General features: G+C 40.3%; 2 protein-coding genes and 1 non-coding gene across 8 annotated transcripts; 1 reads left to right on the forward strand and 2 right to left on the reverse strand.

The window, feature by feature from the left end:
- The first annotated feature begins 1,509 nt into the window (after nt 1-1,509).
- AGGF1 (angiogenic factor with G-patch and FHA domains 1) lies at nt 1,510-48,626 on the forward strand. Of its 3 annotated transcripts, XR_009539503.1 has the most exons (16): nt 1,510-2,052; nt 4,572-4,674; nt 5,687-5,889; nt 6,734-6,898; nt 9,194-9,382; nt 23,339-23,669; nt 24,664-24,775; nt 25,595-25,646; nt 33,772-33,873; nt 35,149-35,314; nt 36,432-36,514; nt 39,634-39,761; nt 41,878-41,977; nt 43,232-43,434; nt 44,726-44,893; nt 45,126-46,559. XR_009539503.1 is itself a non-coding variant. In XM_060143149.1 (15 exons), the coding sequence occupies exons 1-14, from the start codon at nt 1,843-1,845 to the stop codon at nt 43,430-43,432; spliced, it is 2,145 nt and encodes a 714-aa protein (XP_059999132.1). In that variant the 5' UTR covers nt 1,510-1,842; the 3' UTR covers nt 43,433-43,434; nt 48,412-48,626. The 3 variants fall into 3 exon arrangements, 1 of the variants encoding a protein (XP_059999132.1); XR_009539504.1 differs by having other exon boundaries at nt 5,735-5,889; nt 43,232-44,893; nt 45,126-46,560; XM_060143149.1 differs by lacking the exons at nt 44,726-44,893; nt 45,126-46,559 and adding an exon at nt 48,412-48,626.
- Nucleotides 48,627-55,002: 6,376 nt separating this feature from the next.
- ZBED3 (zinc finger BED-type containing 3) lies at nt 55,003-67,065 on the reverse strand. 4 transcript variants are annotated; one of them, XM_060143153.1, is made up of 4 exons: nt 66,968-67,040; nt 63,726-63,765; nt 60,313-60,428; nt 55,003-59,611 (listed from the first exon to the last, which is right to left on the reverse strand). In XM_060143153.1, exon 4 carries the CDS (start codon nt 59,595-59,597, stop codon nt 58,956-58,958), a length of 642 nt encoding a protein of 213 aa, XP_059999136.1. In that variant the 5' UTR covers nt 59,598-59,611; nt 60,313-60,428; nt 63,726-63,765; nt 66,968-67,040; the 3' UTR covers nt 55,003-58,955. The 4 variants fall into 4 exon arrangements, with proteins under 4 accessions (XP_059999136.1, XP_059999137.1, XP_059999134.1 ...); XM_060143154.1 differs by having other exon boundaries at nt 66,901-67,040; XM_060143151.1 differs by lacking the exon at nt 63,726-63,765 and having other exon boundaries at nt 66,968-67,065.
- LOC132518957 (small nucleolar RNA SNORA47) lies at nt 62,194-62,331 on the reverse strand. The gene has a single exon (XR_009540069.1). It is a non-coding gene; the product is annotated as a small nucleolar RNA SNORA47 (small nucleolar RNA).
- Nucleotides 67,066-109,171: the final 42,106 nt, after the last annotated feature.

Genomic DNA, 109,171 nt, shown 5'->3' on the forward strand with positions numbered 1-109,171 from the left:
CCACTATAAACTAAGTTCTTTTACTAGAACCTTAATGCAATTCCCATCTGATACACAAAGCTTTTATTTTTGCTCAAAAATATATTGTGACTCTTTTGTTCCAGACTGATGGTCAGAGGTAAGTTATAAACTAGTGGCATGATAGGTCAGAATTTAGGATTAAATGGATTACGTTTAAGACAAATCATTGCTTCAGGTAGCAGCTAATAAGCTTATTTATTCCTTCTACAATGAATGGTTAAAACTTGAAATTTCTCATCTATAAAATGATAAACTGGAAGTCCCTTTACCTTAAAGTTACCTTACAGGTGGTGTTTATGGAATTCCTTATTCTCCCCCTTTATTTTAAAAGATTTGGGTAAATTCTTGATTAGAGTCATAATGCATTAAGGTAAGTCAGATTTCAGGGGGCAGTACACCTCTATTTTACATCGGGGAGTACATATTCTGCCTTCTCACTAAATATCCTTTGATGGCTAGAAGATCACTGTGGTGCCATTTTGGACTCTTAAAGCCTAAGGAATAATGTGTGCAGGACCTAGAGAGGGTAGGTCCCCGCTGGAGAACTCACCGCCTGTGACTTAACTAGTGGGCAGTGCACGGGACAAAAAGCACACAGAGCGGCCACTGAACTAGGACATCAAACAGGATTCTTATGTTCAGCAAATATTTAAGGATACCCGCTCTGTGACAGGCACTGAGCTGGGCCCTGGGAGACGACAGACAAGACGTAGTCGCTGACCTCCATAGGTCTCAAGCCCGGCATTCCGAACTCAAGCTCTAATTCTAAATGACGTTGCTTAAGAAGGAAAAGTGTGTTCCAAGAAGCCCTCATCAGTTTAAAGGCTGCTGAACAAACGCCTGTTTCACATAGACGAAACACGAAATAGATGCACTGAAACAGAAAAAATTTCTCTCCCACTTCCGTAGAATCTTGCTGCTTACTTTCCCACTAGGGATGCTTCTCTCTGCAAGCCAGACCTATAGGAATTTGCTTTCTTTTCCTGGGGGGCCTAACCTCACGGAATCCGCAGAAGCACTAAGTGAGCAGAGCGTCAGAACACTACGTTCACAGTCCTGGTTTAGCATCAATTCTATGAACCCTGGCAAAACATTTCTTGGAGATTCACTGTTCTTACCTGTAAAACGAGGAACTAGGAAGTGCACTCTGTGCAAAAAGTTTGAAAACGTTTTGAAAGTGTGCAAGGGTAAAACCCCGCGACCAGAGGATGCGCGATCTTCTGTTTATCCCTCCCGGGCTACTGTAGCACCTTTTCCGCCAGCTCTCCACGCCCTCACGTCCCGCCCCGCCCCGCCCCGCCCAATCCCGTCCCACCCCGCCCCGTCCCGCCCAGTCCCGTCCCGCCCCGTCCCGTTCCTTGCACCCCGCAGCCGGCGGAAAGCGCGCCTGTGCGCTGTGAGGCCCTTCTCGCCTTCCGTCGCTTCCTTTTCCGTCTCGGCCCCGCCCACTGCCGGCGCCGTCGTTTCCGGTTCAGCCCAGAAACGGCCCAATCGCTTCTGGTCCCTGCTTCGCTGGCCAGCCCATTTCTCCAACGTTTCGGTGGCTTACTCGGTCTCCGGGCAGGTGGTTACCAATAAAGTTTTACTGTTTCAAAGCCGGGAGGACTGGGCCCATTCTCGGTCCCCTTGCTCGCTGCCCACAGTTCGCCTCGGCTACGGGTAACCAGCTTTAGGGCCTCATGGCCGCGGGCCGCCGCGGCCGTGCGGGGATGAGGCCGCCTTTCGCTGTCCGCGCGCTCCCGTGGCTTCTGGGTCCGTCGGCGACCGTCTCAGCTTGAGCGCAGTCCCTCCACTCCCGCGGGCCGCTTCGCGCCGGACCCCATGGCCTCTGAGGCGCCGCCGCCTTCGTTGTCGCCATCGCCACCTCCCTCCCCCGAGCCTGAGCTGGCCCAGCTGAGGCGGAAGGTGGAAAAGTTGGAACGCGAGCTGCGGAGCTGCAAGCGGCAAGTGCGGGAGATCGAGAAGCTGCTGCATCACACAGAGCGGCTGTACCAGAGCGCCGAGAGCAACAACCAGGAGCTCCGCACCCAGGTGCGCGGTCCGCCTCCAGCCCCACGCCCCATCCAGCCCGAGATGAGGCCTTCGAAGTCTAAGATAGTCTCAGAAGGTCTCCCTGGTAGGGCCCAGGACTGCTTTATAGAGTACCTGAAAGAGTTAAAAGTTCAGTGCGATGATAATTCCAGGTACATTTGAAACAAACCTAAGCGTTGGGGTACTCGATTTAGATAAGTGCGTGAGCTGCAGTTGTGGCCAGCGTGGAGTGCACTTAAGTACTTCAGTCTTCGTTCTCACTTGTGAAGTCCCATTGGCAGTAGGCACATTTCTAATATTTTGTTCTAGATCACTTTTGAGTTTGTTAAAGCGCCGGATTTCAATCAGAATCCCATTTATCATACCCTAGATGTGTGAACTGATATTGAGCCTCAGTGGCCCATAAAATAAGAATGCTAGGACCACACTGGTGGAGGTTAAATCAAAGTAAATGTCAACAGACTGTTTTACAGTTTTGTAAATTGCTGAACGCTAGCTATGTGTGAGGTTGTTCTGGGCATTCATCTTGAGTAGTCTAGTGGAAGTAGGGAAGATAGAACTGTCTTCGTTAGAGACACTAAGCAGCTAACTTTGTTCTTATAACATGCAGTAAGGACAAATATTTAAACTCGCATTTAAAAAAAACTTTTAAACAGCATAATCTTTTCAGCTTGATTGTTTTGGGCAGTCGCGCTCTTTCCCAACAAGTTATTTCCGCGTAATTATTAATTTCAGTTAAACTGTTGTCTAGTCTTTTGGCATATATTGATACATTTCCTAAAACCACAAATGTAGGCTGAACGTTAAAGTATCATCAAACTTTGTTACGCTTTGCTATCAAATAATCTATGAAAATAACCGCTGAGTTGCAGTGACTTTCTGTGCCCATTGTATAGAGTTGTTAACGTTATGACATTACCGAAAATTTGTGTTTTGTTACTCAACAACTATTTATTGGACAACTACAATGCACAGCGACTGTGCTAGGAGACTACAGATATTGTTAAAATATTGTGGGGAAAGGGGAGTAAAATATGATGAGCTGTGAAAAAAACCCTTTTATAATTCTAAATTGTAAAAGTACCGCTTGCTATAGAGAACCTAAAAGAAAACGTTTTTGCTAATCTTTGAAGAGCCAGCGTTTTGGTTATTAGTGTTAATTTGCTGGCAGTCTAATATGAAAAACTGAAAAGCATAGAAAGCTGTAACTTTACTAGTGATAGTAATTATTCTTCTTTATTATCTTTTTAGTCAGCCTCCCCTGGTGGTGGGTGGAGTTTGTTAACTGTCATTCCTAATTACTAGATAGTGTTTTATCTGGAGCAGTGAAAATTTGGCTTGAGAATTGAGGGTGAACTAGCAGGAAAGTACAATATGTACAGGCTTTGGAGTCAAAGAAACCTTGTGCAAATTACTTTCTTTAGATTTCTCACATGTAAAATGGGGATTAGGACAACTAATTTGTAAGGTGGTTGTAAGAATGAATGAGATGTTACCCACAGTACCAAGTGCAGTGCCTAGCATGTAGCAGATTCCATATGAATGGTCTTGTTCATAGTAATAGTGGTAGTAGCCAGAGCCAGGATTAGAGCAAGGCAATCAGTAGCCTAGGGCGAAAAATTCAAGGGGGCACTCATTCTCAGGTATGACTCTATACTTGCATGAAGCTGAGAGTGAACGTCTCCTTAAATTTTGTGCCTTAGGTGCCTTGCTCGCTTCACTCTAGTTCCTGCCCTGGTGGTAGCAGCAGATCTGATAATCTGTGAAGTGCACAGATAATCAGTATATAATCAGTCTTATCACCTTTCTCTTTTTAAGCTTTATGTATCATTAAAGAAGCTTGTTTTTTGGTTTTGTGCTTATAATGGGTGTAATCTCACACTGAGTTCCTGTCTGACTGAGCTGTATTGATGAGGCTGCTCTTCATCTGCTTATGGCTATTTTTCACACTCAGTTGTTATGGCCTTGGTATTCAGTGAGACACAGGGAGGCAAGATGCATCTCTGAGGCAGTCACCTCTCTTTCCTTCTGCTCCAGTTACTTAATTATAAGATTACTATTTCAAGGAAAAATAAAGTATATGAGTGGCATTATTTAAGTGAATGGTTAATTCCAGGTGGAGAACACTGAATGATACTAGATAATTTAATTCAATGATTTAATTCTACTTAGGGAGAACTGCTGACTGATTAAAATAGTAGTATAAAAACGTTCTTATTTGTTAGAAATAAAGGATCCTGTTCACTAATCTTATTAATTTAGTCAGTCTGATTTTTGGAGGTAATAATTTGAGGTTAGATAGAGAATATAAGAATAAAAACATTTCCTTCTGCAGATGTAAAAGGTGAAAGCCAATTATATTGTAGTATTTTCAGTTTTTCTGAAAAGGAAACTAGCTGATATTGGTACTTCTCCAAACTTTTACCAGGAAAAATAATTATTGTAATTTCAGGAGAATAGTGTGTATATTATTAGATTGCTGTATGGTTTATTTTTCCTAAAGCCTTGCTTTCTTTCAGGTAGAAGAGCTCAGTAAAATACTCCGTTGTGGGAGAAACGAAGATAATAAAAAGTCTGATGTAGAAGTACAAACAGAGAACCACCCTCCTTGGTCAATCTCAGGTATTCTGCTTATAGTGAAGATATCCTAATACTACCACATTCAAATCATGCTAACATGGAGTTTTCTTTAAATTTAGAATCTGTATACATCTAGATAAATAGGAGAGCTGTTACAAAGTTGACTTTTCTCCATATGATTTGGTATTTTCAGATAATCTATTTGCTCTTTTGGTGAGAAAGTAGTAATTTATTGTTATTCCTGTAAATACGTAATATTGCTAATATGCTTTCAGTGGCACATTCACTGAGTAATATGTGCTATGCTGTAAGCCATCTCCTCTCATTTGACCTTACTTGTGACCAGGGGCATGTGTTTTCTTGTTGATGTGTTCCACCTAGCATCAATTCAGTGTCAGTCTCTAGGCCCTCCTGGGAATGGGGTGAGCCTACAACCCAGGCCTTGTTAGTGGCATTATGTTGTGAGGCAACATAACTGAGAAACCAAGTTTTAATAAATAGGGATAACAAGAAATGATCTTTCCCATTAAATTTTGCCTTGTTTTATTCAGATGCAACTTAGCAAATTGCTAAACACAGCAATGGTATGAACATTACATATCTGTATAATATTATGTTTTTTAAAAAGTCAGCACCATGAGCAAAATTTGACAGAAAAAGTCAGCCCTTGACATGTTGTCATTTGATATTGAAGTATACTGTGGTATGTAGTTAGACTTTAAGAGTTGCTAATTTTTTTTTTTTTTTTGACAGAACACAACCTATCTACCTGTTTTCTCTTTTAACTCTTGCTATGGAAAATCCAAATCTGCTTACCTTTTTTTCCTTTTTAGCTTGACAGCTAGGGAACTGAAGGTGACATTAGAATCAAAGATATATATCTCTGCAGATTTATTTGGACCATTAATTTTAATCTGTTAAAATGTGTATAATTATAAAAATATGGTTTGTTTGCAATGTGTGCTCTTTTGTGTTCAGTGCCAGTGTTTTGGAATTAAGTCCTTTTTATATACACTATTCTAATATGATATCACTTAATTTGTTTTTGCAATAGATTATTATTATCAGACATACTATAATGATGTTAATCTTCCAAATAAAGCATCTGAACTCCCAGTTCAGGAAGATCAGGATATCAAAGCTTCTACTTTTAATTCTAAAGACCAGTCACACATAGAAAATGATGCTTATGCTGGTACTGATATAACAGAAAATGTTAATTGTGGACAAGAGGACCATTTTGCCTCAAATTCACAGGTAATAAAACGCTTCACTTGAAACTGTTGGTACTCAAGAACTTGTTCTTTGTTGTTATTGCGTAGAAAAATAGACTTCTTTGGTTTATTACAACATATACAAGGGTTGTAAATGTTCTGCGTGTAATTATGCAGTGAATAATACAGTTTTTGAGAAACAAAAATTAGAACTTGTTCGTATGTGTAACTATTTTCCTACTCTGTTGTGTTGCAAAAATGTATGCTGTACATAAACTAAACAAAATTTGTCAGTACGTTTGACTCAACCAAAAAATTTTGAGCAACCACAATACCATGTTCACACCAAATTTTTTTTAATACTTCCTTTATGTCAAATATCTTGCCACTGTTCAAATATCCCAGAATGTTTTATAAATTTGTTTTTACCATTTGTTTGAATCAGGATCCCAGTAAGGTTCATACAGGGCAACTGCTTGATGTGTGATGTATAATTTATACCTTTCTTCTCTATCTCTTTTCTAAAATTATTTTTCCCCTTGAGCCTGTAATTATTGAAGAAGCCACATCATTTGTCTTAAAGAATATTTCAGTCTGGATTTTGTGGATTGCTTCCATATGGTATTAGGCATTTAGTTTTGAGTAATGGTCACTCACTTACTTCTAGTGTCTTCAAAACTGGGTCAGAATTGAATTAACTGATACACTAATTCATATTTTTTAAAGTGGGTCAAATTGTAATTGATAGCCATCCCTTTCCATTGCAGAAATTGAGGTCTTATTATTCAGAATAGTTTTTAGGTCTGTTTATTGTTTCAAGTTCTGCTAACTTTTATATTGATATGAGGATGTTTTTGTCCTGTTTGACATGATTGTATCATACATAGGAGCCAGCATCTGTGTTAGCAACAGAAGATACATCCTTAGAAGGTTCATCACTAGCTGAAAGTTTGAGAGCTGCAGCAGAAGCTGCTGTATCACAGACTGGATTTAGTTATGATGAGAATACTGGATTGTATTTTGATCACAGCACTGGATTCTATTACGATTCTGTAAGTATCTCAGACCTTTTAATGCTGTATAGTTGTGTTCTTAGCTGCTTGAATACCAAATATTAAACCCTAGGTTGAATTAAGATAAGCAGGGAGCTGCATGTAAAAATTTATTTAAAGCTATTTGGCAAGAGTAAAGATTTATAAAGTAGCTTATGATACTATATTTCTATGTTTATTTAATTAAATAAGTTAATTGTGTTATTATAGATTAATATTTTAGAGAGATCTAATAACCTTTTATATGTAAAGTAACATACAAAAATGTTAGCATATTTATTAATAAAAGGAGACAACTACATTTTGTAAAATGTTTAAGAACTTAAACTAAAAGGAAGTAACGTTGTTAATTCTAGGCTTGGGGTAAGATTTTCTAAAAATTGTTTCAAATACTTATATCTTTATGAATCCATTTTAGACCACAGAGGAGTCTTTTTCTTAAATTCTTTATAGCATGTTTATTATGAGTCATTGTTTTATATTTTGTGACTTTTAAGCATTTCACTTAAAAAAAATCAATTTGTTAACAGTGAGAACTAGGGAATTAGTATGGAATCAGAAATATAATGGACCACGGACTAGGACAAAACCAGAAAAGAAAGTTCTTGATTTATAATATAGTGTTATGACTGTTGAAGGTCTGGTATTTAATTGGATTTTTTCAGGTTTGGTGACAATGATCCTGGAAGTTATATACCCACATACCTCAACCTCAGTGGTCTACACATATGATCTGGTCCTCAGGAATTACAGAATGTAGTGCCCCAAAGTGGAGCAGATATTCACCATTCCAGTTATTGGAACTATTATTAACTACTCTAGGGAACGTAATGATAATAGTAAATATTTTAGTTAGGTAAGGGATTTCATTAGCTTGTCAGTTTGTACTTGGTATAGTACTTTGTAAATACTTTGTAAAAGAGGGTTTTATTTCACAGGAGTATGCTAATTGACAATGCTAATTAATACCTAGAAAATTAATGTTTAAACTCTTATTACCAAAGAAAATAGCTATTAATTACTTGGTTTCTAGAAAAATATGGAATTTCCAAGTATATGACGTTAGTCTTTGTCATTCTTCTACCTTCTTTTCTGTAACTTTCTTCCTGACATCTGTTCTGTAAATGCTTAATTACATTCTGCAGGTTGTGTCTCAGTGGAGTAGGGACTTCAGTGCTTTGCCATTTTTAATGTGCTAGTTTTCATTTTAATTAATTTTCTTACATATTTGAAAATGTCTATATTTTGGACTGAAAGACATAGCAGATTAAAAAGATTTGAGTTGTAGAAGTTCTGTTATCACTGGAAATAAAGATCAGAAAGCTTCCATTCAGTTTTTAGCTGAAGGAAAGATAGTGAGAATTCTAAATATTTTTGTAAGAGATCTACAAAATGAATTAAAGACAATAAATTGCAATAGTATCAACAGTTAGAAAAATAAATTATTCTTTTTCAGGAAGCTTTACTTGCTTAATCTCAGTATATATCTTTGCAAGATGTTTCCAAGTCTGATCTGCATGGATTTATGATGTAAATAAGATACAGATTGTTCAAGTAAATCTTGGTTATAGAGTACTGGCCAGTATCTAATAAATGCAGATGATTACATAATTTTATCTTTCTAGTTTTTATCCATAATTTATCAAAACTCTATATTGCATGGCTGCATTACTCTAAATCTTATGTAGTTACTTAGTGTAGAATTAATTGATTAGTGAAGACAATTGTTTATTGATTTCTTTGTACAGAATGTTATGTTGTAGTGTTCATGAGCTTAATTTTATTTTCAGGTTTTTCTCCAGGATTTTGAATCATGAACATTGAAAGGCAACTCTTTGTTTTATGTCATTGAGAAGGAGGGTTTAGGGGTTTATAGTACCAAACCATTATCATGTAATTATATGGAGAATGAGTCTGCAATTGCTTTTATATGGTTGGCTTTTTCTGATGCATACCTTAGTTTTCATGACTTCTAAAAGGTTTCTGTTGAACCATATGAAGTTGCTGTTTCTATAAGTAAAAAAATGGTCAAATATTGGCAATTTCATGAGCTTTAAAATAATATGTATTCATTTTCCACACCAGGAAAATTAGAGCAGATATTGAATGGTAAAGTACTTTGGAAAATTACAAGCATTTTTCATTCTGTTACCTTTATTCATTTTTTCCAAAAAATACTATAGTTCTTAAAAGAAAATTTACTGTATTTGAATATATTTGTCATTTCTATTGTCTATTTTTCTATTTTATTTCATCTTACTTGAATAGAACTTATTGTTTTCTTAACTTTGAAAGGAAAATCAACTATATTATGATCCTTCCACTGGAATTTATTACTACTGTGATGTGGAAAGTGGTCGATATCAATTTCATTCTCGAGTAGATTTGCAGCCTTATCAGACTTCTGGCACAAAACAAAGTAAAGATAAAAAATTGAAGAAGAAAAGAAAGGATCTTGATTCTTCTACAACAAATGAGGAAAAGGTAATGTCATAATTTTTAAAATTTACATAATGGTGATATCATAGTTAAGCCAAAATTTTTGATGCAACTGAAAATCATTTAGTAACTGTATTTTAAACATACTCATTACAATAACAAGATATCACAATCTATCAACCAAGAAGCTTTCACATGGAGCAAACATGGACTTTTCACAAATTCTCAATCACTAGAAGTAGAAAAAATTTCTTAAAGTTTGAAGCAGGTAGATTTAGGGCAGATAAAATACTCTTGTGTTACATAATTTGGAAGAAGAACATTCATACCAGCTATTGATAAGTTTATGTCAGTGCACAATTCACAATAAAAGAAAAACACAGTTTGTAAATAGGTGTAGGTAAAAGTTCAACATTCTTAGTTTTGTTGAGCAATTTCTTCTTATATTAGCAAACATTAAAAAAATCCATTGCTAGCAAATTTAGGATACGTATATATTCATTAGTTTCAATTGGTATCTTTTGGGAAAATGGATTATTTGTATCAATAACCATAAAAACGTTCATATGCTTCAACTGGAAAAGTCTCATTTCTAGTTTGTAATTTAAAAAAAAATTCCAAAGAAAGAAACATTCCTTTGTATAGCTATACAGCAATATTTATAAGAACAAAAAAATAGATTTAAACGGCTGACAGTTATCGGTTAAGAAGATGATGGTACATTTAAACTTCCAGTTACAAAGTAAATGAGTCACAGGGATGAAATGTACAGTGTGGGGAATATAGTCAATAATAATGTAATATCTTTGTGTGGAAACATGGTAACTAGACTTGACATTGTGATCATTTTGTAATGTATAGAAATATTGAATTACTATATTGTGCACCAAGAACTGAGGTAGTGTTATAAGTCAGTTACATTTGAAAAACAAATAAATGTTCTCATAGAAGATGATACCAGATTTGTGGTAACCAGAAGCAGGGGGTGGGGAGAGGGGGATAGTTAGATGAAGGTAGTCAAAAGGTACAAACTTCCAGTTATAGGGTTAATAAGTACTAGGGCTGTAATGTACAACATGATAAATACAATTAACACTGCTGTAAGATATATGGAAGTTGTTAAGAGAGTAAATTCTGAGAGTTCTTATCATAAGGAAAAAAATTTTTTTATTTTGTATGAAACTGAGATGATGGATGTTCATTAAACTTAGCCATGGTAGTCATTTATGATGTATGTGAGTCAGATTATTATGCTGTAAACCTTATACTTCTGCAGTGCTATATGCCAATTATATCTTAATAAAAATGGAAGAAAAAAGGAAGAAAATGGTAGTACATTTAATTGAAAAAACATTATTTAGTCATTCAGATGGTAGTTTATACAGGCTGAGGGGAATTTTTAAAATACTTATGATACAATGTTAAATTGAAAGAAGAGAAGTAAAAAAATGTTATCAGTGCTCTTATTTCTATTCCCTAAATAGAATTAGGTTGGTGGTTTACAGGCAGGAAAGGAGGCTTATTTGTTATATTGGTGTTTTGTAAATTGTGGCAACTATTCGATACTTTACTCTTGATTTCTTTTTTTTTTTTTGAAATACAGTTGAAGTACAATATTATGTTAGGTTCAGGTGTACTAAATAGTGATTTGACATTTGCATACGTTATGAAGTGATCAAAACCTTAAGTCTAGTAACCATCATCTTCCACATAAAAAGTTGTTATATTATTATTGACCATATTCCTTATGCTGTAAATTGTATTCCCGTGGCTTATTTATTTTATAACTGGAAAGTTATACCTCTTAATCCCCTTCACTTCGTTTGCCCCCACTCCCAACTCCCTCCCCTCTGGCAACCATCCAATTGTTCTCTGTATCTGTGAATCTGTTTTCCTTTTGTTTGTTTGTTTTGTTTTTTAGATTCCACATGTAAGTGAGATCATAAGGTATTTGCCTTTCTCTGTCTGACTTATTTCACTTAGCATAATACCCTCTAGAGTCATTAATGTCTTTGCAAATGACAAGATTTCGTTTTTTAAATAGCTGAGTAATATTCCTGTGTGTGTGTGCGCGCGCGCGCGCGCATGTGCACGCCACATCTTTGTCTATTTATCTACCAATGGACACTTCGGTTACTTTCATGTTGGCTGTTGTAAATAATCCTGTGATGAACATTGGGGCGCATGTATATTTTTGAGTTCATGTTTTTGTTTTCTGGTAAATACGGAGAAGTGAAATTTCTGGATCATATGGCAGTTCTCTTTTGAATTTTTTGAGGAACCTTCATACTATTTTCCATAGCGACTGCACCAATTTACAATACCACAAACAGTGCAAAAGGGTTCTCTTTTCTCCACATCCTTGGCAACACTTGTTATTTGTTGTCTTTTTGATAATAGCCTCTAGAACAGGTGTGAGGTGATAATCTCATTGTGGTTTTGATTTGCATGTTCCTCATATCAGCAGTGTTGAGCATCTTTTCGTGTGCCTGTTGGCCATCTGCATTTCCTCTTTGCAAAAATGTCTATTTGTTCTTCTGCGCATTTTTTAACCTGGTTTTTTTTTTGATGCAAAGTTGTGTAAGCTGTTTATATATTTTGGATATTAACCCATTATTGGTCATATCATTTGCGAATACCTTCTCCCTTTCACTAGGCAGCCTTTTTGTTTTGTTTATAGTTTCCTTTGCTGTGCAAAAGCTTTTTAGTTTGATGTAGTCCCATTTGTTTATCTTTGCTTTTGTTTTCCTTGACTGAGGAGACATATCCAAAAAAATATTCCTAAGACTAATGTCAAAGAGCATACTGCCTGTGTTTTCTTCTAGGAGGTTTGTGGTTTCAGGTCATACATGCCTTTTTTTTTTTTTTTGCGGTACATGGGCCTTTCACTGTTGTGGCCTCTCCCGTTGCGGAGCACAGGCTCCGGATGCGCAGGCTCAGCGGCCATGGCTCACGGGCTGAGCCGCTCCACGGCATGTGGGATCCCCCCAGACCAGGGCACAAACCCGGTGTCCCCTGCATCAGCAGGCGGACTCTCAACCACTGCGCCACCAGGGAAGCCCCATACATGTCTTTTTATACGTATATATTCATATTTTTTATTGAAGTATAGTTGATTTATAATGCGTTAGTTTCTGGTGTACAGCAAAGTGATTCAGTAATATGTATATATATTCTTTTTCATATTTTCCATTATGGTTTATTACAAGATACTGAATATAGTTCCCAGTGCTATACAGTAGGGCCTTGTTGATCATCTGTTTTATATATAGTAGTTTGTATCTGCTAATCCCAAGCTCCTAATTTATTCCCTCACCCCCACCTCTTTGGTAACCATAAGTTTGTTTTCTATGTCTGTGAGTCTGTTTCTGTTTTGTAAATAAGTTTGGGTCATGTTTTAGATTCCACATGTAAGTGATATATGATATTTGTCTTTCTCTTTCTGACTTACTTAGGATGACAATCTCTAGGTGCATCCATGTGCTGCAAATGGCATTATTTCATTTTTTTTTTTATAGCTGAGTAGTATTCCACTGTGTATATATACCACATCGTCTTTATCCATTCATCTGTCGATGGACATTTAGGTTGCTTCCATGTCTTGGCTGTTGTAAATATCGCTGCAAAGAACATTGGGGTGCATGTATCTTTTTGAATTATAGTTTTCTCCAGGTATGTGCCCAGGTGTGGGATTGATGGATCATATGGTGACTCTATTTTTAGCTTTTTAAGGAACTTCCATACTGTTTTCCATAGTGGCTGCACCAACTTATACTTCCATCAACACTGTAGGAGGGTTCCCTTTTCTCCACACCCTCTCCAGCATTTATTATTTGTAGACTTTTTAATGATGGCCATTCTGACCAGTGTGAGGGGTTACCTCATTGTAGTTTTGATTTGCATTTCTCTAATAATTAATGAAGTTGAGTATTCTTTCATGTGCTTCTTGGCCATCTGTATGTCTTCTTTGGAGAAATGTCTCTTTAGGTCTTCTGCCCATTTTTTGTTTTGGGTTGGTTGTTTTCTTGTTATTGAGTTGTATGACCTGTTTGTATATTTTGGAAATTAAGCCCTTGTCAGTTACATTGTATGCAAAGGTTTTCTCCCAGTCTGTGGGTTGTCTTTTTGTTTGTTTATAGTTTCCTTTGCTGTGCAGAAGCTTTTAAGTTTGATTAGATCTTGTTTATTAATATTTCTGTTGCCTTGGGAGACTGACCTAAGAAAACATTGCTACAATTTATGTCAGAGAATGTTTCTCCCATGTTCTTCTCCAGGAGTTTTATGGTGTCATGTCTTGTATTTAAGTCTTTAAACCATTTTGAGTTTATTTTTGTGTAGGGTGTGAGAGAGTGTTCTGACTCCATTGATTTTATATGTGGCTGTCAGCTTCCCCAACACCACTTGCTGAAAAGACTGTTGTTTCTCCATTGTATATTCTTTCCTCCTTTGTTACATTTAAGTCTTTAATCTATTTTGAGTTTATTTTTTGTGTATGGTGTGAGAAAATGGTCCAGTTTCATTCTTTTGCACATAGCCATCCAATTTTCCCATCACCATTTAGAGGTGATGGGAAAAGGCAATCTTTTCTCATTGTGTATCCTTGCCTCCTTTGTCATAGATTAACTTCCCATATAAGTGTGGGTTTATTTCTGGGCTCTCTATTCTGTTCCATTGATCTATGTGTCTTTTTTTGTGCCGGTGCCATACTGTTTTGATTACTATAGCTTTGTAGTATATTTTGAAATCAGGGAGCATGGTACCTCCAGCTTTGTTCTTCTTTCTTAAGATTGTTTTGTCTATTTGGGGTCTTTTGTGTTTCCTTACAAATTATAGAATTATTCTAGTTCTGCGAAAAGCACCATTTGTATTTTAATAGGGATTGCATTGAGTCTTTAGATTGTCTTGGATATAGTATGGCCATTTTAACAATATTAATTCTCCCAATCCATGAGCACAGTATATCTTTCCATTTGTTCCTCTTCTTTCCTCAATATTTTATAGTTTTTAGAGTATGAGTCGTTTTCCTCTTTGGTTAGATTTTTTTTTTTTTTAATTCATCAATCCCTGAGCCTTATTTATTTATTTTTGGCTCTGTTGGGTCTTTGTTACTGAGCGTGGGCAGTTGCGGCAAGCAGGGGCTACTCTTCGTTGCGGTGCACGGGCTTCTCGTTGCGGTGACTTCTCTTGTTGCAGAGCACATGCTCTAGGCACACAGTCTCAGTAGTTGTAGCACATGGCCTCAGTAGTTGTGGCGTGTGGGCTGTAGAGCGCAGGCTCAGTAGTTGTGGCGCCCAGGCTTAGTTGCTCTGCAGCATGTGGGATATTCCCGGACCAGGGCTCGAACCTGTGTCCCCTGCATTGGCCACTGAGCCACAAGGGGAGTGCCTCCTTGGTTAGATTTATTCCTAGGTATTTTATTCTTTTTGATGCAGTTGTAAATGGGATTGTTTTCTTTTTTTAAAAAAATATTTGGTTGCACTGGGTCTTAGTTGTGACAGGCACGGTCCTTAGTTGCGGCTGGCAAGCTCCTTAGTTACGGCTCGCAGGCTTCTTCGTTACGGCTCGTGGGCTCCTTCGTTGTGGCACATGGGCTCCTTAGTTGTGGCAGGCGGGCTCCTTAGTTGCGGCTCAAGGGCTCCTTAGTTGTGGCATGCAGACTCTTAGCTGCGGCATGCATGTGGAATCTAGTTCCCTGACCAGGGATCGAACCTGGGCCCCCTGCATTGAAAGTGTGGAGTCTTAACGACTGTGCCACCAGGGAAGTCCCTGGGATTGTTCTCTTAATTTCTCATGTAGTTTGTTGTTAAATGTATAAAAATACAACAGGTTTCTGTATATTAATTTTGTATCCTGCAGCTTTACTGAATTCATTTGTTAGTTCTCACAGTTTTTTTGGTGGTGTCTTTAGGATTTTCTATATGTTGTATAATGTCACCAGCAAACAGTGACAGTTTTACTTCTTCCTTTCTAGTTTGGATTCTTTTCTTTTTCTTGTCTGATTGCTGTGGTGAGGACTTCAATACTGAGTTGAATAAATGTGGCAAGAGTGAGCATCCTTGTCTTGTTCCTGATCTTAGAGGAAATGCTTTCAGCTTTTCACCATTGAGTATGATGTTGACTGTGGGTTTGTCATATATGGCCTTTATTATGTTGAAGTACATTTCCTTTGTACCCACTTTGTTTAGAGCTTATCATAAATGGATGTTGAATTTTGTCAAAAGCTTTTTCTGCATCTATTGAGACCATCATGGTTTTTACTCTTGAGTTTGTTAGTGTGGTGTATTGTATTGATTGATTTGTGGGTATTGAACCATCCTTGCATTCCTGGGATAAATCCCACTTGATCATGGTGTATGGTCCTTTTAATGTATTATTGAATTTGGTTTGCTAATATTTTCTTGAGGATTTTTGCATCTGTGTTCATCAGTGATATTGGCCTGAAATTTTCTTTTTTGTCGTGTCTTTGTCTGGTTTTGGTATCAGGCTGATGCTGACCTTGTAGAGAGTTTGGAAGTGTTCCTTCCTCTCCAACTTTTTGGAATAGTTTGAGAAAGATAGATGTTAACTCTTCTCTAAATGTTTGGTGGAAATCACCTGTGAGGCCATCTGATCCTGGACTTTTATTTCTTTTGAGTTTTTTTGATTACTGAATCAATTTCATTTGCAGTAAAGGTTTGTTCATATTTTCTATTTTTTCCTGATTCAGTATTGGGAGACTGTGTTTCTCAGGGTTTATCCATTTTTTTCTAGGTTGTCTGTTTTACTGGCATATAATTGTTCATAGTAATCTCTTATTTTTTGTATTTCTGCAATATCAATTGTAACTTCTCTTTCTGATTTTATTTATTTGGGCCCTCTCTTTTGGTGATAAGTCTTGCTAAAGGTTTAGCAATTTTGTTTATTTTTTCAAAGAACCAGTTCTTAGTTTCATTGATCTTTTTTCTTTTTTTAGTCTCTACCATTTCTTTCTTTCTTTCTTTTTTTGCCACTCTGTGCAGCTTGCAGAATCTTAGTTTCCCGACCAGTGATCGAACCCATGCCCTCTGCAGTGGAAGTGCAGAGTCCTAACCACTGGACCACCAGGGAATTCCCTGTATCATTTATTTCTGTTCTGACCTTTATTATTTCTTCTCTTAACTTTGGATTTTTCCCTTCTTTTTCTAGTTCCTTCAGCTGTAAGTTTAGATAGTTTATTTAAGATTTTTCTTGTTTTCTGAGGTAAGCTTGTATTTCTGTAAACTTCTTAGAACTGCTTTTGCTGCATCCTATGGATTTGGGATCATTGTTTTTCCATTTTCATTTGTCTGCAGGTATTTTTCAGATTTCTTTTTTGAGTTCATTAGTGACCCATTGCTTGTATAGTAGCATATTGTTTAGACTCCATGTGTCTGTGGTTTTTGCAGTTTTTTTCTTGTAGTGGATTTCTAGTTTCATACTGTTGTGGTTGAAAATGCTGCTTAATATTTCAGTCTTTTTTAATTTTAATTGAAGTATAGTTGATTTACAGTGTTGTACTAATTTCTGCTTAGTTATACACATCTATACATTCTTTTTTTTTTCTTTTCCATTATGGTTTATCCCAGGAGACTGGATATAATTCCCTGTGCTATACAGTAGGACCTTGTTATTTATCCATTCTAATTGTAATAGGTTGCATCTACTAACCCCAGACTCCCAGTCCATCCCTCTCCCTCCCTTCCTCCCCCTTGGCAATCACAGGTTTTTCTCTATGTCTGTGAGTCTGTTTTGTAGATAGGTTCATTTGTGTCATTATTTAGATTATACATGTAAGTGATATTATATGGTGTTTGTTTTTCTGACTTACTTCATGTTGTATGATAATCTCTAGTTGCATCTCAGTCTTAAATTTCTTGAGACTTGTTTTGTGGCCTAGCATGTCATCATCATACAAAATGTTCCATGTTCACTTGAAACAAATGTGTATCCTGCTGCTTTTGGATGAAATGTTCTCTATGTATCTGTTAGGTTCATTTAGTCACGTGTCATTTAAGACCAGTGTTTCCTTACTGTTTTTCTGTCTAGATGATATCCATTGATGTAAGTGGAGTGTTAAATTCCCCTACTATTATTGTGTTACTGTCAATTTCTCCCTTTATGTTTGTTAGTATTTTCTTTATGTATTTAGGTGCTCCTGTGTTGGGTACATAGATATTTACAATTGTTATATCTTCTTATTGGCTTGATCCCTTTAGCATATAACGTTCTTGTTTGTCTCTTTTGACAGTCTTTGTTTTACAGTCTGTTTTGTCTGATATAAGTGTTGCTACCCCAGTTTTCTTTTTATTTCATTTGCATGGAATACCTTTTTCTGTCCATCACTTTCAGTCTGTGTGTGTCTTTAGATCTGAAGTGAGTCTCTTGTAGGCAGCATATGTTTTTTTTCAATCCATTCAGCCACTTTGTGTCTTTTAATTGGAGCTTTTAATCCATTTACATTTGAAGTAATTACTGATAGGTATGTACTTACTGCCATTTTGTTCATTGTTTTTTTGGGGGGTTCTGTAGTACTTTTTTGTTCCTTTTTTCTTTTGCTCTCTTCCCTTGTGATTTGATGACTACCTTTAAGTGGTATGTTTGGATTCCTTTCTCTTTTCTGTGTATGTGTTGTTGGTTTTTGGTAACCATGAGGTTCATATTTGACAACCTATATATATGTGATTATTTTAAGACAGTTTCTTAAGTTCGAATGCATTCTAACTGCTTTACATTTTTACTTTTGTTTCCCCCCACATCTGATGTTTTTGAGGTCATATTTTACGTTTTCGTTTTGTTTATCCCTTAACTGCTTATGTAAATATACATGATTTTACTACTTTAATCTTTTAGCCTTTCTACTAGCTTTATCAGTGGTTGATTTGCTACCTTTACTGTATGTTTACCTCTACCAATGAGATTTTTCCTTTCATAAGTTCCGTATTTCTAGTTGTGGCCCTTTCTTTTCTATTTAGAGATGTCCCTTTAACGTTTCTTGTAAAGCTGTTTTAATGGTGCTGAACTCTTTTAGCTTTTGCTTGTCTGTAAATCTCTTTATCTCTCCTTCCAATCTGAAGGATAGCCTTTCTGGGTAGAGTGTTCTTGGTTGTAGGTTTTTTCCTTTCATCACCTTGAATATATGGTGCCACTCCCTTCTGGCCTGCAAAGTTCTGCTGAAAAGTCAGTGATAGCCTTATGGTAGCTCCCTTGTGGATAACTAGTTGCCTGTCCCTTGTTGCTTTTAGAATTCTCTGTTTTTCTTTAATTTTTGCCATTTTAATTGTAATTAACCTCTTTAGATTCATCTTGTTTGGGACTCTGTGCTTCCTGGACCTGGATATCTGTTTCCTTCCCCAGGTTAGGGAAGTTTTCAGCTATGATTTCTTCAGATAAGCCTTCTGCCCCTTTCTCTTCTCCTCCTGGGACTCCTGTATTGTGACTGTTAATATGCTTGATAGTGTCCCAGAGGTCTCTTAAATTATACTCATTTTTTTAAATTCTGTTTTTTCTTCAGCTTGAGCGATTTCTGCTATTGTTTTCCAGGTTGCTGATGTATTCCTCCGTATCATCTAATTTGTTGTCCCTTCTATTTATATTTTTAATTTCAGTTATTGTATTCTTCAGCTCTGTTTGGTTCTTCTTCATATTTTCTAACTACTGAAATTTTATGTTCATTGATTCTTCTCCTGAGTTTGGTGAGCATCTTTATGATCATTATCTTGAACTCTTTATCTGTAGATTGCTTATCTCCACTTTGTTTGTTCTTTTTCTGAGGTTATGTCTTGTACCTTCATTTGGAACATATTCCTCTGTCTCCTCACTTTACCCAATTCTTTGTGTTTATTTCCATGTGTTAGGTAGGTTGTTTATGTTTCCCATCTTGGAGAAGTGGCCTTATTTAGGAGACCTCTTCTGGGGCCCCAGCAGCACACTCCTTTTTGGTCTCCAGAACCAGATGCTTTAGGGGTGTCCCCTATGTGGGCTGCATATACATCCTTCTGTTGTGGTGGGGCTGATTACTGTGGGAGCACTGGTAGGCAGGGCTGGCCCCTGGCCTGGTTGGCTGTGAGGCCATGCCTTGTATGGTGGCTGTAGGCCTACTAGAGGGTAGGGTAGTCTTCCTGTGAAGTTGGCTGCATGGTCTGGGGGCTCAATGGTTCACTGGAGGGTGAAGCTGGGTCCCCACATGGCTGTCTTTCTGGCAGGCCAGGGGTGGGGTTTGGGGCTTGTGCCAGCCTGCTGGTGGGCAGGGCTGGGGCGCCAGCACTAACAGACTAGAGGAAAATTCCAAAGTGGTGTGTTCCAGTACCAGTGTTATTGGGGTAGAACAGACTCCCAAAAATAGCTGACCCAGGCTCCTTTCAAACTACTGCCTCAGTGTTGGGACTTAGAGCATGTGACATTTTGCATGTGCCCTTGAGAGCAGAATCTTATTCCTGTATCCCTCGAGTTCTCCTGAACATAAACTCTGCTGGTTTTTCAAAGCCAGACATTCTGAGGGCTCATCTTTCCAGTGCAGGACCCCTGGGCTGGTGACCCCATTTGGGGCTCAGACTCCTTGCTCCTTGTAGAGGACCTCTGTGCTTGTGATATTCCTTCCATTTGTGGGTTGCCAGCATGGGGTGTGGGTCACCACCTGTCCTACCCATCTCATGTGGTTATTTTTGTTTCTTTTAATTTTTTAAAAAAAGTTTTTATTGGTGTATAGTTCCTTTACAATTTTGTGTTAGTTTCCACTGTACAGCGAAGTGAATCAGTAGTATGTATACATATATCCCCTCTTTTTTGGATTTCCTTCCCATTTAGGTCACCACAGAGCATTGAGTAGAGTTCCCCGTGCTATACAATAGGTTTTCATTAGTTATCTATTTTATACATAGTTTCAATAGTGTATGTATGTCAATCCCAATCTCCCAATTCATCCCACACCCCCCCGCTTTCTGCCTTGGTATCCATAGGTTTGTTTTCTACGTCTGTGTCTCTATTTCTGCTTTGTAAATAAGATCGCCTATACCAGTTTTTTCAGATTCCACATATATGCGATAATAAACGATATTTGTTTTTCTCTTTTTGACGTACTTCACTTTCTATGACAGTCTCTAGGTCCATCCATGTCTCTACAAATGACCCAATTTTCTTCCTTTTTATGGCTGAGTAATATTCCATTGTATATATGTATCGTGTGTTTACTTCTTTATGTCTTTAGTTGTGGAAAATCTTTTCTGCTAGTGTTCAGGTTATTCTCATAGAGAGTTGCTCTGTAACTAGTTGTAATTTTGCTGTGTCTGTGGGAGGAGGTTAGTTCAGTGTCTTCCTACTTCACCACCTTGGCCACCTCCCCTACTCTTGAAATTTTATCTCAATTCTCTATTTGATTTGTCTTTATTTTTCTTTTATTTTCACTGGCAATACCTAGGAATTGAAGATTATGTAACTAAAATAGCAAAAATGATTTTTCTTTTTTTTTTAAGATCTATTTTTTAGTGACGTCTACCTATTACTAGTGGTTGAACTGTTTGAAAGGATGCATTATGAATACTTCTCCCTAGCAAAGCAAAGAACATGTAGGGGTCCTCAGATGACCTTTCCTGACAAACTAGAGAATGAAATTTGAAAGCATTCTGTGAGATTTTGGTCCAGCTTAGCTCCCATATCTGTTCATCTTTACCATCCTTCAAAAATATGTTAACTTCAGGACAGTGACTTAAGAAAAATCCTGATGAAATTCTGAGAATTCCCCAAGGATTCTAAAAGGTAATTGTGAAGCATGGGAGGAAAGCAGTTAGGACATCCTCATCTTTTTCTTGAGTTTTAAGATGTTCTTGAGCCTTACTTTTTGGAAGTGTAGAGTATACAGAAGGAAGGAAGTAGGGTGAAGAGATTGGAGTAATAACTTGAAATATGCATATATGCTTAATGCCCACATGTAGGCACCAGGCCTTTCTTATATTTTAATGAATATTTACCTAACATTCTAGACTGACAAATAGTTTTTAAAAAGCAGTACCTCTTGCAATTTCACTCATTTTTCCTCTGCATGTATTGTCCTATAAGCAGTAGTAATAATAAAATATGTAAGATTGGAAACTTTTTTTTTAAAGCATATATAGATAGGGAAATTTTTTGGCCATAATTCACAGTGGCCTTTAAAGTTCCTCATAGTTTTTTTTTTTTTTCTGATTTTTTTTTTTTTCCTGATTTTTTTTTTTTTTTTTTTTTGCGGTATGTGGGCCTCTCACTGTTGTGACCTCTCCCGCTGCGGAGCACAGGCTCCGGACACGCAGGCTCAGCGGCCATGGCTCACGGGACCAGCCGCTCCGTGGCATGTGGGATCCTCCCGGACCGGGGCACGAACCCGTGTCCCCTGCATCTGCAGGTGGACTCTCAACCACTGCGCCACCAGGGAAGCCCCCTCATAGTTTTTCAGCTCCTTGCTCTTGTTCTTGTTCTTGGTGAGTTTATGTTGCTGGAAATATGTATAGTTTATCTATCACACTGTGAGTGTTTAGCCAGTCTTCAAACTGAATTTATGCTGCTATTAAAAATGCGTGTTTAGGGACTTCCCTGGTGGTGCAGTGGTTAAGAGTCTGCCTGCCAGTGCAGGGGACACAGGTTCCATCCCTGGTCTGGGAAGATCCCAAATGCCACAGAGCAGCTAAGCTTGTGCATGACAACTACTGAGCCTGCGATCTAGAGCCCGTGAGCCACAAATACTGAGCCTACGTGCCACAGCTACTGAAGCCCGCACGCTTAGAGCCCATGCTCCGCAACAAGAGAAGCCACTGCAATGAGAAGCCCGCACACCACAACGAAGAGTAGCCCCCACCCACTGCAACTAGAGAAAGCCCGCGCACAGCAACAAAGACCAACACAGCCAAAAATTAATTAATTAATTTAAAAGACAAACAAAAGTGTGTTTAAGATGGTCTCATATTTTATAAAGTAACAGCGGACCATATGAATTCACTTCATCATGTTGCTCTAATGTAGAAAGAAAATTCAGACTGTGTTACAAACCAAAGGAAAATAACTCTCTGTTTCTTCTAAAGTTAAAATAATAGATTTGTTTGTTTGTCCTAGGGTATGCCCAGTATGCATGTGTAATAAATAATAAAAGGCTTATGCCAGGTAAGTTGGAATTTTGGAACAAAAGAGATGCAACTGATTCATCTGTACTTTTTTTGTATTATCAAACCAACTCTCTAATATATTAAATTTTAGCAAAACTTCAGTTCTGCTACATTAGGTATATTTGGACCTTTAAATCCCTGCTGTAATTAAAGCTAATTCTTTATGTTATGTATTTTGACTTGGCTCAACGTTCAGAAAGAAAATTTAGGTTTAGTTGTATTCTCTAGGCCTGCACAGTTCAGCCAGCTCCACCTGGCTACTGAATACTTGAAATGTAGCTAATCCTAATTAAGATGCTTTGTAAGTGTAAACTACACTCAGTTTTGAAGACTTAGTACAGAAAGTCCATGTAAAATATTTTGGTAATTTTTATAGTGATTAAATGTTAATTTTATATATAATTAGTAATATTTTGTAAGTACTGGGTTAGATAAAATGAATTTCACTGGTTTCTTTTTACCTTTTTAATGGCCCTACTAGATAATTTTAAAGTATAAAATATAACTTGCATTTTATTTTTGACAGCATTGTTCTAGGCTGTCACATGTCCAAGCAATATGTGATGAGGGCCTGGACTGGGACAGTTAAGACACTGAAAATAGATAAGGAGAGAAAATTGGGATAAATTTCAAACATAGTCTATAGCACTTGGTAATTGATTTCAAGTGGTGGTTAAGGAGATGTCAAAGACTTATGATTTGGATAAGTGGATGGTCATATCATTAACCAGGAAAAGGAACATGAGAGGAAGAGGCACTAGAGATAATAGCTATTTCACTGTGTGTATATATCTTCACTAATTCATTGAAACATTTAGCATTAAATATAAGATGGTCATGTTTAAGAGTCTTCTCTCCTGTTTCCACCTCTTTCCAGAATTTGAATTCAGAAGATCAAAAAACATCAAGTATTGAACATATAAGCTGCAGTGAGGGAGAAGATTTTGCAAGTGTGAAAAAGAAGGCCAAAATAGACATTCATTACAAAAAGAGTCCCCCCAAATATACTGTTCCAGTTAGCGCAAAGACTGTAGAATCTCCTCTTGATGAAAACATTTATAATTCGGCTTCATTTAAAGATGAGAAAATCATAGACACTGATAGTGAGCCTGAAGAAGGTGAAATTACAGACTCTCAGACCGAGGACAGTTATGATGAAGACATTACCAGTGAAGACAATGTAACTGCAGAAGATTCTGAAGATGAAGGTGAGTAAATGGCCATTACTTAATTTTATATAAATAACCAAGTATGGTCATTGTAAAAGTGCAAAACGGTTAAAAGTGTTATTAACCCATATAATATATCTGCCGAAAAGTGAGCTGATTGTTTTAAAGAGATTAATGACATTATTAAAAATTATAACTGCTTGGTTATTTTTCAACAGTAGGATGTGAATAAATGACTAGTACTTGGATCCTGAAGTTTCATTGCATTGAATGGCTTAGTCAGTAAAAACACAAAACCAAGTTACCTACTTTCTAATCCTAAAATAGGTACAAAGTCTATTTTAGTGGATTAGATATTTGTCCACTTTTGTAATTGAGGGAGGGAAAGCAGTTGCCTTTAAAAAGAGTAGTCCATGAATTCAGCTTACATAGGTATTATGGTAAATCTAATATTTATTTTACTTGAGGATATAAAGATATACTTTTAAAACTCAGGAATTCATATTGGTGTATATGAACTTATTTTGTTCTTAATGGAATTTCCTCTCATTTTTTCTTAAAAAGGGCAGACTCAGTTTTTCTAACTTAATGTAAAAATGCTTTTTTGGGATACTTTCAAATTCCAAGACCTTAAAAAAGAGAGAGTTGATTATTTTATAATTGTGATAGGTGCTGAATATCTTTAGGTTGATCTTTTTATAAATTTATTTATTTTTGGCCGCATTGCACGGCATGTGGGATCTTAGTTCCCTGACTGGGGATCAAGCCTGTGCCCCCTTCAGTGGAAGTGTGGAGTCTTAACCACTGGACCTCCAGGGAAGTCCCACAGGTTGACCATTTTAAATTGGTAACATTGTTAAACCTTACTTACTGTGTATGTGATATAGCAGAATTTAAGAATGTTGTTTTAAACAGAATGAAGATTTTTCTCAATATATTTGTGCTTTATGTATGCCTCCTACTCATCCCTATGCATTTCTGATTTTTTCCCATAGCATTTGAATTAATATTTACACATTTCTTTCTTTGGCAGATGAAGAAAAAATTTGGCCCCCATGTATTAGAGTAATTGTAATTAGATCACCTGTGTTGCAGACAGGATCACTTTTTATCATTACAGCTGTAAATCCTGCTACAATTGGAAGGTAAAAATGTTTAGTGTTATTATATTTGTGTATTTGTCTTATTCCAGTGGACTGTACTTTTCCTGAGCAGTTAATCATTAAATATGCATGGTACTGGTTGAATAGGAAAAAAGTGACATCCATGTCCCTCCCTTTTCCACTCAAAAAATATTCTGACACCTACCTTTTGTCACCTGCTTTTGGAAGACAATTGGAGATATAACCTCATTATCCCTAAAGGGGACTGCCTATGTAAAGAGATAAAATCTTGGTGATATGATACCTTCCTCAGAGGTTTTGTCATTTTCTTACCTTTTGTATTGCTTTTTTTAGGTTTAAATTACTTAAACCCACTGTTGACCTCCTCTGATTGTTTTCCTTTACCCCTTTATAATTCAGCCAGCTTGGTAGAGAGGTAGGTTTTAATCATGAGTAGGATAATTTCCTTTCTTCCCAACTGGAAAGGTAATGTATGGAACAGGTTCCATACGATATCTTAATTTTAAATTCTTAGAAATATTATACTTTTTTTACATTTAGTAATAGAAGTGGAAACAGTCAACAGGTCTGGAAAAAGTGATTGACATGAGTACAAAGGACATTTTGTCTCACTGGATGTTTACTAGCCTGTGACAGATGTACCAAAGAGTAAAAGTAATTCTGGAACCTTCTTTCAAAAAGGAAATTAGAGTAGCATTATAGAAACCAGATTTAGTGTGATAGACTTGCATTTTAACATTATCTTTTAAAACAAAAAAACTTATCTTTAAAAAAATTCTTTAAGTGCTACATTTATGTATGCTTCAAAAATAATTAAAGGCATTTTACTTAACTCTGCAGAGAAAAAGATATGGAGCATACTCTCCGAATCCCTGAAGTTGGTGTCAGTAAGGTAAGCTCTTTGATTTTTCGGTTACAACCCCCTAGATGTGATTTTGTAAATCATCCTTTTTTTTAACATCTTTATTGGGGTATAATTGCTTTACAATGGTGTGTTAGTTTCTGCTTTATAACAAAGTGAATCAGTTATACATATGTTCCCATATCTCTTCCCTCTTGCGTCTCCCTCCCTCCCACCCTCCCTATCCCACCCCTCCAGGCGGTCACAAAGCACTGAGTCGATATCCCTGTGCCATGCGGCTGCTTCCCACTAGCTATCTACCTTACGTTTGTTAGTGTGTTTATGTCCATGCCTCTCTCTCGCCCTGTCACAGCTCACCCTTCCCCCTCCCCGTATCCTCAAGTCCGTTCTCCAGTAGGTCTGTGTCTTTATTCCTCTCTTACCCCTAGGTTCTTCATGACATTTTTTTTTCTTAAATTCCATATATATGTGTTAGCATACGGTATTTGTCTTTCTCTTTCTGATGTAATTCACTCTGTATGACAGATTCTAGGTCTATCCACCTCATTACAAATAGCTCAATTTTGTTTCTTTTTATGACTGAGTAATATTCCATTGTATATATGTGCCACATCTTCTTTATCCATTCATCTGATGATGGACATTTAGGTTGTTTCCATCTCTGGGCTATTGTAAATAGAGCTGCAATGAACATTTTGGTACATGATTCTTTTTGAGTTATGGTTTTCTTAGGGTATATGCCTGGGAGTGGGATTGCTGGGTCATATGGTAGTTCTATTTGTAGTTTTTTAAGGAACCTCCATACTGTTCTCAATAGTGGCTGTACCAATTCACATTCCCACCAGCAGTGCAGAGTGTTCCCTTTTCTCCACACCCTCTCCAGCATTTATTGTTTCTAGATTTTTTGATGATGGCCATTCTGACTGGTGTGAGATGATATCTCATTGTAGTTTTGATTTGCATTTCTCTAATGATTAATAATGTTGAGCATTCTTTCATGTGTTTGTTGGCAGTCTGTATATCTTCTTTGGAGAAATGTCTATTTAGGTCTTCTGCCCATTTGTGACTTGGGTTGTTTGTTTTTTTGTTATTGAGCTGTATGAGCTGCTTGTAAATTTTGGTGATTAATCCTTTGTCAGTTGCTTCATTTGCAAATATTTTCTCCCATTCTGAGAGTTGTCTTTTGGTCTTTTTTATGGTTTCCTTTGCTGTGCAAAAGCTTTGAAGTTTCATTATGTCCCATTTGTTTATTTTTGTTTTTATTTCCATTTCTCTAGGAGGTGGGTCAGAAAGGATCTTGCTGTGATTTATGTCATAGAGTGTTCTGCCTATGTTTTCCTCTAAGAGTTTGATGGTGTCTGGCCTTACATGTAGGTCTTTAATCCATTTTGAGCTTATTTCTGTGTATGGTGTTAGGGAGTGATCTAATCTCATACTTTTACATGTAGCTGTCCAGTTTTCCCAGCACCACTTATTGAAGAGGCTGTCCTTTCTTCACTGTACATTCCTGCCACCTTTATCAAAGATAAGGTGTCCATATGTGCGTGGGTATATCTCTGGGGTTTCTATCCTGTTCCATTGATCTATCTTTCTGTTTTTGTGCCAGTACCATACTGACTTGACTACTGTAGCTTTGTAGTATAGTCTGAAGTCAGGGAGCCTGATTCCTCCAGTTCCGTTTTCCGTTCTCAAGATTGCTTTGGCTATTCGGGGTCTTTTGTGTTTCCATACAAATTGTGAAAGTTTTTGTTCTAGTTCTGTGAAAAATGCCAGTGGTAGTTTGATAGGGATTGCATTGAATCTATAGATTGCTTTGGGTAGTAGAGTCATTTTCACAATGTTGATTCTTCCGATCCATGAACACGGTATATCTCTCCATCTGTTTGTATCATCTTTAGTTTCTTTTATCGGTGTCTTATAATTTTCTTCATACAGGTCTTTTGTCTCCTTAGGTAGGTTTATTCCTAGATATTTTATTCTTTTTGTTGCAATGGTAAATGGGAGTGTTTTCTTGATTTCACTTTCAGATTTTTCATCATTAGTACATAGTAATGCCAGAGATTTCTGTGCATTAATTTTGTATCCTGCTACTTTACCAAATTCATTGATTAGCTCTGGTAGTTTTCTGGTAGCATCTTTAGGATTCTCTATGTATAGTATCATGTCATCTGCAAACAGTGACAGCTTTACTTCTTCTTTTCTGATTTGGATCCCTTTTATTTCCTTTTCTTCTCTGATTGCTGTGGCTAAAACTTCCAAAACTATGTTGAATAAGAGTGGTGAGAGTGGGCAACCTTGTCTTGTTCCTGATATTTGTGGAAATGCTTTCAGTTTTTCACCATAGAGGATGATGTTGGTTGTGGGCTTGTTATATACGGCCTTTATTATGCTGAGGAAAGTTCCCTCTATGCCTACTTTCTGCAGGGTTTTTATCATAAATGGGTGTTGAATTTTGTCGAAAGCTTTTTCTGCATCTATTGAGATGATCATATGGTTTTTCTCCTTCAGTTTGTTAATATGGTGTATCACGTTCATTGATTTGCGTATATTGAAGAATCCTTGCATTCCTGGAATAAACCCCACTTGATCATGGTGTATGATCCGTTTAATGTGCTGTTAGATTCTTCTGCTAGTTTGAGGATTTTTGCATCTATGTTCATCAGTGATATTGGCCTGTAGTTTTCTTTCTTTGTGACATCCTTGTCTGGTTTTGTTATCAGGGTGATGATGGCCTCGTAGAATGAGTTTGGGAGTGTTCCTCCCTCTGCTATATTTTGGAAGACTTTGAGAAGGATAGGTGTTAGCTCTTCTCTAAATGTTTGATAGAATTCGCCTGTGAAGCCATCTGGTCCTGGGCTTTTGTTTGTTGGAAGATTTTTAATCACAGTTTCAATTTCAGTGCTTGTGATTGGTCTGTTTATATTTTCTATTTCTTCCTGATTCAGTCTTGGCAGGTTGTGCATTTCTAAGAATTTGTCCATTTCTTCCAGGTTGTCCATTTTATTGGCATAGAGTTGCTTGTAGTAATCTCTCATGATCTTTTGTATTTCTGCAGTGTCAGTTGTTACTTCTCCTTTTTCATTTCTAATTCTACTGATTTGAGTCTTCTCCTTTTTTCTTGATGAGTCTGGCTAATGGTTTATCTATTTTGTTTGTCTTCTCAAAGAACCAGCTTTTAATTTTATTGATCTTTGCTATCGTTTCCTTCATTTATTTTTGATTTATTTCTGATCTGATTTTCATGATTTCTTTCCTTCTGCTAACTTTGGGGCTATTTGTTCTTCTTTCTCTAATTGCTCTAGGTGTAAGATTAGGTTGTTTATTTGAGATGTTTCTTGTTTCTTGAAGTAGGATTGTATTGCTATAAACTTCCCTCTTAGAACTGCTTTTGCTGCATCCTATAGGTTTTGGATCGTCGTGTTTTCATTGTCATTTGTTTCTAGGTATTTTTCTATTTCCTCTTTGATTTCTTCAGTGATCTCTTGGTTATTTAGTAGCGTATTGTTTCGCCTCCATATGTCTGTATTTTTTACAGTATTTTTCCTGTTATTGATATCTAGTCTCATAGTGTTGTGGTCGGAACAGATACTTGATACGATTTCAATTTTCTTAAATTTACCAAGGGTTCATTTGTGACCCAAGATGTGGTCTGTCCTGGAGAATGTTCCATGAGCCCTTGAGAAGAAAGTGTATTCTGTTGTTTTTGGATGGAATGTCCTATAAATATCAATTAAGTCCATCTTGTCTAATGTGTCATTTAAAGCTTGTGTTTCATTATTTATTTTCATTTTGGATTATCTGTCCATTGGTGAAGGTGGGGTGTTAAAATCCCCTATTATTGTGTTACTCTCAATTTCCCCTTTTATGGCTGTTAGCATTTGCTTTATGTATTGAGGTGCTCTTGTGTTGGGGCTTAAATATTTACAGTTGTTATATATTCTTGGATTGGTATTTTGATCATTATGTAGTGTCCTCTTTTGTGTCTTGTAATAGTCTTTATTTTAGAGTCTATTTTGTCTGATATGAGAATTGCTACTCCACCTTTCTTTTGATTTCCATTTGCATGGAATATCTTCTTCCATCCCCTCGCTTTCAGTCTGTATGTGTCCCTAGGTCTGAAGTGGGTCTCTTGTAGACTGCATATGTCCGAGTCTTGTTTTTGTATCCATTCAGCCAGTCTATGTCTTTTGGTTGAAGCATTTAATCCATTTACATTTAAGGTAATTATCGATATGTATGTTCCTATTACCATTTTCTTAATTGTTTTCAGTTTGTTTTTGTAGGTCTTTTCCTTCTCTTGTGTTTCCTTCCTAGAGAAGTTCCTTTAGCATTTGTTGTAAAGCTGGTTTGGTGGTGCTGAATGCTGTTATCTTTTCCTTGTCTGTAAACATTTTAATTTCTGCATCAAATCTGAATGAGGTCCTTGCTGGGTAGAGTAATCTTGTTTGTAGATTTTTTTCTTTTCATCACTTTAAATATGTCCTGCCACTCCCTTCAGGCTTGCAGAGTTTCTGCTGAAAGATCACCTGTTAACCTTATGGTGATTCTCTTGTATGTTATTTGTTGCTCTTCCCTTGCTGCTTTTAATACTTTTTCTTTGTATTTATTTTTTAATAGTTTGATTAATATGTGTCTCTGTGTGTTTCTCTTTGGGTTTATCCTCTATGGGGCTCTCTGTGCTTTCTGGACTTGATTGACTATTTCCTTTCCCATGTTAGGGAAGTTTTCAACTATAATCTCTTCCAATATTTTTTCAGACCCTTTCTTTTTCTCTTCTTCTTCTGGGACCCCTGTAATTTGGATGTTGGTGCGTTTAATGTTGTACCAGATGTCTCTGAGACTGTCCTCAATTCTTTTTTTTCTTTTTTCTGCTCCCTGGCAGTTTTTTCCACCATTTTATCTTCCAGCTCACATATCTGTTATTTTGTTATTGATTCCTTCTAGTGTATTTATAATTTCAGTAATTGTGTTCATCATTGTTTGTTTGCTCTTTAGTTTTTCTAGATCCTTGTTAAGTGTTTCTTGTCTTTTCTCCATTCTGTTTTTGAGATTTTGGATCATCTTTACTGTCATTACTCTGAATTCTTTTTCAGGTAGGTTAGCTATTTCATCTTTATTTATTTGGTCTTGTAGGTTTTTACCTGCTTCTTCGTCTGTAACATATTTTTTTGTCATTTCTTTCTTTTTTTGGGATTGGTGGTGCTGTATTCCTGTCTTACTGGTTGTTTGCCCTGAGATGTCCAGTACTGGAGTTGCAGGCAGTTGGATAAAGCTGGGTCTTGGTGCTGAGATGAGGACCTCTGGGAGGCCTCACTCCAATTGATAGTCCCTGGGGTCTGAGCTTCTCTGTTAGTGCAGCGGTTTGGACTCGGAGCTCCCACCACAGGAGCTCGGACCTGATCTGCAGCCTAGGAATCAAGATCCTGCAAGCTTTGTGGCATGGTAAAAAAAAGAAAGAAAGAAGAAAAGGAGCAGTACAGTATCAAAGAATAAAAAACAAAATTGAATTAGAAAGATAAAAATTATATTAGGAAAAACAAAACTATAATTGAAACAACTGCAACAAGGTAAAATAACACAACAGAAAAAAGAAAAAAAGCGGGGGGAGGGCAGGGAACAAGCCAAAAAGAGAGAACAATAACAAAGTATAAAGAATAAAATAAAATTAGAAAAATAAGAGGTTTATCAGGAAAAATAAAAATATAATAGAACAACAATGAATCAACAAGGTAAAACAGAACCCCAATCCAAAAGAGGAAAAAAGAAAAAAATGCACCTTGGCTATGGGGGCAGAGTGTAAGCTGGGGTGAAACAGGTAGGGGTGCGAGTTAGGGTGGGGCGGGACCTAGGCAGGTGGGGGGTGACATTTGAGCATGGGGTGGAGAGTAGGTGGTGATGTTCAGGCATTGGGCGGGGCCTCTGCTTAGGACCTGCGTGGAAGGGGAGAGGTAGCATGTTGAAAGAAGGGCCTCTGGAGTGTGGAGTTCTGGAGTTTGGAGGTAGGGCCCTGAGTGAGGTTGTGGGGGTGGGGTTTAGGCCAAGTGTTGGAGGGTGTCTCTGAGTGCAGAGCTGGGGCCCTGGGTGGGGGGGGGGTGGGGACGGGGCTTGGTTTCTGCGAGGCAGGAGGGAGGCTCTGAGGGCAGAGGATTAAGCCTGGGAGCCCAACAAGCTCCCCGGTGCCTAAGTAGACAGGGAAAGCACTGGCCCCATTCCCTTCCATTCTTTTGTGCCTCTCCCCCACTGTCTCCCCCAGGGTCTCCCCCCGCCTGTGGACCCCTAACCGTGGTGGGTCCCACTGGGTGTAGGAACTCCTCCTCTCCCTAGCCACCCCTCAGGGGTGCTGTCCCTTAGGTCCAGCCTTTACTTTTGCTCCCCCTTCCCTCTCTCCCACTTCCTCAGGACCTGTGTGGCTGGAGGGGGCCTCGGTAGGTAGAGGATCAGGCCTGGTATCTGAACAGGTTCCTGGGGGCCCAAGTGGGCAGGGGAAACCTGGCCACGCTCCCTTTTGATCCTCTGCCCTCCCAGTGGTTCCCCAATTTCCCCCTTTGGACGTGGGATTCCTTCCCCTCCCCCACCTGCCCCTTAGGGGTGCCAGTTCTGTCCCACCTCCACTTCTCCCCCCCTTCACTCCCCCCACATCCCACATCCTACCCAGTTGCTGGGGGTTCCTGCCATCCCCTTAGGTGTCCGTTGTCCCCCACCAGTGCCTGCTAGGTGCCCTAGTTGTGTGGAGATGCGAATTCCCTGTCCTCCTAGTACGCTTTCTTGACCCCACCCCTGTAACTAGCTTTTTTGCTTATTTAGCATGTCTTCAAGATTCATCCATGTTGTAGCATATATCAGTACTTCATTTCTTTTTATTGCCAAATAATACTTCAATGTTCAGATACAGTGTTTTTTATCTGTTCATCAGCTGATGGACATTTGAATTGTTTCCACTTTTTGGTTATTAAGAATAATGCTGCTATGAACATTTCACGTACAGGTTTTTGTTTGGAGGTATGTTTTCATTCCTCTTGATGCCTACCTCAGAGTAGAATTGTTGAATCGTATGGTAACTCCCTGTTTAACATTTTGAGGAACTGTCAGACCCCCCACAAAGCAGCTGCACCATTTTACATTCCCACCAGCAATGTATTGTTCATGAAATTTAAAGTTAAATATTTCTGCAGCTCTATATCCAGTTAAATAGGCATGTATTGAGTACATGCCCAATATATGTGAGGTACTGTATTATGTACTAAGTGGTAAGAAAATTGTAAACTAAATGTAAGCAATAGGGACTTCCTTGGTGGTCCAGTGGTAGAGAATCCACCTCCCAATGCAGGGGATGTGGGTTCGATCTCTGGTCGGGGAACTAAGATCCCACATGCTGTGGGGCAACTAAGCCCGAGCGCCTCAACGAGAGAGCGTGTGTGCTGCAAACTACGGAGCCCACAGTGCTCTGGAGCCCGTGCACCACAACTAGAGAGAAAACCCACACACCACAACTAGAGAGAAGCCCAAGCCCACACGCCACAACGAAAGATCCACGTGCCTCAAGGAAGATCCTGCATGCTGCAGCTAAGACCTGACACAGCCAAATAAATAAACAAATGAATAAATAAGTAAATTAAATTAATTAAATAAAAATAAATGTAAGCGAAAATTGTAAGCAGTACAGTGACATTCACATATACGGAAACTTTGTATAATTTAATTGTTATATAAACAAAGTGCTGTGGAACAGAAGGGAGTGATTAGTTCTGAGTATTGAAAATTTTGAAAAAACTGAGAAGTCAGCCTTGAATGTTTCAAATCACCTGTTGTATTAAGAATTTTTAAGAACATGAACAGACATATTAGGTGAAAAAATTATTTCAAATTATATATATAGTATAATCTCAACTATATTATAAAAGTAGAAAAGGTAGTACACATACTAAATTATTAATGGTAATTATAGGTGGAATTATAGGTGAGTTTTTCTCCTGTAGCCTTCTCATTTCTACCAGAAGCATTATTATATTTTTGTATTCTGAAAAAAATGTATTAAAAATAATAAAAGCTAAATTATTAAGAGACTAAAGTTCATTGCATCTTATCATAGAGAAATTATCTATGGTTTAAAAAAAGGTATAATACTTTATAATTACCTGGTTTCTTTTTTTTTAAGTTTCATGCAGAAATTTATTTTGATCACGACTTACAAAGTTATGTCCTTGTGGATCAAGGCAGTCAAAATGGTACAATTGTAAATGGAAAACAGATTCTTCAAGTGAGTATATACTTATTAATTAAATACTTGCACATTATTTTAAAAAACCGAAATGAAACTTTTTATCCCTCAGGGCCATAGTTATTATACATATCATTTAGTTCAGATTGGTATTCACCCAAATGTGTTAACATGGAAGGGAATTCTTAGAAAGGGCTAAAAAATGTATACAGTAAGTGGATACTTAACTGTTGAGTTTTGACTTCTAATTATGTACCTGTGCCTTATTTTTGGAAATAAATGCATTTTAAAGCTATTCAGAGTAAATGTTCTTATAGCAACTTTAGGGGCCATCGTGTGTGTGTGTGTGTGTGTGTGTGTGTGTGTGTGTGTGTGTGTGTGTGTGTGTGTGTGTGTGTGTGTGTGTGTGTGTGTGTTTAAACTGTTAAAGGAAATGTTGTTAAACTGTAAACTCCTTGAAGGCAGGGGCTATGTCTATTTAGTTAACTCTTCTATCCCAACATGTAACAAAGTGCTTTAGCACATAATAAGATAATATATGGAAGGGAGGGAGGGAGGTCTTAGTCTATAAGAATCAAAAATGAGATAAAACTGAATTATCAAGAGAGGACGGAAAAAGGGAAATATGATGCACCTATCTCCTTAACACTTCATCTTTTTGATTGTGATTTTTCATTTTGGTAGTAGACTGTTTGAAGTTTGAGTTGGGTATTTCTGTGATAGGATTGGGCATGGAGATGGGGAGATCAGTGGATTTTGATAATATAAAAATTAGAGGGCTTCCCCGGTGGCGCAGTGGTTAAGAATCTGCCTGCCAATGCACGGCACATGGCTTCGAGCCCTGGTCCTGGAAGATCCCACATGCCGCGGAGCAACTAAACCTGCGAGCCACAACTACTGAGCCCATGTGCCACAACTAGTGAAGCCCATGTGCTTGGAGCTTGTGCTCTGCAATAAGAGAAGCCACTGCAGTGAGAAGCCCGTGCACCACAACGAAGAGTAGCCCCTGCTTGCTGCACTAGAGAAAGCCCACGCCTGGCAACGAAGACCCAATGCAGCCAAAAATAAATAATAATAAATAAAATAAATATTAAAAAAAAATTAGAAGTTGCTCGGTTCAGCTGTCATCTTCTCAACTAGTAGAATATTATGCATCACCTTCAAGTTTTGTGGAAATGTGTGTGCATATGTCTATCTCATTGAGAACAATCTCAATTTTTTTTTTATAATCAGACACTACAGTAGACATAAAATAAATAAAATAACCATATGTAACTCTCTTGGGTTTGGCTTTGTAATTTTTTTCTCCTTTAGCCCAAAACTAAATGTGACCCTTACATACTTGAGCATGGAGATGAAGTGAAAATTGGAGAGACTGTGTTGTCCTTTCACATTCACCCTGGCAGTGATACCTGTGATGGCTGTGAACCAGGGCAGGTTAGAGCTCACCTTCGTCTTGATAAGAAAGATGAACCTTTTGGTATGTGAAACATACTGTTTATGGGCATGGTAGCTTTTTAATTCACTGCGTGTTCTAAAAAAGTATCAGTACCAGCTTCATATCTAATTGATATAATACTCTATTGAGATATATTTGTATTTAAGTGAATATTATCAAATGAGCCTAAGAAATGACATGTATTTGAAATTTGAGACCTAGACTAGTAGATTATGATTGTAGTTGGTTTTTCTGTGTAGTAATTTGTACCATTACAGCATTAGGTTACTTTATGACCAGGAATGATAATCATTAGCTCTGTTTTTGCTAATCCAGTCTATAGGCTTTTGAAGCAGCACTGCAGTGGTAGCTAAATGTACTTCAAAGGAGTAATTGTGACATAAATAGAGATTGGTTTCCCTTTAACATCTGTTTACTGATATAAAAAGTCATCCACAGTTAAACTCTGATGTAAAATAGTAACATAGAAAATAATAGGCCAAGGTATTAAGATTTATTTGTTGATATATTTGCTTTCCTACTTATAGTTTGTTTGATATATTATCTGTGTATATACCATTACTTTCTATAATAAATAATATTGTAAAATGTTACTATCTTGTTTAAAACCCACTCATCTAAGGCTTTAAAAATTGAAAGATCCTTTTAACTAGTAAGTAATTTTTTTCACATCGTTTGTTTCCTTTAAATACCAACTATACACGTTCATTATGTATTTTTTGTTTTCTCATACTACCTTATGAAAATGAGTATGGCACGTTACATAGTAACGTGAATCTTGGGTTCTGTTATTTTTCTTTTGCACAAGCTTATGTTCCTTTGGAAAACTCACAATATTTCTGCATTTGGATTTCTGTTACAGTAACCATATTGAAAAATTAAGATGTGCAGTGTTTCTTTCAGTATCTAAAACATTCCTATAATCTTTCGAGTTTTGGTTTACTTTCCAAGTAGATTTAATTACCAAAATGCTGAAAGGACATCATCACAACCTAAGATCCTTTTATATTAATTTATTTGAACTTTTTATTAATCTGCAGATGGGATACTAGTACTATTAGTTTTTCATTATTAAATAAACAGTATTATATTTAGTGTTTTTTTTTTTCTTTAAACCAAACTCAATTTTTCCTTTTAGTTGGTCCAACTCTAAGTAAGGAGGAAAAAGAGCTGGAAAGGAGAAAAGAATTAAAGAAAATACGAGTAAAATATGGTTTGCAGGTAAGGGAGTTAAATATTGTTACATGTGTTAAACTGTGCATCTGGTTTTGTATAAAACTGCCTGTAGATAAGCATAGTCCATTTTTATATATAAAAAGAGAGCTATTTAGAATGATTCTGAGATTTATGTAGTTCCTGTTAGTTTTTTACTGTTTACCTCAACAACTGTTGAGGTTGGAGTAGGAAAGTGATGATAATACCCTATATTGGAATAACCATTTCTGGTTTTTAAAAAACTTGCATTAAAATGATACCCTCGAAAAACACAGTTGGAGGACTAATACTGCCTGATTTCAAGACTTATTATAAACTACAGCAATAAAAACAGTATAGTACTGGCAAAAAGATAAATATGTTGATGGAACAGAATAATGAGTCCAGAAATAGACCCATATAGATACATAGATAAATGTGTATATGTGTGTGCGTGTGTGTGTGTGTATGATTTTCAACAAAGGCATGAAGGCGATTTGGTGGAAAGAGGATGGTCTTTTTTCAACAGTCAGTGCTGGAACAATTAGATAGCCATATACAACAACAATAACCTTGATCCCCACCTCATAACATATAAAAATGAACTCAAAATGGACTATACATATAAATTTAAACTTCTAGAAGCAAACCTTAAAAAAAAAGTCAAAGATTTTTTAAGGTATCTAACACTAAAAGCACTATCCATAAAAGCACAAATTGTACTTCCTCCAAAACTTCTGTTCTTCCAAAGACACGATTAAGAGAATGAAAAGGTAAGCCACAGACTGGGAAAAATATTCGCAAATCATATATCTGATAAAAGTCATGTATCTTATACCTAGAGTATATAAAGAACTCTGAAAACTCAATAAGGGAAAACAACTTAATTTAAAAATCAGCAAAAGATTTGAATAGACACTTCACCAAAGCAGGTGGCAAATACACACATGAAAAGATGTTCAGTATTATTAGTCATTGGGGAATTGCAATTTAAAACCAATTAAAAAGACTGACCATACTAAGTGTTGGTGGGCATGTGGAGGAACGGGAACTCTCATACACTGCTGGTGAAAATATAAATGGTGTGATTGCTTTGGAGAAGAGTTTAGTACTTTGTCAAAAAGTTAAATGTACACCTACTGTATTATTCACCATTCTATTTCAAAGTATTTCATTTCTATCCAAGAGAAATGAAAGCATATGTTCATACAAACACTAGTGAGCAAATGGTCACAGCAGCTTTTTTTCTAAAAGCCAAAAACTGGAAAAAACTCATCTGTCCATCATTAATGGATAAACAAACTGTGTTAAATCTATATGGTCAAACACTCTAGCAATAAAAAAGCATAAGCTATTGATACAGATTACAACATGGATGAATCTCAAAATGATTGTGCTGAGTGAAAGAGCCAGACAAAAAGAGTACAGTTGACCGTTGTAAAACCCGGGGATTAAGTGTGCTGACTCTCACCTTGGTTGAAAAATCTGCATATAGCTGGTACTCAGCCCTCTATGTCCACAGTTCCTGTATACCTGGGGTTCTGCATCCACAGATTCAACCACTTGCAGATCGTGTAATACTGTAGTATTTAGTGCTGAAAAAAAATCTATGTATAAGTGGATCCACGAAGTTCAAACCCATGTTGTTGAAAGATCAATTCAACATGCTATATACTTCAATTCTATAAAATTCTAGGAAAGCAAACCTAATGTATCATGGCAGAAAGATCAGTGGTTGCCTGGCTACAGGAGAAGATGCACAGGGAGAGGGGCTGGAAGGATAGATTACAAAGAAGGACGAGGATACTTTTGTGGGAGATGAATATGTTTATTATCTTAATTGTGATGGTTCCATAAGTGTATACGAATCTCAAAAGTAACTGTACACTTTATGTGTAATTTATTGTATGTTAATTATACCTCAGTAAGGCAGTTTAAAAAAATTACCATTTAATCCTATAAGTAGACCAGAAAACTAATTAATATTGCCATTTTACATTAGAGAAACTAGAGCTGGTCACCTACCTACTAAACGACAGAGCTAGATATAGGATCTAGGTCTTAAGTGTATTTGTCCAGTGTTTTTTACACTTTATGAACAAGTCAGAAAAGATGCTGCCAAAATAACATATTTTTATGCAGAATTATATTTTTTGTTACTGTTGTACTAAGGGAGAGAAATCATAATAGAAAAAAATGTTAAGAGGTTAATTTGGGAGGAAAATAGAAGATATATAAGGAGAGAATAAAATGTTTTTTCAAAAATTTTAACTTAATTTCTACATCATTTTCTGGGGGGAATACCCATTAGGGTTGGTGGTCTGTATTTTTCTGTTTTGAAAGCAAAATTAAGTAAAAACTTCTGTGGTACTTTCCTTGCATTGCTCTAGCAGTCTGTAGCATCTTTTTGGATGAATGTTGTACTTTTTATGTAAAGATTAGCAAATAGCAACAAAGGGGAAGAGGAGCCTTTGAAACCCCAAGCTGAATTGCCTGTCTCTTTTGTGCCACTGCCATATCTTGTGTATACCTTAATTGTCGAACCAGTCATACTGTAACATGCTGAAGACTGTGTGTGTCTGCACTTTAGGATTATAAATTTCTTTGCATTCTGTCACCTAGCATAGGGCATAACTTACTCTTTACTTAGAAAATATTTGTGGAGTGACTGATTAATCATGTAATGAAGCTGTATTGAAGCAAAAAGCTATTATTATTGCCAGGGTAAAAGAGCATTTATTTCCTTTTATCTATTTTTTAAAGACTTTCTACATTTTTCCCTTCTAAGGAACAGTATCAAAATATTTTAGGTCCTTTGGAACTTTCAGTTCCTTAGAGAAAAGGAGAAGTAGATTCTTTTCCCCAGCCCCAGGGGTTCTCCATATTTTTTTGAATACTGGTAGTTCATATGAGAATATGAGTACACAGCATTGATTCAAAATATACTATATTTTCACTATATTAAAGGGGATAGAATAGAAATATTCAATAATGTAATTGTCTTAATTTGTATATCTTAATTTATATCATGGCTTATTTAATGGAGACCACATTGAACCATATTTGCTAAGCAAGGCAGATATACAGACATTATATTTTTATTTATTAGTTTTGTTTTCCTCAATGAATATTTCATGTTTATGAAGAATACAGACTACGAAGATGAAAAGGCTTTGAAGAATCCAAAATATAAAGATAGAGCTGGAAAACGTAGGGAGCAGATTGGAAGTGAAGGAACTTTCCAAAGAGATGATGCTCCTGCATCTGTTCATTCGTAAGTATTAAATTTTAATTGCTTGAAACAGTCTTTGTACCATAATCAGATTCATAGGGTGATGTGATTTATAGGGCTATATAATCTGATAGGTAGCCTTTTAAAGGAATAATATAGATCAAGATGGAAACTCTACATCTGTTTACATTTTCCTCTAATATTGGTATTGCGTTATTCCCTAGAAAATTACTGATCATATATGTAAGTATACATACAGATTTATCACATACAAACTTAAACACACATATATATGCATAGCTAACATTGTAGCCACACAATTGAGTGACCATACTTTTATATATTAGATATTTAGGAGGCTGGGCTAGTAAGAAATTGGTATGGACTGATACTTTTAATAGTTATTTCAGAACTCAACTGCTTCTGTTCTTGACCCTGAAATACTATTTTTCTTACTGTTTTTTTTTTGCGGGGGGGGGCTGCGTCGCGTCTTAGTTGTGGCACGCGGGATCTTAGTTGTGACACGTGGGATCTTTCTTGCAGGGCGCGGGCTTCTTTCTAGTTGTGGCGCCTGGGCTTAGTTGCCCCGTAGCATGTGGGATCTTAGTTCCCTGACCAGGGATGGAACCCGCATCCCCTGCATTGGAAGGTGGATTCTTAACCACTGGACCACCAGGGGAGTCCCTTACTTTTTTTTTTTTTTTTTTTTTTTGCGGTACGCGGGCCTCTCATTGTTGTGGTCTCTCCCGTTGCGGAGCACAGGCTCCGGACGCGCAGGCTCAGCGGCCATGGTTCATGGGCCCAGCCGCTCCGCAGCATGTGGGATCTTCCTGGACCGGGGCACAAACCTGTGTCCCCTGCATCGGCAGGCGGACTCTCAACCACTGTGCCACCAGGGAAGCCCCCTTACTTATTTTTGATTCAGTTCGTTTCTCTTGGTAAACTAGCATTGATAAACATGAAAAATGTAATTTTGAAGCCTACAAATTGATTATATTTCTGCATTTAATCATATATTAGCTACATTTTGTTTCTCAGAATATAAATTCTAGGTTTAGTTAACATTTAAATCTTTCATGTAGAACTAACATTTAGTTACTAAATTTTGACTTATTATCATTTTATTGATTCTAAGATATACTACTTGGATAGAATTTTACAGTTACATGTGACAGCAGTTTTTTCTTAATGGTACGTAGACTAACAGTGCATCTTAGAATTTATGGAGTCACATTTTATGAGGTATAGCATTTTAAATTAGATATGCTAAGCAACATGACAAATATACTTTAAGGTTTAATATTTTTGAAATAATTGCTGGAGAATATGAAGATTGCATTACAGTTAAATTAGAAGACAGAAATGAAAAATGAAATCCATTGGTCTGACATTGCTTGGGTTATTGTTATTGAAGAGCTAATTTACATATTTTGTAGAACTGAAAAGACAATGTGATAGAACATAAAATTAAAATACCCTTAAATTATCAGACCATAAAATCATAAAACAAAATGCAAATAGTTAATGAGAGGTTTAGTTTTGTTTTAACTTTTTTTGTTGATGTTAAATTCACAAATGTAAGTATCAATATCAGTGATACATCATAAGATTAACACATTGCAGAATACATGTCCTGGTCAAGAAATAGAAAATTATCAGTAACCGCAGAAACCTACCCTCCTAGTGTCCCCTCTTAATCACTATTCCTCTCTCCTCCCCAAAGGTAACTATTCTACTGACTTCACCAGCATCAGATTAATTTCACGTATTTTTTAACTTTAAATAAATGGAATAATTTAGTATTTATTTTGTGTCTATATTCTTTTTGTTCAGCATTACTTTGTTATGTTCGGTACGTTTTATTTTCATTGCCATATAATATTCTCTTGTATGAATATGCCACAGTTTATCCACTTTACCACTGATGGACATCTGGATTGTTTCTGATTTGTGGTTATTGTTAGATTTGACTGCAAAACACTCCCTTTTCTGTTAAGTAGTATATGTAGGAGTAGAATTTGTGTATCTTCAACTTTATTAGGTAATGCCCAGTAGTTTCTAAAGGAGTCGTACCAGTTATTTTTAATTCATGAATTTATTATAAATGTGACTTAAATGGTCTTTTAGAAGTCAACTCTCATCTTACTTTTCTCTAAAGTGAAATTACTGATAGCAATAAAGGTCGGAAGATGTTGGAAAAGATGGGTTGGAAAAAAGGAGAGGGCCTAGGGAAGGACGGTGGAGGAATGAAAACTCCGGTAAGACTTGAGATTTCTTTCATTCTTTATTCTTGTAATGGATATATTTACTGTACTTACTATATGCCAGGTGTTGCCTTAAGTGCTAGGAGTATTGTAGCAAGCAAAAAGAGACATAATTACTACCTTTATGGCAATCACAGTTACCAAATATATGTGTTTATGATGTGTTTTGTTTTGTTTTTAAAGTTCTTAGGAAGGCTCTTAGAGTTTTTTCCTTCATCAGACTAGGATAGTGAATGTTATTTCCTGAGCCAGAAGTTCTTCTGTGTCTTTTATTTTTAATGACTTCTTCACTGTGCCTTGTCCTAACATGCAAGAGCAATCACAGTGTTACTTTACGAACAGGCAGACTCTGTACTAGCTGGAGAATCTGTTTTAGGTTCAAGATTCAGAGCATGTAACAAGCAATAGAGAGAATCATGTCTGGAAAACAATACAGTGGTTTAATTCTATAGTCCCATGGTTCATCAGAGGTTCAGATTCTCTTTCACAAAAACCTTACAAAGTAGTAATATGATCAAAGAACTTTCTTGATAATTAGTTGGTACCTGAAGAAATAATGGGTGCATCAGTGTGAGTTTAATGTAAATTTTCTCATTTCATTGAGGTACAGTGGGATGAACATGGGTTTAGTAGTCAGGTTAGAATATGTGTTCTATTACTAGCTGTGCGACTTAGGGCAAGTTTGGATTTCAGTTTTCATATGTAAAAATGGGGATAACGAGAACTCTTTCAGGGATGTCTGAACATAAAGCCCCTAGGATGGTGCCTGAAATATATTAGGCACTCAGTAACTGGTGGCTTGTAATGGTTCTCAAAATAATGCGAAGTCCTCCCCTCCTTTTATGAAAATAAACAAGTTCTCTTTTTATGACTCCTAATGTTTAACTTACCTGTTCACTTACTTAGGTGAGGCTTGGACTGTAGGTTTAAATACATCCATTGCTTTTACTTCTCGTTAGAGTAGATGACAGATTGATTCTGCAGCATCTCAGTGAAATTTGGTGATTGCTGTTTAAGGAGCATTCTGTTTTCTGTAGAGTCAACTGTACTTATTGACAAGCAAGACAGTGTATAATCATGTATAATCATGTATTTATTCCTGTATGTATTTGATGCATTTGACAGTTTTTTCTTATGCATCAATCTTTTCTAATTCAAAGAATTATAGTTAAAGTACCAAATTGGATATAGCAGATTTCAGTGTGTTTAGATACTACAGTAAGTTCTCTTCTTAACTTTTGGTAACAGATCCAGCTTCAACTTCGGCGAACACATGCAGGCTTGGGGACAGGCAAGCCATCTTCAGTTGAAGATGTTCACCTTCTCCAAAACAAGAGCAAAAAGAACTGGGAGAAAGCACGAGAGAGGTTTGCTGAAAACTTCCCCGAAACTAAATCTCAGAAAGATGCACCAGGGACTGTGCCTTGGGTCAAAGGGACTGTAGAGTGAAGGTCAGTCATAGAACACAAAAGCTTTTTTATAGAATTTGGAAACTCTTGTTTAATTGCAGAAATTTTCTCTCCAGAAGAGTCAGTGGCATGAGGGAACCGTGTCACAATTTACCCCCTCTTGATTCAGAAATGTGTAATAAAGTGTGGTTTGCCGTTTTGGTTTTTTTTTTTTTTTTTTTCCGGTACGTGGGCCTCTCACTGTTGTGGCCTCTCCCATTGCGGAGCACAGGCTCTGGATGTGCAGGCTCAGCGGCCATGGCTCACGGGCCCAGCCGCTCCGCCGCATGTGGGACCCTCCCAGACTGGGGCACGAACCCGCGTCCCCTGCATCGGCAGGCGGACTCTCAACCACTGCGCCACCAGGGAAGCCCTGGTTTGCAGTTTTTAAAAAACATTTTTAAAAACTAATAAATAGTGACTGAATCAAGTTATGCTATGAGTGGACTAAAGTTCACAGGGCACAGATGAGCTTATCAAGCTTTGTTACTTTATTTTGTCATTTGCAAGACCCATAGAAGTAACTAGCCATATAAGCAAAATTCATGTAACCACTAGCTTAAATGTACATTTGTCCTTGTCTCCTTATATTCTCCATTATTGTACGATGCATAACAAAAGAAACATCGAAAGTTTATAAAAACAATTCTGACTATATACATCCTTGTTTATGCCCTTTAGGACCTAGGTAGAAAATGTTGAGAAAATATGGGTAGTGGTGTATAAATGTTATTATATTTGAAATAACCCAAGTAATATTATTGAAGAACTAATGAACAGCTGACATGTTGTAGCAAATCAGTCTCATTGTTTTCTTCTGTGAAGAATCTGTTGATTTGTACTATATATTAAGCATTTACCTTTGGTTTGTTTCATAGCTGAAATACTTAGGTATGAACAGTTGAGTACAGTATTGAATTATTCAGTGTGCTGGCATTTGTAGTTTTGATAAATCCCATTGCTGGCAATGGAGTTGTGCCAGAAAAATCTGATTTCTACTGCAGAAGGGTTACCTAGCCAAGGCCTCAAACTCAAGATACTTATTGAAAACGTCTTCAAATGCAATGGAAAACATTATAACATCAAAAAGAATGATTCATTGAACCAATAATTTAAACATACTGGTCTGCTTTGAACTCATGACCAGCCAGAATTTTCCTCTGTAAATTGGCAGCACAGTAATGAAAGGATACCCTCAGATTTTCGGAGACTGCAGTGCAGCTTTCTGAGTGCAGGTGTCACCGCTCTGCCCGTTAACACTGTTCTTTTCCTTTCTGTTCAACTTTTCTCTCAGCTTTTTGCTGGGAAATCAATGCTGGAACTGATCTTTTCTCATCATGAATATAAGCTATATAGCTCCTTCATCTACTATAAGGAAATGTCTTCAAGATATAGAAATAGGAAAGGAAAATTCTGGAAAAAAGTATGCAGTGGGGAAGATAATTCAAAAAGAAAGCTACCTGTTGGAGTTTCTAGTCTTTTTTTTTTTTTTTTTTTTTTTGCGGTACACGGGCCTCTCTCTCACTGCTGTGGCCTCTCCCATTGCGGAGCACAGGCTCCGGACGCGCAGGCCCAGCGGCCATGGCTCACGGGCCCAGCCGCTCCGCGGCATGTGGGATCTTCCCAGACCGGGGCACGAACTCGTGTCCCCTGCATTGGCAGGTGGACTCTCAACCACTGCGCCACCAGGGAAGCCCGGAGTTTCTAGTCTTAATGTACAGGGTACTTAGGAAGAAAGGGCGGTGTGGAAAGAAAAATAAATATATTACTAAAGATGAGACATATGACCAAACAATTGTCAAGTTATTAAAGGCCTAAGATGGGAAAAACAGAGGTCCTATAATTCTAAAAATCTAGATTAAGTATTTTTCTGTATCCTTTTTGGCCACCTACATACCCTAACACATACACATATATGTACATTAGACTTGGAGGCACTAGGAGTGTCCTGCATTATTTTCTCTAAAGTAGAAAAATTACTCATCTAAATGTGGTTCTGGTGCCGGTGCCCTACATATAGGTAACAATATAGGACCCTCAGAGTAAACTTGCTTCTGGTAGATCTCAACTCATTGGGTTAGTATCCAACTGTCTATGTAATATTTCCCATTTTTACTATTAGATTGTGGAAAACTTTTTCATTGTTTTCTTTTGTTAAGAAAATGGAAACTTGAAAATGGTGATAAAAATTGAAATATATGTGATATTTGCTTTATTAAAACCCTTTGCAGATCTAAAGTCTCAGGGCTATACTATACTGGTTAAAGCACTGAATAATGTCTGGTTCTATTTCTACCTATGAAATGAGAATATTTAACTCACATGTTTGTCTTGAATAGAAAATGGGAAAATGTATGTAAAAGCACTTTGTAAATTGTAAAAGTAGTACAAATGTGAGCTTCTGTTTGTTTAGAAGCATAAATATGGATTATGTACAATTTGAATTACACATAAAGTTGTTTTGCGTCTAATATTTAAAACTATAGTTTATTCATGCAGTATAAATTTATTAACTTAATAGCCTTTAAGTGTTTAAGTGGAGCTACAAGTTGCTGAATTTTGAGAAATCTAACATATTTTGCCAGAACATGAGAAGCTGGCAAAATTGAGAACGGAAGAAACCATCACCATTACAGTGAAATAACAGAAATTGTTTTCTAGAATTAAATAGCCAGGAAGCACTTTTTCTCAGAAAGGGGGGGGGTTTCTGTCTGTTTTTAAAAGTTTTTACTTCTGATGTTTCACTTACTCTAGTTGTGAACTTATGAAAAGTTATGGTTCACCCAATTCAAACACCTTCCAACTTTTCATGTAAAAGATTATTTCTTAATTTGGCACATTTTCAAGGGGCAGGCAAAAGAAATAGAAATTTCCAACAAGGAGAGATTGTATACAAAGGCCTTCCTTAACGAGTTGCAGGAAAGAGGGGTGTGCTTGGCAGGGAGCCAGAAAGGCGTTTCTAGACCTAGCATCCAAAAGTGTTCTCAAGAACAGCTGAAAGTATTTCCCCATTGTGGTGTTCTAAGTGTGCTTCTTATTTTTGTAGGGCATCACTTATATCTCTGCCTTGACTCTTTGATCTAAAACATTTCCTTTTACTTTTTCAGGCTTAAAGTGGAAATACATTTGGATTCTTTAAAATGAGTCACTGTTTACGTGTGTGTCTGTGTATCAGGGCCCAGGCTTTCTCTTTGCCTTTCTGCTTTACTCTTCTTAGTGCTGGCTTATGGCATTGTGTTGCAAAATGACTTTTGGAACCCCAGTCATCATAGTCATGTCCAAAACAGAAGAAAGGGGAAAGAGCAGTCAGTATTCCTGTTAGTTCTCTTTTATCAGGAAAGCAAAAGCTTACTCAGAAACTCTCACAACAGACTTCTACTTAGGGTTATTAGCCAGAGCCTGATAACATTACTGCAAGGGAAGTTGAAAAGGTAGGCCAACAGGATGGTCTCACTTGCCTTAAGCCAATCATGAACTATCACCTAGGGCAGAACATGTTGCTTGTTGGAACAAAATCAGGTTCAGTGAGCAAGGCAGAGGGCGACAATGGCTACTGAATGGGCAGGTAACTGTCTGCCAGATAACCCAGCTATCCATTAGTGGTGACTTGGGGTGTTGGTTAAATTGTGATGCAGGCCTACTATGTAATACTTTGTAGCCATTCAGATGAGTAAGATAGAACTGTCTATACCATGATAGAGAAGAATATTCTTATTACATTGCTGATTTAAAAAAGCAGATTGGGGCTTCCCTGGTGGTGCAGTGGTTAAGAATCTGCCTGCCAATGCAGGGGTCACGGGTTCAAGCCCTGGTCTGGGAAGATCCCACATGCTGTGCAGCAACTAAGCCCGTGTGCCACAACTACTGAGCCTGCATGCCACATCTACTGAAGCCTGCGTGCCTAGAGCCCGTGCTCTGCAACAAGAGAAGCCACCGCAGTGAGAAGCCCAAGGAGTGAGCAGATTTTTGCTTTTTATCATTTCTATATTTGAACTTTAAAGCAGTAAAAGTGTGTAGTTAACTATGTGTATTCATAGACATTTATAATAAGTAGAAATACAACACCAGGAAGAGTGGAGAGGCATTCAGGGCTCAAGCTCAGGTATCTTCCTCACACTCATATGCCCAGTTTCATTTACCAGCTATACTCCCATGGCTTCCAGGTTGTCTTAGCAGGACACATATCCAACTCAAAGTCACCTTAAATGTAGCTTATCTAAGACTGAACCCAGAGTCTTCTCCAAACCCTGTCTCTTCCAGTTTACTCTCAGCTAGCAGCACCATCTGCCCAGTTATGCAAGCCGAAACCTAGGAGTCGGTCTCTATTTCACTACCACACCCTCTCTCCTCTTTCCCCTGACTTCCAATATAGTGAATCAGTTCACTGTCACTACTCGCCTGGATTATTCTACTGGCTTCCTAACTGGTCTTCCTGCAGCCACTCCTTCCCTCTAGTCCGTCCTCCACACTGCAGACACAGTGTCTTCAAAACTCCTATTTCATCATCTCCTGTTTAAATCGTCCTCATGGCTTTCCATTATTCTGAGGACAGAAAACAAAACCCTAGCCCATAAGTCCCCACCTGGTCTAACCACTGCCAGCCTTTCCCGTCCTGTCTCATATTACCCTCCCACTCGTTCTCTGGGCTCCAGCACTCTGGCCTTTTTTTCAGTTCCTCAGACATGCCATATCCTCTCTCATCCCAGGGCTGCCTATATTTTGTTATGTCTGGAATGCTCTTCCTCTACCCTTTTACCTAGTTAACTCTAGGTAATATCTAATATTCGTTAGATCTCTGCTAATTGATTCTCTGCTAATTGATTCTTCTTCAGGGATGGCTCCCTTGTCTCTCTAATTGTCTTTGGTACATGTTCTTGAAAATCCATATTTGTTTCATTTAGACTACTTATTTGGGTTCACAGCTAAATAGTGTGATTTGTATATTTGTCCGTGTAAGCATGATTTTGTTTTTTCTTGCAACTGCGTTCCTGGCGCCTAGCACCATACACTTACACGCATAGAAGAGGAAGGGCAAGATGGGTTTGGGGAACCACAAGTGGCTTGATATGGATGGAGTTTTATGTGACTGAGGAAATGGAAGGAACTGAAGCTACAAGAGGATGTAAAGCAATGGCTTTCGAGCCATTTTGACCATGATCCACATTAAGAAATACAATTTATATCACAGCTCAGAATGTGAGGGTGTGTGTGTGCATATATAACAGGTTTTATATACCAATACTTAGCCATTAGTTCATGTAATGCACTTTTATTTTTGTTTTCCAAATCAGATTCCAGCCACTAAAGTGATTTCATAATTCACTAATGGGCTGTGCCCTACAGTTAGAAAAAGACTCATCTAAACTTGGTTTTCAAACTGTTTGACAGAACCTGTGACATTGCCTTAGGAGCTACAGGGGTAGGGTGTGTGTGTGTGTGTGTGTGTGTGTGTGTGTGTGTGTGTGGTGTGTGTGTGTGTGTGTGTGTGTGTGTGTGTGTGTGTGTGTGTGTGTGTGTGAGAGAGAGAGAGAGAGAGAGAGAGAGAGCGCCAAACTGGTGACTCCAGTTCTCATGCCATTAACAGAATAGGTCTACATTGATCTGGTTTACAATTCAAGATTCCAAATAGATTTCAAATGAAGAAAGAGTTTCACTGATTAAAGAAGAGGAGGTTGGGGTAGGGAGGAGAACTGAGCCACTTATGTACAGTTGCTCTCACATAATGTGTTAAGAAATTTGGTTCTTATCTCTTTGCAAATGAGGAATTTCTGAAGGATTTTAAGCCCGGAAGGGTCCTCATTAGATTGCTTTATAGCAAAATAACTGGCTGATTGAAGAGAGGCAGAGTGGAGGCTAGCAGACCTCCTTGAGGGCTTGTTCTATCAAATATTTATTATTGAGCATGCAGCAGGGGCTGGGTAGACCTGTGAAGGCAGAGAACTTGTTTGTCTTAGTCACTGCTGGGTCTTCAGTACCTGCCACAGGATTGGATGCTTAGGAGGTGTTCATTAAGCATTTGTTAATAGGGTGGATGGAACACACATTTGTGGTATGTTAGGTACTGTTCTAAGTAAGCACTTAACATATATTATCTTCTTTGTTTCTGCCAGTATTTTATGAATTAGAAAGCTGAGACTTAGGTGTTTATTTTGCTCAAGGCCAAAACGTCTGTGTGACAGAGTGGTAGAGCTGGGGTTTAAGTTTTTATTCTTTTCATCCCAGTGGGATGGTTAAGAGCACTGGCTGAAGAGTCTGACTGACCTGGGTTCAAATCACAGCTCCACCACTCCTCAGCCGAGTGACATTTAAAAATTTATTTAAACCTCTAGCTTAATGTCTTCATGGGGTTGTTGGGAAGTTTAAATGAGAGAAGGCCTGTGTGGCACTGAGCACCGTGCCCAGTGCATAATAAGCCCTCAAATATTAGTGACTGTTAGTGTTATTATGCTGTGCTATCAATACCAAGGGCGTGGGACTTCCTGGTGGCGCAGTGGTTAAGAATCCGCCTGCCAGTGTAGAGGACACAGGTTCGAGCCCTGGTCCAGGGAGATTCCACATGCCACGGAGCAACTAAGCCTGTGTGCCACAACTACTGAGCCTGAGCTCTAGAGCCCACGAGCCACAACTGCTGAGCCCACACGCCACTGCTACTGAAGCCTGTGTGCCTAGAGCCTGTGCTCCGCAACAAGAGAAGCCACCACAATGAAGAGTAGCCCTCGCTCACCGCAACTAGAGAAAGCCTGTGCACAGTAACGAAGACCCAACACAGCCAAAGATAAATAAATTTATTAAAAAGAAAAAAAAAATACCAAGGGCACGGTTGGGAGTAGACTCCTGGAGCAGAGATGGTGGTTATTAGTAGAAGTCAGGGAGGATGACGGTTGAGGCGAGTAAGTGGATGGGTCGACTTCATTCCCTGAGGTGATGATACGTGGACAAGACTGCATCATGAGCTGGGTTTCTTAATGAATATTGGAGAATGAACAGGAGACCGGTAGATGATAGACGGTGAGAAAGGGTAGAAGGTATCATGGGTGACCCTTTGAGGTCATCCTCAAAGAAGGGGTGGATTTTGCATGACTTTGGAAATGAAGCCATTGGAGAAAATGATAGGGAGGTCTCGCAGGTCACCCTGGCTCTCAGTACCCTGTGGGAGCAGGGAAGCTACAGGGAGAACTCGAACAACTAGATTTCAGATACTTTTATATAAGAATAAAAGTTCAGCAGCAATGCATTCCTTCAGCAGGTGGCCTTAATATAGGCCAGGCACTATTCTCAGCACTTGGGATACAGCAGTAAACAAATTGGGCAAGACTTGCTGCAGTCTTGGAGCTTACATTTATTTTTAGATACTATTTGGTAGAATGCAAAGGCCAAGTAGTCACATGAGGGTCTTGATAGTTTCAAAAAAAGTATTAATCCAAAATGGTTTCTGTTCACTTCAAAGTTTTTTCAAAAGCCAAAGTTCTTGGGGTGGAGGGGAAGGGGCAATTTGTTGTTGTTTTTAATGCCTTCAGATCTGTCTCTAAATCAGACCTTTTTAGGGAAATCTTATAAACTCTGCCTTCAAAATATTTTAGTCATGTTTTTAAGGGTTTTGGATATGTGGACAGCAGTAGAACCTTACTGAGGCTGCAGCCCCTCATTTGATTATGTATCTCCTCTAATTACCTGAAATAATAGTAACTCTGCCTGCTCAGACCCTGGGGTTTTGTGGTTCTAAGTCTGAACAATAGAGCACTGAAGTACCAAGAAAAAAAAGCAACATTTATCAGGTTGTTAGAAATTGGAATTGATGGAAGACATTTAAATCAAAAAGTCCCTGGAGGATGAAGAACAGACACACTTGGGGAAGCTAATGTGATGGAGGCAAACAATGTTCCGTGTCTGCTGAGTAAGAATGACTTTCAGAAATTTTTCCAGCTGAAAGCTAGCTTTCCTCATCTCTGTTAAAATGCCCAGAAATTTCCTCATCTACGTTTCATTGCCCAGAAACCATCTACGTTTCATTGCCCAGGGAAAAGTTGGTGGACTATTATTAAATATATTTAAACACGTGACAGTGTGTTACTTAGCTTCCAATTACTAACAGACTTCTGCCAGCTCATTCATCTGCTCATTACTTACCTTGACCAAAGGCCCAGGAGAATATATACTGAAATAATGACGCTTTCATTAGCATTTATTGCTTTTCCTTAAAGCCTTCATTTTAATACTATGAAATCAGATTTTAGAGAATGTCATAATTAAGATTTTCATAAAGAGAAACATCTAGTACTATTTAAATATGTAGTGACTCCCAGGGCTATCTGAATTCATTCACATCATAAACCCACTCAAATGGGCTTTAATTTCTACTACAACTGTGCTCTCTTTACTTAGCCTTAATGTACAACACCTTCAAGGCCAGTTTATGAACCACACACACACAGAATTATCAGTGCTTTATTATAATCACACCTTATTAACAAGAAATGTTAATCTGGTTATATTCATCAGACTGGGCTCTGAGTAACTGGCAGCTCTTTTCAAAAATCAACTTTTCCTGGTAAGATGAATATTTGCCAACCTTAGGGTGTTTTAAAGAATGTGCCAGAAATTCCAAGAGCTACTCTAAAAGAGGAGTTCCAGAAGTGTTTTAAGCATGGAAGCATTTTTGGAAGAACTGTATAGTCTTCAAAGGTGACAACTTTGAAGGCAGAAGTGCTTAAATGGGTAGGTTTTGGTATATTTACTTGTACGATTGGTCAGATTCCTTTGTAGTCACCAGTCACATTGAGTTTGACTGGATTAGCTTATTTGGCAAATCAGGTATGAAATTTATGTTTTGATAGAAAAATAGTTCCATCATGAGGGAAAATGACTTGGCAAACCTTTGTGGCTTATGTGCCTCTCCTCTCGAGAATCGTCCCAGGGTGCTCTTTCTGAAGTCCTTTGGATTGGTTTTGAGCTCCCATTCAGATAAGTAAGAGGAAAAAAAGAAGTTATGGTTATTGAGTTTAAACTATGTCAGAATTTGCCTAAATAGTAATCACTATAACAACTCTGTAAGGTGTGTCTTCTCTCTATATTTTACTGATGAAGAAACTGGATTTCAGAGAGATTGAGCTGGTTGCCAAGGTGACAGCTAACGTAGGTGGTTGGGAGCTTAGATGTTTATTTCCTTTTATTTTTTTATGTTTCAGCATTTTCACTAATCATAACATTTGAGTGTTCTTTTTTTTTTTTTTTGAAAGCTTAGAGTTTAATTCACATCTGACTCCAAAGGCTCTATCAACTCCTCGCGCACACACCCCCAGCCTTCCTAGTCAGCCAGATCCTACTCAGTGCCACAAATTTGTAAATGTTCTCAGAACTCTGGAGGCCTCTGATTTCCCCCCAGAGGGCATTCTTCATCGTCACCTTCTAGGTATCTTTCTCAGAAAAGTCTATGAGGACTCCCTGCACTGGGCAGAGAGGCTGAGTAAAATATTAATACAAGAAGGAAAGATTAGGACCCCCAGTAAAGTGTTGATTCCTGAGGAATAGGGGGTCCCCATCAGGCATGTGCCTTTCTAAACCCCCACCCCCACCCCCCAGACCTGGGTCAGGCAGTATAATGCTGTGATGGGTTGATAATGCCTGTCACCTCCCCGCCTTCCCCAAATGTCTATACCCTAATCCCTGGAAACGCAGTGTTACCTGGCAGGGGAGAATTAAGGTTGCAGATGATATTAGGCTGCTGACCAACTGAACTTAAGGAGAGGGTCCTTTAAATGTGGACAAGGGAGGCAGAGTGATGCCCCGTGAGAAAGACCGGTCCTTGCTGGCCTTGAAGAGGAAGGGGCCACAAGCCAAGGAATGTGGGCAGCCTCTAGAAGCTGGAAAAGGCAAAAAACCAGATTCTCTCCTAGAGCCTCTAGAAAAGAACACAGCCCTGCAAACACCTTGAGATGCATTTCAAGGCTTCTGACCTGCAGAACTATAAGATAATAAAATCTGTGTTGTCTTTAGCCACTAAGTTTGTGGTAATTTGTTACAGCAGCAATAGGAAACTAATAAAGGCCAACCTTGCTTCCTCTGGGAAAGCTGCCTTGCTTACCCTCAGCACCAGAGCTCATGGGTGGGAAGTAGCCAACGTTGACCCAAGTGTCAGCAAACACTCAAGCCATGATACAGAGGTCCTGGCACTGGTAAAGAGGTGAGCCAGAAGAGAGTTGTGGAAGGAGGTCCAACTCTTTGGTCCCAAGTCTGACTGGGAACCACGGATTGAGGTCCAGCCTCCAGTCTGCTACTTATTAAGCTGTGTGGCCTTTACAGGCCATTTCACCTGGTTGAAACGTGGAGCTTCACAGTAAAGCATGGGTGATTATACCTGTCCTGCCAGCAGGTTGTTGTGAAGACACAAAGTATGGTATAGGAGAGCATGCTTATTACCACTGCACACATTTTCAGTTCTAGGTAGTGAATCCCGTAGTTAGTACCTCAGTTCTGTAGAAGTGTGATATACTATTATTATTTTTAATAAACACACATGTGACTTTCAACATTTTCTTCTAAATCTGCAATTAACAAGAAAATCTAAACAGAACAACTGATTCACTCAAAGATTGATGTTTCACAGTATTTTATGTAATCAGCATGTTAGAGCTAAAGGGGACCTTAAGGATCACCTCATCCATCTTCCAGACAAAGGAGCAGATTCAAGTTGTAGAAAGGTAAGAAGATCAAACCTTTAGAAATAGAATTCCCTAATGAGTCCATGGCAGCAAAACAAAACAACAGCTCAGTTTTTATGAATCCCCTCTAAGACATTAAGACATGGACAGCCACTTAAAGTAGAAATTCAGCCCAGACCAAGCCAAGCCCTTCCCTTGTCCAGCCTCCAAGGATGAAAACTTAGGTGCATAAAGGGCCCTAGCTCTTTCAACCTTGGTTGTCATTACCCTGCTTTGCCCACACCCCCTCCTCCCTGACAAATTTCAACCTAAAGAAGTGATTGATCACTTTACATCACGGCAGGAGTTCAGGAGTCAGGTTTAGGGCATTCTGCATCCCAATTCCGGCCATCCACCTCACCACTGCGTGCATTGCCCTCAAAGGCAGTGCTGGCTGGTGCTATTAGCAAGCCTAGTCACATAAATCAGGGAAGCTCTGCCAATATATGCAAGGCATGTCACCATCACCCACTAGCAGTGACAACTCTAATTGTGAGCAGACTGTGCCACAGCCAGAGAGGCTGATGCAATCCCCGGAACCCACCTCTGCACTTTCAGATCCCAGCTCTTAGCTGACAGGATGTCAGCTTAGCCAGTTGGTCCTCATAGCCCTTGTGCTTTGCCAGGTGAGCCAGCAGAAGCCCAAGGCCAAAGAGGCAGAATATCTGATGAGGCTGGAGTCAGGTGAGCCATCATAGCCACTGAGAGTGGACGAGCCACTCAGGCTCATTTTTCTCCTCTGTCAAATGATGGAGTTGGACTGGACAAGGGCTGCATTTCCTTCTAGGCTTCTCTGGAATTGAAGATTATCTCGGTTCTTGTGTTGGAAGTTTTGTTTATCTTAAATAAGGAAGCTGAATGCTGGTAGTAAGGATTTTCCATTTGCAAGAGGTAAGTAACTATTTTTAATTATAAAGGTAATTTATGCTTGATATAGAAAAGTTATAGCAATGCAGAAGTGTAAAAAGTGTATAACTCCCACAACCAGTGGTAAGTCATCAGTCAGGCTAATTGCTTTCCCCATCCCCTGAACAGGCTACTGGTGCTCCCATTAGCCATCTATTTTGAAGGAGAGGTTAAGATTCTGAAAGTCAATCTTTGCTTATTTTAGTGGTTCTAACAGTTGGTGAAACTGAAGAGTGACATTTGTAGAAGTTTTTTTTTTTTTTCTTCCAAAAAGTCCAGATTCAAATCTTATAACCCAACTTATAAATCCACATGAAGAAGTTAAATTTCAATACTTAAAAGAAAAATCATACTATTATTAGAGTAATACAAAAATTGCAAGAGACAAAAGAATAAAATACATTAAAATGTTAATAGCAGTCTAAGGTGACAGGACTTCGGGGGATTTTTTTCAGCTTTTCTTCGTAGAGTGGGGCATTGCATTTTTATTAATTGTGTAGTAAAGAAAATAATTTTAAGAAAAGTGTTCCTGATAATGACATACTAGGTGATTGGATTCAAACCAAACAGCCCAATAACTGACACTTATTAAATCTTTATTGACTAAACAGCTTTTTAAAATTTACTGCTGCTTCCTTTTAGGCTATTTTTTTGTTAGGAATTCTACTTAGAGGATTAAAGATAAATGAATAATTATATTAATAATTTGAGAAGACTTGTGAAAATCTTAAAGACATTGAGTTCAATGCCTCATATACTTATTGAGCAGCTGTTACAGGCAAGTCACTGTGGGAGCAGAAGGATGAGTGAACTCCATCCTTACTCCCAAGGGCTCAGGCAAGGGAGGTAAGACAGGAACCCACAGAGCCACACGCCAGATGGCCTTTCTAAGGGTTTTGAGATACAAAATGCTGAGAGTCCAGAGAAGTAAAGAATCATCTCTGAATGATGAGGAATCCAGGAAAGCTTCATGTAGGCAGTCGAATTTGAGCTAGGTCTTAGAAAATGGGCGGGATTTTTCATACTTAGAAATTGAAGGGGCTTTTTTAAGTGGAGGAAAGGCGAACAGGCACAGAGGTGCCAAGACCAGGGCATGTCAGAAGAACGAGGAGTCCAGTTTGGCCAAAGCATACAGCATGTGTAAGGGAAGGGACAGATAAGACTGGTACAGGGGTAGAGGAGACTTGAACGTCAAGCCACAAAGCTAGAGCTTGTAGATGATGGGTGATCTTGGGGGTCCTTTGAGCAGGAAATGTGATACAGTCAATGTCAGCTTAGGACAGTTCCTTTGGCCAAGTAGGGGACAGTGTGGGAAGACAAGGATGGGAAGATGAATCCCAGATGAATGATAAATGGGGCCTGAGCTGAGCAGGTGGCATCAGAAGGAAGACAGCTGTGATACTTTGTAGAAATAGACTCAATAGATCAGGGGCCTAGGATTCAGTGAGACTGGTGCTCAAATCCCACTCTGCCGCTTCATTACTTAGTTCCCCTGAGCCTGTCTCTTCTCCTCTACAAAATGGGTGTAAGAGTAATTATATCATGGGGTTGCTGCATAGTAGGCAGAGGCAGTTATTCTTGTGAAGCATTTTAGCACAGCTCTGGCATGGTGAGTGCTCAGTACATGTTAATGTCACTGATGGTGCTACCTGGAGTTGGAGTTAGGAAGGAAACAGGTGTCAGCTCCGGTGACTGAGTAACAAGGCCGACAGTACAGCAGCTGGGAGCATGGCATCTGCAGGTAGAGACTGTATTTGGAACCCGACTCAACTACTTACCAGCTTTAATCTCATACAAGCCACTTAACCCCTCTCTGTTTCCTTAGCTGTAAAATGGGCATAGTATTAATACCCGCCCCCCAAGGAGCTGCTGTGGAAATAAAGTGAGATAATACATGTAAATGTACCTGATACATTTTAAGAGCCCAGTAGTTATTAGTTATTGGGTCAGGGGTGGAGATGCAGAGTTGAATAGAATTACCCCTACCATCTCCTGTGGCAAGATATGCAAGTAGAGGTGGAGACATGCTGCAGGGGACTGGCCATGAAGGACAGACCCGGAAGAACACTAAAGGCTGGAGGTAGTCAGGAGTCGCTGGCACAGAGGTGATTATTGTACCTCTACGGGTACATGAACCAAGATTGGGTACATAAATTGGCCTAAGGAAACAATCAGATAAATCCAGAATACAGGACGTCTATAAGACATACATAAGATGGCCGGGACTTTTTAAAAAGTAAATGTCATGAAAAAAAATAGTAAGGGGGCTGTTCTAGACTAAAAGAGACTAGGGTTATAATCAAAAGTAATGTGTGAATCTTAACTGGGCCCTGTTTTTTAGAAAAGAGAAAAAGACACTCTTGGGACAGTTAGGGAATTTCAATTAAGGAATCTGTCTTAGAGGCTATTGGGATAAACAGGCTGAAATACTTTAGGGATGAAATGCCATGCATGTTTGGGGTGGAGGGAAGAAAAATATGGCAAAAATGTTAACAACTGTTTAGGTGGAGGGTATATGTGGGTATTCATTGTACTAGCTTTTCAACTTTTTCTGGATGCTTGAACATTTTCAAATTCTCAGAAAAATGAGGAAAAAAGAGACCTGAAGAAAAACTGTTTGGAAATCAGTCTACATCAGGAAAAGGAATTATCTGGAGGAAAAGCAAGTTCCATCTACCAAAGGAAAAATTTCAAGAAGGGAGAGATTAAACAAAATGAAGGCTGAAAATAAATAATCATATTCAGCCATTGTGAGACTGTAGCGGCTTCTTAAGAGTCCAGTGTAGCATGAAAAGCTGACCACGAGTGAAGGAGTAAGGAGTGGGGAGGAAATATAAGCAGCAAGGACTGCTCGACAGTCCTTGCTTAGGGGGTGCTCAGTTGGGAGCATCCAGGCTGGGGGAGTCTTTCTTTTCAGTCCAAGGAGGACTGGGGCATTGCTAAAGAGGAAGACTCTGAAGAAAGGGAGGGAATGAGACAGAGGAAAAGAGGTAACGTTGTGGAGGAAGGGCCCAGGAAAGGTGGAAGAGGAATGGATGAAAACATGAGAGGAGGAGGTGGCCTCAGATGGGAGGGTGCCTTCCCCTTGGCCCAGGAGTGAGGACTGTGAAGATGTGGGGGCAGAAGCTCCCTTCCTAATAACAAGGAGGGATGGGGTCATGTCTTGCTAGTAAGGCGGCAGGTGTGAGGCAGTTAAGTGGGGAAACAGCACAGCTGCCACTGGCTCTGAAACGGGGGAAGAATGAGGGCGGAGGTAAGATAGGGTGATTGGTACTGCCGGGCAAGCTGGGGAGGGGAGCAAAAAGAGGGCTTCTCCAGGACTGCCTTCCTAAGGCACTAGAAATGACAGGGTAATGAGCAGTCTTGGAAACTCTCCCGTTCAGAAATTGGCGCTGGGCAAAGACTACTCATCAATGATTTACTCATTAGGAAATGAGGAAAACTTTTTTTGGGTAAAAATGCTTTATCATTTCCATGCACCCTCTACCCTGGGTTGCCCTGGCTGGTGTACAGCCACCTGGTGTGATAGTCTTTGGTGTGTAAGGAAGCTCCTGTCCTTTCAAAGTCACCAGGCACAATATGGCCATGGCTCCAGGTGATCTAGGTTCACAGGGCTGTTGGAGCTCTCATTCCAAAGGCAGTCAGAGGAAAACCACCCCCTGCACGGATGCCACTAAACGCCACCAGCATTGGAGGCCGCTGGAGCTTGCGCTCCCAGGCACCCCGGAGGACCACGGAGTGATTTTTGGTTCTGCCTGGCCTCCGAAGTGCTTCTCAAGACCCCACATTTGGCGATTTCGATTCGGCAGAGCGGCAACGGACCTGAGATCTCGCTCCCAGGTGAGGCTGAAGACGCCGGTCCGCGGGCCACACTTTTTGAGTAGGGCTGGCCGGGGGTGGGTGGGTGGGAGCGGCTAAAACCTACAGGAAGACCTTCGTGATGACGTAGCCGTCCCTGGGGTCCCCCTCGGGTTCCTCTTTGAGCGGAGCGTGCAGCAGGGCCGAGCCCAAGGCCAAGGCGCCCTCCCGGCGGCTCACTTCCCGCAGCCGCGCCTGCAGCGCCTCCCTCTCGGCCTGCAGCTCCCGGCGCGCCTGGGCCGCCGCGCGCTCCTCCTCCTGCAGCGCCCGCCGTCTGCGCTCCAGGGCGCGCTCGCCCTGCTCCACGGCCGCCTCGCGCCGCGCCAGCTCGCGCTCCCGCAGGCTGCCGCGCACTGCCAGCGCGCCCATCTGCTCCAGCAGGCGCGCCCAGTCGCCCTCGGCGGCCGCGGCGGGGCCGGGGGCAGCGGGCGGCGAGCGGCGGGCGGTGCTCTCCGCCAGCTCCCGCCGGTGCGCGCTCCTCAAGTGCTTCCACAGCGCAGCGGTGCCCGCGTGCCAGCCCGGGCCGCGGCCCACCTGCTCCCCGCACAGCCGGCAGGTGGCCCAGGGGCCCGACGCGTGGCCGGGGCGCGCCGGCGCCAGGTGGAAGTACCCCCAGGCCTCGGAGTACGGCGCCCCCAGGCGGCCTGCAGCCGCGTCCGGCCCGCCCGTCTCTTCCATGGTCACGGCCGGCTCGTCGCTCCTCATTCTCTAGGCAGCGCCTGCACCGAGGGACACAGGGTAAGACGACCACAAAATTACATGTGCACACGGACACACGCTCCAACACACAACTTCTAGGACGAGAGTTAGCCTGTCAAGAAACCATGCCTCCCTCTCACTACTGATAAAAATCCTGCGGTTAGTTTGGGTAGATGCTTGCGTTTCTTTTTCAGTAGGTATTAACCGTTGATTCTTCGGGGTGGGGGGGAGGGAAGGTAGAAAATGCCTAGCCCTTCTTTCCTTAACCAGGAATTTTCTTCGAAATTTATTGGATTCCCTGGCTCACAAGTACTAAGACTAAAATTGGGAAGCCAAGCTTCTCATAAGAATAAGCTAAATAGGTGCTGTATGTATATGTTAGTTTTAACTAGTCTCCTTTACGCTCTTTAAAAAAAACAAACGAGCAAGGCTCCCTTTTGAATTCTTCTCGCAGTGTTGCACAAGAAAGGAGTGGGGGGAAAAAGTTTCAGGAATGAAAATTTTGTTTCTTAGACTTTAAGGGTGACAGTGCTAAGACTGAGTAGCTTTTCAAAAAGCTTTCAAGGAGACAACTTTTTTCAAGATAAAAATATCTTTGTTTTTGTGATTTTAAAAACGATGTGCTTATGAGAAACATGGACTGCTAAGAATCATTAAAATGTTTTAAAAATACGCACATTTAGAAAACAGCAATATACAAAGCAGTTTTCTAAACTTTTACCTTCAAATCAGGCGGTGGGCTGTCTCTATCATTGCCTCAGGGTTTCTAGCCAGCCCAGGTTCTCAGGTGGAAACACTGCAGTATGGCTTCTGAGTTCTCAAGAACCATCAGCAGTGCTAGGAGTAAATTCAGACGACAGGCGGTGGAGTAAAAGAAATTCAATTAAACAGCCCTGAAAGTAGATACTAGAAATCCTGGATGGTGCCATGTCCCTCTGGTGTTCATTCTACCGACCCTCTCATAGGTGCTCCAGTCATAAAAAAAATAAAATTAGTTTTCTATATTGCTTATCCCAACTAAATGGCCCGCACTCTATATTTGCAAGACAAAAAGCTTGGTGGATTCTCTTAATTAAGGAAGAAAAATAGAAGTAATAGCTGTTTGCTTTGTCCAACAAATACCTGTAGTTAAAGGGATCCAAATACAACACAGTGCCTATCACTGCCAGGTCTTTTCTATTAAGAAAACATTTCCTACTGTTATAACCTATCAAATGAGGGGGGAGATAGAAAAGGTGAATTTTCTTCTTTAAAAAATAACTTCACTGGGCTTCCCTGGTGGCTCAGTGGTTGAGAGTCTGCCTGCCGATGCAGAGGACACGGGTTCGTGCCCCGGTCCGGGAAGATCCCACACGCCGCGGAGCGGCTGGGCCCGTGAGCCATGGCCGCTGAGCCTGCGCGTCCGGAGCCTGTGCTGTGCAACGGGAGAGGCCACAACAGTGTGAGGCCCGCGTACCGCAAAACAAAACAAAACAAAACAAAACAAAACTTCACAAAGGGTCAAATGTGTGATTCTAGACAAATTTGCTTTGAAAGTTTAAAAATAATAATAGAATATATGACAGACTTGGAGCTCTCATGAAAACTTATTTCATCGGGAAAGTTCAGGCCGAGGTGGGAGAATAATGGACAATGAGATAGCCAGTGCCTGCTCCTACTGTCAGGTTTTGAACCAGCAGCAGTGGAGATGATGAAGTTCCAGAATCTCTTTTATTAAAGGCAACTAGGGATGACTGAAGACAAAGATGAAAACAGGAAAAATATGTTGCTTTAATAATAGTATTTAGTGAACCTTTTAATTCAGTTGCTAATAGTCTTGTTACAGATGCGTTACACTTTTCTAAACCTCATTTGTTTTTTTCCCACCAAGCAAGTCAACTGAGATCAGGCAGGACATTTAACATATCTCTTGAATTAAAAAAAAAAAAAAGAATGGATTTACCAGAATCATCCAAAAAAATAATAAGTACCAGGCCTCTTCTAACAAAAGAAATAGCTATTTACGTATCTTCTGATATGAGGCATTGGTTTGAATATGGTTACCCATGATAATTAGTATAAAAGGTCATTAGAAATTAAAGGCTAGATTTCCCCCAAGAGATTTACTAAATCAATAAAGTCCCCAAAGCCGGAGTGGTGGGATGAGGAGGGGAGTTACAGACCCCCTTCAAGGATAACTTTTTTGCGGTTAGTAAACATTGTGTTTAGTAAACAGAACCAGATTTTAGTCTTAGAGATGTTTTTTGTTACCCAGCTTTACTTAAAATTTTTTTCTACATTTCTTTTTTCTTTTTTTTAGAATTCCATTCCTTCTAAATTAGAATCTTACCTTTCCAGAGTGTGCCCTTTCTTTAAATTACTAGACATACACAAAAGTGGAGAGAATAGTAGTATTATGAGTGCCTATATTTACTTTATAAATTGAAAGAGATTTAATTTCTTCAAAATCTGGGATGCCCAGAGGAGCGCCACATACAGGAGTGGCATCTGTTCTAAGACTTAAGGTGGAAAACAGGGATGAGAAGCACTGATCACTGATTTTGATGTCTTAATCCTTTAGACTTAGTGGAGCCCTCATCTGAGCCAGGGACAAGCAGCACCACAAGTGTTGGCCAGCAGAGTGCTGCCCCTCTGAGGGCGGCAGAGGGACCTCCTATGCCCTGGCAAGCCTTCACTCTCGGAGGTCTTAACCGGTGGAAGACAGCATGGTTCAGAACTGCCTCACCTTCTCAGCCCTCCGACCACAGCTACATTCTGGCTCAGAAGAGTCTTCTGTTCAGACTCAGTCTTTAAAGAGTGACCAGCAGTAACTGTGGCCACAAGTCGTTCCTAGCAGAGCCTTCCTAGGTCTGCTAAGCAATCCCTGAGCTCATTTCAACCATCCCTACAGTGCAGAGGGAGAGAAGCTTGGCTTGGAAGTCAGCTTGGCTTGGGAGAGAAGTCTTAGAATCTTCAGCCACGACCCTAATATACAAAGAGCTCTTACAAACTGAGAAGAAAAAGACAAACAAGCCAATTGAAAAATGGGCAAGAAATATGAGTAGGCAAATGACCCAAGAGCAAAATCAGATGGCCAGGAAATTTGTGAAAAGATGCACACCACTTATAATCAGGGAAGTGCTATTAAAGTAACAATAAGGTCTCATGTTAGATCCATCACACTAACAAAAATGAAGAGGTTTGTCAGCCAAAGTTGGAAGGGGGGGCAGAGAAAAGGGTATGCTCATGCATTCCTAGTGGAGATGTGAAGGCTTTTAGGAAAAGCAATCTGCAATTTCTATTAATTAAAAATAGATATAATTGGGGATCCAACTCCTGGGAATCTGTTCTGTAGAAGTAAAAGTACCAATATGTAAAGTAACATGTATTAGGATGTTTATCATAGTATTATTTAGAATGGCAAAAAACTGGAATCAAGAGAATGGCTACCAGCAGGAAAATGGCTGGGTAAATAATGTGTAGTCACCTCAGGGAATATTATGCTGCCATTAAAAAGCATGGATTGGAGCTCTGTCAGGGGGATGTCTGGAGGAACTGTTTAGGGAGAAAAGCAAGATGCATAAAGGTGTGTATAATATGATCTCACTCTTATTAAATAATTAGATCTGTATAGGATATACAGATTAATGATTTTTTATAAATATGAAGAAAAATGAGATACACTATGGGTTGAGGGGGTTGCAGCTGATGTGAAAGGAGAAGGGGCAGAGGTAAAGACAAAAGGAAAAGAAAAAGTGCTGAGAAAGCATGTACGTGATCATGTGTATACATTTAGGTAGAGTATATATATGGCAGGGTCTATACATAAATAAAAAGTAATTTTATAAAACAATCCTCAAGCATGTGAGCTCAGGCAGGCCTAGGCAGCCTTAACTCTGGAGACTGGAGGGAACAGTCCCATGGGGCATAGTGCACTGCCATCTGGCCCTGGAGGGATCCCAATGTGTGAGCTTGCTCAGTGTGGGTGGTTCCTGCCTGAGCAGGTCCCTGCCTGAGCAGAAGGAGATTCTATATCGACGTAAGATGGAGGGTGCCATGGGAGGGCAGCACACCTCACTCATCTCCCCGGCATAGGGCCTGCATAGGGCAGGCACTCAGGGGACACTGCATTAAATGAAATGAGCCCAACTTTACCTTTCTTAGCCCCAGCTCACCGGAGTCTCTATCTCCCCATCTGTCAGGAGAAATGATAAGATTAGCTGCCCCTAATAGGTGGCTGAAATCAGATAACGCACGAGATGTCACTGTTGGACTCGCCAGTGCTATATCAATTCAAAGCATGAACAAAAGGAAGCTCCCAGTAGTTACTATTCAAACATGCCTACACGAAGTTCTTAGTGGCTAAAAGGGAGTGCTGTTTTTCTCTTTAACATATTCTGTTATTCAATAGAGGAAGTAGTTTAAGTTGGAAGAATTCTCTTGGGGATTTTTAAATACAAAAAGCAAATTAAAAAGAATCATAGCTCCACTTCCCCACCCCCAACCAAATTTATTTTCACTTCCTCAGTTGATCTTCCTGCAAAATAGGTGGCTCATCACTCAGGTAGAAGATGATAGGGAGGCCTAGTTAGCTGGGGTCCTGTGATACGCATTTCTTCCTTACCAAGTACTGCCCCAAAACCGAACACCTATTAACTTGTATGGTTAGCTAACAAGAAGAAAACGAAAAGTAAAAGCTCTCTTAATTTTCCTTAAACAATTGAAAAACTACCAGAAAGTTGCCAATGAATGATTATGTCGTTTACGTCCGTTCACTTCATCCACTCTTTCATTCAAACTCTCCTTGTGTACCTGATCAGGGCCAGGCACGTGCTTGCTGCCCAGGATGCCAAGAGGAGCACCACATAGTCCCTGCCCTCTGGAAGCCTACCATCTGGTGGGGAGAGATGCTTCAAGATGCTGACACCCATGGTAAAGATCAGAGCAGTGTTCACTCATGAAGAGTGGGGAAGCGTGGGCTTGGGGACCCTAACACAAAGGTTCATGCAGATACGCGTGCTTAAGCATTCTTTCCCTTCCCCACCTTGCTCAGGGTACAACATTCACTAAAACGCGTCACCATTAGTGCTGACTCTAATAAATAAAGTACCAGTTCTTTAGTTGTATAATTAGGCTTCCAAGCTTATATTTTAAATAAAATTTTTTGAGGCTAAATAAATGCACTGCTAGCATGAAATTAATTTAACAGTGGAAATTTTTGAGTCCAATTTCAGGGGGAAAAAAGCTGAAAAAAAAAGTAGATTTTAGTTATTTCTTGGAAAGGGAGAGAGTAGTATTAATGGTATGATGCCTCTGAATTCTATGATGAGTTTCATTCCAGTATCCATTATCTGGAAGGGATGATACGAAGTCTAAGCTGCTGGAAGATAAGACATTCATATTAATTACCTCTGCACTTGATGTTCTCTGAAGAAGTTTTATTCTTCTAATAACTTATCAGATTAAAACCCATATTCCTCAATGTGATCTCCCTGAATACCAATATAGAGAATAAAGGAAGAGATCAGAACCTGGATGAATACTTTGTGTAAATATGGGTGTATACATACAATGTATGATTATAACATTGAGAATCATCCTATAAACCACCCACAAAAGTTAGTTTTATTATTTTACACTTGTGCTTGTACACATACAAAATATCAGGCAGGCTAAATGTCAAAGAACCAGGCAGTGTTCTCAGAAAATCACAGAAAGCTCTATTTGTCCTTCCATGGTCAAGTCTAATCGCTTTAGTTGGATTAATCTAGCAGAGTTACAAACAAATATGTGTAGATTGAGCCTGGCTGGATCTTAGGTGAGAAATTCACCCTAATGTCAAATCCACACAGACTTATGTGAAAACACTAAAAACATTTTTATCCACCAGTAACTTTAATCAAAGCAGAATATAATAATTAAAACAAATAATTAGCCTTGACAACTGAGGTATCAAGGAAACTACAGTTCATCTGTTACCTGTCCATCTCTGTTGAAATATTAATTTACTGCCATATATTAATCTATTTATAAACAAATCTAGACAGTTAGAAAAATTAGTCTATAGTCACCAGGCTGAAGGCTTAGTTGAAGTAAAAATGCTTCCAAACTGTAAAGGATGGATACCTCAGGGAATAAAGGGTTAAGTGTGAAAAAACTTGGAAAAATGTTACACATGGGCTGTAAAAAATGTACTGGACCCACAGCTAATGAACTGGTAAATCAGAGATGTTCTCTAAATGTCATAAGCCAAAATTTTAGATACTTCTTCCATTAGCTAAAAGGCTGAGAAACGCTCTCTATTAATGTATTTTTTTTAATGAAAATTGTGAAGCTTCCTCCCTAAGTGGACCTTTATTTCAGGCCTACATTATTTTATTTAATACATGTGTTCCTAAAAAGAAGGGTGTTGATCCGTTTTCATCATGTAAGATGCATTATTTAATGTGAATTAGTGGGATTTAAAGCTGCCCTACTTTGAAGAGCTCTGTAACAAAGATTTTTTAATTAAGAATTACGCGGTATTGGCTCTTGGTCTTTGCATACATTGTTGTATACTTTTCATTGTCAGCTGCCTCAAGCTATTTTTGGCTTAAAAATGTGTATAAATAATTACATTAATGAAAAGTACAGAAAATGATTACACTAATTATGTCAATTTATTAAGCTATTTCGACAACAGTTTCTCGTAAACACCGCATCTTTGTAGTCTTAGCTAATTAGAAGTTTGGATGGTAGCAGGTACTTTTTTTTTTTTTTTCCTTTCAAGGAGGGAAAACTAACTTTGCTTGGTAAACTTCGGGCATTAAGTTAGCGTAAGTGATTATAGCAAACTGCTCCTGTATGTTCCTGAAGGATCAGAAAATTCCTTTGTTTGAGCACGGTGGGGATCGGGGTCTTTGTTTGAGCATCTGGCTTGCATTCGGTTTCTCCCCAAAGTGGGAAACATTCAGAAAGTCTCAATTAGAGAAAGGGCCGCCAACCACTTGCCCTGTTAAAGGACTGACTGCAATAAGGCAACTTTAATAAAGGGAGAGCACATGACTTTCGATATTCCTGAATAACTTTTTTGAAGGGAGACTGCAGAGCAGGAGCAAAAATGAGGTGCATAAAGAAACTGAACCGGGCGTTACGCAGAATCCCGGGTCCAAACGCATCTTTTACAATAACGGTAATCCCACCACCGCGGAGGGCACGCCCGGCACCCTATGCACTAGCAAGCCTGCGCGTCTGCGTCTGTGGGGCGCTGGCGCTCTGCGATCCCCCGCCAGGCCCCCGGCTGGTCCCAGCTCACTCCGCCGCCCCCAGGCAGCTTCCCGCGATCCCTCACCTGTCCCCCGGGACTCCCCAGTCTCCCGTGGGCACGCGCCGCCGTGAGTCTCGCAGCCCACACTCACCCCATCACCCCCGAAGCGGGAGGTGGGCTGGGTGTCTGGGATCGCCGATCCCCTCCAGGATCCTCGCAGACATTTTGTCCTGTGCGGAAATCTCAGCGCCGCGTCCCCCTTAAAGACACAGCGCTCCATTCATGCGCCTGGAGTGGAAAGGGGGCATGGAAACGTGTGACCCGGTGTTGAAAGGGCTGGAGAGACACTCCCGAACCGTCCAGGTCCATGAGCAACAGACTTGTGTTTGCCCAGGTTTAAAAAAAAAATGATGCAGTAGTTTAGTGATTTTTAAAAATGGAATTACTGTTTTATATCTTTATAGTAACCTTCCAAGACCTGGATTCCTGGGCTTGAGTCTCTGAGTGTAATTTTCATCCTTTCAGGTTCAAGATGTGCGATGGCACAAGTCGTTAGAAGAAATCCCCTGAACCAAGGTCTGGACAGATAAAGGTAGGGCTCATTGGTGTTCACTAAAACTTAATAACACTAGCATGGTGTATCAGTCAGCTTTTGGTGGATTATGCTTAGGTAACAAACAACCCCTACAACTCAGTAATTTACAAAAACAAAGATTCATTTCTCAAGCAAATTACATCTGCTGCAGGCAGCTTTGGCTCTACTCCACTGGTTTCCTGGCTTGCAGGCTCCAGGTTGAAAGACCAACTTTTTGGGGACACGCTCACTGTGTGCTGGACCCAAACTTGAGGGAGGAGAAATACTGATTTGTAGTGCTTGCTATTTCCATGATGTAAATACTCCCACCATGGCAGGTTTCAGGCTACAAACAGTTTAACAAGGGGCTTGCCAAGTTTCTGGAAATGTAATAATCAGCTCTTATAAACCACTGGCACATGCTGCTCTTAAAACTGAAAACAGCTCACATTCTGTATCCTTCAGTTCTGCTCACCTCAGTTTTGCTCACATTCTATTGACCAAAGCAAGTAACATGACAGGGCCTATCAGTGGGGCCAGAAAGTATATTCCTCTTATAAGGAAGCCTTGCCAGTCACATGACAATGGGTAGAGATTGTATAATCCTTTTAAATGAAATTGAGTAAATAACTGGTTAGAATAATACAATCCACCTTACATACTTTGGTTTAAGTAATTTCTTTTTGAAAACCTCATTCTTTCTATAAACCAGAGTTTCACAGTCTATTAATGGGGTTTCTCCTTACCACTCCAAGAATGGTTTCAGAAGAAGAAACTGGTTGGATGTCTTCAAAGGGATAGTTTTGTAATGTGAAGGTTAACTATTAGGTTACTACTTTTCTCCCAAAAGATGTCTATACTTATAGCTGAGGACATCTGATTAAAAGTACGTAGTATAAATGGATCATATTAAAGCCATCTCTTATGGTTTAATTCAAAAACAAAATTTTAAAGTTTATTGTACCTGACAGTCCTTTTAACAAGAGGCTTTAACACTTTGAGTGCCTTAAAAATCCACTTAGCCTTAAACTGACCATGTAATGAGACACATGATATTTTTTAATTCTAGTTAGTGCTATTTGTACCCAAAGCACTATCCTATACCTGAGTAAGAGTCTTAATTCAAGACACCATTCCTGCCCTCAAGAAGATTACACTCCAGTGAAACAGTAAGACAAATGCAACTCCAGGAAGAAAGTGAACAATGTAAGAGGAAACCTTCATGTGCCACACTAAATGGAGAAGAGCTACATCTTCTTGAAAGGGGCAGCATTTAACTAAGACCTAAAAAAGGGTAGACTTTGGACTCCTGGAATTATGTTTATTATGCTCTCAAGATGTGTTTTGGATTTATTTTTAAAGTCCAGAGAAAAGGAGCCTGTCTTTTCTGTGTTTAAGTCAATGCTTAAACTTTCCTATAGTCTGAAATCTTTCTTGTAGTTTTAAATTAAATTTTAAATCAAATTATAAAATATATCTAAAATATCTAATAACTCTTCTCCTTTGCCCCACACTCTTTGTTCAAATTTCAGCAAGAAAAACACTCTTTAATTCTTATTTTGGTGGTAGCAGTTCCCTTAACTTTCATCATGCTGTTAACAATAAATAAATAAGAGGATCTCATTTCTGTCTTCTGCCCTGGAAGTTGGCAAAGCATAAGGACTTACATTTCATTGATAATGCAGAATATTTACTCTCCAGATTCTTGCCAGAGATTTATAGCCTTGAAATCTGCTCTCTAATCCTTATCAAAAACCCAGTTTGAGAAAATTACTTATGGAGCTTGCCTCAAAGACATGAAATTATAGAGCTGTGTATGTGGACCACACTCTTTTGGTACAATACATCCTTCCTATATGTGCTTTTGGTCTGTAGTTTTTTTCTTGGATGTTTTTGTCTGGTTTTGGTGTCAGAGTAATACAGTGTTATAAAATGAGAAATATTCCTTCCTCTTTTATTTTTTGGAAGATTTTGTGACTAATTTATATTAATTCTTCTTTAAATGTTTGTTGGGATTCAACAGAGAAGCCATCTGACCTGAGTTTTTCTTTATGGGTAGTGTTTTAGATTACTAATTTGATTTCTTCATTGGTTCTAGGTCTTTTAGATTTCAGTTCCTACTTGAGGCAGTTTTGGTAGTTTGCATCTTTCTAGGAATTTGTCCATTTCATCCAAGTTATCTAATATGTTGGTGTACAGTTGTGCATAGTATTCCTTTTTAATTTCTGTAAGGTTGGTAGTCATGTCTCCTCTTTCACTTCTGGTTCCTATATGTGCTTTTAATGAACTTTCCATTGGGGTCATGCCATCTGCCTTCAGTGAGGTAGTTTGTAGGACATAGCTACATAAAATTCATTATCATGATCAGTATCATAATGTCATTGACTACAGTTGTCCACTGTATCCCACAGTGTTTCTTCTGTAGGACCCAGAGAGAAGACCATTCTCTGATCTCTCATGTCATGGAAAGCTCTGCATCCCATGAACAAATGGAACCTTTGAATCCTGTGGGCACTGTGGTTCATTTATTGGACTGTTTGCTTATTTCAGCTGCTAGGAGGCTGAGTCAAATATGGGATCCCTACGCTATTAGTTTCCTAGGGCTGCTGTAACAGGGTACCACAAACTAAGTGGCTTAAAACAAGAGAAATTTATTCTCTTACAGTTCTGGAGGTTAGAAGTCTGAAATCATGGTGCCAGCCGGGCCATCTTCCTCTGAAACCTGTAGGGGAGATTCCTTCCTTGCCTTTCCCTGCCTTCTAGTGGTGGCCAGTAATCCCTGGTTTACAGTTTCATCACTCCAATCTCTGCCTTTGTTGTGGCATTCTCCTTGTGTGTGTGTGTCCAATCTTCCCTCTTACAAGGACACCAGGATGGAGCTTGGATTAAGCTCTATCCTAATGACCTCAACTTAACTTGATTATATCTGCCAAAACCCTATTTCCAAATAAGGTCACATTCAGAGGCACCCTGGGTTAGGACTTTAACATATTTTTTTTTTTGCAGGGGGGACACAATTCAACTCATAACACTCACCTACCAGTTCCATATGGTAAACTTTTCTATGTGCTAACCTTTTATTTTCCTACCTTTATTTTCCTTTTGTCCCAATTCCCTGAATTACTTAGTTTTTCCTTAATTATATGCATCTTTGGCAGTGTCTGAAGGAAAGAAGGCAGAAGGGAAGTGGGAAAGGTGGGAAGAAAAGGGAAAAGAGAGAAAGGGAAGGAGGAAGAAAAGTTTGCCCCCCAAAATCAGACAGAGTTGCAGGAATGGGGAGTGAGGGAGGGGAAGACTGGCCGGAAAAGTGTTTTTGCTGTATGGGCTTTGTCAGAGCCTCAGAATTATTCTTTTGGTGAGGAGGAAAGTTGTGATTAGCAGCTGCCTGCAGCTTAGCTCACTTAGAGAAAAGTTAGAAGGTAGTTTGAGGAGCTGAGGATTAGGAGAAGAAGGGTATGATGTAGCTACTTTTAATGCTGACATTAGTAGACACAATATGGGTCCAGGTTTTGTGGTGCTTGAAAGCTTATACAGTGTTTTGTTGTTGTTGTTTTTTGTTTTTTTTGGTTGTGCCGGGTCTTTGTTGTGGCTCGCCAGCTCCTTATTTGTGGCATGTGAACTCTTCGTTGCAGCATGTGGGATCTAGTTCCCTGACCAGGGATTGAACCCGGGCCCCCTGCATTGGGAGTGCAGAGTCTTAATCACTGCACCACCAGGGAAGTCCCCAGAAAGCTTATATGGTGTTGAGGACCCATGTATTCTAGCTACCGGGGACATAGACCCATTAAATCATTTATTTAATGTATACAATTTACCCTGGACGACAGCATCCCATCCCTATAAGATACAAATGGCACCTTAGCTGAAACTTTAATAGGCTATTCTAGTGGTCTGTCAGACTAGCTGCTTCTGGATGTGTATGTTTTACAGGGTCAGCCAAAGCTACTGAATAAACCATTTTCCCTTTCATCTGTTTGTCATCTTAATCCATCACAGGTGAGAATCCTAATCCTAACACCACAGCACACCAAGGGTTCTCATCGCTCCACCTACCACTAGAAATGAGATCCTTGTTACCATCTGATGGGTAAATAATCCAGTTCCAGAATCCCATCTTGAGGTTTGGAGGTTCACAGGTTTTAAGCTTCTGCTTTCTAGCACCACTCTGGTTTTTAGCTTGTGTTCCCTTCAATGCAATAACTAAGACAAAAACTATGACACAAGTAGCTTGAGAGGTAATCACAGGAGGTGGGATAGGGGAGCAGGGAGAGTAATGCACACCAAAATAAAGAGGCTTTATTTTTTTTTAACTGTAAATAATTGTGTGCCTTTCAGACAATGTCTTCATTTTATATTTATAGTCATGATTGTAACAAAAGTTATCCCCACGTGATGAACTGTTTTCAACCCTCACCTTTAGGCTTTTTCAGACCCAACTTCTTCATTTTTGTAACTTTAGCGTTTTCTGTCATTTCATGTGTTACTATAGACTTTGTTTATTTTGTTGGTTGGCTTTTGGCTTGGAGACTTAGGAAGTTTTTTAAACTTACCTTTGAAACTTGACATTTTCACTACAATTATATATAAGTGCAAGTCTCTTTTTGTTTGAAACATAGTGAGCTAAGCTTGGGGTTTATCCTGGAGGTAGTTTTAAGCAAGAGAGTTACACAGTAAGATTTCTATTTTAAGTATACCACTTCGGGGAAGGATATGGGGTGTGCAGGAAAAAAAACAGACTAGAGACAGGTAGACCAATATTGCAATATTGTGGGCCAAAACCAAGATATTTTTAAGATTCAACCAATTCAATATGTAGCAGAAAATAATAAGCAAGAGAATGGGTGGATGACAGAATTGGTACATGTAACTGCAGTGTGGTTTGTGGTTCCATGTCTCCCTGCTGTCTTTTCCTGGCCTTGGTGTGCTTGAGGTGCCTGGGTTGCTGGTCAGAGGGCAGCATCCCTGTGGTACCCACCTCTAGAGAGTAGTGCTCCCCCGGTGACCTCTTCCAGGTCACTGGGATGAGAGGGAGACACTGGTAGCAGAAAAAAAATGGCTCTATTCCTATGGGAATTCTCAGATGGGCCTTAGAAATTGATTTCGATTTCTCAGAACTATTAGGAAGAAATAATAGAAGGACTTATCTCAGAATTTCCACCCCTTTTCAGAATCCATTAATCCACCATCCTGTATTTTGTTGTGGTTTGCGTACATCCATTCACCATAAACTACTGCATGCCTCTGACTGTGGGTGGCTTGTAGGATCTGGGTAGGACCCACTGGCTGCCATTTCACATTTTCCTTCTCCCAGGGCTGTAAAATGCCTTGTAAAGACCCACAGTGCACTTTTCTGGCTGCTTCACTTAGCCCCACATTTGCAATTTCTGTTAACATACAGTTGAATGGACACTCGGAATCAAACCTACATGCTGTGGGACACGCTAAGGAATGTTAATGTCTTAAAGTAGGGAATACTGTTTTTTTAGCTGCCACATCTTAAAGGGAAGAAAGGCAGGGGGACAGAAAAGGCAAAGCAGTATGAGTGACAGAAGTGAAGGCCTTCTTGCTCTTACCCACCAGGGTCCCTAGCGGGGGCTTGTGCTTGGAAAGCAGACCCGGCAGGAGGAGCCATGGTGGGTGGGCGGCGCCCCTGCACAGACAGCCTTGTCTGGGTGCGGCTGCGTTGGACACTTGCTCAAAGTGCTGGCGGGGCTGGAGCATCAGGGGTGGTGTCCGTACTGCTTGTTTGAAGGCCTGGTGTGACTGTTAGGGTGAGCATCTGGAGGCTTATCTCCCCAGGGGTCCGTGTCCCCTGCCGTGGTCAAGGTTGATGTGACCTGACCCTGGTGGTCAGACATTCCGCACAAGTTTCAGAAGTTCTTACTAGCTTCTCCTGCCAAAGGAAAAAAGACAAACTTGCACAAAAGAGCTGGCTTGGCTATTCTCTGAGATAATTAAAAAGAATAACAACAACAGCAAAACGGTTTTGATTTTCTTTTGTGTCTTATTCTGCAATAGGAGAAAAGGAAACCATTGTATGTGTGGTTTGTGGATACAAACAGCAGTCTGATTCACAGATCTAGGGTTCTGCTTCTTGTCCTCAGAGAAGCCAGGTCATTATGCTGTGGCCCTTCGGCTTTTCCTGGGTTGGCTTGGGATGGTCCAGGCTACCTGGATTTGTGAGTGATTTAATTAATTCAAAACCTCCCTCTCTTCCCAACCACACGTCATTCTCATTTCTCAAGTCACCACTTTTATGAAGACTTCTTAGACTATACCATGTGGAAGTGCATGATACAAACTTGGAGGACAGGGGACATTTAGATGAGAGAGATCCTAGAAGCTAGCCTTGCCTTCACAGGTCACCTGTAATGATCTCAGCGGCAGAAATCAGATCTCATATTTTATACATTCCCCCCATACAGCTCAGCACAGTGCTGGGCAAATAGTAGGTCTCAGTATATACGCGGAGGGATTGAAAATGCACAACATGTACTATGTCACTTATATGAGGTATTTAGAGTAGTCAGATTCAGAAAGACAGAAAGTAGAAGGGTGGGTGCCGGGGTGGGGGGGAAGGAGGGGAATGGGGAGTTAGTGTTTCATGGGTACAGAGCTCCAGTTTGGGAAGATGGGGAAGGAGGGGAATGGGGAGTTAGTGTTTCATGGGTACAGAGCTCCAGTTTGGGAAGATGAAACGTTCTGGAGCTGGATGATGGTGGCTGCACAGCAGTGTGAGTGTACTTACCGCCAGTGACCTGTCCACTTTAAAAGGGTTAAAATAGTAAATTTGATGTATATTTTACCACAATAGAAAGCATATTTTTTTAAAAGGCACATACCGTAGAAATCGGAGGTTCTTCCCTCATTCTACCTTCAGCTGCCCCCCCTAGTGCGGGTGTGCAGAATCAATATCAGGGTGTGAATGAAATCTCCAGTTTGATGGGCATGCTGGGCGGGCTTCAGATACTGGGCTCAGCTTCCCACTTGCTAGCCCCATTGTTTTAAAAAAACAGGACTGTTTGCATCAGGCTTTTAGTCTAGATTTGTCTTTGTAGTTTATGCCTTCACGAGAATGGTTAGGAAGGGGTCCAGATGCCGACCAATGTTACCAGTGTTAGTTTTGCCCTCAGAGGAATGGGAAAAGGCAAGTGACGGTTTGACTGTGGGCATGTTACCTAAGATCTAAAAAACTTGAACCTGTAAAATGGGGATAATAGTCTTATTTTTTCCACTGGGTTGTTATGAGGATTAAATGAGATGAGTTACATGAGATACCCAGGACCTGTCTATAATTGGCATCAGGGAATTCTTTGATTTTGTGACTTCAGTGTGGCTTTGAGCAGAATCCAGGTGGACTACAGGTCCCCCATAGACCAACGGTACCTCGTCTAGGACGTGCGATCCCTCTTGTAACAAATCCCTGGAAGGTACCTGCTTGCTGCCTGGAGGAGCAACCGGACCAGAGAGTTAGAGGCCTAAAGGCTCTTTCTTGCAGACTGACTTCCCCGCTCAGCGAGACACTGTGCTAGCAGCTCCTGGGCTCATGTGTCCCCAGTCTTGCTCTCTTTCTTTCGTTTAAATTTAAAAGATCTGGGGCTTCCCTGGTGGCGCAGTGGTTAAGAATCCGTCTGCCAATGCCGGGGACACGGGTTCGATCCCTGGTCCAGGAAGATCCCACGTGTCGTGGAGCAACTAAGCCCATGTGCCACAACTACTGAGCCTGCGCTCTAGAGCCTGTGAGCCACAACTACTGAAGCCCGTGCGCCTAGAGCCCATGCTCTGCAACGAGAAGCCACCACAATGAGAAGCCCATGCACCACAATGAAGAGTAGGCCCCGCTCACCGCAACTAGAGAAAGCCCGTGCACAGCAACGAAGACCCAACGCAACCAAAAATAAATAAATAAATAAAATAAGTAAATTTTAAAAAATAAATAAATTAATTAAAAAGATCTTGGGGGGGCTTCCCTGGTGGCACAGTGGTTGAGAATCCGCCTGCCAATGCAGGGGACACAGGTTCAAGCCCTGGTCTGGGAAGATCTCATATACCATGGAGCAACTGGGCCCGTGAGCCACAACTGCTGAGCCTGCGCGTCTGGAGCCTGTGCTCTGCAAAAGGAGAGGCCGTGACAGTGAGAGGCCCATGCACCATGATGAAGAGTGGCCCCCGCTTGCCGCAACTAGAGAAAGCCCTCACATAGAAACGAAGACCCAACACAGCCAAAAATAAATGAATAAATAAATAAATATTTAAAAAAAAAAAAGATCTTGGGAAAGGACTCAACGAGACCCAGCCTTGGCTGGCCGTCTCACCTGCTTGGTCAGGTGAGACCAGGTTTGGCCACTCTCACTTGACCAGAGGTTGGAGTAGGGAGGCAGTTTTCAGTGAAGAGAATTCCTGCCTCCTGGAAAAAAGGAATGTTGGGCAAAGAGAAATGAGGAGCCCACTGCACACAGTATTTCCTGCTCTGGACTAGCTGAAGAAAATCAGCCATGGGCCCCACCCTCAGGGGTCCTGTTCTATAGTAACTAATGACCTATATGTCATGGTGGCCTGTTTTCAAAGAACAGTTGCCTTCGGTTTCTTCCTAGGGAGTTGAGTACATTGATCTTAAGGTTTTTCAAGTTGGCATCTGAACTTGTTTGACCTTGGTTTAATACGGGGGGAACTTCAGGTTGCAAAGATGAAATTGAAAAAATAAAAAATGCTTAATGAAAATACTTGAAATAAACTCAAGGCCACATTAACATTCAATCTGTGCTTCCAAACAGAAGCTATTTTTACATTCCTGTTTACTAGTATGATAGACTGTGGTTATTTTTCCCCATGACTCAATAGGATGGGATAATTTCCCCCTTTCTTCAAATAATTCTCAGTTTGAATGTGACACAGAGTTCCCATTTTCCCCATAAATCGCATATTTATAGCACATGGGAATAGCCAGAATGCTATGCGTCTCTTAAAAGTACTTCTGTACTTGAATTACAGAGAAAATGACTGAACAGGATTCTGAACTTTGGGCACTCGATGGAGCTGGAGCAGAGAGGCGAACAGCACTGTGTGTTCTGGGCCGAGGTCCTGTTTGTTCTGAACACCATCCTTGAGCCTGCCCCTGACGGTGTGCGCTTCGGGCAGGGTGCTGGGGGGAGGCTGGCAGAGGGGTCAGGAAAAGAGCTAGTTCACGAGCGGAGGCTGTGGACGTGAACACAGGCTTGACTTCGTGGCCTTGGCTTCAACTGTGTCCCGTACTAGCTCTGACAGCTCAGGGCAGTTTCTTAGCCTCTCTGCCGCTTTTGCTTTTTCCTCTCTGAACTGGCCTAACAGAAGGAGTGACACCTGGGGTTCTGGTAAGAAGTTGAATAACACATGTAAAACTCTTCCCATAGTGGTTGGCATGGAGTGAGCCATCAGTACATGATGGGTATTGTTCCTGAGGGAGGTCCAAAGCAGGGCAAAGGTGTCTCTGTCCCTTGCACTCTTCTTCCCCTTCCAGTGTACTCCTTTGGAAGCCTGGTGGCCCCTCCTGAGACTAGATAAGCTCTCTACTTGGGTAGGGGTGCCTTTCATTCCCCTCAGAAAGCCAAGTGGGATCCGAGAGGGGGACAGGACACAGAATAGGCCCTTCCAAGCCCACCTCCGGTCCAGGCATCCCATTGGCCTTTGGGGCTGGTCCTCTCCATCACGTGAGAGACCACATCATGGCCTGGAGGCAAGTGCATATTTGTCTGGAGGGTCCTCAGTGTAGCAGATGCCTTTATAACCCTGCACTCTAGCTGACAATGGGCAGCTAGTTGAGCATTTAGGAACTTGTTTCTTATTGGGTTTTTGTGGTTTGTTTGTTTTGGGGGGTTTCTTTTTGGCTGTATGCACAGCACATGAGATCTTAGTTCCCTGACCAGGGATTGAACCTGTGCCCCCTGCAGTGGAAGCGCCGAGTGTTAACCACTGGACTGCCAGGGAAGTCCCTACTGTTGTTTTTTAAAATGAGTTTTATTTATTTATTTATTTTGAAATTTATTTATTTTTGGCTGCGTTGGGTCTTCATTGCTGTGCGAGGGCTTTCTCTAGTTGCCGCGAGCGGGGACTACTCTTTGTTGCGGTGCGCGGGCTTCTCATTGCAGTGGTTTCTCTTGTTGTAGAGCATGAGCTCTAGGTGCACGGGCTTCAGTAGTTGTGGCACGCAGGCTCAGTAGTTGTGGCTCGCGGGCTCTAGAGCACAGGCTCAGTAGATGTGGCGCACAGACTTAGTTGCTTCACGGCATGTGGGATCTTCCTGGACCAGGGCTCGAACCCATGTCCCCTGCATTGGCAGGCGGATTCTTAACCACTGTGCCACCAGGGAAGCCATTAAAATGAGTTTTATAGTAGAATTTATGTACAACAAAATGCTTCCATTTTAAGTGTAAAGTTTGGTGGATTTTGAAAAATGCACACAGCCATGTAAGCACCACCTCAATCCACATACAGCATATTTCCATACCCGCCCCCATGTTCCCTTATATCCTGTTCAATTAGTCTCGCCTTCTCACCCCCAGGCAACTGCTGATCTGCTTTCTGTCACTGTAGAAAATTTGTATTTTCTAGAACTTCATATAAATGTGTTAGGCATCTTTCATTCATCATAGTGCTTTGGAGATTGATCCATGTTGTTGCAGTGTATCCTTGGATTCTTCCTTTTTATTGATGAGTTTTATTCCATTATGTAGATATACCACAATTGGTTCATCCATTCCCCCTGGTGATGGACATTTGGTTGTTTCTGGTTTAGGGGTATTGTATATATTTTTGAAAGCTGCTCTGAGCATTTGTGTACAAGTCTTTGTGTGGATATATGTCTTAATTTCTTTTGGATAAATACCAGGAGTGGAATTACTGGGCAATATGGTAAGCATATGTTTAAATTTATGAGAAAGTGCTGAAATGTTCTCCAACATAGCAGTGGTGTTTTACACTCCTATCAGCAATGTCACTGACACTTGGTATTGTCTGTCTCTTTTACTTTGGTAATTCTAGTGGCTGTGAAGTGATATCTTATTTTGGTTTTAATCTGCATTTTCCTAATGGTTAATGATGTTGAGGTCTTTCCCTGTGCTCATTTTCATTCATATATCTTCTTTTGTGGTGTCTTTTCAAATATTTTGCCTATATTTAGTTTGTTTCTGTCTACACAGTTGAATTATATTCATTCTTTATATATTCTGCATATAATTCCTTTGTGAGGTATATATATTGCAAATATTTCCTCCTATTCTGTGGCTTGATTTTCGTTTTCCTAATAGTGTTTTTCGATGAGCAAAAGTATTAATTTTGAGAAAGCCCCATTTGCCAATTATGTCTCTAATTGTTTGTGGTTTTTATGCCCTAAGAAATATTGGTCTATACCAAAGTTACAAAGATTTTCTTTTAGGTTTTCTTCTAGGAGTTTATAGTTTTCAATTTCATATGTTGTCTGTTATACATTTTGAGTTAATTATTGAATATGCTGTGAGGTAAGGGTCAATACTTGTAATTTTTGCAGCATTCCTTTCCCCATTGAAATGCCGTGGCACCTTTGCTAAAAATCACTTGACTATACATTTGTGGGTCTCTTTCTGGACTCTCTGTTCCATCGGTCTATATGTTTCACTATCGTACTGTCTTGATTACTATATTTTATAGAAAGTCTTGAAATTGCTTTGGTTATTCTAGGTCGTTTTCATTTCCATAAAAAGTTTAGAATCAGCTCATCAAGTTCTAAAAAAAAATCTTCTGGTATTTTGATTGAGATTGTGTTCAATCTATGAATTAATTTGGGAGAGAATTGCCATCTTTTTTTTTAAATAAATTTATTTTTGTCTGCATTGGGTCTTCATTGCTGATTGCGGGCTTTCTTTAGCTGCGGGGCGCGGGCTTCTCATTGCAGTGGCTTCTCTTGTTGTGCAGCACGGGCTCTGGGCACGCAGGCTTCAGTAGTTGTGGCGCATGGGCTCAGTAGTCGTGGCTTGCAGGCTCTAGGGCACAGGCTCAGTAGTTGTGGTGCACAGGCTTAGTTGCTCCACGGCCTGTGGGATCTTCCCGGACCAGGGCTCGAACCCTTGTTCCCTGCATTGGCAGGCGGATTCTTAACCACTGTGCCACCAGGGAAGCCGGAGAATTTCCATCTTTTTTCTTTTTTAAAATGTATTTATTTTATTTATTTATTTTTGGCTGTGTTGGGTCTTTTTGCTGTGCACGGGCTTTCTCTAGTTGTGGTGAGTGGGGGCTACTTTTCATTGCGGTGCGTGGGCTTCTCATTGCGGTGGCTTCTCTTGTTGTGGAGCAGGGATGCTAGGCTCACGGGCTCAGTAGTTATGGCACACGGGCTTAGTTGCTTCACGGGCTGTGGGATCTTCCCGGACCAGGGCTCGAACATGTGTCGCCTGCATTGGTGGGTGGATTCTTAACCACTGCGCCACCTGGGAAGCCCCCAAGAATTTCCATCTGAATAGTCCTGAATCTTCAGATCCATGAACATGATATATGTGTCTGTTAATTTAGGTCTTACTTAATTTTTTTTAGCAATGTTTTATAATTTCAGTGTATAGGTTTTATACATATTTTGTTAAATTCACTCCAAAGTATATCATGGTTTTTCTTTCTTTTTTTTTATTTTGTGGTACGCGGGCCTCTTACTGTTGTAAGAGTACAGGCTCTCCCGTTGCGGAGCACAGGCTCCGGACGCGCAGGCTCAGCGGCCATGGCTCACGGGCCCAGCCGCTCCGCGGCATGTGGGATCTTCCCGGACCGGGGCACGAACACGCGTCTGCTGCATTGGCAGGCGGACTCTCAACCACTGTGCCACCAGGGAAGCCCTATCATTTTTTTTGATAGTGTTATAAATGTAAGTGTATTTTAAATTTCATTTTCCAAATGTTCATTGCTGGTATATAGAAATACAATCAAGTTTGTATATTGACCTTGTATCCTATGACCTTGGTAAGTTCAATTTACTAGTTTTAGTAGCTCTGTGTGTGTGTGTGTGTGTGTGTGTGTGTGTGTGTAGATTCCTTAGGATTTTCTAACACGATAATGTTATCTGTGAAAAAAGATAGTTTTATTTTTTTCCTGTCCAATATTTATGCCTTTTCTTTCTCTTCTGAGCCTTTTTTTTTTGGCAATTGTTAGAACTTGCAGTTCAGTGTTGCATAGAAGTGATGAAAGAGGGCATCCTTGCGTGTTCACTATCTTAGAGAGAAGTATTCCGTCTGTCACCAGGAAGCCATGATGTTAGCTGTAGGTTCTTTGTAGATGCCCTAAAATTTAGTCTGCTTTTAATTATTACCATGTTCTGGCAATTCTAAACATGTCAATGAAAAAACAGTGTCCCCCAAATATTATTTGTTAAAGTTCCAAACAATTGCTGAGTTACTGTTGGGTTTTATTAATATATATGTGTCTTAGAATTCACACATTTATATTGATTATCCATTAGTAGTTGCATTTTATGTGGAAGTGAAGAGAATCCCTAGTCATAAGTTGCCCTCCTGTTCTCCCTGCACACACTGTGACTTGACTGAATACATTGTTTGGAGAATACATTTGTAACAGATTGAAATCATTCCAGCTTGCCTCAGGTACAGTTTGTGCCTCCAGCCCCTGGGATGAACATATTCCTGCGTTTACACAGTAGAGTCCAAATAAACAGTTACAGCACAATGAATGCAAAGATGAAGAAACAGAACTTTACGTACCTCAATTCTGGGGTCTGTGTGACTACTAGAGTTTTTACTTATGCTTAAAATTTAAAACCATGAGGTGTAATATTGATATTTTTGTTTGGTTGGGGCAAATTTTAATTCCTACATGAACTTTTTCTGATTTGAGTAATATCCTTAAAAATTAAAGTTTATTCATCTTAATTGCTCTTGTTGTTTAACTGTAATATTTGTTTTTGTGACGGACCACTATGTAGGTCTAAGTTTTTTTCCTTTTAAAAAAGGGGGAAAAAAAGTGGGGGAAAAAAAGTCAGTCATCACGTTTGCATGTTTGTACTGTGTTATCTTACTTTTTATTTTTTACTTTTTGTTTTGCTGGCAACATGACATGCACCAAGTTCAATAAAAGAGAACTTTTATTGTCAGCAATTTTTTTCTGGTCGTCACTATTGTTCATTTCGGTTCGAGATTATTCAGGACAGGAAGTGTAGTACTGCAGAGGAGCGTGCTGGGCGGAGCCCGGGCAGGGCCAGCCCCAGGCAGCTGTCAGCTCACACACTGCCCCACCAAGCAGACAGCCTGCTTCGGTTGCTCGGTTGCTTGTGATTTGTCCCCTGGGGAGTTTTGAGTTTTGCTCTGAGGCAGGGGCACAGATAAGACAGATAGATTAATGATTAAAAGACATGAGGTAATTTTGTAAAGTTCTAGCGGAAAACCCTGGCCTAAGAGTCAGGCCTCTCTGCCCTGTCACCGCGTCATCTGCTTTTCACCTCTCTGGGGTTGAATGAGGCAATCTCAGTGATTTCTTCTGGTTCTGAAATTCAGTGACTCTCTTGTCTCATTATAAAATATAAGGGGTTATTATTACTGTTGTTGTTTGTATCAGTGGACAAAGAAGAGGCCCTGGAGACTTTGACCAATGGGGAGGGAAGGACAACAAGGCAGTTAAGTATTTAAACATTTTCTAAAGGCAAACTGAAGAGTCTTGTCTTCAGCCATTTCAGTGATGCTCACTCCTATCATGATGGTGACCTTGCACCTCATTCCCAGGGCTGTGGGGCCTTTATTAAGTTACATTGCAGAGGGTAGACAGGTAGTGGCTAACTCATGATACGTCTGCCCTTGGGGCTTCTGTTGGACGCTTAGCTGAAACCCACTTCTGCCTGGAAATTTTCTGTGGACTCAGACAGCAGAGGCAGAGACTGTTCCATCCCTGACAGAGGCAGATCCAATACCAGAGGTCAGAGCCTCTCCAAAGGTGCTCATGGGTCACCGACATCCACATCACTTGGACTGCTTCCAGTCTTGCAGAATCAGGATCTAAGATCAGGGTCCAGGAATCTGCTCATAAACTGTTTGCCAGAACATATAAGGCATTCTGAGGATTGAGCATTGTTCGTATAGAAGCGTGGCCAAGAGAGTGAAGATTTGGAAATGGTTTTCAAAGTTGATACAATAGAAATAAATTACTAAACATATTTTACTGCCTTTGTTGTTTCACGATATCTTTTAATTATTAAATAACCAGTGTTTTGTCCTTCAAGCTCATCATTCTGAAAAATCAAGAGAGGTCATTTTAAGTAGTATCAAGTACTGTAAGATAAAATGATATGACTGATAACGACAAATTGTCAGGTGACATTCATTACATGGAATCCTTAGCCTGAATGAAAGGTTAGGGAAACTATAGGTGTCTAATGAGAAAGTCAAGTTTAATTAATTGTACTCTGATGAATAGATTTGCATTGGGATTTGCCACCTGAGCTCAATAGCTAATTACAAGGACTGCCAATGAATAGTAGGTGATCTGCACGCCCAGTTTCATGTTGGAGATGTCACAGTTGCTGTTTGTTGAAGGACAGCAAGCCAAGGGAATGGATACCAACTGAAACTTTCTAGGGGTGTCCTGAGATGGTGCTCTTAGAGAATGATCCCAGTTGTTACCCACAGACTAAGACAGAATCAGTAGTTTCAAAGGCCGTGCTGTGTACCTGGTTGCCTTTGAATCGTGGAGGCAGCAGGAACTGCAAGATGGCCTCTAGTTGACCCCCTTCTACTAGCCATAACACATCCAGTTATTTCAGACAGTACCGTCTCCCCCTGCCCTTCCAATTCTATCTCCCATTCAGGCAGGGTTCCTGTAATTTACCACATCAAGAGCATTTGACAGGATTCAACACCCATTCATCTTAGAAGTTCTTAGCCATCTTGGAACAGAAGAGAACCCCCTTAACCTAAAAAAGGGGATCAACAACAAGAAAAAACTCAGCTAACATCGCACTGAATGGTGTAAGACTGAATGCTTTTCCCTTAATATTGAGAAAATCACTTTGGCTGCAGAGTAAAGAATGGATTGTAGAGAGATGGACAAAAGTCAAGGATTTAATGGCATCTAGGAGGTTATTGCAGTAGTTCGGGCAAAGATAAAAGTTAGACTTGGGTGGCAGCAAGAGAAATGAAAGATGTTTGAGAGGTAAAATAGGGCTTATTCGCAGATTTGTCCAGTAAGGGAGTGTTCTAAGGGTAACTCAGCTGGGTGGATGGCGCTGCTACTCATTGAGCAGGCAAATCAGGAAGATGGGAAATGTCCATTTTCTTCTGCAGAGACCCCCACCCTCTATACCCCAAAGTCAATTAGAAGGGTCTGATATCTATAGAAGAGATATGTATGCAGAAGGGAAGCATTTGAAAATATATTAAAATACACAGGCCTCCCTGACTACACATAGGCGTTGAAGGAGAAACACAAGTCTTATGAAATAAACTGTTTAGAAGATGTGCTAACACAGAAATACTGGAGAAGAAGCGAGAATGATATATTTCCAGGTGCTTTATAACAAAGCTCTTTAACATACTATCTAATTTAGGTATCACTAGAGTGAGATAGAATTTTTCTGATACCTGTTTTCGGATGAGAAATTAGAGTCTCAGATTTATTAAGTGACTTGTCCAACACTAATCAATCGTGAAAGGGTTTTTTTTTAATCTAAATCTTCAGATTCCAGTGTCCCTGCTCTTTTTAATGCTGCGATGAGGTTAATTTCAGCTCTGAAGAGAGCCATCAGAAAGAATTCAGGTCTATACAGTCTGGAGCCTCTCTTATTGGCTGTTTCCCTTTTCTTCCACCAGCTCAATCCTACTTACCCTTCAAGGCTCAGTTCAGATTGTTCAGCTCCCATAAATCTTTCATGCCTATTCCTGCCCACTGATTTCTTCCATATTAAAACATTTAATTATATTTTATTTCATACAATATATCAAAAGTAGTATTTCAACAGGCAATCAATATAAAAATTGAGGTGTTTTACGTTCTTTTTTTCTGTACTAAGTCTTTGAAGTCCAGTGGGCAGCTCACCTCTACTTGGACATGTCCATGTCTTTACCTGCTGGCTTCTTGCCTCCATTTCTTTCTCCCTCCTCCACCTGCTCCACTTCCATCACCTCCCCTTCCACTGCTACTGGGAAAATGGTACATTTTCCAGTTGTCACTTCCTCAGCCTGCACCGCTGCCACCACCTGCCACCCCGACCCGTGTGCGCCACAGGTCTCTAGAGCCTTCTGCACAGCAGGGCCTCGTGGCTCTCCACCCTGAGAGCTGTTTTCCAAGATGCTGTCAGTTGCCACCCAGGCAGAGGCTACTTCCAGGCCCTCTGTGAGGGGGAAGCCTCTTCCTGCTCTGTTTTGGTGGCTCTACGAATGTGGCCCTTATGGACTTGCACCTGGGCAGTGTGGTCACAGCTTGAAGGGTCCCAGGGTGGACCCCCATCCTCTGGAGCCTGGGGCAATGAGAACGTGTTGGTCCCCAAGCTGCCACCACCTCTGTCCACCATCACCTGTGTCTCCTTGGCTTCCTCAGAGCCTCTGGCGCTGGTGCAGGTCTCCTGGACAGGTCAGAAGTAGTGAGGCTGTGGGTTTGGTTACTCCCAGACTAGCTGGGGGGCTGTAGGGATGTGTACTTTCCTCTTCCATCCTTGGACCTCCCCATGGAACTTGCACTTTGTATCATTCATTGTGCGTGTGTGTGTGTGTGTGTGTGTGTGTATTTGCCACTTTCTGTTTGAACTGTTATTTAAATATGCATCCATTCATCTGTACCCTTATTATTTTATTCAACCAAAACTATTGAATGCATAGCTACAGGCACTATTCTAGGTGGTAGTTTTGTATCTAAGTCTAGAATCCTCAGTTAAGCTTGAAGTTTTTTTGTTGTTGCTGTTGTGATGGCAGGAAGACCCAGATCCTGGTGCAGAATATGAGTGTAGTGCTGGCGGAAGGGGGGAGTGGTGGGGACTTCTCTCTCAGCTCTGTTCTCTTGGGCCTGGATGCTGGAGAGTCAGGAGGCGCTTCAGAGCGCTCTGGGTGTTGAGGAAAGATGGTGTCCACCACGTGGAGGCTGATCTGGGTCTTATGTGAAGTTCAGGTGATGAATGAAAGAAGAATTTTATTTTCTAAGCCATTTCTCTGCCTGTTTCTTAGACCACTGTCCTTTGTGTTTGAACTTAGTGTGAATGGCCATCTTAGTGATTCTAACAGTGATAACAGAGTCCAAAGACAAAAGATTTCTTTAATTGTGAAGGATATAGAAATTTAACTGCATGTGGTCTTATAGAATACTCCTAGTCAGAGGTGCATTTTTCACCCCCTCTCCCTCAGACATGACACATGGAAGCACACCTGTTAACCTAGGAGAGGTGAGGCGTCACCAGAAGAGAGAAGCATCGCCCTTGCTCTTTTCATAGGAGCGGGGGAGGGAATGGAGTTGTACCTTCTCAGCTCTCCAGCTTTCTCTGCTGTCTTAGCCTGCATATCCCTAAAGTAAAGCCAAGACAAACGGTCACAGACAGGTAGTTTGAGAAATGATACTAGATACCAAGAGTGAGGAATGGGAGAGTGAAACAAGGAAGGCAGAAAAGCCAATACAAGAATGTCCTATTAATACACAAACGACCAAGAAGCACATGAAAAAGTGCTCAGTATCACTAGTTATCAGGGGAATTCAAATTCAAGTCACAATGAGACACCTCCTAGATGCCTACTAAAATGGCTAAATTACAAAGACTGGCAGCAGCAAATGTTGTCGAGAATGTGGAATAATTGGAGTTCTCATAAATTATTGGTAGAAGCGTAAAACGGGACAACCACTTATGAAAAATCTGACAGTTTCTCATAAAACTAAACGTACATTTCTATGACCCAGCAATTCCATTCCTAAATACTTACTCAGTGAAAATATCTATACACAGCCAGATTTGGGTAAGAATGTTCACAGCGACATTATTCATAATAGTCAAATACTAGGAACAGCATATTCACAGAAGGATGGATAAGGAAACTGGCGTGTTCATGCAGTGGAGTCCTGGTCGGCAATGAAAAGGAAAGCTGTGGATACAACAATACGGATAAATATTAAAACGTGCTGGGTGACAGAAGCCTTACACAAAAGAGTACTCTCTGGTTCCATTTATATGAAGTTCTAGAACAGGCAAAACTAATCTATGGTGAGGAAAAATCAAAACAGTGGTCTGTGTGGTTGTATGGAAATGGAAATTGATAGAATGTGGACATGAGGGAGTGCTCATATCTTCAGAGGATTTGGGTCAACAGGTACATTTATTTTTGAATGGTATACTTGAGATTTCTGCATTTCACTGAATATAAGTTTTGCCTTAAAAGAAAAAAAATCATAGATATTGACTTCTCGTTAAATATATGCATGCTGAAGTGCTTAGAGGTGAATTGTACTGTTGTCAGCAAATTACTTTGAAATGCATTTTAAAATGAGATATATTAGTAGATGAATAGAGGGATAGATGATAGACATGCAGTAAAGAGTTAAATGTTAGTTGTATAATCTAGGTGGTGGATATATGGATATTAACTGTAAAATTCTTTGAACTTTTTTTTTTTTTAACCTAACACAGTGTAAAATCTAGTAGAGTCTCAATGAGTGATCACTTTGACAAGAGAAGAGAGGCATGTGCAACTTACACTGGACTTTAGAGTCAAGCAAGGACTGCATCTGAATCTCAGTGATGTCAGAAATCAGGCACATAAGTCAATATCACCATTATTATTATTTTTTTCATCCAAAATGACAATCTCTGACTTTTTTTTTTAACATCTTTATTGGGGTAAAATTGCTTTACAATGGTGTGTTAGTTTCTGCTTTATAACAAAGTGAATCAGTTCTACATATACATATGTTCCCATATGTCTTCCCTCTTGCGTCTCCCTCCTTCCCACCCTCCCTATCCCACCCCTCCAGGCGGTCACAAAGCACTGAGCCGATATCCCTGTGCCATGCGGCTGCTTCCCACTAGCTATCTACCTTACGTTTGTTAGTGTATATATGTCCATGCCTCTCTCTCGCCCTGTCACAGCTCACCCTTCTCCCTCCCCGTATCCTCAAGTCCGTTCTCCAGTAGGTCTGTGTCTTTATTCCTGTCTTACCCCTAGGTTCTTCATGACATTTTTTTTCTTAAATTCCATATATATGTGTTAGAATACAGTATTTGTCTTTCTCTTTCTGACTTACTTCACTCTGTATGACAGACTCTAGGTCTATCCACCTCGTTACAACTAGCTCAATTTCGTTTCTTTTTATGGCTGAGTAATATTCCATTGTATATATGTGCCACATCTTCTTTATCCATTCATCCGATGATGGGCACTTAGGTTGTTTCCATCTCTGGGCTATTGTAAATAGAGCTGCAATGAACATTTTGGTACATGACTCTTTTTGAATGATGGTTTTCTCAGGGTATATGCCCAGTAGTAGGATTGCTGGGTCATATGGTAGTTCTATTTGTAGTTTTTTAAGGAACCACCATACTGTTCTCAATAGTGGCTGTACCAATTCACATTCCCACCAGCAGTGCAGAGTGTTCCCTTTTCTCCACATCCTCTCCAGCATTTATTGTTTCTAGATTTTTTGATGATGGCCATTCTGACTGGTATGAGATGATATCTCATTGTAGTTTTGATTTGCATTTTTCTAATGATTAATGATGTTGAGCATTCTTTCGTGTGTTTGTTGGCAGTCTGTATATCTTCTTTGGAGAAATGTCTATTTAGGTCTTCTGCCCATTTTTGGATTGGGTTGTTTGTTTTTTGTTATTGAGCTGCATGAGCTGCTTGTAAATTTTGGAGATTAATCCTTTGTCAGTTGCTTCACTTGCAAATATTTTCTCCCATTCTGAGGGTTGTCTTTTTGTCTTGTTTATGGTTTCCTTTGCTGTGCAAAAGCTTTTAAGTTTCATTAGGTGCCATTTGTTTATTTTTGTTTTTATTTCCATTACTCTAGGAGGTGGGTCAAAAAGGATCTTGCTGTGATTTATGTCATAGAGTGTTCTGCCTATGTTTTCCTCTAAGAGTTTGATAGTTTCTGGCCTTACATTTAGGTCTTTAATCCATTTTGAGCTTATTTTTGTGTATGGTGTTAGAGAGTGTTCTAATCTCATACTTTTACATGTACCTGTCCAGTTTTCCCAGCACCACTTATTGAAGAGGCTGTCCTTTCTCCACTGTACATTCCTGCCTCCTTTATCAAAGATAAGGTGACCATATGTGCGTGGGTTTATCTCTGGGCTTTCTATCCTGTTCCATTGATCTATATTTCTGTTTTTGTGCCAGTACCATACTGTCTTGATTACTGTAGCTTTGTAATATAGTCTGAAGTCAGGGAGCCTGATTCCTCCAGTTCCATTTTCCGTTCTCAAGATTGCTTTGGCTATTCGGGGTCTTTTGTGTTTCCATACAAATTGTCAAATTTTTTTGTTCTAGTTCTGTGAAAAATGCCAGTGTTAATTTGATAGGGATTGCATTGAATCTGTAGATTGCTTTGGGTAGTAGAGTCATTTTTACAATGTTGATTCTTCCAATCCAAGAACATGGTATGTCTCTCCATCTATTTGTATCATCCTTAATTTCTTTCATCAGTGTCTTATAGTTTTCTGCATACAGGTCTTTTGTCTCCTTAGATAGGTTTATTGCTAGATATTTTATTCTTTTTGTTGCAGTGGTAAATGGGAGTGTTTTCTTAATTTCACTTTCAGATTTTTCATCACTATTGTATAGGCATGCCAGAGATTTCTGTGCATTAATTTTGTATCCTGCAACTTTACCACATTCATTGATTAGCTCTAGTAGTTTTCTGGTAGCATCTTTAGGATTCTCTATGTATAGTATCATGTCATCTGCAAACAGTGACAGCTTTACTTCTTCTTTTCCGATTTGGATTCCTTTTATTTCCTTTTCTTCTCTGATCGCTGTGGCTAAAGCTTCCAAAACTATGTTGAATAAGAGTGGTGAGAGTGGGCAACCTTGTCTTGTTCCTGACCTTAGTGGAAATGCTTTCAGTTTTTCACCATTGATGATGATGTTGGCTGTGGGTTTGTCATATATGGCCTTTATTATGTTGAGGAAAGTTCCCTCTATGCCTACTTTCTGCAGGGTTTTTATCATAAATGGGTGTTGAAATATGTCGAGAGCTTTCTCTGCATCTCTTGAGATGATCATGTGGTTTTTCTCCTTCAATTTGTTAATATGGTTTATCACAATTATTGATTTGTGTGTATTGAAGAATCCTTGCATCCTGGAATAAACCCCACTTGATCATGGTGATCCTTTTAATGTGATCCTTTTAATGTGCTGTTGGATTCTGTTTGCTAGTATTTTGTTGAGGATTTTTGCATTTATGTTCATCAGTGATATTGGCCTGTAGTTTTCTTTCTTTGTGACATCCTTGTCTGGTTTTGGTATCAGGGTGATGGTGGCCTCGTAGAATGAGTTTGGGAGTGTTTCTCCCTCTGCTATATTTTGGAAGACTTTGAGAAGGATAGGTGTTAGCTCTTCTCTAAATGTTTCATAGAATTCACCTGTGAAGCCATCTGGTCCTGGGCTTTTGTTTGTTGGAAGATTTTTAATCACAGTTTCAATTTCAGTGCTTGTGATTGGTCTCTTCATATTTTCTATTTCTTCCTGATTCAGTCTTGGCAGGTTGTGCATTTCTAAGAATTAGTCCATTTCTTCCAGGTTGTCCATTTTATTGGCATAGAGTTGCTTGTAGTAATCTCTCATGATCTTTTGTATTTCTGCAGTGTCAGTTGTTACTTCTCCTTTTTCATTTCTAATTCTATTGATTTGAGTCTTCTCCTTTTTTCTTGATGAGTCTGGCTAATGGTTTATCTATTTTTTTTTTTTTTTTTGCTGTATGCGGGCCTCTCACTGTTGTGGCCTCTCCCATTGTGGAGCACAGACTCCGGACGCGCAGGCTCAGCGGCCATGGCTCACAGGCCCAGCCGCTCCGCGGCATGTGGGATCTTCCTGGACCGGGGCACAAACCCATGTCCCCTGCATCGGCAGGTGGACTCTCAACCACTGCTCCAGCAGGGAAGCCCTATTTTGTTTATCTTCTCAAAGAACCAGCTTTTAGTTTTATTGATCTTTGCTATCGTTTCCTTCCTTTCTTTTTCATTTATTTCTGATCTGATTTTTATGATTTCTTTCCTTTTGCTAACTTTGAGGGTTTTTTGTTTTTCTTTCTCTAATTGCTTTAGGTGCAAGGTTAGGTTGTTTATTCGAGATGTTTCCTGTTTCTTAAGGTGGGCTTGTATTGCTATAAACTTCCCTCTAAGAACTACTTTTGCTGTATCCCATAGGTTTTGGGTCCTTGTGTCTCCATTGTCATTTGTTTCTAGGTATTTTTTGATTTCCTCAGTGATCACTTCATTATTAAGTAGTGTATTGTTTAGCCTCCATGTGTTTGTATTTTTTACAGATCTTTTCCTGTAATTGATATCTAGTCTCATAGCGTTGTGGTCGGAAAAGATACTTGATACAATTTCAATTTTCTTAAATTTACCAAGGCTTGATTTGTGACCCAAGATATGATCTATCCTGGAGAATGTTCCATGAGCACTTGAGAAAAATGTGTATTCTGTTGTTTTTGGATGGAATGTCCTATAAATATCAATTAAGTCCATCTTGTTTAATGTATCATTTAAAGCTTGTGTGTTCTTATTTATTTTCATTTTGGATGATCTGTCCATTGGTGAAAGTGGGATGTTAAAGTCCCCTACTATGAATGTGTTACTGTCGATTTCCCCTTTTATGGCTGTTAGTATTTGCCTTATGTATTGAGGTGCTCCTATGTTGGGTGCATAAATATTTACAATTGTTCTATCTTCTTCTTGGATCAATCCCTTGATCATTATGTAGTGTCCTTCTTTCTTTCTTCTAATAGTCTTTATTTTAAAGTCTATTTTGTCTGATATGAGAATTGCTACTCCACCTTTCTTTTGGCTTCCATTTGCATGGAATATCTTTTTCCATCCCCTTACTTTCAGTCTGTATGTGTCTCTAGGTCTGAAGTGGGTCTCTTGTAGACAGCAAATATATGGGTCTTGTTTTTGTATCCATTCAGCCAATCTGTGTCTTTTGGTGGGAGCATTTAGTCCATTTACATTTAAGGTAATTATCCATATGTATATTCCTATTCCCATTTTCTTAATTGTTTTGGGTTCGTTATTGTAGGTCTTTTCCTTCTCTTGTGTTTCTTGCCTAGAGAAGTTCCTTTAGCATTTGTTGTAAAGCTGGTTTGGTGGTGCTGAACTCTCTCTCAGCTTTTGCTTGTCTGTAAAGGTTTTAATTTCTCCATCAAATCTGAATGAGATCCTTGCTGGGTAGAGTAATCTTGGTTGCAGGTTTTTCTCCTTCATCACTTTAAATATGTCCTGCCACTCCCTTCTGGCTTGCAGAGTTTCTGCTGAAAGATCAGCTGTTAACCTTACGGGGATTCCCTTGTGTGTTATTTTTGTTTTTCCCTTGCTGCTTTTAATATGCTTTCTTTGTATTTAATTTTTGACAGTTTGATTAATATGTGTCTTGGTGTATTTCTCCTTGGATTTATCCTGTATGGGACTCTCTGTTCTTCCTGGACTTGATTAACTATTTCCTTTCCCATATTAGGGAAGTTTTCAACTATAATCTCTTGAAATATTTTCTCAGTACCTTTCTTTTTCTCTTCTTCTTCTGGAACCCCTATAATTCGAATGTTGGTGCGTTTAATGTTGTCCCAGAGGTCTCTGAGACTGTCCTCAATTCTTTTCATTCTTTTTTCTTTTTTCTGCTCTGCAGTAGTTATTTCCACTGTTTTATCTTCCAGGTCACTTATCCGTTCTTCTGCCTCAGTTATTCTGCTATTGATCTCATCTAGAGTATTTTTCATATCATTTATTGTGTTGTTCATCATTGTTTTTTTCATCTTTAGTTCTTCTAGGTCCTTGTTAAATGTTTCTTGCATTTTGTCTATTCTATTTCCAAGATTTTGGATCATCTTTACTATCATTATTCTGAATTCTTTTTCAGGTAGACTGCCTATTTCCTCATTTATTAGGTCTGGTGGGTTTTTATCTTGCTCCTTCATCTGCGGTGTGTTTTTCTGTCTTCTCATTTTGCTTATCTTACTGTGTTTGGGGTCTCCTTTTTGCAGGCTGTAGGTTCGTAGTTCCCATTGTTTTTGGTGTCTGTCCCCAGTGGCTAAGGTTGGTTCAGTGGGTTGTGTAGGCTTCCTGGTGGAGGGGACTAGTGCCTATGTTCTGGTGGATGAGGCTGGATCTTGTCTCTCTGGTGGGCAGGTCCACGTCTGGTGGTGTGTTTTGGGGTGTCTGTGGACTTATGATTTTAGGCAGCTTCTCTGCTAATGGGTGGGTTTGTGTTCCTGTCTTGCTAGTTGTTTGGCATAGGATGTCCAGCACTGTAGCTTGCTGGTCGTTGAGTGAAGCTGGGTGCTGGTGTTAAGATGGAGGTCTCTGGGAGATTTTCGCCGTTTGATATTATGTGGAGCTGGGACGTCTCTTGTTGACCAGTGTCCTGAAGTTGTCTCTCCCACCTCAGAGGCACAGCACTGACTCCTGGCTGCAGCACCAAGAGCCTTTCATCCTCACGGCTCAGAATAAAACGGAGAAAGAGTAGAGAGAAAGAATTAGTAGAAGTAGGAAGAAAGGAAGGAAGGAAGGAAGGGAGGGAGGAAGAAGGAAGGAAGGCAGGAAGGAAGGAAGGAAAGAAAGAAAGGAGGGAGGGAGGGAGGGAGGGACAGTGGGAGGGAGGAAAAAAGAAAGAAAGAAGATAAAGTAAAATAAAATAAAGTAAAATATAAAGTTATTAAATTAAAAAATAATTATTAAGAAAAAAATTTAAAAAAAACGGACGGATAGAACCTTAGGACAAATGGTGGAAGCAAAGCTATACAGACAAAATCTCACACAGAAGCATACACATACACACTCACAAAAAGAGGAAAAGGGGAAAAAATCCTAAATCTTGCTCTCAAAGTCCACCTCCTCAATTTGGGATGATTCGTTGTCTTTTCATGTATTCCACAGATGCAGCGTACATCAAGTTGATTGTGGAGCTTTAATCCACTGCTTCTGAGGCTGCTGGGAGAGATTTCCCCTTCTCTTCTTTGTTCTCACAGCTCCCAGATTTGGCCCCGCCTCTGTGTGTAGGTCGCCAAAGAGCATCTGTTCTTCACTCAGACAGGACGGGGTTAAAGTAGCAGCTGATTCGGGGGCTCCGCCTCACTCAGGCCGGGGGGAGGGAGGGGCATGGAGTGCGGGGTGAGCCTGCGGCGGCAGAGGCCAGCGTGACGTTGCACCAGCCTGAGGCGCACCGTGCGTTCTCCCGGGGGAGTTGTCCCTGGTTCCCGGGACTCTGGCAGTGGCGGGCTGCACAGGCTCCCGGGAGGGGAGGTGTGGAGAGTGACCTGTGCTCGCACACAGGCTTCTTGGTGGCGGCAGCAGCAGCCTTAGCGTCTCATGCCCGTCTCTGGGGTCTGCGCTTTTAGCCGCGGCTCGCGCCCGTCTCTGGAGCTCCTTTAAGCGGCGCTCTTAATCCCCTCTCCTCGCGCAACAGGAAACAAGGAGGGAGGAAAAAGTCTCTTGCCTCTTCGGCAGGTCCACACCTTTTCCAGGACTCCCTCCTGGCTAGCCGTGGCGCACTAGCCCCTTCAGGCTGTGATCACGCCGCCAACCTCAGTCCTTCCCCCGGCGTTCCAACCGAAGCCCGAGACTTAGCTCGCAGCCCCAACCGTCCCGGCGGGTGAGCAGACAAGTGTCTCGGGCTGGTCAGTGCCGGTCGGCCCTGATCCTCTGTGCGGGAATCTCCCCGCTTTGCCCTCCGCACCCCTGTTGCTGTGCTCTCTTCCGCAGTGCCGAAGCTCCCCCGCTCTGCCACCCTCAGTTTCCGCCCGCGAAGGGGCTCCTAGTGTGTGGAAACCTTTCCTCCTTCACAGCTCCCTCCCACTGGTGCAGGTCCCGTCCCTATCCTTTTGTCTCTGTTTATTCTTTTTTCTTTTGCCCTACCCAGGTACGTGGGGAGTTTCTTGCCTTTTGGGAGGTCTGAGGTCTTCTGCCAGCGTTCAGTAGGTGTTCTGTAGGAGTTGTTCCACGTGTAGATGTATTTCTGGTGTATCTGTGGGGAGGAAGGTGATCTCCGTGTCTTACTCTTCTGCCATCTTCCCCTCGTCCCTGAACTTCTTTATGTTTGAAAATTTTCATAATAAAAAGTAGGGTAGGGCTTCCCTGGTGGCGCAGTGGTTGAGAGTCCACCTGCCGATGCAGGGGACGCGGGTTCGTGCCCCGGTCTGGGAGGATCCCATGTGCTATGGAGCGGCTGGGCTCATGGGCCATGGCCGCTGGGCCTGCACGTCCGGAGCCTGTGCTTCGCAACGGGAGAGGCCACAGCAGTGAGAGGTCCGCGTACCGCAAAAAAAAAGTAGAGTAAAAAGAAAACTACCTTGTCAAGTTTGAGACATTTGAGCAGCTGGTGCTGAAGCCTACCAACACCTTCTCAGAAGCTTTGTGAGAGCCACCTCAGAACTTAACACCTGAGTGGTGAAAGGGAAAGCATTTATCCTTTGGTTTCTTTCTCATTATTGTGAGTGCTAGGAGGCATCTTGCCAGTGTCCCACACCTAAGAGAATTACCAGTGTAGGAAGCTAAAGGTCCCCAGCATGGGCTGAGGTCGTATGCTTCAGATTACACCTGGGGGCAGCAGGTCAAAGCTTATGCAGAAATGGTCACCTCCAGGAATGCTGCGGTTAAGTCAAACAAGAGGATGTAAGTGCTGTAGAGGAATCATTAAGTTAGTTACATGTCACTGCATAAGGAATGAGCCCCAAATTTAGTGTCTTACAACAAACAAGCAATTATTACCCACAGTTTCTATGGGTCAGTAATTCAGGAGCAACTTAACGGGTGGTTCTGGCTCAGGGTCTCTCATGATGTTCATCCAATATTTCAAGCCAGGGCTGCATTTATCTGAAAGCTTGATTAGGGCTGAAAGATCACTACATTAGTTCACCCACAACGTAGGGCTGTTTGAGTGTCCTTATGATATGGCAACTGGCTTCCGTTAATGAGTGATGAGAGAGAGAGGGGTCACAAGGCCTTTTATGACCTCATCTCAGAAGTCATACACTGTCACTTGCACCACATTCTATTCCTTAGAAGTGAGTCAGTAAGTACAGTCCACACTTAAGGGGAAGGGAATTAGGTGTCACCTTTTGAATGAAGGAGAAGCAAAGAATTTGTGGACTTATTTTGAAACCACAACATGTTTCCAATAGGGTTCAGCCTTTGTCCTTATATACTTTTCTGTTCTGCATTAAATCCAATCTGTCCAGAGTGGTCTTCAAACTTTGGCCAGCTGCAAACCCTACAAAGATTTAATACAAGAAGGTTAGTAGAAGAAGTTACATTCCCTGCTGCTGCAATATGTCCCTAGTCCATAATTAATATTTGTCATCTCCCTTTCCTACTGTCTGCTCTAGGTTTCCCTTACCCTCAGCTGGTTCTTTGGCTGATCTTGGTTGCTTTCCTGAATGGATGACTCAGACCCTCATCTCAAGGGGTCTGGCCCTTTAGTTGTCTTTGTAAGTCCATGACTGCTGCAACTGCCTGTTTCATCATCACTGATCAATCATCAGTTGATATCCTGGTGAATCTCCTGTGTTCCAGAATACTCCTCCCTGCACACGTTATTTAAGAGCAGCCTTAGCTTTTCATGGTAATCAGAGTCAATTATTCTTGCCAGTATTAGAACACCTTTCTGTGCTTGCTAGTCTACTGCCTTGAGGAGGCCAAAGTTAACAGGTCATAGCCTCAAGTTCAGTAGAAGGCCTACCATTTCCCCTAGGGAAATATTCTCCTACTTAAATGTAGGATAATTAATTCAACAGAAATTGATTACTACAACAGAATTGTAATTGTGCTAATGGGAAACACAAATTTTAACTAGATTATAAGGAGTGTTGGTGAGTGGGGGGGCCAATGCTACTTCTGCCTCGTGTTTCCTGGACCAGTGTTGCTAGACACAGGGGACATGGCACTATATACCAGCTCTTGTTTTAGCACATATATACAATATCCTGGAAGAGAGTGTCCTAACAGCAGGATATTTTCCCTGAGCTGACAAGCTGAGTTACTTGAAGAACTTTCTGATAACTGCTTCCAGCCATGAGGGAGTAATCCAGTCTGGAATTACCTTTTGAACCTAAGCAAGTAGAAAACTAAGCAAAATATAGGAAATAATTGTTTTCAAACACTGGACAAGAGTCAAACAAGATTGTGATCCCTGGGAAGAGGGAAACGAATGGGACAAGACCTACCATGGCATAGGCTTTCTGCTTGTAGGTAGCTCCAAGGCTGTGCTTTAGGCAGAGGAAACTGTATGGAAGGTGACAGTCTCACTGAATTGGGTAGATAGAGATTGTAGTTCAAGAAGACCAAGGTAACTATAGTTTTAGAGGCAGAGTACCTGAGAGGAGAGAGTTATACAAAAAGAACTCAAGAAGTCTTTGCAGGAATCCTCTTGAATCTTTGTCTGAATGCCAGTCTAATCAGGAACACAGCAAGTGTTCTGGAGGTGGGTAGTGGTGATGATTGCACAACAGTGTGAATGTACTTAATGCCACTGAGCAATAGGCTTAAAAGTTGTTAAAATGGTAAGTTGTATGTATGTATATTTTACCACGCTAAAATTTTTTAAAATTGTCACCACTGTTCAAGTATAAACCATGCCTTATTGGCCAGTATAGGTCATTCAATGATGAGGACAAAAATCAAAGAGCTTGATGGAATTCAGTTATGTAAAATGGAATCTATGCGTATTTCCTACAAACTTTTTAAAAAAACTTAGATGCTTGTAGAAATTTAAATTACATTTTGCCTCTGTTAATTCCTAATGAACACTTTCTGTGATCTGTCATAAATGAATAATCAAGAAAAAATAAGTCTACTCTAATATTTCTACTTGTCTTGAGCTTTCTCAGAGCTATGTCAGGAAAGTTCCAGCAACTGAACTTTATTTATTGTAGGCCCTTATTTTGTCCAAGCCTCAAGAAACTATCTTTGCCGTGGATAGTTTCCTTGCCAGGACAGGTTAAATCAAAGAAGAGGGCTGTCATGTCAATTAATTCTCTGCTTTCCATTCACCCTACCTGGTCCGACATCCTCGAGACCCAATCCCACTAGCATAACCAGGTTCCTGGCTGAATGCGTTAACCATGGCCTTCAATTCATTCAGTAAAACTATTTCCTACTGGAGCTGGGATATATTTCCCCTCCTGCTTGAGCCAAGCCCTGGCTCTAGTTATCCTGGAGGCAGAGAGTGGAGGTGGGAGAGGATCTTAAGGAGGACAAGCATCATTCTGCAAGGCAAGGTTCAGGTAAGTTCTTTGCAGGTGTCCTGGCCAGGTGAGGCTGTTCTCTTCTAGCTGGGGGAGAAAAAGGCTGGTTCTGCTCTCCTGGAGGATTAAAATATATCTAGTGACAATATTTTCAGACTTGTCTACCCTATCCCAGGTCTTAAGATCTTAAACTTTTCCTTTAAGGACCATAACTGAAATAGGAGACCTGTTGAGGCTTTGTATTCTGTCGCCTTTTGACTTTGTCACCTTATGACTCAGTTATCGGTTTAATATTCAAGACAATATTCCCTGCACCTCTAGGAGATAAAGTGTTTTAAACATTGCCGTGGAGATCTTCTAGAGTTCACAGTACGCTTGAGTTGATTGTTGGTTAACCTGACTCCATCAATTTCCTCTTTTCAAGATTTCCAAAGCAGTTTGCAAAAGCCAATGAATTCCCCATTTCTTATCATTATCATTGCTTCCATATTGTTCAGGTGCACAGCAACTGCATAACCCAAAGCTTCTCCTTCTACCTGTAGCTTATCCCAGTCCACCACAGGTGAGAGCCTTAACTGTGTTGCTACTGGATCTGCACTTCCACCACAATGGGGTCCTTATTTCTGTCTACCTACAACATCCGATCCAAGGGGAGCCTCAAAAGTAATGATTGCTGAACACCTCTGAATTGTGCATGTGTGACTGCCAGGAAGCTTTCAACAGGCATCACAGATCCTGGTGTCAGAGAAACCCTGGAGCAAAATCTAGAGATCCATAGTGTGGGTGTGGGCTGAGGTGCTGTCAGATGACACCTGTGTGGAACTGGTTGCCCATATTAGTGACTGGGGTAAATGGCAGGGCCAGGATGAGAATGGTGCTCAGGACTCTGGTACACTGGAGGCTCTGCCTCTAGCCAAGTATTAGTATACAAAACATTGTCAGTCCATTCCAAGCATTTACTTGAGCCCAAGTAAATTGGAGGTCAGCTACATGCATTTGACCAGACCTAGGTCAAAGTCTATTCACCTTATCAATTTCCTGACTACTCTTTAATCTGTGTGGTTCTGATAGTGGGTTTGGTCTGAGTCTGAGTACCATGATCACAAATCCATTTCTCAGTGGATTAAAGGAGAAAGCAGGCTGGAGATTCCCAAAGTTACTGACATCCTTGCCTCCAGTCAGATATGAACCTGATGGCTATTTCATTCACTAACATAACTTTGAAGATAGTTTTCAGTATCAAAACTCTGTCTGAGGGACTTCCCTCGTGGCGCAGTGGTTATGAATCTGCCTGCCAATGCAGGGGACATGGGTTCGAGCCCTGGTCCAGGAAGATCCCACATGCCACGGAGCAGCTAAGCCTGTGTGCCATGAGCCTGCGCTCTAGAGCCTGTGAGCCACAACTACTGAGCCCACGAGCCACAACTACTGAAGCCCACGCACCTAGAGCCCATGCTGCACAACAAGAAAAGCCACTGAAGTGAGAACCTGCGCACCGCAACCAAGAGTAGCCCCCGCTCGCTGCAACTAGAGAAAGCCTGCGCGCAGCAATGAAGACCCAACACAGCCAAAAAACAAAAAACAAAACCAAAAAAAAAACCTGTCTGAATAGATTATTTCCCTGTTCAGTTATTAGACATGTAACCTACTATATGAGCTAATATGTTCACATAAAAAATTACTAACACTTTCCTGACCAGTTTATTAATGAAGGTACCTTCTGATTTAAAAAATATCTTCAGTATAGGGAAAAGGAGAACAGATTCAATTATTACACTGTCACCATTCTTTTAAAAAGTTACAAATGCTTGAGGATGTTTCAAAACATTTTATTATGGAAAATTTTTAACATACACAAAATAGAATAGATAATGAATCCCCATGTACCTGCTAACCAGCTCTCAGGGGATCTTTACCAAAACTCCAAAGGAATCTAGAATTCTAGGCTTACTTTGCAGGTAGCCAAGATGGCCACTGCCAGAGAAGAATGTTTTTCTCACTATTCCCATCACAGCTTGCCTACCCTGGAAACGGATCTCTTCCCTTCTAGTGGGTTTATTTGCTTAGGTTCTCTGTAACCTAAGCAAGTGGGTTTATTTGTAGGTTCTCTGTAACCAGAGGGGTCAAGGCCAGAGATGAGGAAGGGTCTAGCTGTGCCAACCAGAGGGAGCAGTGTCCTCCTGTTTCTCAGTAATTCACTGGGCATTGGTGCTGGTACTTGTCAGAGTTTTATTTAGGTCTGTTCTTCTCCTTCTGTTGAAATATCATTGGTTTTTCTTGGACTGTGGGATATGGTCGGTGACCTTCACATGGGCTCCAGCATTACTGTCTGTAGGATTTCACAGTAAATGAATTGGCATAAATCACCAATCTTACTTCTACTGAGCCTGTGCTCTAGAGCCTGTGAGCCACAACCACTGAGCCCACGAGCCACAACTACTGAAGCCCACGCACCTAACCCAAAGCTTCTCCTTCTACCTGTAGATTATCCCAGTCCACCACAGGTGAGAGCTGAAAATATTGTCACTAGATATATTTTAATCCTCTGGGAGAGCAGAACCAGCCTTTTTCCCCCCGCTAGAGTGTTTGACTCTTGCATTTCGATTGGCCTAGGCTGCTCACTGTTTTCTGTCTTAGTTCAGGGAAATCAAAATATTGTTTTGAAATTGAATTTTTTTTTTTAGTATGTTTTTCTAACAAAACTCTTGATGACCTTGATTGTGTTTTTCTAAATCTCCTCCCATCTCACTTCTGTTTTCACATTGAGATGCAGTTGTTTTTCACAATCTGGAGCACAGAAAAAATATGGACTGTATTCTCTGCTGTTCTGAACCCATATGGACCTCTGGGTTTTATTTGGGGCACTGCATTTGAAAGGATATATTGGCAAACGAGTGTATCAAGGGGAGAGCTAAAAGGCTGGTTTGGGAGCAATATATGAAGAACAATTAACCATGGAGAAAAGAAGACCCAGGGGAGATGCAATAGCTATCTGCAAAAGCTGTATTGAAAGCTAACTATGACCAGTGGGGGGAAGTTAGAAGGCGGCAAATTTCAGCTTTATAAGATCTTTATAATCTTAGAAATTATAAGATTAGATTAGATTAGAAATATCCAGCACTTAAACAAGATCGTCTCATAAGGAATTGTATTCTCCTTCCTAGGAGTCAGATAAATGCCAGATAACATGTCTTAGGAATATACGAACAGAGGGGGCTCCCAGTAGTAACAGAAAACCTGTCTAGAGCACTTATTTTGTGCCATGTACTATTCTGAGCACCTTTCCTATATTACTAATTTAATCCTCACAACAGCCTTATGAGATACGCATTTAAGATCCACAGGCTTTTATCCTAAAGACTTAGACCAGATGTGTTTTAAAATTCTTTGGATTTTAGAAAGGTGCGTGGCACATCTACCTCATGTTAGAAAACACTCCCATGGCACAGTCAAATACGTTAATATTTCTGCAGTGAGGCATATGAGTTTTACATTAAATGGAATACATACCTTTACATGAATTGGGTTAGATTTTGCTGCCAAATGAGGTCAGGTCAGCTCTTCCCATGAAATAGGTTTTGAAATAATTTTATATTTATGGATTCTGAATTGTAGATGAGGGAATATGGACTCATTTTTCTATCTCTAGTTTGCAAATGAAGACACTGAAGCATAGAGATTAAATACCTTGCTCAAAGTCGTACTCTTAACCACCCCATGGGCTGCCTCTCACTGTGCTCTGCCTCTTCTTTTTTTTATTTTTAATTTATGTATTTATTTTTGGCTGTGTTGGGTCTTCATTGCTGCGCACAGGCTTTCTCTAGTTGCGGCGAGCGGGGGCTACTCTTCGTTGCGGTGCGCGGGCTTCTCATTGCAGTGACTTCTCTTGTTGCGGAGCATGGGCTCTAGGCGCGCGGGCTTCAGTAGTTGTGGCGCACGGGCTTAGTTGCTCCGTGGCATGTGGGATCTTCCCGGACCAGGGCTCGAACCCATGTCCCCTGCATTGGCAGATAGGTTCTTAACCACTGCGCCACCAGGGAAGCCCCATCTGCCTCTTCTTACTGAGTTGAGCTAAATTCCCCCAAGTGTCTCTTCCAATTCTGCGCGTCTTTGATTTCCTAACCTCTGATTTCAACCTGCCTCAGGCTCTTCCCACCAGGTAGAGATGCATTATGGAGATACCAAGATCTGTTCCCAGAGGCCACGTTGAAATAAGAGATATTTGGAAGAAGGAGATCACCTCTTCCTACTCCAAGCGGATTGTGTCTCACAGGTGGCATTTTGGTGTAATTGCTCTGCAAGCACTCGGCTGAGCCGGCTGAAGAGAAAATGATGTGTCATCATGATTTGTTTTCAGTGAACTTCCCTTTTGTATCTTTCACCACCACCTGTTAACCCAGAACACCACCACATGAATCCCGATGGCTCAGATTTGCCCCCTTTCCATCCATGTTCCAGGACTGATTTTCCCAGTAAAGGAGCTGATGCCTCTTAACCTTTCTTTCACCATCTAGATATGCATTGTGGAGTAGTAGAAAGAAAATGGATTTGGACATTCAAATATCTGAATTTAGATGTGCAAACTTGGGCAAAGCCACTTAACCTCATTCAGCAATTTGTAAAATGGGATAGATAGTACTTACCCAGGGATGAATTCAGGTTTTATGGGCCTTGAAGTTTATACTCTTTGGGGGAACCCTTTTTAAACAAAAGAATACAAAATTGTGAATACAAATTGGGTGGGTACAAAATGTATATTTAGTTAGAAATAATGCCCATGGCCATATAAGGGGAAGTATGGTGCTTTGGAAGCTGGAGTATAAAGAAACCATCGCGTTAACAAAAGGCCCTTTTTGTGTGTATGAATATATTGCTAGGGCCCCTTCCCGGAGTTAGGAAGGGGTTTGTTCATCAAAGGGTCTTGAAGCTTAAGATGCATTAGCATCATGGTAAATCTACTTCTGTGTCAACCTCATAGAGTTGTGAGAATTAAGTCACAAGACTAAATATATGCAAACCTGTTTTGTAATCACTAAACACTGTGCAGTGTTAATCTTTATTCTGATGCCTGAAACCAAGCATAAATGATTACTCAGTAAATGACAAAATGGATGATATTTGCTCTCACCAAAGTGTTATATGAGCTTATTGTATTACTTTTCCCTAGGCCTTTAAAAAATTTATCAGAAAAATATATGCATACATTTTTACAAAAGAGTCAAATATTGATAGAAGACTTGCAACAAAAAAATAGCAATTCCATGTCTCGTGCTTCATATTTTCTAATTCCACGTTCCAGAGTCAGCATATTTCTTCAATACTGCTAAGTAATATGTATTATATTGCTTTCTCCGGATTTATCAATGTTGGATAATATCTAGTAACTTTCTATTATGGTAGGTAAGAATTTTACTTTCTTCTTCCCATACTCCCAATATAGTTATAGTATAATTTTTATGACTAAATTAATATCAAATATTGTTTACAGCTGAACCACAGTGAACTATGATTATATTTCTTTCCATATGCATCTATTTTACTTTCCTAAAGTTGATAATATGTCATTTTTTCATTTCTTAGTTTTTTGTTTTATGTATATTTGAGTGTTCCCATTCTCCACAGTAGTATTTTATATATTTTTCACACAATTAAATTCCACACACTGCACATGGAGGCCTCTGTCCTTCTGCTCCAGATTGCTCTTGTAGCTCTGTGTGCAACAGGATGGAATGTCCATGTACCATCATGCTGGACATTTCCTTCACCTCTCTCCTATGTTGGGTTTCCTATTTCCTATGTTCCTCATCTTTCTCTTTCTTGGTTTAGTCCCTCTTTCTGGTGGATTTTATTCTCCAATAGTTTCCTGAGGAAAGCTATATGAGAGGTAGATTAACTGAGACTCTGAATGTCCCAAAATGTGTTTATTCTAGCCTTATAATTGACTGATAGTTTGGATGGATCCAGACTTATAGGTTGAAAATCATTTTACTCCGAATTTGGAAGGCATTCCATTATCTTCTAGCTTCTGGTGTTACTCTGAGAAGTTCTGGCATTCGAATTCCCAATCCTTTGTACCTGAAGATTTTCCTCTTTGGAGGTGGTCTAAAAATCCACAATAGCATATGTGGTAGATTAGATTATTGCTCAAAAATACTCACTGTTCTCCCTTTCCCTCCCACTGAGGTGAGTGGAGTGTGCTTCCCTCCGGTTGGATTCTAGGCTTGGCCATGTGGCTTACTTTGGCTAATGGGATATTAGCAGACATGTTGCAAGCAGGAGCTTGAAAAGCACTTAAGCGGTTGAGCTTGCTCTCCCATGCTTTGTCATCAGAAGCAGCAGAACGTGCTGATGACTAGCCCACTGGTTCTAGGAGAAGGATGAGTAATACCTGGAACAAAGCCAGTCAGTCCTGGCCAAGTTCAACCTAAATCAGCAGAGCTGCCTAGCTGAGCCTAGCTGAGATCTGCCAACCCTGAACTGACTCACAGATCAATGATAATAAATTGCTGTTATTCTAAGCCACTGAGTTTTTGGATGTTTGTCATATAGCATTTTGTGGCAGTAGATTTTGGTTTCAGAAATTAGTATCTAATTGGTATTAGGAATTGGTATCTGTAGTAAGATATAGACACAAGAAGAACAAAAAATAAGTGGCATTGGTTTGGGGACTGGATGGTGGGCAAAAGAAGCCTAATAGGCTGGAAAGAAAATGTAGACCTGTGTTATGTAGGGATGAAATGTCTTATAAATCATTGGTAACTTGAAAATTGGAATATTCACCTAAAAATACTTGGATTTATGCTGAGAGATCTCCAGAGAAAATGATGAAAGCGTGAGCTAGTTGTATTTATTTGCCTATAATAGGACTACAAGAAAGAGATGAGTTCGTAAGTGAACAAGCCAGTTTTCAAGGAAAATGTAGATGGAACAGAGGGAGCCCAGGAATTGTTGAGTTGGAAAATAACTTTTTCATCTCCAACTGGCTACGTTGTAGCAAGTCAGCTACATTTGGCCCCCTCCGTCCTGGAAGGCTCAGCAGTTCATCTCACCGGGTTAGATACCTGTTCTGGCTGTTGGTTTGCCATTGTTGCTCACAGAGCTTCAGCAAGCACCACTACCTGAGGACTTATGGAATGCTAGATCTTAGTCATGAAATCACATACAACATAGTGTCAACCACTGGATCCACTTCATACCAAAGGAGGTGTGAGAGTAAGCTCATGACCCTGGGATCCACTGGCCATGTCACATATCGCATCATCTAGAAGGAGCAAGCTTCATAAAGCACTGGAATGGTTACTAAGGCACAGCTGTATCTCCAGCTTGGAGATAATTATACCTTGAAAGGATAGGGTGCTGCCCTTCAGGAAGCACTGTATGCATTAAATCAGGTCCTCCATGTGGTATGCATCCTCAGTAGGAAGACTGCGTGGGTCTGGGAACCAAGTGGTGGAAGCAGGAGTGGTACCCCGTATCATCAATCCCAGCGACCCACTGGGGAAATTTGTGTTTCTTGTCTCTGCAATTCTGGGCTCTGAGGGATTAGGGGTCCTGCTACCCAAATGTAGTGCACTCTTGACAGGAGACACAGCAAGAGTCCAACTGAACTCTATGCTACGGCTGCTACCAGGGCATTTTGGATGCCTTATAACCAACGACCAGCAGGTGAAAAAAGGAGTCATCGTCTAGGCAGAGATAATTGACTTCGATCAGCAGGGGCAGGTGGAGCTGCTTTTACACAACGGGGACAAGGAGGAAACGTGTTTGGATCCCAAGTGGTCCTCATGGGCATCTCTTCTCCACCCTTGCTCAATCTCCAAACATATATGGGCAGCAAATTCTGCTTGAAAAGAATGTGATTGCTCAGATGCCTGTAGAACGAAAGTTTGGGTCACCCCACCAAAAGCTGCAGAATGGATAGCTGATGGGGAGAGGAATTTAAATTGGACAGTGCAGGTGGGAGAGAATGAGTACTATTTGTGACCTCAAGACAAATGGCAGCATCAGGGGCTGCAGTTCTTCCCATAACTTCTCTCTTCTAAGTTTCTCCTCCAGAGGAGAGGCCTGTAGAAACCATGGAGAACGTGATCTGTATAGGGCAAGAAATGGACTGTAGTAGTCATAGAGGTGAACTGCTTAGATGTCCCTTAGAGAGAGTCTGCCATGTATATCATAGTTGACTGATAGCCCAGCTGCGACACCTCTGGATCCAATACCATGGGAACAAAGAGGCCATACTTCCCTTAGACAGCTTCCAGCTAATAACGGAATAAGGTGAGGGTACTAGAGCTAGGTTATGCCTACCTGTTCCTCTCATGAACAGTCTGTGGCTCAGAGACTCCTCTTTGGCCTGGCTGACACCTTTTCAGAACTGTTCTGAGGTCTGAAGCTTTTCCTACTCAAGTCTCTCTTTCCCCTCTCCTTTCACAGGTATCAGACCTGCGTTGTGATCTGAAGGTTCTTCCCATCTACTCTTGTTCTCTATCCCTTTATCCTTCACAGACATTTACCCCAGTAAATCTCCTGTACATCTACTCTCCTCTCGACAGCTGCTCAGAGGACCTGTCCCATAGTGTTTTTGGCAATAGCAATTGACGTACTATGACTCGGTGTAGTTTTTATTCACTGTGCTGGACACTTGGGGGACCCTCTCCATTGAGGGACTCGAGACTTTCAGTTAGAGGAAATTTTATTTCTTCTTTTCAAATCTTCTCTCCAAATTTCTCTTTCTGGAACTCCTATTAAGTTGGATATTGGACCTTCAGGATCAAGCTTCTAATTTTCCTCTTTTCTCCTCTATTGTCCATATCTTTTTTCTTTTTGTTCTGTTTTTTGGGAGACTTCCTCAACTTTATCATCAAACTTTTCTATCAGTTTTCACAATTTCAGGTTTCTTATTCTTAATTTCCAAGAGTTCATTCTTATTTTCTAGTTATTTGTTTTCTTTAGTATCTTGTTTTTATTTCCTGAATGCACCTTCTCTTCTTATCTAAGGGTGTTATTTCTAGCTTTTTTGTCTTCGAAGTATTCATTTATTCCTAGCATTGTTCTACTTCCTCTTACTTATTTAAGAATTAGGCACTAACCAGCTTAATGGACAGTCTGTGAGCTTGGGAGGGGCTTGTCACCCCTTGGCTCCACTGCAGTGTATATGGCATTAGGCTGGCTATTTCAGTGGCGGAAACTCAAATGTCAGTGTCTGTTGGACGTCTCTCTGGGACCATTAATGTCTGGAAAGAAGAATTTTCCAGTCTCATTATTAAAGGATCTAAGTCTAGCTGCTGGCATTTTTGAGTCTGAGATGAGGAGGACATTTGTATCATTCAGTATTTTTACTCCGGAATCTAACTTCCACCATCCTAAAAGCTTTCTGGTTCAATTTTTTTCCCAAAAAAATACATAGGAAGGTTTTTTGTTTTTTTTTTTTAATTTCTTTGTTTGGCTTGTGGGTGAGGACCAAATGCTCATTAAATGGATTCTGATCAAATCTCCCTATTTTCATCAGTTGCCTCACTCCAATTAGTGCCTCAGAGCCTCAGCTTTTCAGGGGGGTGTGCACTGCAAAATCAGTTTTCTTCTTGGTGAGTTCATGCTCTGCAGGTTCTTAAGTTCTACCTTTCTCTCCTCTGCTCAGGCCAGAGTCTTCCAGTCACTTTCTGTCTTCATGTATTGTGATTTGAGAAGAGAAGGGCCTACTGGTTTCATCAGTGCTGCATGTGTTTTTCTGTTTCTCATCTTACTTGTTGCTGAGAGGCAAAAGGAGAAACAAATCTCTTTTCTGTACTGCCTTAAAACTGAAATTCTTCCCCAGGCTTTTTTCATGTTAAAAGAGTAAATGCCTAACTCCTAACTAGCTTGTGTAGGTTATGCCAGGAGAGCCTGGCCTAGGAGAACTTGGGGCACCAACACTGCAGGTGTACATAGATGCAGCTGGATCGAATGCCAAGAGCAGGAAGCATGATCGAGACGGGAAAGACCACTTTTCCAAATGGTTTGCTCAGAGATGGGATGGGAACTGTAACTGGGTTGAGGGTGGACTCAGTCAGATGTGGAAGAAGGAACAGATATGAGAAGCTCTAGTGCTCATGGGCTGGCCAAGGCAGAGTCAAGATGGAAGCAGCTTATTTGAATTTCTGTCCAAGCTCTTCTAGTGGCCGTGTCAGACCTGTCTGGATGCCACTACCTTAGAGAAGACTGCTTCCTGGTCCTCAGCGTCTTAACACAAAGTAAGGAACACCAGTGGTCAAATTCCAGAGTCAGCGAGTGCCGTCTATAGAAAAGACCCCTTTACCAAAACCTCAGAACGTCACAATCCTGCTCTAGCTATGAGTCTATCTACTTTGCCCTCACATTTTGTACATCTTGTTCAATTTGGGCATTATTTTCCCCTGCAGGAGTAAAATAGAGTGGTGGATGTGGGGTGGTATGGCTAGAGATCGGTCATTGTTAAAGCAAAGGGGAGACTTCAAAGTCTGAGATGGCCGAGGGGGGACACCAAATCCACAGACTAACCAGAGCAAAGGCACAGATGTGTTGCCCACCCGAGAATCATTACAAATAAGGATGGCCGCCCAGGGAACAGGAGAAGCTCCCTCCACTTCCCTGGCACCTTAGGCTGCCCATGTTGATAGTGACCAAAGTCTCAAAACCATCTATCTAAACATCTGTTATGACAAGTCCAAGGTCTGAATATCTGAAATAGGTACCATCCTTGGAAAGTTGGAGCCTAAGGATGCCATCTCCTCAGCCCCTCTCAGCCTGAAGCACCACAATGATGTCTTATCGTCACCCCTCCCTAACCCTTCACCCTCTGTCCCTGCTTTCAGACCCTAAATGGATTAAGTTAGGAGTTTCCTAGGACAAGTGACACTTTTCCCACTTGCTGTCAGTTTTTTTTTTTCTTTGCCCAATAGCGTGCATATTTGGAGTAGAACAAATGGGTGAGGATTACCTGCCTGAGAGCCCTTTCCAGAACAGGGTGTTTCCGGAACAGGTAAACGATGTGCTGTCATTCTAGTCTATTGGGATGATTAACAAGATTTCCTTCTTTCCTATGAGTTTGTTTATCAAAGACTCTGGTGTGGAATTTATTTAGGAAAAACAAATTCTTTCTAGCGTCTACTTCTTGGCCGAGAGGAATAAGGATTCATGGTTTAGGGAACCCTAAATAGGAAAGCCATCTTGTTTTTTCCTTTGAATTAATCAGTTATCAATTAATCAATTATTTTCAACTTTTCTACCTGCTTTTATTTCCCACAATCCAGCCCCCTTTCCTACTATGCCCAGTCATCAATCTACAGGACTGTGTAAATATAATTCTTGTTGATTCTTTTAAACATTAACCATAATCCACGCCCCCCTCCCAAAAAAAGTCTTAGTCCTGCAGTCCTAGCAGAGCAAATTTTAACACTGACCCAA

This window comes from Lagenorhynchus albirostris, chromosome 3 (genome assembly GCF_949774975.1).
Source record: "Lagenorhynchus albirostris chromosome 3, mLagAlb1.1, whole genome shotgun sequence".
In the NCBI taxonomy this organism is placed as follows: domain Eukaryota; kingdom Metazoa; phylum Chordata; class Mammalia; order Artiodactyla; family Delphinidae; genus Lagenorhynchus; species Lagenorhynchus albirostris.

Excerpts from the sequence above, each read along its gene's own strand:
- AGGF1 (XM_060143149.1), top strand. The coding sequence starts at position 1,843 with ATGGCCTCTGAGGCGCCGCCGCCTTCGTTGTCGCCATCGCCACCTCCC. Across the intron at positions 5,890-6,733 it reads ATTTTGCCTCAAATTCACAG|GAGCCAGCATCTGTGTTAGC; the intron begins GTAATAAAACGC and ends TATCATACATAG. Across the intron at positions 36,515-39,633 it reads GAGTAAAATATGGTTTGCAG|AATACAGACTACGAAGATGA; the intron begins GTAAGGGAGTTA and ends ATGTTTATGAAG.
- ZBED3 (XM_060143151.1), bottom strand. The coding sequence starts at position 59,597 with ATGAGGAGCGACGAGCCGGCCGTGACCATGGAAGAGACGGGCGGGCCG.